Raw genomic sequence first — 144,179 nt, forward strand, 5'->3', positions numbered from 1 at the left:
AGGGATATGGAACAGCCAAAACTGGGACACATATTTTTGTAATTTCTTTACAGTAAATACAAAATGTCCAAAGAATTAGCAATATATCTAACATTGACTGACTGTGTGATGATATCTTCTGCTATTGGTCTGTTTCGACAGTGATATCAAAATCTCGACCTCCGGTCTCGATTTTGATATCACTGTCTCAACAGACCATAGCAGAAGATATCATCACACAGTCCGTCAATATTGGGTAATACAGCCGTGCAAATATCAGTGAAACATCCTCATCACAAAGTACGAATTATACTTTCTCAGACTGACCAGCAGCTCAAAAAACAATCACTAAAACGTCAAGAAAACAATGGTATGCATTAAGTCACTGGACTGTGTTCTCTACAGTCTCTGATAGCACCTTGCCAGCAAACCAGCAACACAGTCTTGCTACCATCAAGTCGCTGTACTGTGTCCTTTACAGTCTCTGATAGCACCTTGCCAGCAAACCAGCAACACAGTCTTGCTACCAACAAGTCACTGTACTGTGTTCTCTACAGTCTCTGATAGCACCTTGCCAGCAAACCAGCAACAGTCTTGCTACCATCAAGTCACTGTACTGTGTTCTCCACAGTCTCTGATAGCACCTTGCCAGCAAACCAGCAACACAGTCTTGCTACCATCAAGTCACTGGACTGTGTTCTCTACAGTCTCTGACAGCACCTTGCCAGCAAACCAGCAACACAGTCTTGCTACCAACAAGTCACTGTACTGTGTTCTCTACAGTCTCTGATAGCACCTTGCCAGCAAACCAGCAACACAGTCTTGTTACCATCAAGTCATGGTACTGTGTTCTCTACAGTCTCTGATAGCACCTTGCCAGCAAACCAGCAACACAGTCTTGTTACCATCAAGTCACTGAACTGTGTTCTCTACAGTCTCTGATAGCACCTTGCCAGCAAACCAGCAACACAGTCTTGTTACCATCAAGTCACTGGACTGTGTTCTCTACAGTCTCTGATAGCACCTTGCCAGCACACCAGCCACACAGTCTTGCTACCATCAAGTCACTGGACTGTGTTCTCTACAGTCTCTGATAGCACCTTGCCAGCACACCAGCCACACAGTCTTGCTACCATCAAGTCGCTGGACTGTGTTCTCTACAGTCTCTGATAGCACCTTGCCAGCACACCAGCCTGTCAGTCTTGCTACCATCAAGTCACTGGACTGTGTTCTCTACAGTCTCTGATAGCACCTTGCCAGCACACCAGCCAGACAGTCTTGCTACCATCAAGTCACTGGACTGTGTTCTCTACAGTCTCTGATAGCACCTTGCCAGCACACCAGCCACACAGTCTTGCTACCATCAAGTCACTGGACTGTGTTCTCTACAGTCTCTGATAGCACCTTGCCAGCACACCAGCCACACAGTCTTGCTACCATCAAGTCACTGGACTGTGTTCTCTACAGTCTCTGATAGCACCTTGCCAGCACACCAGCCACACAGTCTTGCTACCATCAAGTCACTGGACTGTGTTCTCTACAGTCTCTGATAGCACCTTGCCAGCAAACCAGCAACACAGTCTTGCTACCAACAAGTCACTGTACTGTGTTCTCTACAGTCTCTGATAGCACCTTGCCAGCACACCAGCCACACAGTCTTGCTACCATCAAGTCACTGGACTGTGTTCTCTACAGTCTCTGATAGCACCTTGCCAGCACACCAGCCACACAGTCTTGCTACCATCAAGTCGCTGGACTGTGTTCTCTACAGTCTCTGATAGCACCTTGCCAGCACACCAGCCACACGTACAGTCTTGCTACCATCAAGTCACTGTACTGTGTTCTCTACAGTCTCTGATAGCACCTTGCCAGCACACCAGCCACACAGTCATGCTACCATCAAGTCACTGGACTGTGTTCTTTACAGTCTCTGATAGCACCTTGCCAGCACACCAGCCACACAGTCTTGCTACCATCAAGTCACTGGACTGTGTTCTCTACAGTCTCTGATAGCACCTTGCCAGCACACCAGCCACACAGTCTTGCTACCATCAAGTCACTGGACTGTGTTCTCTACAGTCTCTGATAGCACCTTGCCAGCACACCAGCCACACAGTCTTGCTACCATCAAGTCACTGGACTGTGTTCTCTACAGTCTCTGATAGCACCTTGCCAGCAAACCAACAACACAGTCTTGCTACCATCAAGTCACTGGACTGTGTTCTCTACAGTCTCTGATAGCACCTTGCCAGCAAACCAGCAACACAGTCTTGCTACCATCAAGTCACTGCACTGTGTTCTCACCTTGCCAGCAAACCAGCAACACAGTCTTGCTACCATCAAGTCACTGGACTGTGTTCTCTACAGTCTCTGATAGCACCTTGCCAGCAAACCAGCAACACAGTCTTGCTACCATCAAGTCACTGGACTGTGTTCTCTACAGTCTCTGATAGCACCTTGCCAGCACACCAGCCACACAGTCTTGCTACCATCAAGTCGCTGGACTGTGTTCTCTACAGTCTCTGATAGCACCTTGCCAGCACACCAGCCACACAGTCTTGCTACCATCAAGTCGCTGGACTGTGTTCTCTACAGTCTCTGATAGCACCTTGCCAGCACACCAGCCACACAGTCTTGCTACCATCAAGTCACTGGACTGTGTTCTCTACAGTCTCTGATAGCACCTTGCCAGCACACCAGCCACACAGTCTTGCTACCATCAAGTCGCTGGACTGTGTTCTCTACAGTCTCTGATAGCACCTTGCCAGCACACCAGCAACACAATCTTGCTACCTTCAACAACATAAGGAGGCGGTTCGTGAAAACGGCGATAGCGACAGCAGCAGCACATAATGACAACAGGAGGAATGTAGGTGGATGTTGATGCCGTTGACGACGACGACAACAAGAAGAACGACGATGACAGAAAATAATGAAAAGTTGATCGATGATCACGCTGACGATCACGATGATGATGAAAGTTATAATTATGACTGAAAGCGCTAATCATTATAACGTTCAAAAAGTTATCCACAACGTGATCATCCTACTAATGAAAAACTGCACTCGATACCAAGTGACATTTTACACTGAAACCATGACGTCAGACAGGCGACGTGACGTGGTGCAGAGAACACAGAGTGGTGGCGGTGGGGATCAGGCCAGGTCCAGCTCATAGCAGTCCTCAGCTCCCATACGGTGATAGTCTTCGCCGCCATTGTCCCACCGGACGTTCACACAGCCTCGTCCTCCTCTCAATGAAGGGATCGCCGTCACTGTGCCCGGTCCTCCCCCGTCCTGCACACAGTACACACTGCTCACATCTCTGTTGGGTCACACGTGGGGGTGGTGGGGGTGGGAGGGATATGGAGGAGTTCGGGAGGGGCAAGGGTGTGGCAGGTTTAAGTGATGTGGAAGCGAAAGGAGAACATACACCAAAGTGATGCTCACTGCTTCTTGGGGAAACAAAATGGGAGGGTGGTAGTGACGGAAATTGTAGGAATTGGGGTGGATAAAGGGGGGGGGGGTGTGGGGAGGGGGCTGATGGTTGAGTGAAAGGAGAAAAGAGAAAAACGTAATGATAACTTTTTGCCGGACACAAGTAGTGACGGAAGGAGTAGTGGCAAGGTGGAGGTGGAGGTGGGGGGCTCGGGAAGAGAAGGAGGATGCCGGAAGAGGAGGTAACTCATGTGAAGCCAACAAGAGGAAGGAGGGCAAGGAACTGCTCACTGCTCTGTGCAGCACAAGTGGGGGTGGGTGGAATATGAGGGGATCAGGGAATGGGAAAGTAGAAAAGCGGAGGGAGGGGAAGGGGGGTGTTGTGGGTGCTAGCTGAGGTTGGAACTAGAACGGAAAGGAGGAAAAGGGCATTATGTCTCCTCCCCCCCCCCCCCCCTTAGTTTTCATTTTGTTGCAACTACTGTTTAGACGACCGAGTCAGGATGTACGTGAGACAGACAGCAGTCAGACAGCACTCACAGCATCGTATCGACGTCCCAATATTAACATGTATTTCCCCCAGTCCGGTCCCCGCCTGACCCTGTCCCCCACCTTCAGGACTGCTGCCAGGTCTGCTCTCCTTGGTTTGGCTGTAGCTGTTTGTCCTGTCAACACACACACACACACACACACACACACACACACACACACACACACACACACACACACACACACACAATAATATTTCCAGAGTAAATAATACGGCAAAGTAAGCGGATGAAGGCCGACATAAATGATAATCACCGACGAACCAATCAAAACAGCACACACAAATCAACAATACTATACGAACCTTTCTTTGCTCTAAAAGTTCAGCAACAAATCTTTCTGACACGATTGATCCAACCCGTCGTGCGCTGACTGTGTGTACAATGTTCTTTACCTGAAGATAGGATGGTCGTTGTGGCAGTCGCTGATGGTGATGCTGATGCCTGCTGATGTAGCTTTTGTATTTTGCCTGGAAGAAACAATCACATCGTAAGACCTTCAATGGACTGTGTAAACATCATCATCTTATCTATAAAGCTGGTCTGTGTGTGTATGTTTGTCTGTGTGTCTGCAAGTGTGTCTGTGTGTGGCCCGTTGGTATGACGACGAAAGCTTCGAAACGGGTGCACTGATTTTGACGGGAATCACTGTGTAGGTTTTTTGCCACTCGACTCGTGTCATAGCTAGGTACTTTCGAAAACCCAAACTTGAAAGTCGTTAAAAACGGCGGGAAGTAGTATATAAGCTAAGAGCCATCGAAGACACTGCCCACTCACTCACTCAATTGAAGAAGCTTCTTTGGTCACGCCCTCATGATTGAGAAGTCTTCACATGAAAGCAGACAGCGAAAAAGAACGACATAATTATACAAACTATCTCAAAGCGCTATGTCAGCAGACTGCGATAGGTGACGAAGTATTATTGAGCACAAACTCTCTTCATAAGCTGGATCCTGTGATCAGACTGTGATGTAAAACAAAGTATAACTGTGTCATGTTTTCCGTATCTGTGGGGGATGTTTTAACTTCTGCACTGCATAACAGAACTGGCAAGAGAAACAACAGTCGGAGCACAAAGAAAGCACGTTACCTAGTTCAGACAGATCTGATTTCAGACGGGTCAGTAGCTGGCTGTTAAATACGATGTCACCCACATCCTTGACCTTGGCGGTCTTTCCACTCTCTGACTGAAGGTCGTCCAGACGTGACTTCAGCTGATTCAGCATCTGCAGGAGTGCGTCATCAGGGGCTGACGTCACCAGGTGATCGATGTTACTGGAGTTCGACGTCATCGCTGCCCGCGTTTTCTCAATTTCAGCAAGTGACGTCACTGTTGCATCTTCTTCTTTCTGAATGAGGTCATGGACCTGCTGACGTCGCTTCTCACTACACTGCTGAAGGTCATCAAAGACATAATTCACCTTTTTGTGCATGCCCTTGAATTTGTCCTTGGCTGCCTTCATCTGAAACAATATGACGTGTCAAAAATACAGGTGTCACGGTACTATTGAAACAATATGACGTGTCAAAAATACAGGTGTTACAGTACTATTGAAACAAAATAAAGACATTCATTTAACGTTCTGCACTCGCGATTTCATTTTCTCTTTGTTTGTGCATAGCCATTTTAAACAAATGAAAACAATCGACTGACAGCTGATGGGGGTCATGTGAACCGCACGGTAACTTGGAGACACGTGGACATGTTACAAGTACTAACACAGACAGCACGGGAGAAAGAGGCGGGAAGGGACAGGTTGTACTGAACAGGACCTACACAATGACGGAGAATACACACACCTGTTTTGTCAGTCCTGCTCCTTTGTCCTTCAGTCTTTGTGACTGTTGTGTCAGCTCTGTTCTCTTCTCTCTCGCCACGTCTGTGATGGCCTTCACCTCTGGGCAGCTGCGGTGATTGGTTGTAGCGCACAACATGCAAATGAGCTCTTGGTGGGCGGAGCAGTACACTTCAGCCAGCCTATTGGAGTGGTTGTTACATGTTGACTGGCGACTAGCAGCCAATCGCTTTGCAGTTAGCTTATTGAGCTGTTCCAGGGTGTGGTCTTTTGACAGGGGAAGTTTCTGGTGATAGCTGGTGCATGGTTTGCATATTTTGATACTGCAATCAAAGCAGTATGACGTTGCAGTGACGTTATTTTGGCACACCTCACAAACGTGGGGACCATTAAGAACTTTGTGACTTTCCACCAGAGCCGCGGTGGCGAAGTCAGTAGAGAGCGAGTCAACCATTGTGGCCAGCTGACCTTGACCTTGCTGAGTGGAGGAGAGAATGGGGGCTCTGCAGAGGGGGCAACCCCCCTGTCCCCCTGCCTTCTGTAGCCAAGACAGAACACAGTCACGGCACGCAAGGTGGTTGCAAGGCAGCAGTTTGGGGTTGGTGAAATCGTCATGGCAGACTGGACACTCTATGTCTCCGCTTGTCACACCGGCCATGATAGCTGTTCTCACACTCTCAGGATTCCCAACTCTTCGGCAAACTTGAACTGAAAGCAGACAGTGGAAAGGAACAATAATCACAGGATAGCATAACGTGGATTTCGTCACGTGTACACTGACAAATAAGACAAAAGAACAGGACAAGATTGACGTTTGGCACTGTTTTTGGCTCACGAAGTGTAGCCTAGCTATGCGATCGTAACTTTGTCTGTCTGTGCGTCTGTGCGTGTGTGCGTGTGTATGTCTGTGGTAGAAACTTTAACATTTCCGAGTCTATGTGTGAGTGGTTATCCAAGACTATGGATAAAGCTCGCATAAGATTACGTCACGGTCAAAAGTGTTTGACGTCAATTAATGCATCATGACGGCATGCCTCCCTGTAGTCTTTCTCTCTCGCGTGGTGTGTGTGGTCTCGGTCATTGTTATTTTGAGCGGGCCGAGACTATTTGGCAGTCGTGCTACATGCAGACAGACAGATCTAGATCTAGTGTCTCTCTTTCTTGCACAGTGTCACCTAAGCTTACTGTGTGTGTGGGTGTGTATGTGTGACTGAGTGATTGAGTTTGTGTTACTGTTTGTCGATTTCTTACGTGAGCCTTGAAGGCTTCGCCTCTTGTTATAACATACGAACAAACACACAAAAAGAAAGAAAGGAAAAAAGAAAGAAGTTCTTTCAAGAAAAGTATAGACAAGATGAAGACTTCACTCACACACTGTTCAAGAAGGATGTACAAACTGCAAGTAGACAACGTGTACAATACATCGTGTATACTACAGGAATAACACAAGAACAGAATCAACATACAAACTTTCAGACACAAAACATACAAAACTATTCAAACCACACGCAGGCCACAGGCACATTATGAAGAACTAGATGAATACCCGCTTCGCCGGGTAGCCGGCTTCGCCGGGAAGAAGTAGAGCCGAATACCCGGCTTGAGTGGCGCACCGTACGCCGGCTTCGCCGGGTCCAAACCATGGACCCGCCAAGCTTAGGTCCCACCCAGATTCGTGGAATGGGAACAGCAGGAAAATGATTCAGAGGCCATAATGCCATTCCTGGTCATATCATGTCGTGTTCCATCATTGTCGACGACGCCGAATGTAACCGAGTGCCGTAACACCACAATCACCTTTGGAGGCGAAGTCCACTCAAACAGGTTTGAGAAATTTAGAGCTTATCTCTAAGCCCTTTTAAATCTGTTATGGCTTCTCAGAAGAAGGCCAGAACATACAGCCACTTCAAAGCCGCCAGACCACATCACACACAGAACTCTACAATACACAGGTATTGCCTACACACCCATACAAACACACACACACAGAGAAGCCGTATATGTATAAATATATAGAGATAGATGACAGTGTATTTTTCGCGTGGCTATAAATTGATTCTTTCTTTCTTTCTTTATTTGGTGTTTAACGTCGTTTCAACCATTCAAGGTTATATCGCGACGGGGAAAGGGGGGAGATGGGATAGGGGAAAGGGGGGAGATGGGATAGAGCCACTTGTTAATTGTTTCTTGTTCACAAAAGCACTAATCAAAAAATTGCTCCAGGGGCTTGCAACGTAGTACAATATATGACCTTACTGGTAGAATGCAAGTTTCCAGTACAAAGGACTTAACATTTCTTACATACTGCTTGACTAAATATAAATTGATTCGACCTTTGCACTTTTACAGTGAGGACAACTTACGGGTGCAAGGAAAGCGTTCTGGACACTGCGGTGACCTTCTTAAAATAGTAACGGAACGGGAATATCCGAAGCTGCTTCTCATAGCGTAGCGAAGGAAGGGAGGTAAACGCTGAAAACACTGGAGAGATAAGGAAGAGTTGCTGGTAGTGGATCCCGAACAAAAAACCAAAATCGACCAGGTTGTGTCCCGGGTATACGTGAATATGGCCACCAAATGTGAAACAGATCCATCGAGAACCTTGGCCGCGCATCACGAACAGGAACAGACACACAGACACAAGTCGTATCTATCTATCTATCTATCTATACATATAAATAAAAGAGAGTGTCTGTCTGTCTGTGTGTGTGTCTGTGGTCGCCATACCTCAGAGATAGCAAAGGATAAGCACAAGATATTTTGCATGCACACTGCCCTGGACCCACAAATGCGCACCTGGGTTTTAGTTTCTCCAGACATTGTTTCCTTCCTCGGATAATTACCCTCCCCATCTATCAATACAGTCTATATAGTGCAAGGGAGGTAAGTCATGCTTTGTCACCCACGGAAGGGAGGTAACTCTCATCAAACCAGTATACCGTGTCATTCTCAAGGGTTACCCCCCGCCCGCTATCATCCCGCCGCCCCCCCCCCCCCCACACACACACACACTAACCCTGCCCCCTGCTCCCCCTCCCTGCCTTCCAGATCATCGCGAATAATTTATAAAAACCAATCCACACGTGTCTATAACAGCCAACCTGATTCGCTGCTAGAGTCGCCCTTATCATCATCCTCGTCTTCGTCGTCCTCCAGCTCATCCATCATGGCCGCCTTGGCTTCTTCATTTTCTGCGTCATCGTCGTCCTTTACCTTGCTGCCTTTAGCACTCTGCGGGTCAAAACCATGATCACAATGTACAGTGGTACCCGTGATGAATGTGCACATTGCAGGTGGCTTGTCATGGTCATGACAGGTATACTTTGATAAGGATAACAGACAAAGGGACAAACAGAAGGGGAACTTTGACCCTGTTGGGAGATGGCCTGTCATTGGTGGGTGGGTGACGTGGGGGGGGGGGGGGGGGGGGGGAGGAGGGGGCCTAACACCACGTGTTTTTTTAACATCCCTTCCACAAGAAGGTGACAGCAACAAGAACCGTTTTATTTCCTCAGGAATGGCAATAGTGAGACAAAAAGGGGATCAGTATGCCTACAGATTTTCATGTCTTGGCAGCGCACTGAAGTTCTGTCTTTCAGGTCAGAAAGTGACTTTTCCCATGTGAGCACATAAAGCTATACAACAATGGTTTACAATTTCTCAAAACAGAAAGTACTGGCCCATTACAATCCACAGAAAGTAAAACAAGCAATTCAAGGCTACTACAGTGGTACCCGCAATGTTGGGCCCCTCTGACGAGAGAACATCTCCCATGAGAGGACGCCTTATGTTATTCCCTGGTCTATAAACCTTTCCCAAATAGATACCTGATGTGAGAGAACACCTGCAATGTGCCGACACTTCTGCAAGGTCCACAAGGTCTTCTCTCCCCACAGGCACCTCTGTATTACTACTCTTCAAAGTATGGCTATAACCCCAAGTCCCCAGCTAGCAAAACACATCCCAATTCCCCCTCGCACAGGTGAGAAAGCCTCCTACCTTTGATACCTTGGAGGATAATTCGTCAGCACTGTCATCCATCTCTTCGTCCTCTTCGCCTTCATCCTCTTTGTCTTCATCAGACGATTCTGATGAATCATCGTCGCCTTTCTTCCTCCTGCCTGCAATTTTGGAACAAAGCAGGTTAACTGTCAGCATTTTATTGGCTCACGAAGTGTAGCCTATGCGATCGTAACTTTGTCTGTCTGTGCGTTTGTGCGTGCGTGTGTGCGTGTGTGTGTGTGTATGTCTGTGGTAGAAACTTTAACATTTCCGAGTCTATGTGTGAGTGGTTATCCAAGACTATGGATAAAGCTCGCATAAGATTACGTCACGGTCAAAAGTGTTTGACGTCAATTAATGCATCATGACGGCATGCCTCCCTGTAGTCTTTCTCTCTCGCGTGGTGTGTGTGGTCTCGGTCATTGTTTTTTTGAGCGGGCCGAGACTATTTGGCAGTCGTGTTCCTGTAAGTAGGCAACATGCAGACACAGACAGATCTAGATCTAGTGTCTCTCTTTCTTGCACAGTGTCACCTAAGCTTACTGTGTGTGTGGGTGTGTATGTGTGACGGAATGATTGAGTTTGTGTTACTGTTTGTCTATTTCTTACGTGAGCCTTGAAGGCTTCGCCTCTTGTTTTTCTTTGTGTATCATCCATGAGCATGTGAAATCAAACAGTAGAGATCCCAGGATCAGGAAGAAAAACTGATATGTATATATATGGTGAACTGCATTTAACTCATAACCCGACAGATTTCCAAGTGTGACAGGGTGACCAGTCACCAACTTTAGAGTAAGCTGTTGTCATTGTCCAGTTTAGTCTTTGTTGCCGATCATTTTGTGTTAGGTGTCTATTCATTGTTAACAAAAAGTACTGGTGTGCACCAGCCGTGCTCAAACATAGCTTGTTTACATCTGAGCGGCGGCCATGTTTGATTCTGTCTAAAAATAGATTGAGTGCATGTGCTATTTTATGCAATCTAAGGATAAATATTACTTTTAGATGTTAATAATGCATGGATATAGATACTATATTGTTGTATGTTCGTGCTTGAGTACTTTTTAAGGCCCTGTTGTTCCTTAAATTGCTTTAATGTTTGATCAGCTTCGACCCCAAACGTCCCACGCTATCTGAATTTTAGCGCCCAGTAGGTGACGTCTGGAATTTCCCTATTATCTCCATAATTGTAACTTTTCCATAAATCTAACTTAGTGCACTTCATTTCTTATTCCCTTAAGATACTTTTTGAGTTAAAGTGCATTAATAACTGTTTGGATCGAGTAAATCAAAGTTTTCCCCTCAGTTCGACCGGTGTCTCGCCGCGTGACGTCACACGCGTCATTTTAGTATCTGTGTTTCTTTATCAAGTTTAACGTCACATAACTCGTCATAAGTTCCATTTTACCACAAGTATGACACATGTATGGAAAGTTCAGGAGTTCATCTTGTAATGGAGTGAATTGTATTTGGTGCAGGAAGTGATCGAGTTGAGCAATCTTTATTTTGCTGGGTTTTGATCGTTAATCGGTCATTCATTCTGAGTAATTAATCATAATTACTTTTTGATCTGGACTTCCAAAGTTATATTTTATAACATGGTTTAAAAGTATTTTTCACGCTGGTTTTATAGCAACAAACCGATTTCTAATGTGTGCATTTTTTGTAAAGTTATTAGCTGTTAAAGATTCTAAACAAACACAGATTTGGCTATCAGGCAGTGCCAGACTGCCCTTTTGGAAATTGCTGAGAGCCGCTTGCAGTGCAGTCCGCGCGGGCAGTATAAATAGCCTCCGGTACCAGCATAAGAGGAGGAGTCATTCAGTCATTCAGTCAGTTCATTGTTCGGCTCCACTGACTGAGGATATGTAGTTCAACTTTGTATGTTGTGACTTGTAGCCACCGGCCTCGGCCGGGTTGGCGAAGAGGAGGAGGGAAGATAGAGAGACAGAGGAATAAAGTTTGTCATGCCAGTAACCTGCTGATGTTGTCACAATGTCATCTGTTGTGTCTGAGAGAGTGAGTCCAGAATGAGTCCGTAACACATCATGAAGAGAAACAAAAGAACGGAACATTCTTTTCCGAACCTCTACAAAATGGCGTCGTCAGACAGGATGTGTTACTAAAACGGACTCAGAAGTTCCTGGACTCGGAAGAAGTGATGAATTGTGGCAACTTCATTCTTCAGTACTGGTGATGGCGGACCTTTCCTGCCAGGAGTTGTGTACTCCATGGTGTCTTCGACGATCGGCATGTCCTGTCCTGTGATGTCCTGTACGTTCCTGCGTTGCTGTTGCTGTAAACTACGTTCCTGTGATGCTGTAATCTTCGTTCCTGTCCTGGTAGCTGTGTTCCTGTCCTATACTACGATGCCTGTGGTATGCTGTTCCCGTTTCCCGCTGTCATGTGTCATCCGATGCATGGTGTGTGTAATCTCACAATTGGTGTGTAGTGCTGTGTTGGTGTTCATCCCCAGAGTGAATTCTGGAATTGGAATCGTGATGAACGGTACGTGGAAGTCTTGAAAAGACTAGTGGATTTGCATTAACTCACTGTAACCGGACTTTTATTCAAGGAACTTTAAGGATCTCGGCCGACCTTGTTTGATGGACTAATATTAATTCACAACAAGTGAGCAGTGCATTCCCCGATTTGACGTTGTGTAGTGCTATACCTGTGTGATTCATCATGTTCTGCTGACGTGTGCATTATCGGACAGCGAGTCGAGTGACGTAAGTAACGGTTGAGCGCGTCTTGAAGTGACACTGTGAGGCATCGTTTTATGTTTGTTATCTATGTATTTCCATTTTTTTATTTACGTTGAAAATGAAATGCTTTCATTTTGACATTGTTAAACATGTTGATTTCTAAGCACGATGGATATCTTTGTTCATGGCTTGCAGTGTATGTTGTATGATGCTTTGATTCGTGGGATGAGTTGTTTACATTTGTGGTTGAGGGTTGGGCACAGGCAGACAGTATTGAGACTAGTCTGATGGGAATGCCAAGGTGGATGCAGCGAGTCAGTACTAGTTAAAACCTTCCCATAAGGTCTGGTATAATGATTTTTCGCAAGATGTATCGTGGGTTGTATTTGTTTTGTTTTTTTCACTCCTGCAAATGTAACGGTGGTTGATCTAGCCTTGTAACCTATCAGTAGGGCTTGGTTTTTGATCGTTTGTAATGTAAGGTTTCAAAGTATTGTGTCATGTACATTGTGGAATATGAAAGAGAGAATTATGTCATGTGGAATCAGCTGTCTGTTGTAAGTGTATTGTGTTGTGGTGTGTATCTAACCTTGTTCAGCTTCCTTTTGGTGACAATGTGGTTGAGAGTGAATACTTAAAGTGGTGTATGATGACTTTGAAGATTTTATGATGTTGTAAGAGTGGCTGGGTATACTTGATTCACTGTGTTATACTTTGATGCTTAGATGTTTCGTCAAGAGCGCTAAGTACATATCTTAGTTGACATCATGTCAGCATAGTGTCTGCTTGTTTTGCATGAAGAGTACAGGGAAGGTGTTGCTATGGCGATTGGTAGGTATCTAGTTGCATAGTATTGGGCACCAGTTCTCTCATGTCGGTTTTTGTTTTGTTTATGCCATTTCTTTAGCGTCTTGATTTTGTGGAATGATTCTAAGCATTGTGAGAGTTCATTTGATTGCACATTGTTACTGTATTGTGAGTGGAGTGAATGAGTTGTTCTTTGTCTGATTTTAGCGTGCCGTGTTGTTGTAGCAGTGAAATGCATTTCTTTTATCGTTGTGTTCGTGGTCGTGACACGAGGACGTGTCATATACAAAAGTAGGGGGTATGTGTGACAGGGTGACCAGTCACCAACTTTAGAGTAAGCTGTTGTCATTGTCCAGTTTAGTCTTTGTTGCCGATCATTTTGTGTTAGGTGTCTATTCATTGTTAACAAAAAGTACTGGTGTTGTTTACATCGGCCATGTTTGATTCTGTCTAAAAATAGATTGAGTGCATGTGCTATTTTATGCAATCTAAGAATAAATATTACTTTTAGATGTTAATAATGCATGGATATAGATACTATGTTGTATGTTCGTGCTTGAGTACTTTTTAAGGCCCTGTTGTTCCTTAAATTGTTTCAATGTTCGATCAGCTCCGACCCAAACGTCCCACGCTATCTGAATTTTAGCGCCCAGTAGGTGACGTCTGGAATTTCCCTATTATCTCCATAATTGTAACTTTTTCGTAAATCTAACTCAGTTCGTGCACTTCATTTCTTATTCCCTTAAGATACTTTTTGAGTTAAAGTGCATTAATAACTGTTTGGATCGAGTAAATCAAAGTTTTCCCCTCAGTTCGACCGGTGTCTCGCAGCGTGACGTCACACGCGTCATTTTAGTATCTGTGTTTCTTTATCAAGTTTAACGTCACATAACTCGTCATAAGTTCCATTTTACCACAAGTATGACACATGTATGGAAAGTTCAGGAGTTCATCTTGTAATGGAGTGAATTGTATTTGGTGCAGGAAGTGATCGAGTTGAGCAATCTTTATTTTGCTGGGTTTTGATCGTTAATCGGTCATTCATTCTGAGTAATTAATCATAATTACTTTTTGATCTGGACTTCCAAAGTTATATTTTATAACATGGTTTAAAAGTATTTTTCACGCTGGTTTTATAGCAACAAACCGATTTCTAATGTGTGCATTTTTTGTAAAGTTATTAGCTGTTAAAGATTCTAAACAAACACAGATTTGGCTATCAGGCAGTGCCAGACTGCCCTTTTGGAAATTGCTGAGAGCCGCTTGCAGTGCAGTCCGCGCGGGCAGTATAAATAGCCTCCGGTACCAGCATAAGAGGAGGAGTCATTCAGTCATTCAGTCAGTTCATTGTTCGGCTCCACTGACTGAGGAGATGTAGTTCAAATGTGTATGTTGTGGCTTGTAGCCACCGGCCTCGGTCGGGTTGGCGAAGAGGAGGAGGGAAGATAGAGAGACAGAGGAATAAAGTTTGTCATGCCAGTAACCTGCTGATGTTGTCACATGTGTCATCTGTTGTGTCCGAGAGAGTGAGTCCAGAATTGAGAAAGAGTCCGTAACACATCATCATGAAGAGAAACAAAAGAACGAACATTCTTTTCCGAACCTCTACACAAGCATCACCGATTTGTTGTTTTTGTCTGTTGAAAACAGTTACTCTTGCTATTACCAGCTGTGGCAAATCGGCCGTTCAAAGTGAACTCTTCCCGGTGTGTGGCTGTTCCATTGTTCATGAGAATGAGTGAAGGAAGGATGGACAAAGGCTCAAGGACAGGCCAGACTGGACTTGACAAGCACAGACAGAACTCACTTTTTCGCTTCAGCTTGCGTTTTCGTTTCACACGTCTTGCTTCTTCGTCGTCAACACCCGAGCTCAGTATCAGATCCGAACTGGACAAATCCACATCCTCACTGTCGTCAAGGTCTTTGTCTGATGCCACGTTCCCCTTCTCCTTCGACGCATCGGTCTTGTGAAGACTCGCTGACTTGCCTTCCTTACGCTCCCTACTTTGACTGCCGTCAGATGTTCCAGCGTCTTTTTTCACCTCCTTTGTGTTGTCGGTGGAATCAGCATCAGATATGTCAGAAAAATCGTTCATTCTTTCAGTTCCATCCTCCTCATCGTCAACTGTTTTTGTAATTTTTACGTCAGGACTTGAAGATGGAAGTCCGAATGAAACCTCTGGCAGACTCTCGTCATCGCTTGGATCAATTGTATTAATGGCATCTTCTTCATTATCTTCGATCTTTTCTGCTTCGGACTCTTTGCAAAATTCCTCTGCCAGTTCTTGAATCAACTCTAGTTTGGCAAATAGATTTTCTTCTTGCTGGGTCATGTCCTCGCTCAGTTGGGAGCTACTGAGAAGATTTCCTCCCTCTGTTAACGATGCATCTGCGTTACTGGATCTTTCCTCCTCATTGTCGGACTCTTCAACTGCTGGGCTACTCTTGGTTTGATCTTTGGGGCTACTGGTGGATTTGTCAGCATTTTCTTCTTGAGTACTATCCTGCGCATCTTGACCCTCAGTAAAAGAATCGTCAACACAGTCCACATCCATGGCTTCTTCGCAGTCTTCTGCATTACTTTCTTCCTCGGCAATTGCAGACGATCGTTCCTCATCACTGCTCTGCTGGTCTTTTTCCTTGCTAGCTGTGGATTTTCCTGTCTTTTTGGCTCTGCTCTCTTTCTTCTCTGTTTCTTCTTCCTTTTTGTCTGTTTTCCTCCCCACTACTTCTTTCTTTTTAGCCTTCTCTTCATTTTTCTTTTCTTCAGTCTCTTGTGACTGTTCTTTTCTCTTTCTACTTACCTCTCGTGTATCTTCTTTCTTATTATCTAGTCTGTTTTCAGGTGATTCTTTACTCTTATCGCCTTTTTCTTGCACTTCTTGAGACTTTCTTTCAGCGGTGTCCTTTTTCTCTTTCTTTTTATCTCCTCCTCCTTTCGTCTCTTTCTTTTCTTCCTCCTTCTTTTCTAAAGCACGTTTCTCTGTTACCTTCTTGTCTTGAGGTTTCTTTTCTCCACTTTTCTCACTGACTTCTGTCCTAACGTTTGTAGTTTTGCTAATAGAGACATGGGGACTGTTCAAACTTGTCTTGGACGAGGAGGCAGGAGTACTTTTCACGCTCGATCTTGAGGTGGATGCCGAGCTGCTTTGCGCTGATGTTCTGGAGCCTGAGCTCTTGGGGGAATCAGAGTTTTTCACATCCCCATTGCACTTAGAGGCTGCCAACGATGATAATGACTTAGCGAAAGCGTTAGACTTAGAGGTACCACTACTGCCTGATCTTTTCTTGCGTAGAATTGTGAGGGTGGAGGGCAAGAATGTTTGCAGGGTTTTTTTTAGGGCTTTGGCGCAGTGTTCTTTCTTCCTGCGCAGACTCACGTCGCGTGAGAATGAAAAGAGAGGCGCAACCTCCTCCTTGTCATCAATGACGATTTCATTGTCACTGTCCACAGCTTGCTGAATAACGATGCATCAGAGCCACAACCATGTATCTCCAAAATGGACGTTCTTATAAATCTGTGATTGAAGTTTTGATGCTGAGGAAAAAATATGTACTTTAATGTAAAAGTTCGCAAAAATCATGGAAAGCAAGCAAAATACTGTTTTGTTTTATTTGTAAGCTCCTTGAAAAAAAAAGATAATGATAACATGCCAAAAAATTAAAATAAAAACAATAAAGGGATCTTCCGTGTAGAATTGTACTGAAAACCCGATCAAAAGTTGAGCCAAAACAGTGCACAGCAACCTACACTATTGTGGCCTGTATCCCGAGAAACAACTCAGGGAACTTCCACAGGCCACAACCAGCTATCTGTGTAATAGCTGTTTGTGGCCCGGAGGAATGGTCTGATAGAGCTTGCCCTGTACGGGCCATAACCATGTAAATATCAGATGCATGTTTGTGGCAGTGAGTAGAAAGGGACTTAGTGTACAGTAATCAGAGACACAACCACCTATCCAAAGTATAGCGTGTTGTGGCATGCAACATTTTCTTAACATTTGACAGGAAGGATTCTCCAACCATGTACCTCTGATAGGTTTGTCAAAAAATAGTGCTAAAAAAGTTGTTTAAAAAGAAGAAAATGGTTCACATAGGAGATATAACATGACAGGATTAAAAAAAAAACTATAATTAGAGAGCCAGGATGGAGGGTAATTTTTTTTATTGTACAACTTAAGGGAAACGAAATGGTTTTATCTTACCTTTTTCTTGAACCGACAGGAAATCTTTCTGGCATTCCACCATGAAAATTACAATAAAGTCATACACACAGCAATGTTTTCTCACTTCACTGTCAGTGTTTCGTTGCACTGTGATTATACATTGTTCACAACTAAACAGCAACATTTTTGACAATTTATATCACACAGATAGGAATCTTTGTTTGTTTTCCGATTTTAAGTAATCGTCTTGCTCTTTTCTAGGCATGTTCAGTCTTCACATGAAAAGCATAAATGACAACATCGAGTCACCTGATCAATATGTGTTCTCTGAACTCAAGGTGGAACTTTTTCTCAAAACAGTCAATGGTAGCATCCTTATGTATATGTTTGCGTCCCGTACACGTAATGATGGTAGTTACAGCGATGACGACGATGATGATGATGATGATGATGATGATGATGATGAAGATCTTTCTTTCTTTATTTGGTGTTTAACGTCGTTTTCAACCACGAAGGTTATATCGCGACGAATGATGAAGATGATGATGATGATGATGATGATGATGATGATGATAACGACAGGGATGACGTGGATCAATCAGCAAGCTTCTGAGTATAACGAACAACGCCTTAGTCTTCATCTGTGTCTGTATCTTCTGTGGCATCAGGCTCAGCCAAACGGTCAGGGGCTGAGTTCTCACTGGGCAGTTTGTGATGGAAGTTGTGGTGCTGCTCGGGCACAATGCCGAGACGACAAAGGTCCAGGAGATCCGCCTTCTTTGTTGACGACACTGGCTGGCGCCTGCTATAGCGGGCAGACAGATGTTCTGGTGGTGCTGGCTGCCGCCCACGCCGTCCAGTGGATCTCCTTGTCCTCAGCAGGTTGAATGGGTTGAATGGATCCCCTGGCCGATACTTGAAAAACAAGGTGTCAGTTTCTCCTTTGACATAACGGATCCACTTTATCTTTGTCCATAATATGCGAGTACCAGAAATATCTGTTTTTGTATTTCTCATAGACGAGGAAGCCAGCATTGTAAAGTCTTGTATGTCTGAATGCTTTATAGGGACCACTGTGTATGGCGCTGATGGTCTTGCCATTTGAAACACAGTGTTCCACTGGTCAGGAATGTGAATAGTGACGTTCTTTTTTGCTCTCTCAATGCAGGAATGCATTGAATCACACTCTATGTGAGTGTGCCCAGACTCCAGAAATTTCTGGTCTATTGTGTACACAGATCTCCTTGCGGCCAAACAACCATCATAGTGTTGTGGGACACCAGGTGGTGTCAGCAGGGCCAGATAGATTGGGTTGAATGCGTCACCTTGACAGCCTGGTAGAGTGGGCGTGATGTTGATCACCGCTGCAGATGTTCTGCTTATGAATATTTTCACCCGCCGCTTGGTGAAGTTTGATAGGGCAGGAGGCATGACGTCATTGGCGCAGTTATCCCATACGCCGTCAGAACGCAAGGCAGTGACAGCATTTCTCGCGGTTTCTGTGCTCTCAAGGAAAACACCTTCATAGTGAGGCAAGTTTTCAAAAATGTGGTCACATAAGGCCTGCCTCTACGCACTATCGTCGTGGGTGGTCACGAAATATGATGCCGCTTTAAAAAACCAGTTTTCATCAGCATAGACATAGCGTTGGCATGCAGACGACAGTCGAGTCTTTTGTTGTGCAGACGAATGGCCAGCTGGTACAATGTTTCGTTGTTCCGGCTGGCACTGAGAGCTGCTTCAAGTTCACCATCTGCCCACAAGTCACAGTGTCCAATCAGTTTTGTTTCATCTTGCATAATTATGCAGTATTAAAAGTAAAAGGAAATTATTGAACGCCCCTATTGACAGTCACTGTGATCACGTATTTATGTGCAGGTAATAAACATTTGAATAGTTTCAGAGAAAGTGAAAAATAGCCCCAACAAGTTGCAAAACATTGGTTTCTACCGTGTAAAAAACCAATTGATCTTCAATAAACAAACACCAGAACTAAATAACATCAACACAGGCAGAGGAACACATTGTCTTCGGTACTGAGTACCATACAAACCTAGTCAACATACTCCCATCCCTCGCCAGTTGCGCGCGTGCGTGCTACGTGTGTGTATGTGTGTGTGCGTGTAAGTGTGTGTCTATGTGTGTGTGTGTGTGTGTGTGTGTGTATATATGTGTGTGTGTGTGTGTGTGTGTGTGTGTGTGTGTGTGTGTGTGTGTGACTTACCACCTGCAGCTGCTTCTAAAATGGTATCTTCATTCTGACTTTGCGGTGATCCAAGTAAGACACTGTCAGAGTCAACAGATGCTGCGACTGATTCTGTCCAGTCTGACCAGTTTTGACCAATCGTTTTGGTCCATATCACGTTAATGCTGCAAGAAAAATAATGTGTTTTGTTCATTCATTTTAAACAATGGAATAGCATTCAACAAAGTCTTACAGTCAACAGAGAGAGAGAGAGAGAGAGAGAGAGAGAGAGAGAGAGAGAGAGAGAGAGAGAGAGACACAGAGAGACAGAGAGAGGCAGGGATAGAGAGACAGGGGCAGGGATAGAGACAGAGACAGAAACAGACAGACAGACAAACAAACAGACAGACCGAGAGAGAGCCAGAGAGAGAGAGCCAGAAAAACAGAGAGAGAGAGAGAGAGAGAGAGAGAGAGAGAGAGAGAGAGAGAGAGAGAGAGAGAGAGAGAGAGAGAGAAGACGAATTCTTTATTAACGAGGGTAATGGTATAAGCAAACAGGTGCTTTTTTTATATCCAGCCCATGGGAGGGACTACTCTATTGATAATACTTTTTATGAATGTTAAAATAACAAGACAGAGAGAGAGAGAGAGAGAGAGAGAGAGAGAGAGAGAGAGAGAGAGAGAGAGAGAGAGAGAGAGAGAGAGAGAACACATTAGATGTTATTTGTTTATTTGTTTATTAAGCACAGGTTTTGTTGTTCTCTCCATTTTGATAGAAAGTTTTTATCTATTTGGTGAATTGTTAACCAATCATACATTTCTTAATTCAATTATTTGAAAATTAAAAACAAATAAATCACTTACCAAGTTACCGCAATGTACAATTGCAAACTGTGGAGCACTTGAAGTGGCTGTTGTTTGTTGCAAGTAAAGCATCCAAATGAAAAGCAAATGTCCCAGTGCAGAGGAGAAATTAAACTAGCAGATAATAGAGCGTGAGAAACGGTACCATTAAAGCCCCCAGGTGCGTGGTTGTTGAGATAAAAAGTCCCGTTGGGCATCGAGACTCCCCAGGCCACAGTCGTGGTGCTGACAGCTGATTTAGTGTAGCCCCAGTAAGGGCCACTGCTCCCAGCCCTCCTCCCGGGGAACAATCATGTTACTAGATAATGCTGCACTCTGGCATAGGGAGAATCACTCTCAACTAGAGTTCCCACCAAACCACAATCTGTCAAGACAGAGGTAATTGGGTAGTGGCCCGTTTATATCTGCTTCTCTCTTCCTTTCTTAACAAGCCACACTAGGACTGTGCCGGATACATGGTTGTAGATTGTGAGTGTTTCAGCCCAGTGCAACAACCATTTTTCCATCATAACCTTTGAAATATTTTACTTATCGAAATTAGGCATTTGTGATATCAATCTTGATGAAGCAAACTTTAAACCTGTGCAAAAAAAAAAAATTCCAAAATTTTGTGATACATGGTTGTGGCTCTGATGCATCGAATACTCAGCAGCATGCTGCGTAAAGACGTGACGGCCATCAAAAGGTCCTTAGTCACAGGCACTATGTTGTCTTCATCAACGTCAACACTGGAAACCAGCTTGCTAACAACTGACGCTGGGTCATCAACTAACTCACTCTGAGACTTTGACGATGATCGAGACGACGAGGATGGCACAGCTGATGACTTGGAACTGTTGGGGGTGGATGCAGAGCTAGGCTGGGACGATTTCGACGACTTTTTTCCAGCAGCAGCTTTGATGGCGTCAACAACTGTCCGGCATTGTTTCCTGTGCTCATCGAGTGGCTTTGGGTCACATGAGTAGCACTCCCAATTCTCGCTTTCGGCTATAAATTAAGAAAGAGAAAAAGGAGAACAAAATATCATTATTGTATGACCATAATCAAATGCAAAATATTCCCTGCACACTATCTGATAATATAATCTGTCTACATCCAACAGCTTACTGTAAGAAAGCGACATTTTGAAGTCTAAGCTACAAAAACAGAAATGTCCCCTTTCTTTGACGCAAACATGACAAATGTTGATTGGGATCATCCAGATTTTTATCCTGACTGACAATCCTCACAGTTTAGAGGTTTCTGAAGCTAAAAATGTTGCACTTACAGAATCGTTTAAGAAAACCTGGAAGTTCTGCCTTTGTGTCTTGAGTTAGCCTGTCGAACACTCATCATAATGAAGACTCTTTTGACAACTCAGGCGTGTAGAAAATGTCAACATGTGACTGGCAGTATATGGTTTGACGTCATTCATAGACAACAGATATTGACAATGTTGCACTTCCACAATCATTTAAAAAATACTGGAAGCTTTGCCTTATGCCTAGAGTTAGCCTGCCTAATGAAGACTCTTTTGACAACTCAGGTGAGTCAAAAATTTCAACAGGAGACTGATAGTAAATGGTTCTTGCCATTCATAGAAAAAAGATATTGACAATGGTCTGCGCTGCCAAGGGATACTTACTGACAGCTGTAAACGCCGCCCTGCCAAAGTTGCGCATGATGCACCCTTTGCAGTACGCACGGGGGCACTTGTCACATATAGTCAGTCTTCCTCCTTCTCCACACCAGCGGCACTGCTCGTCCATGCCATCTTCGTCCTGAGCAATCTCCCCACTGCCCAGGAAGTTGTAGCATTTCTGAAAGGACAAGAAGAGAACTTGTCACATATTAATTGAATTAGCTGGCACATTTATTATGAAAGTATTTTCTATGCATGCAAATCTGTATGTCTAAAATGCAGAAATTTGTATGCTCAAAAAAGAAAACGAAAAATCCTTTGGAGATTAGGTCCACTTTTTGCTGCAATTGGTCTAGAAAACATTCCATTGCACTTTGCAGGTGCCTGTTACTAAGAGCATTCCTGGCGATAGCATCAGACATGTGCAGTAAAAACAATTAGCTCACACACAATGTTCCCTTTTCAGCCTCAACAACATCCTCACAGAAGTGTAAACAAAATGTGCTTATCCACCTTCACCAGATGAAATTAAAATGGACTTTCCAAGTCCAGTGCAGCAACTTCTGCGGAGTGTAAACAACAACAACAAACAAAAACGTTCATATTTGATACAAACGCAAGTAAAACAAAAGATTCACGCTGGCACAAGTCATATACACAATAACCAAGAAAGAAGACTAACCCTGCAAACGAGGACTTTGAGATCTTTGTGTTTCTTCACCATCCCTGTCTTCCAAGGGTTGACCTGGCGACCACAGGCTGTGCACAGAAGTTTCTCCAGGACAGCAGCAGAAGAGCTGCTTGCTGCTTGACAGAAAGGAATGACATGAACATTTCAATGAAACAAAACCAATGTTTGTTCATCTACTTCAACAGTTTTGCTTGCCTTGTTGTATCATGTAATTCTTTTCCAAAGCAAACAAATACAACCATGTAAACAATAGATCAATTATTTCCTGAGGTCTAATACCAACTGTACAACTTTGGAATGAAAAAAGAAGAGGTGAAAATGCATCTGAATAGAGAAAGGTTTGAGGTACAATGGTACCCAACCCGCGATTGACAATCCTGAGAGTCTCTACATGGAAGTCCTTTCATGACAGGTATCCTAGGCAAGTTCATAGAAAAAGGTGTCCTTTATTGTGAGATGTCCTTTCACCGGAGAGGCCTCAAATCGCATTTGCAGGTACAGTAGACTCCGCTTAATAAGCAGGGATCGCGTTTACGCACGATTTTTGCGTATTTGACGCATGTTAAAAGTCGCTGACGCGTGTTTTTCGCCGCGCCGCGTAAGCCATGCGCAAAAATATTGTAACTTTTTCTTGTCTTCACGCAGCGCTTTTGCTCCGACTTAATAATCACCCGATCCTGAAACTGACTATAGGGCTTGAGAAGTGACGACACACATGAAATCTGCGCGTCAAAACTAAAGTCCGTTTCTTTTTGCATCGAAGTATCGCAAACGAACGTAACGAGGGTATTACCAGATAATGTCTTGTCGGATAATGAAACAGACATTAGCTGCTCTCCCATCTCGCGCTTCCAAAAGGCGGAAAGTGTGTCTAGTCGTATTAGAGCGGAAAACAAACTCGCAAGGCCCGAAGGTTGGAGACAGCAGGGGTGTTATTCGACAGGCGTGCGCGGAGTTCGACAGGAAAACTCGCCGTATTTAGGTAAGGAGTGTCTTTAAGTCTTTCGTGCGTGTTTTGTTTGTGTCTGTACGTGTTTTCGTAGTACGCAAAAATATTGGTCCGTGACGCGTTTTTTTCGTTTCGTTGCGTATGACTTACGCGTTTTTTAAAAAGCTAGCGCGATCCCTGAATAAGGTCACCTTGGTGCAGGACAAAAGTGGCTATATTAAGCGGGTGGATTTAATAAAAGCATAAGCATAAAACATAAGTAAAAATCCGTGCAGTCAGAAATTGGCCTCAAAAAGCCGGTGGCTTTATTAAACATGGCCTTATTAAGCGGATTCTACTGTACCACTGTAGTGTAATGCAATCCAACATTACCTCCACCTCCCCCTCCATTGCCACCCTTTTTGTTGGCTGGTTTAAACTCTGGCCCTCGGAATCGGGACATTAGATGTCATTGATTCCAGAAAGTCAGTGAGAAGGACCTTAGAGAGATTATTTTGAAATCCAAACCTACAACTTGTCCACTTGATGCATTGCCCACACCATTACTTGTTGAAAACCTTGATCTTCTGTTGCCTGTTCTCACCCAGATTGTTAATGATAGCCTGTTGTCTGGTGTTTTTCCATCATTGTTCAAAACTGCACTTGTGAAACCGCTCCTTAAGAAATCCAATCTCGATGTAAATGTCTTAAAGAACTACCGCCCTGTTTCTAACCTTTCATTTTTGTCAAAGATCATTGAGAAAGTAGTTTTAAAGCAACTATTAGTGTATTTGAACACTCATGATCTGATCTCGCATTCTCAGTCAGCATACCGTCCTTCTCACTGTACTGAGACTGCCCTGCTCAAGGTGACCAACGACATTCTGTCTGCTCTGGATGGTGGTGATGTGTCTGTGCTCACCCTACTGGACCTCTCGGCAGCGTTTGACACAATACACAGCGTTTGTATTCAGTTGGCCGCTGTCAGCGTGAGTTCGATCCCAGGTTCGGCGGAAATTTATTTCACAGAGTCAACTTTGTGTGCAGACTCTCTTCGGTGTCCGAACCTCCCCCCGTGTACACTACATTGGGTGTGCACGTTAAAGATCCCACGATTGACAAAAGGGTCTTTCCTGGCAAAATTGCTTAGGCACAGTTAATAATTGTCTACCTATACCCGTGTGACTTGGAATAATAGGCCGTAAAAGGTAAATATGCGCCGAAATGGCTGCAATCTACTGGCCGTATAACATTTCATCTCACACGGCATCACTGCAGAGCGCCTAGAACTGTACCCGGCCACGGAATATGCGCGATATAAGACTCATTGATTGAATAGATCATGTCACGCTGCTGAGCAGGCTCCAGACCCTGTATGGCATCTCTGGTCCAGCGCTGGCATGGTTTGAGTCCTACCTTACGGATAGAACTCAGGCTGTGCTTGTCGATGGCCAGAGATCAGCCCCAGCCCCCCTTGTTTTCGGTGTCCCTCAAGGCTCTGTACTTGGCCCCGTCCTCTTCATTATGTATACCAAACCCTTGTCTGCCCTCATTCAAAATCATTCCGTTTTAAACCAGTCTTTTGCTGATGATACCCAGTTGTATAAGCCTAGTTCCCCCGCTGAGACACATGCCGCCATCCAGACCATTCAGACCTGTATCTTAGATGTTAAGTCACGGATGGTAGAAAATAAGTTAAAACGAAATGATGAGGGGCCCGGTAGCTCAGTTGGTAGAGCACTGGACTTGTGATCGGAAGGTCGCAGGTTCGAATTCGGACCGGGACGGACACTGACGGGTCAACTTTATGTGCAGACCCAGAGACGGAAGCCATGTCCCACCCCCGTGTCATCACAATGGCACGTAAAAGACCTTGGTCATTCTGCCATAAGTGCAGGTGGCTGAATACACCTAAACACGCAGACACTTGGGTAGCGCGACTCCGTTGCTGCTAGCTTTCCACTGGGAGGAAGCGACCCGAATTTCCCAGCGATGGGACAATAAAGTAATGAAAATGAAATGAAAAATGAAATGAAATGATAAGACAGAGGCACTTCTGTGCATGAAAAAGTCCACTAAGTTCCCAAATTCTCAACCTTCGTCTGTCCAAGTAGGCAATACCGACATCTCTTTCTCTTCTTCAGCTAGAAACCTCGGCTTCACCATCTCCTCAGACATGACACTCAACAAGCACATCTCCAACATCTGTAGGTCCGCATACTTTGAACTCCGCAAGATCGCAACCATCCGCCATACTCTGTCCGTTCAAACTACAAACACTCTAGTCTGCTCTCTTGTTCTTTCTAAACTTGACTACTGTAACTCTCTTCTCTCTGGCTGTCCACTCTACCTCCTGCACAAACTACAGAAAGTTAAAAATTCTGCAGCACGCCTGATCCTCAAAGCACGAAAATATGATCATGTCACACCACTTCGCCGCACACTCCACTGGTTACCCATCCAAGCCCGCATTGAATACAAACTGTCCACTCTCTGCTTTCACTTCTTCTCTGCCTCGTCTCCTGCTTATTTCTCTGAACTTCTCACTGTATACACTCCTGCTAGACAACTCCGCTCCTCTTCTGATAGCCGCACCCTATTCATCCCACACACAAAATCAAAAGCATATGGACAACGCACTTTTGCATTTTGCGCATCTACTCAATGGAACTCTCTCCCCTCTCACATTCGCCACTCTCAGTCAGTACAGTCATTCAAGCGAGCACTCAAAACTCACCTCTTCCAGAAACACAACTCCTAAAGTCGCAACATTTTGCCATCCTGTTCTGTAACGGTTCCATCTCTATTCAGCTTGTTATTTTTGTCTTTTGTTTTAAATTATTATAAATATAATTTTTCACTGCAGTAGTCCTTTAACTTTAACCCTTAGCTGTAAGCTAGATATGCACAAGTCATGTCGGTGCCACATAATGCTGACACACATGTTCCTGTGCATAGTTTATGGATAACGTGTAGTTGGGAAGTTAAGAGTAGAAATAATTAGTATTTAGTGTAGGAGGAGGGTTGGGGGTGGGTAGGGAGGGGGTGGGTAGGGTTTACTTTGAGCAGGTCGGTTTCAGTTTTAATAAACAATTCTAGAGAATTGTGTATCTTATATTTGAGTCTTTCGTGTTTTAGACATTGATGCATTTAATAGTTTTAACGAGTTGCCTTTTGTTTTATCATTCTGGTGTTTATCTAGATGTGCTGTGTATCTTATAAGAAGTTCTTAAAAGTTCGAAGTTATTTTAGCATATAGGTTTTTATGGTCTTAACAGTTAAACATGTATTACGTTATCATTAAAGGCAGAGTAAGCCTCCCGTAAACCATCACAGATACGGTCAGGCTTTTACACACAGTACAAACACCCTTTCATTTAAATACTCACCAATTGAGAACATCCTAGGTGCCCTCCGTAAAGAGCGAACAATTTTCAAAGAATTTATTTTTGCGTGGTTTATCTTACCCCTGAGCCATCGTGAACCCGTGTGATCCAGTTTTCCCTTTTCACAATGCAGTCGTCATAGTTAGTCATTTGAATGCGACTCGACGTGAGCTTATCTACAATAGCACGTTTTTTATGCACGAAACAACGGCTGTGGTTCACAAGAACTCTAGCGATGGCTTTTGACTGTTGAGAGGAACGGCGATTTGCACTGATAAAACCGTCGTCTGCCACGACCCTTGCGTGACCCTGCTTCCGGGCTTTTCTTTTTTTAAACTTTCACAACTTCGAATTGTTCTGATCTTGTCTTGATGAAAAACGAATTCTTTTATGATTAAAGAATGTTTGTGTAACAAGCTGTCAATTTATTATTTAGATTTTAAAAGTTAGGTCTAGCGCAAAAACGAGGCGCCATTGTTCTTCAGGGCCAAGTCCACGAAAATAAATTCTTGGAAAATGTCTCACGCTCGACAGAAAGCAGCCAGGATGTTCCCGTTCGGTGAGCGTTCAAATGGAAGTATGCTTGTACTGTATTTAGACGCTCGGGGAGCTCTGTGATGGTTTACGGGAGGCTTACTGTGCCTTTAAGATTCATGCTTTGTTAGCACTAAGCAGTTGTTTTAATCAGTCTGGTTTTCTCTTGTTTTCATCTTATGAACATTCTAAATGTTAGACTAACTTATTGTCTTGTACAGAATAACAACTGTGTGAATGGTGCTATACTGAATGAAAGAGTGTGACATGAAGTTCTTGTACATCATTGTAAAGAGTGTGAATGACGTTTTAGTTTAGATGTCAAGCGCTTAGAGCAAGCCTTTTTAACGAAAGTTTTTGATTTAGCGCTATATAAATGTTCTTCTTCTTCTTATTATTATTATTTATTTGTTTATTAAGCACAGGTTTTGTTCTCTCCATTTTGATAGAAAGTTTTTATCTATTTGGTGAACTGTTAAAGGCATATGTACTCGATGACTATACACGCTAATTGCTTTACCAACAGCTGGAGACATGCTAAATTAAGTTCCCTGCAAAATATTGTGGTCTAGGACCCCTTCAATGTTGAGATATGTTAATTTTCATTTTGATCTGGATCGTCCTATTTATAGATTTGGCAACACATGTAACGTTGATGCAAGGGAGCTAACACCGCGGCTTTGTTGACATCCTCACTTTTTCAGAGGCTAGAACAAGCTGTAATGCATGTATTATGGTCCGCGCATGGTGACATATCGTCATTATATGGTCTTATGGTGCGTTTGACATCGATTATGGGCAAACTACACTTTGTAAACACGGGAGCACGTACATATGCCTTTAACCAATCATACATTTCTTAATTCAATGATCTGAAAATTAAAAAAATAAATCACTTACCAAGTTACCGCAATGTACAATTGCAAATTGTGGAGCAGTTGAAGTGGCTGTTGTTTGTTGCGAGTAAAGCATCCAAATGAAAAGCAAACGTCCCAGTGCAGAAGAGAAATTAAACTAGCAGATAATAGAGCGTGAGAAACGGTACCATTAGAGCCCCCAGGTGCGTGGTTGTTGAGATAAAAAGTCCCGTTGGGCATCGAGACTCCCCAGGCCACAGTCGTGGTGCTGACAGCTGATTTAGTGTAGCCCCAGTAAGGGCCACTGCTCCCAGCCCTCCTCCCGGGGAACAATCATGTTACTAGATAATGCTGCACTCTGGCATAGGGAGAATCACTCTCAACTAGAGTTCCCACCAAACCACAATCTGTCAAGACAGAGGTAATTGGGTAGTGGCCCGTTTATATCTGCTTCTCTCTTCCTTTTTTAACAAGCCACACTAGGACTGTGCCGGATACATGGTTGTAGATTGTGAGTGTTTCAGCCCAGTGCAACAACCATTTTTCCATCATAACCTTTGAAATATTTTACTTATCGAAATTAGGCATTTGTGATATCAATCTTGATGAAGCAAACTTTAAACCTGTGCAAAAAAAAAAAATTCCAAAATTTTGTGATACATGGTTGTGGCTCTGATGCATCGAATACTCAGCAGCATGCTGCGTAAAGACGTGACGGCCATCAAAAGGTCCTTAGTCACAGGCACTATGTTGTCTTCATCAACGTCAACACTGGAAACCAGCTTGCTAACAACTGACGCTGGGTCATCAACTAACTCACTCTGAGACTTTGACGATGATCGAGACGACGAGGATGGCACAGCTGATGACTTGGAACTGTTGGGGGTGGATGCAGAGCTAGGCTGGGACGATTTCGACGACTTTTTTCCAGCAGCAGCTTTGATGGCGTCAACAACTGTCCGGCATTGTTTCCTGTGCTCATCGAGTGGCTTTGGGTCACAAGAGTAGCACTCCCAAATCTCGCTTTCGACTATAAATTAAGAAAGAGAAAAAGGAGAACAAAATATCATTATTGTATGACCATAATCAAATGCAAAATATTCCCTGCACACTATCTGATAATATAATCTGTCTACATCCAACAGCTTACTGTAAGAAAGCGACATTTTGAAATCTAAGCTACAAAAACAGAAATATCCCCTTTCTTTGACGCAAACATGACAAATGTTGATTGGGATCATCCAGATTTTTATCCTGACTGACAATCCTCACAGTTTAGAGGTTTCTGAAGCTAAAAATGTTGCACTTACAGAATCGTTTAAGAAAACCTGGAAGTTCTGCCTTTGTGTCTTGAGTTAGCCTGTCGAACACTCATCATAATGAAGACTCTTTTGACAACTCAGGCGTGTAGAAAATGTCAACATGTGACTGGCAGTATATGGTTTGACATCATTCATAGACAACAGATATTGACAATGTTGCACTTCCACAATCATTTAAAAAAAACTGGAAGCTTTGCCTTATGCCTAGAGTTAGCCTGCCTATTGAAGACTCTTTTGACAACTCAGGTGAGTCAAAAATTTCAACAGGAGACTGATAGTAAATGGTTCTTGCCATTCATAGAAAAAAGATATTGACAATGGTCTGCACTGCCAATGGGTACTTACTGACAGCTGTAAACGCCGCCCTGCCAAAGTTGCGCATGATGCACCCTTTGCAGTACGCACGGGGGCACTTGTCACATATAGTCAGTCTTCCTCCTTCTCCACACCAGCGGCACTGCTCGTCCATGCCATCTTCGTCCTGAGCAATCTCCCCACTGCCCAGGAAGTTGTAGCATTTCTGAAAGGACAAGAAGAGAACTTGTCACATATTAATTGAATTAGCTGGCACATTTATTATGAAAGTATTTTCTATGCATGCAAATCTGTATGTCTAAAATGCAGAAATTTGTATGGTCAAAAAAGGAAACGAAAAATCCTTTGGAGATTAGGTCCACTTTTTGATGCAATTGGTCTAGAAAACATTCCATTGCACTTTGCAATTTGCAGGTGCCCATTACTAAGAGCATTCCTGGCGATAGCATCAGACATGTGCAGTAAAAACAATTAGCTCACACACAATGTTCCCTTTTCAGCCTCAACAACATCCTCACAGAAGTGTAAACAAAATGTGCTTATCCACCCTCACCAGATGAAATTAAAATGGACTTTCCAAGTCCAGTGCAGCAACTTCTGCGGAGTGTAAACAACAACAACAAACAAAAACGTTCATATTTGATACAAACGCAAGTAAAACAAAAGATTCACGCTGGCACAAGTCATATACACAATAACCAAGAAAGAAGACTAACCCTGCAAACGAGGACTTTGAGATCTTTGTGTTTCTTCACCATCCCTGTCTTCCAAGGGTTGACCTGGCGACCACAGGCTGTGCACAGAAGTTTCTCCAGGACAGCAGCAGAAGAGCTGCTTGCTGCTTGACAGAAAGGAATGACATGAACATTTCAATGAAACAAAACCAATGTTTGTTCATCTACTTCAACAGTTTTGCTTGCCTTGTTGTATCATGTAATTCTTTTCCAAAGCAAACAAATACAACCATGTAAACAATAGATCAATTATTTCCTGAGGTCTAATACCAACTGTACAACTTTGGAATGAAAAAAGAAGAGGTGAAAATGTATCTGAAAAGAGAACGGTTTGAGGTACAATGGTACCCAACCCGCGATTGACAATCCTGAGAGTCTCTACATGGAAGTCCTTTCATGACAGGTATCCTAGGCAAGTTCATAGAAAAAGGTGTCCTTTATTGTGAGATGTCCTTTCACCGGAGAGGCCTCAAATCGCATTTGCAGGTACAGTAGACTCCGCTTAATTAGGTCACCTTGGTGCAGGACAAAAGTGACTATATTAAGCGGGTGGATTTAATAAAAGCATAAGCATAAAACATAAGGAAAAATCCGTGCAGTCAGAAATTGGCCTCAAAAAGCCGGTGGCTTTATTAAACATGGCCTTATTAAGCGGATTCTACTGTACCACTGTAGTGTAATACAATCGAACATTACCTCCACCTCCCCCTCCATTGCCACCCTTTTTGTTGGCTGGTTTAAACTCTGGCCCTCGGAATCGGATCGTCTTCTCCTCCACCGGTTCTGGGTTTACAACCACAGTTCCTGCACCACACAAATAGGTAAACTGCCTTACAACACAACTCAGTGACACACAAAAGGTGGTGTCCTTCTACTAGTCTTAACCAATGTAAAAAGGGGTAAGTTACTCACTGGGAAGAGTATTAAAAGTAAACTCAACACAGCTTATTTCTCTGCAACTGTCCTTGAAAAAGCAGTAAACAGTTCTGAACTTCTTATACAAAATAGGGATGATCATGTGTTATGAGAATAAGTCTTAAAAATAAAAGTCTTGAAAGTAATGATATGCAGGATGCATTCTGTTAATTTCATCTGATCTGCTTATTTTCTGACCCTCCACGAACCTTCCTCTCTGCAAAATAGTTCTTGACTTTCACAAAATGCATTAAACTTAACAGTACAACAGTATAGTTCAGTTTAATCATGCACTTTCCCGAGGAACAATACAATTCAACCACCAACCTTCCGGCAACTCTGGGATGTCCTCATCATCAGCATCTGATTGTGATTCAGACAGATTGTCTACATCTTTCTCCTTTTCCTTGTTTCCATTGACTTTTTCTGAGCCTTTGGAGTTGGTCCCAAAACTCAGTCTCACTTTCAGCGGCATGGCCTTTCTGTAAAATAAAATAAAATAAATTAGACACGAGGAGCATTACAGATACAAGCAGATGTGAAGCATGAGACAGAAAATCCACATACAAAAAGAAATGTATTGAGCATCACAGTGTTGGCTGCTCATTGACTAAAAAAAAAAAAAAAAGAGATAAATCAACCATCACCATCAAACAATCTGAATAAAACACTGTAGCTGTCTCAGTCAATATACAGTCAAACCTGTTACTTCTGAGTAACAAACATCAACCCACAACGACCAGCCTAATGGAGACCCAACAACTTTTTTTGTCTCTCCGTCTCAATATATAATTTACTTTCTCATAGTGAACACCCAGTGTTGTTCCCAGGCCTCGGTCATCGTTCATTTACGCTTGCATTTTAAATCTGATGTATTGGTGTGACCCCAAGCCGGTTGATTGTCCGATAGCAGTAACACAGGGATGTTGCCACAAATTCACACCTATAGGACAACTGTCCTGAACTCTTCGGCATCAATAGGACATTTGACTGCTTTCAGACATTTTAACCTTCGCCCGACCGGTTTATCGACAACACATGAAAGACATCATGGGGCCGTGCGGACCCATGCTTCTCAAAGAAGGAAAAATATGCATACCCTCCCGTAGACCCATGCTTTCCAAAGCAAAAACGTGCATCCCCTTCCGTAGACGCCGTGGTTAAATTTTAGCGAGAAGTAAGTAAATTAAATTATTAATTTAATTATTACCGTGCAGACAACAGCTTCTCAAGAAAGGAAAAACGTGAATACCCTTCTGTAGACGTAGTGGGGCCATGTGGACCCACATTGTTATGTATTAATTTCGCTCCACGTGACTTGCTTATTAACTCCAAAATTAAACAGATTGCAGAAAATTATGTTTAGAGCCAATACCTGAAGGTTTGTGACTTCTCTCTCCAGTTTTTATGTAAGTTCCTTCAGTTTGAGAAACATGGGTCCACACGGCCCGTGTGTAGTGTAAATTTGACCTTTGGTTTTATAATTACTGCTCGCTGAAATGTAATGATCTTTTATGACATAAGAGCTTTTTAGGTGTCTGAGGCATTCTTAAAAGCTCATTAAAAAAATTCCAACTGGTTTAAGAGATATTTGCAATTAAACACCCTTCTGGGTCCACACGGACCCATGACGACCGGCAAAGGTTAATATAGGACATTTTACTTGTGTGCAAAACACAAAATCATGTGCACACACACATATCATTATCAGTATATGCACCAGCATTGTTACTTTTGTTTCAAACAGGACACACACCAAAAAGAAACAAACAAACTAAAAAGGAAACGAAAACTTCAGCACTCTTTGATTGGCACACAAACAGCATGATTTTCTGACAGAGCTTTTTCTTGACAGATTCGACAAATCAGGTTGCCTATATACATGGTTTCTTTGCTGTCAAATTCTAACCAACTACTGAACTAGTATTCAGGGCCTAGCATTGGAAAAAGTGAGTTCAGCTTACAAAGGCGGGGGTCTGGGGGCCGCAGAAGGCCCCCAGTGGGCCCACAGTGGGGTCCAGGGGCAAAGCCCCTGGTGGGGGTTCGGGGGGCGAATTGAAGATTTGTTTGAGATTTTTTTTACCTAAAATGACCCCCCCCCCCCCCCAAAGAAGATTGAGCAACTAAATTATGCCATAGTTAGCAAGGGGCAAGCTAGGAAAAGATAACTCTCGCTGCTAACCACGCCCACTCAAAAATCCGGTCGGCGATTTGGCTCCGGACCCCAGGGTCAGGTTACGGCAAAGTACGTCGTTTTGAGTGGTTGGTTGTGGACAATACTGACCGGTACCACTAGCAGATACATAGGGCTAGAGGTGCATCGACATTTTTTTCGCCAGGTCGCGAGAATTCTATAAAATAAATGCAAGCGAACTTTTGTCATTTTTTTCTTTTTGCGATAGGGCGAGTGCACCACCGAAATTAGTTGATGAGAACGTAGTCGGGTGTTTCATCTTTCATTAGCAACTGAAAAAATAAGGGGAAAGTTCCGTAAAGGTTCCCATTTCAACGGAGGAAACGACCTACCCCCCTCTTCGACAAGTAGTTACGGAGAATGCCGAAGGCTTCCGAGCGAGAGTCACGTGACCCGAACGTATAATTTTGGCGGTTGTCTGCTATTTTGTTGTTCCGACAATGTGGCACATCTGCGCTTTTCCGACGCTTCACACAGCAATTCTGCGTATGGATACTTTTTTCAGAAAGATGAAAGTCTAAATCGCCGAAACTGTTCTTTGGTAAGTACGGAATCCAACAAAAGAAATGGCTGACGACGATTCGAATGCATTGGCGAAACCGAAAGTGAGAAGATGCCATCATCATCATCATGGCGGAAGACAGCGAGTCGGATAGCGTGTTGAAATGATTAGGCTGATTCGTTCGCGCTGATATGAAAATCAGGTCTCCATTCTAACACTACTGGACTTGTCTAGCGCATTCGATACGATAGACCACGAAATTCTGCTCCACAGGCTTCAGCACTCCTTTGGTGTTCATGATCTGGCCCTGTCCTGGGTTCGTTCGTACCTTACTAACCGGACGCAGACCGTTTGTGTTAACGGCATCAAATCTCAACCTTCAGCTCTCCAATACGGTGTCCCGCAAGGGTCCGTGCTTGGCCCCATACTTTTCGTTCTATATGCCTCCCCTGTGTCCGATGTTATCAGTCGCCATGCGTTGTCGCACGAGAGTTTCGCTGATGATACACAGCTTCATCAGTCTGCCCCCCTTGCTGAAGTTGACGATCTGGTATCTCGGACACAGGATTGCATTGCGGACCTCAGTGATTGGATGTCTTTAAACAAACTCCAGTTAAATAGTGACAAAACCGAAGTTATGCTGGCCTGTCCCAAGAAATTTCTCAATCACCCTTCTCTTCCTGCCTCTCTCACTGTCAACGAACTACCTATCTCTTTCTCTCCGTCTGTCCGCAGCCTTGGCGTCACTCTCGATCCAACTCTCTCTTTCCAAAAACACATCTCTAACATCTGCAAGTCCGCCTATCTAGAGCTGCGCAAGATTAGTTCAGTCCGTCACTACCTCACCGCTGATGCAACCAAAACGTTAGTGTGTTCTTTAGTCCTCTCAAAGATAGATTATTGCAATTCTCTTCTGGCCGGTCTCCCTAAGTACCTTTTAGATAGACTTCAAAGGATCCAAAATAACGCTGCCCGCCTGGTCTTCAAATCTTCCAAGTATGAACACGCCACACCCCTTCTTCACTCTCTACACTGGCTGCCAATCACTAAAAGGATCGAATACAAACTCTCCTCTCTTTCTTTTGCCGTCGTTTCTGGTTCTGCCCCAGAATACTTGTCAGAACTCCTCAATCTCTACACCCCCTCTCGTCAGCTTCGCTCCGCCGCCGACACTCGACTCTTCCGACTCCCCACAGTGCAAACAAAAACATGTGGCGAGAGGTCCTTCGCCTATCAAGCCCCTGTGACCTGGAATAGATTACCACTGCCTCTGAGAATCACTACATTCAAGACAAATCTCAAAACACACCTCTTTCAGCGCAAGTGATTTCCCCCCCAGCATCTCCCCACCCACCCCATCCCGCCCCACCTCACCCCCTACCTAGCGCCTAAAATAACGTGTATATATATTTTCTGCGCTTTGTGTCAGCACTGTGTGTGTGTGTGTAAATAGTACCGTTGACACGTTTTTATATAGAAGCCTACTGTGGTTCTTGTGCTTAGGCTGTGTATTGGACTGTCATTGTATGCCTGCATTATTAGTTGTCAGTAATTATTACATGTGCTGATTGTTCTCTTTGCCTGCGCGCGTATAGTATGTTGGTTATGTTTGGTCATAGTATGTTTGTTTATGTTTGGTCGTTATCTTGCCTGTGCTTGTATTGTATGTTTGGTCGCTTTCTTTGCCTGTGCATGTATAGTTTGTTGGTTATGTTTGGTCGGTTTCTTTGCCTGTACGTGTATAGTATGCTTGGTCGATGTATGTATTGTAAAGCGCTAAGAGTAGACATTTTTCTAGAATAGCGCTATAAAAGTTTGCATTATTATTATTATTATTATTATTATTTCTCAAACTGGCAAACGAAAGAAACTGTGCTGATGGAAGTTTAGTTTGAATTGAAAGTGAAGCATGTTGACCAGTTGTGGTGGTGGTGGTGGTGTTGGTGGTGATGATGGGAGGGGGGGGCAGTGTTGACTTTGGTTTAAGCGTGTTTATTCAAATTCTCATACACACGTTTCAAACAATAACAACATTGAGAACGTTAACAGTGTTGACTTTGACACGAACAGAGTACACAGTCAAATTGGGAAACAGATACGATATTGGATCAAGTTACAACTGTTTCTGTATGCCTTTCAAAGGATTTTTTGGGTATGGTAATTTTATCACTTTGATATTTCATATCATTAAAATTACCCATTGTGTTGTATTGTAATTATTACACATTTTTATACAAATTACAACAGTCAATATCTTCTTTTAGGTCATAACTAAATATGCATGAGTTTAAAGAGGAAAAAAAGTTAGAAAAACCACTGGCTGGTAACACAACTGAAAGCCCACAACACTGTGTCTTGCAAAAGTGTGTGTGTGTTGGGGGGGTGGTGTAAGGCAGCAGCAGCTTGAGTGCATGAGGTAAGTAGTAAAAGGGATAAAAACCAACACAAATACAAAGACAGTATTGTAGTTGAAAAGGTAGTGAGTGGACACAACAACAAATAACTGATCATAAATATATTTACATGTTTATCAAAATCAATATTTTAATTTTATCATGAATGGACCAGTCATTTTGGTCATGCAGCTTTTATTTCAGTTCAGCATGTTCATAATTATGCAGCAGTAGGGAGGTTGACATTGTAAGAAATTACCTTCGAGACAGTTTTTTTGTTTACCTAAGAATTTTTGGAACAAAGAAATGCATCAGACTCGGTATGTGCCTAATTTATTGGAAGATTAACAAGATCTTATTTTTCCATATTTGGAAGATAATTCTGATTCAGATGTGGAACAACCATCAACAAATAAGAAAAAAATTAGCAGCAATGTCTGGACATAAGAGCCAGAAACAATAACTTTTGAAGGTTCACTCAGTACATCAAAATTCAGATTTTCAGGCAGATAAAAAGGTCCTGTTACACTTTTCTGTGTGACTTCCTACCCCGCAACCTGTTCTGTTGTATAGTATTTATGACAAGAAAGTCCTTTAAATCAATTAGGCCACAAAAAAAAATAGGTGTGGTTACGATAACATAGTCAAAAAAAATAGGGTAGGTAGGTAGGCAATCACTTCTTTTTTTTTAAACTTTTTTTTCTAATGTGTACAAATTAAACCTACCTACTTGACAGGGAAATAAGTGTGCGACACGGGCGCTTTCGCTTTCATTGCGTTTTTTTGCACTCGGTTTTTTTTTTTTTTTTTTTGACAAATGTAATAAAAAGTTATAGGATCGGCCCCTAAAAATAGGGTAGGTCGGGTTACCGTAACCACACCTATTTTTTTTTTAGGCCTTACAACAGGTTTTAGCTGAAATTGTGTGCAGGACAGGTTGTAAAGGGTGCCGGTCACTTTTTCAGCAGAATTTTTCAGCAGCCCTAAAATCCCAATTTTTAAAAAAAATCATTAAAAAAATCAAATATGTACCGATCTTCAAAATTTAAAGTGCTTTACAATTCTGATGGCTTGGAGAATGTAGTTACATATTAAAAGTTTGAAAAAAATCCAAAGAAAAATATGGTTGCCCCATGCTACCATAGTCCGTATCGGCACATTACTTCTTCTGACTTGCCTTCCGCCTTCGGAACGAAATCCAGCCATTCCCACTTCCAGGAATACCTGGATTCTTTGTCACTGAATGGCTGACCACGTTCAACAATGTCGCTTCGAGACATTATTTCAAGTCTAGAGCCACAAAACACCGGCACAAAGCATGCTCGCGCGATGCCAGAGGAAGTGCGTGCTCAAGCAAACTGTCAAACCGATTGAGAATTTAACCGAACGGCGCACAAAACGAAAGCTGGGACTGTTTGGGTTTACCGTTTGGGAATAACAGGATTTTGCATTTCGGCGTACACCAAATCTAGTTCCGCGTATTGGAGATGTTATTTCGGCGTAAAGTACGCCGAACGGCTTACAATGCTAGGCCCTGAGTATTAAACAGGGTCAGCCAGAAATAGTTGACCTTATTAAAAGACTGTTTGTGTGAATTTCTTGCTGTACCGACACCATCTACAAGTGACGAAACTTTACTTTCCGTGATTGTGGAGGTTTCAGCGGCAGTCATTTTCCAGAATGATGCTAGCCATGTTTTCCCATGTTCTTGGCCCTAATGTAACACACGATGCCGTTGAAACGCCAAACGTGTTCAGCTTTTGCTGTTCTTTAGCAGGCTTTAGTTTTTTTTCGGTGGCATAATGCAATGCTGTGCACTTCATATCTAACCGAAAGCAAATTAAAGCAGACACGAGCCTTGGTCAGTTAGAGTTGTCTCCCGTACTCCTAACTTTAGTGTGCTGTGGACGGGTGTACGCAAACGGTTCATACCGCAAACGGTTCGGAAAATGCAAGATCTGCACTGCACAGCTTCAGTGCATCTGAACGCGACAGCGCTTGGTCGCTTTTTGAAGATTTCTATCATGAAAGGAAAATGATCAAATAACGCGCTGTCCAAAGCAATGGAGTTCTTATCTGACAATGACAGCGCTCAGTTGAACACGTTAGGACATCTGACCACCATGCGGCTATGTGAATCAGACATTTGAGCCTTTTAATCGGCCGATGTCCGATGCCTAACGACATCCCTGTAACATGTGGTATGTCTTCTGAGACCAAGTGAACAACAATGTTTTGTGTGGCTAAGACATTTAGACATACATATTTTGAATCCAGGTCCAGCCGACCTATTGTCCTCTGTGTCTGGGATCAACACTGAACACCTGTCTTTAACGACCACTTTTGGTCAATCCCTTTCGCAGCCTTTGGCAGGGATGTCGTTAGGCGTCGGACATAGACCGATTAAAAGGCTCAAATGTCCGATTCACATAGCCGCATGGCGGTCAGATGTCCTATTGTTTTTAACTTAGCACGGTCGTTGTCCGATGTGAACTCCATCACTTCGGACAGCGCGTTATTTGATAATTTTCCTTTCTTGATAGAAATCTTCAAAAAGCGACCGAGCGCTCTCGCGTTCAGATGCACTGAAGTTGTGTAGCGCAGATCTTGCGTTTTCCGAACCGTTTGCGTACACCCTGAGCCGTCTACAGCACACTAAAGTTCACTGATAAAGTTTGGATACGGGAGACAACTCTAACTGACCAAGGCTCGTGTCTGCTTTAATTTGCTTTTAGTTAGCAGGGTTCGTACAGTTTTTTTGATCTAAAATTCAAGGACTTTTCAAGGACTTTCAAGACCTTCTGAAGAGAAAATCAAGCACCCTCTTACCTTCAAAGCTCGCAATGAAACACTCGCTGGTACATATGTAAACCTACTGCTAAAACATACTTAAATTAGTTCTAACATGGTTAAGGGGGGATTCGGGGTGAGGTAAAACTCTTGCTTTCACAATAAACAACAAAAAATGAGATAAGTGTTCTAAAGAAATTTATTTTGAATTAAGCACTTTAGTCAACTCAGTTTTCAGGTTACAAAAAACATAGTCTAAAACAAGTAAAAGTTGTTCATTCAATCAACAAAATTCTTCTCATTCGCCAAAATAAAAGTTCTTCATGTTTGTTTGTTTGTTTATTTGTTGCTTAACGTCCAGCCGACTACGCAGAGCCATATCAGGACGAGGAAGGGGGGGATGAAGGGGCCCTAACTTGTCAAGCGATTCCTGTTTACAAATGCACTAACCCATTACTTGTGTCCCAGCAGGCTTTAGTAAAACTAAATTAATACCTACTGGAAGATTACCAGTTTCCAGTATGTTAAAATAGGCTTAACCTATCTACTTTTTTGTTTGTTTGTTTATTTGTTGCTTAACGTCCAGCCGACTACGCAGAGCCATATCAGGACGAGGAAGGGGGGGATGAAGGGGGCCACTTGTCAAGCGATTCCTGTTTACAAATGCACTAACCCATTACTTGTGTCCCAGCAGGCTTTAGTAAAACTAAATTAATACCTACTGGAAGATTACCAGTTTCCAGTATGTTAAAATAGGCTTAACCTATCTACTGCTGGACTTACATCAGAACACTAACAGATTAAACTATACATGAATCGCGAGACAAGCGGCAAGAGAAGAGATTTTTGGAAAAAATACAGGTGAATGAGCAAGAAGGCAGAAAAAAGAAAAGAATTCATGAAGAAAAAGAGAGCATGACAGGAAAGAGGAACCAAAAATCTACCTAACAGCAAACTAGAAAGCTCCTGCGGTTCCAAAAACAGGAGGGGCCTTTAATTTCATAACCGCAGTGCCCCACTGCGGGAACCTATCTACTGCTGGACTTACATCAGAACACTAACAGATTAAACTATACATGAATCGCGAGACAAGCGGCAAGAGAAGAGATTTTTGGAAAAAATACAGGTGAATGAGCAAGAAGGCAGAAAAAGGAAAAGAATTCATGAAGAAAAAGAGAGCATGACAGGAAAGAGGAACCAAAAATCTACCTAACAGCAAACTAGAAAGCTCCTGCGGTTCCAAAAACAGGAGGGGCTTTTAATTTCATAACCGCAGTGCCCCACTGCGGGAAGTTCTTCATGTTTAAATTACTAGTTTCAAAATACAAAACTCTCTTCTCTAAATCAAACTAAAAAAAAACTAACTAACTCTCTCATCAAAACCAAAACACAACCAGAGATCCACTAGACCCAAAAAATATCCAAAGTGAACTCAAAACGTCATCAACAGAGTTGAGAAAATTACCCCTGAAAAATAAAACAAAAACAGTATAAGTATACATTTAAACAATCATCAAGATCAAATTTCAGTTCCACTAGAACACTTTTGTATACACCATAGAACAAAACAAAAAGAACATAACACCTAATACAACACAACACTAAAACAATGCAATGCTCTTGTTATGATTGAAGAATGGAATACAATAGGAATATCATATCATGTAATACATGATATATGGAATCCAACCCAACCAGAAATATTGTCTAAACCACAGCCCCACTTGTCTGTGATAACAAAATTCCTCAATAATGGACAAGAAGTTATGTTAAGACTAATTCAGACACAGCTACAAGCAGAGTCAATCAAAACTATACTTCATCCATTTAGTGACTAGCTTTAAGCATAATCACCTTACAGAAAATCTAAGACATTCACTTGATGTCTCAAATTACTCTTGATGTAACCAGTAACCACTCGGAATTACATCTCTCAAAAGCTGACAGTTAACAAAACAACTGTGCAGACTAGTAATCTCAGTTCGCGTGGTGATTCCTCTTATTTCAATACAATTCCTATATTCCATTTCTTACAACCATCAACAATCCACATAAAACAAATACTTCAATCTTCTTCTGCTCCACACAACAACAATTATACAATTCTCAAATTAATGACAAATCAACTTGAATTAACTGCAGAAATGAACAAGTTGTTAACACTTATCATTTCCATGCCTCAACAAAATAAACAATCAACATCCTGAAGCTTCCAGAAAATCCACATTATCAATACCATGTGAATAAGTCAGGCAACAAGGAAAAATGAAGTTTCATCAAATATAGTCCTAAAATAATAATCAACTATTACCCAACAACTAATACATAAAAAGACATCTTGTATAATCACATCATTTCCATCAAACACTAATGTATCATGTCACAATTTATCTCTTCTGTATCTTCATACCATCATTTTGCTCAGAGCACATGGTTTATTTGGCATCTTTCCAGAGTACAATATAATCAATTTCAATCCCAAACATCTTCTAAGAATAAAAAAATGCCACATCACCTAACTTTTCAAAACAGTATATAGCATATATAAGAAACCAACTAAATTCATATTAAAGCCATTTCTTACCTGATTTAGGAATAAAAACGTTTTTCACTTCAGACAAATTGTGGCCTGGGACTGTCTGCTCAGTCAGGTTCTCAAAGAAAGGATGCAAGTCTTGTAAAAATCCAAAATCAGTTATTAATTGACATCAGTTTACCTCCTAACAAATAAAACAAGATGTCCCAAAATTCACTAAAATTACCAAGCATTAATTAAACATTTTCCAAATAATTTCTTAACACTAAATGTATTTATAAAGTTAATGAACACTAACATTCCTGGTTTTTGAGTCACTTGAGAAAAAGTGACTCTATGTAATCGGTCAGTGTTAGTCTGTCCGGCCGGCCGTCCGTCCGTAGACACCACCTTAACGTTGGACTTTTCTCGGAAACTATCAAAGCGATCGGGCTCATATTTTGTTTAGTCGTGACCTCCAATGACCTCTACACTTTAACGATGGTTTCGTTGACCTTTGACCTTTTTCAAGGTCACAGGTCAGCGTCAAAGGAAAAATTAGACATTTTATATCTTTGACAAAGTTCATCGGATGTGATTGAAACTTTGTAGGATTATTCTTTACATCAAAGTATTTACATCTGTAGCCTTTTACGAACGTTATCAGAAAAACAAGGGAGATAACTAGCCTTTTCTGTTCGGCAACACACAACTTAACGTTGGGCTTTTCTCGGAAACTATAAAAGTGACCGGGCTCAAATTTTATGTGAACGTGACTCATTGTGTTGTGAATAGCAATTTCTTCCTGTCCATCTGATGCCTCATATAATATTCAGAACTGCGAAAGTGACTCGATCGAGCGTTTGCTCTTCTTGTTAAAAAGTGAGATTCAAAGACATGTCCTAGCATCTTCAACTAAACCAAATTTTCTAACAATAACATTCAAAAACATTATCTCATTACTAAATAGTACACGTTAAGCATAACTAAACAATAATACAGCTTTAATCTTTACAACAACAAAATGGTAAAACAATCATGGAACCAAGGGAAGTAATCCAAAACATAGCATATGTGGAAAACGGCCACAGTTCTTCCCCTTGATATAGAATTATATAACCGGTTTAACCAGTAAAACCTTGAAAGAATATGACTGAAAAAGATTATTCTTTCACATGTTTACATACACCCCTCCAAAGAAAATGTTTCCTTATTTCTCAAAGAAGTGGAACATTTACCAAAAAATAAAACAACATTTTCACACAAAATGTTCACAAAACCAGTGTTCGCAACACACTGAACACAGTACAAAACACAACACAAAAAAATTTAAGTCATCATACTCTCCTTCCTGAGTATTATAATCATGACATCTGGAGAAAACAAAATCTTTTGTTAACTCATCGTAGCACCAAACACAGTTGCAAGTAGCAGTCACAACAATTGGTTACTCTCCACAATTCAACTTGTAGCACCATCAAAATCATAACATCATCAAAAGAAAACAATTCTTTTGAAATCAAAATGACTATAGTCTCAGCAAATCTCACTGTCCACTAAACTTACAATAAGCAAGTAAAGTTAAGTAAGACTGCAAAAATTTCAACATAAAAGAAAAATCATCAACACATATGCTTATGACCGAAAGACTGAAAGCGCACAAGCATAATGTGTAGATTTTTCCTCAAAAACACAACCACAATCAAAGAACTCAATAGTTTTCTTGAAACTCAAGCTGAAATGTTCACAATATTCACATATTTGTTCACACAGGCACCAAAATATTCTATTTTGACTTCAACAATGCAAACAATCCTCAGAACCAAATTCTGAACTTCAAAAGGAACAAGAGCCGAAGAAAAACAAAATCAGCACATCAATTGACAAATCAGCACATAATCATGAACATAAATGTATGATTGTCCGAAGAGCATCCTCTATGTCCCTCGCCATACTATCTGACATGGGAATGTCTTGAAGCGTGACCAAAGACTGAGTCACAACCTCGGATAGTCGACAATTTACCAGACGTTCCAGACCCACACGATGAGACAGGTTAAGCCTTTCTATGGGTCGTCTTCTCCGATTCGATCGCCTGGGTGGAGGTGATTTAGTAGAAGTTTCTTCCTCAGTCTCAGAAGTTTTTTCCTCAGTCCCAGAAGTTTCTTCCTCTGTCTCGGTCTCTTCTGACGATACATCTGCCTGCTCTCCTGATGAACTGTCTTCTGATTCAGACTTAGCCTTTTCACTGTCATCTCGGGTAGAGGGGACAAAGGCTGGAGCATTAGCATTTAACCCATCACTCTCAGGTTTGATTAAAACTTGAAAAGGTTCCATATCAATCTCCATCTGATCATCAACTGACTCGATGACTGGGATGTTCTTCTTGGGAATGTTGCGTCTGGGTGCAGGTGTAGGTCGTACCGCTGTTGTGTCACCTCCCAGCATACCAATGGGAAGGAGGAGATTTCTGTGTAGTGTTCGCTTGGGACCACTGCCCGTCTCCTCTTGAACCGTGTATACTGGAACGTTAGGTGATTTTGACACAACAATGTAGACGCCTTTCTCCCACCTGTCTGTCACCTTGGAGACAATCCTGGGTCCCAGTCGTCTGACCAAAACCCGATCTCCACATTCCAACTCAGCTGCATGAGCAGCAGAATCGTATCTGGCCTTGTTTCTGTTTGCTGACTTGGTCATATTTGCTGTGGCCAAGTCATATGATTTCTTCAGCTGCTCTTTCAGTGTTCTGACGTACTGCCGTGGAGTTCCTTTATCTTTGCTCAGATCTATGCCAAAAGCTAGATCAATCGGCAGCCGCGGTTGTCTCCCAAAAAACAAGAAATAGGGACTGAAAGAAGTACTTTGATGGATACAGCAGTTGTACGCATGGACTGCTGCGGGTAAGCTCTTCCTCCAGTCAACCTTCTTGTCATCCTCCAGGCTCCGCAGCATGTTGATAAGGGTTCTGTTCCACCTCTCTACTGGGTTTCCTGAAGGATGGTAAGGTGTCGTCCTACACTTTGTTATGCCGGCTAAATCACATACTTCCTTCAGAAGTTTTGATTCGAAATCACGCCCCTGATCTGATAAAATACGTTTAGGAAAACCATAAATCATAAAGAAGTTGTTCCACAGAGCCTTAGCAACAGTCTTAGCAGTCTGATCCTTAGTACAAATAGCAGTACCAAACTTGGTAAAATGATCCATTACCACTAAGATATTCTGCTTCTGTCCCTTCACATCGATGGTAAGATAGTCGATGGAGAGTAGCTCAAGAGGGAAAGATGTTTCAATGGTGTTCATAGGAGCCTTTTGTTGACGCGCCCCTCTTCGAATACAGCGACTGCATTTCTTGATCTTATTCTCGATGTCGCGCGCCATGTACGGCCAAAAGAACCGGAGTCTGGCTTGTCGGATCGCGTCCTCCGCATGTGTGTGAAACAAATCCTCATGGACCCCTCTCATGGCCTCAGCCCTATGCGAGGAAGGAACAACTAGCTGCCACCTGATGTTGTCTTCTTCCAGCACTCTTCTGTATAAGACACCGTCTTTCACCTCTAATTTTCCCTGTTCTTTGGCAAGCATCTTCAACTCGGGGGTACAGTGTTCGGTTTTACTGGCATCCAACTTCACTCTCTGTTCTAAGTGTTTCATCACTATCGCTAAATTTGGGTCGTCTAGCTGAAGTTTCCGCCAGCAGCGCTCAGATCGAGGGGTTGTTTCTCCCGGCGGATCTAGAACATCATCGCTGAGCAATTCTGGATTCTTGACCAAATTCTCCACTGCTGGATACCACTCAGAATCCTGAACTTCTGGATCATCTGGAGACTGTTCTCGAGGCTGGACTGACTGGCGACAAAGAAAAGCAGTCCGACTAATTCCCTTAGCAGTGAGGATGGCGCACACAGTTTCCTGGTTCAACTCTATGGTTGCCTGGGCCTCTTCGTCGAACCGTTTTGCCTTGTCGCGTAGAAACTCTGTCTCCTCCATCATTCTCTGGTACGCTTGGTCCTCTTCAGGCGGCTCCTGTGGACGTCTGGATAGAGCGTCTGCATCGATGTGAGTGGTTCCCTTCTTATACCGCAGCTGGAAGTCAAAGATGGATAGTGAGGAAAGCCAGCGGTGACTTGTAGCATCGAGTTTAGCATTCTTCAGGATGTAGCATAGAGGGTTGTTGTCTGTCACAACAGTCACTGGTGAACCAAGAAGGTAGTCGCTAAACTTATCGCTCATGGCCCACTTCAAAGCTAAAAACTCCCGTTTGTGAGCTGGGTAATTTTGCTCTGACCGGTTCAAACCTCTGCTGGCATAGGCGATCACTTTCAGCTGATTGTCGTGCTCTTGATACAGTACGGCGCCTAGACCTGTTCCACTAGCATCACAGTGAAGAGTAAATGGCTTTCCCTTATCTGCAATGCCGAGAACGGGTGCGTTGGTGAGCGCTTGAATGATTGACTGAAACGCTTGTTGTTGTTTTTCACCCCACAGATGGGAAATATCTGATGAGAGACTCAGAGAGGGCTTCTTTGATCCTGTCTTCTTCTGGCACTTAGCTGGGACATAGCCCACCGTCAAGTCATTCAGAGGTTTTGCAAGGCTGGCGAAGTCGTTGATAAAGCGACGGTAAAAACCTGCAAAGCCGACGAAACTCTTGACTTCTTTTACCGTGGTAGGTTTGGGCCATGTTGTGACTGCTGCAAGTTTATCTGGATCAGGGCGTATGGTTCCCTCCGAGATCAGGTACCCGAGATGTCGAATTTCAGTTGCCCCAAAGGTACACTTGGCAGGGTCCAGCTTCAGATTAAACTTGCGCAGTCGCTCCAAGACACGCACCGTTCTGTCCTCTAGTTGCTCTAGTGTTTCAGCATGAATCAAAATATCATCTAAAAATATGATAAGTTCCACAAGATTCATATCACTGAACACTGTCTCCATCAGTCTCTGAAAACAAGCAGGAGCATTGACAAGTCCCTGGGACAATCTGTCCCACTCAAACAAACCAAAAGGAGTGATGAACGCTGATATCTTGCTAGCCTTGTCAGACATAGGAACTTGATAGTATGCTTTACATAAATCCATGCTGGTGAAAAACTTTGCACCGTTCAGTGTCAAGAACAAATCTTCAACTTTGGGAATGGAATAGCTGTCTCTGACAGTGCGTGCATTCACTTTCCTGTAGTCTACACACATTCTGAGGGCACCGGTCTTCTTCCGCACAAGGACAATAGGACTTGCAAATGCTGAATTTGAAGGTCGGATGATCTTTGAATCCAGCAATCCTTGGATGTGCTGTCGGCATTCCTCGAAATCCCTTGGAGAGAGTGGTCTGGCTCTCTCTCTGATGTCAGGTCCAGATTGCAGTTCAATGTCAAAAAGTCCCGTCTCAGCCCTGCCTATATCAAACTCAGTTTTGATAAAAACATCACTGAAGCTGTTCAGTCGTTCTCTAAAACGATTACACCACTCAGGCGGAGCCTTTTCGCCAAACTTGAACTGTAAATCGTCGCTACTGTGTCCGGTCTCAGACGATGGTTGGAATGGTGTAGCAGTCGTACTACAGGCATGAACTGTTTCTCTTTCTGCACCGTCACGGTCTGTGGGTGCCAGAGTAGCAACAACTCTCTGAACATCATACTCAGAATGTACAACAAACATATCAGCAACGATCTGACGACGCTTTATAACAATATCATGGTCAGAAGCGTTACGCAGGAAAACTTTTAGACGAGGTAGAGAGCTGGTGGGTGTTTTGCAACTGATCACTTTCAAACCATCTGGTAATGGTTGACAAACAGGCTCTTGTACAAGAACTGAACTTCTGGTACTGGGTACACGTGCACCAGTAACACATCTCACCTCCACGGTCTCTCTTGCAGGTACAACAACACTCTTGCCTACCATTCGACATGTACCCAACCGACCGGTTTCGTTCCGTGACAAATCCTTGTACGCAAAGGCAACCTCGCTTTTAAGTGGAAGTATAGTTGCAAAATGTCCACCAGCTTTCTGCTCACATTTCTTGGCCAACAAAGTTAAAACATTAGTACCAACAATGAATGGAACTTTACAACTGTACTCTGTATCTGGACAAACCAGTACCATGGCATGCACACTCTCACTCACACCCACAACATCAAATGGCAAAGATACATTCATCACCACATAACCTAAGTAAGGCACAACATGACCACCCGCTCCCTTGATAGTTAGTTCAGTGGTCAAGTCTTTCAGTTCCAGATGTTGTAAATGTTTACGATAAAACGTTTCACCAACCACTGTCACCTGAGAACCTGTGTCAATCAGACAAGTGCTGGTCACATCACCTACTCTAATAAAAGTTTCACAGGCCGGTCCAACTAACGTGTCCACATTGCCACAGTTATCAACATTGTTATCGAGCTCTGCTAACACATCGGAGCTGTGAAGCTGCACAGATCTCCGAGAAGTGTTTTTAACAATAACTTTTACTCTCAGGTTAATACACTGGGCAGTTAGCACTACCAGACCAGCTGGCAGTGAGTCTGGGGTTCTGGGCAGAATGTTCACTTCTTTGTTACACCCTTTAACCAGCCCCCGCAGTTCTAAAGTTTCACCCTGCCCCAATTGAACACAGAGGGGGCTCTGCAGTCGAACTGCATGAAGCTCTAGATTGCCACCATCAACTATGTCAGCTGCCTTCTTCAGTCTCTGGGCACTTCCTTCACTGGACTCAGTCAACGGCGGCCCGCTGACGTTGACTGGTTGTCGTTTAACTGTTTCAGTTTGGCTTTTTCCGCGGCCACTTTTCCGGGGTTTGATGGGTTGTTGCAGTCCCGCGCAAAATGATCGTCCAGAACACCACACCTGAAACAGGGTCCCCGTGGCCTCCTCCCGCCCTTTGAGGAACGCAGCTTTTGAGCCACCATCTCCGCCAGTTTGTCGTAATCGATGGTGCTGCCCTCAACATGGTGGGCATGGTTATGCACACTGGTCTTCTGTGCTGGTGATGGGATTGTTTCTGTGGTTCGGCGTACTGTCAGGAGAAGGTCATCTAACGCTGGTGCTGCTGTTCCCGGGAAACCAAATTTGTTCCGCAATTCCAGAGCCAGCAATGGAAGGGAAACCTGAAGGCCAGTGCAAAAAGTTCTGTACAGCTTCTTCTGCAGTTCATCACTGGAAAGACCTGCCATCTGATTAATCTCCAGAAGTTCTCCCCAGAGTTGCAGCAGAAACTCGGCAGGCTGCTCCTTCGTTGCCAACTTCCTACCAGCAAAAGCTAGTAGCTGGGCCTCAGCGTCCTCAATGCTGCCAAACAAGGAACGCAGCTTGCTGATGATGTCAGTATTAGTGGTGAGTCCTTTTACTGCATTCAGTGCTACCCCCCGGAGACTCGCCAGAATCCGTGGGTCGCAAGGCTGCACCTCTGGAGTCAACAAGAAAGACTCAAGCTGCTGGGCCCATGTCCTGAAATCAACCTCATTCCCACCGGTTGGTGCGAATCCTGTAAAAATCTTCAGACGTTGAGCCTGGGAAGGAGCCACCACCTGAACGTTGATTGGTTGTGCTCTCTGACGAGTCAGCTCCGCGGTGAGGTCACTCAGGCGATGCCTCAGATCGTCAAGTTCAGCCATCTCTTGCATCTGCTGCCGCAACTCCTCAACCTCCTCTGCGGTTGGGGCCGTGTCACGAGGCATTTCCTTTAAATCTGTATCACCCTGGTTGTGTGTTACAAATTAAAAAAAATATGTCCTACCAAAATCAAAACAGCAAAAAAAATTTTCTTCTTCTTATCACTTTATAACTTCGTTTTCCTTTATCTAATTTTTATTTCCTAAGTTACAATTTTTTTGTGAAACAAAAATAACCTCAGTCCATTATTGGGCGCCAAAATGTAAACCTACTGCTAAAACATACTTAAATTAGTTCTAGCACGGTTAAGGGAGGATTCGGGGTGAGGTAAAACTCTTGCTTTCACAATAAACAACAAAAAATGAGATAAGTGTTCTAAAGAAATTTATTTTGAATTAAGCACTTTAGTCAACTCAGTTTTCAGGTTACAAAAACATAGTCTAAAACAAGTAAAAGTTGTTCATTCAATCAACAAAATTCTTCTCATTCGCCAAAATAAAAGTTCTTCATGTTTAGATTACTAGTTTCAAAATACAAAAATCTCTTCTCTAAATCAAACTAAAAAACTAACTAACTCTCTCATCAAAAAACCAAAACACAACCAGAGATCCACTAGACCCAAAAAATATCCAAAGTGAACTCAAAACGTCCTCAACAGAGTTGAGAAAATTACCCCTGAAAAATAAAACAAAAACAGTATAAGTATACATTTAAACAATCATCAAGATCAAATTTCAGTTCCACTAGAACACTTTTGTATACACCATAGAACAAAACAAAAAGAACATAACACCTAATACAACACAACACTAAAACAATGCAATGCTCTTGTTATGATTGAAGAATGGAATACAATAGGAATATCATATCATGTAATACATGATATATGGAATCCAACCCAACCAGAAATATTGTCTAAACCACAGCCCCACTTGTCTGTGATAACAAAATTCCTCAATAATGGACAAGAAGTTATGTTAAGACTAATTCAGACACAGCTACAAGCAGAGTCAATCAAAACTATACTTCATCCATTTAGTGACTAGCTTTAAGCATAATCACCTTACAGAAAATCTAAGACATTCACTTGATGTCTCAAATTACTCTTGATGTAACCAGTAACCACTCGGAATTACATCTCTCAAAAGCTGACAGTTAACAAAACAACTGTGCAGACTAGTAATCTCAGTTCGCGTGGTGATTCCTCTTATTTCAATACAATTCCTATATTCCATTTCTTACAACCATCAACAATCCACATAAAACAAATACTTCAATCTTCTTCTGCTCCACACAACAACAATTATACAATTCTCAAATTAATGACAAATCAACTTGAATTAACTGCAGAAATGAACAAGTTGTTAACACTTATCATTTCCATGCCTCAACAAAATAAACAATCAACATCCTGAAGCTTCCAGAAAATCCACATTATCAGTACCATGTGAATAAGTCAGGCAACAAGGAAAAATGAAGTTTCATCAAATATAGTCCTAAAATAATAATCAACTATTACCCAACAACTAATACATAAAAAAGACATCTTGTATAATCACCTCATTTCCATCAAAACACTAATTTATCATGTCACAATTTATCTCTTCTGTATCTTCATACCATCATTTTGCTCAGAGCACATGGTTTGTTTGGCATCTTTCCAGAGTACAATATAATCAATTTCAATCCCAAACATCTTCTAAGAATAAAAAAAAATGCCACATCACCTAACTTTTCAAAACAGTATATAGCATATATAAGAAACCAACTAAATTCATATTAAAGCCATTTCTTACCTGATTTAGGAATAAAAACGTTTTTCACTTCAGACAAATTGTGGCCTGGGACTGTCTGCTCAGTCAGGTTCTCAAAGAAAGGATGCAAGTCTTGTAAAAATCCAAAATCAGTTATTAATTGACATCAGTTTACCTCCTAACAAATAAAACAAGATGTCCCAAAATTCACTAAAATTACCAAGCATTAATTAAACATTTTCCAAATAATTTCTTAACACTAAATGTATTTATAAAGTTAATGAACACTAACATTCCTGGTTTTTAAAAAGTGAGATTCAAAGACATGTCCTAGCATCTTCAACTAAACCAAATTTTCTAACAATAACATTCAAAAACATTATCTCATTACTAAATAGTACACGTTAAGCATAACTAAACAATAATACAGCTTTAATCTTTACAACAACAAAATGGTAAAACGATCATGGAACCAAGGGAAGTAATCCAAAAACATAGCATATGTGGAAAACGGCCACAGTTCTTCCCCTTGATATAGAATTATATAACCGATTTGACTTGTAAAACCTTGAAAGAATATGACTGAAAAAGATGATTCTTTCACATGTTTACACATATAATAAAAGAGAGTGTCTGTCTATCTGTGTGTGTGTGTGTCTGTCAGTGGTCGCCATACCTCAGAGATGGCAAAAGATAAGCACAAGATATTTTGCATGCACACTGCCCTGGACCCACAAATGTGCACCTGGGTTTTAGTTTCTCCAGACATTGTTTCCTTCCTCGGATAATAAACCCTCCCCATCTATCAATACAGTCTATATAGTGCAAGGGAGGTAAGTCATGGTTTGTCACCCACGGAAAGGAGGTAACTCTCATCAAACCAGTATACCGTGTCATTCTCAAGGGTTACCCCCCGCCCGCTATCATCCCGCCGCCCCCCCCCCCCCCCCCCCACACACACACACTAACCCTGCCCCCTGCTCCCCCTCCCTGCCTTCCAGATCATCGCGAATAATGTTTACGAAACGATCGCCTCAGTGAAAGATCACGAGAATTTACAGATTTCTCTCCCCTGTTCAAAAAGGTATGACGCGCTCACTCATGAGGTATGCGTGCTTTGATCAGACGGTAACTACAGTGGGTGTGAGAAGGGGTAAACAAATCACGAAGAACACGTTGAACCAAATAGAAACTTGCCTTGCCTATACATCCAAATGTATGAGCTCACACTGTCATTTTTCTTATCCACATTGGAATAAGATTCGAGAGGTTTCTGAGAGAGGGGGGGGCAGAAACACCCGGGCGAAGCCGGGCCTGACTGCTAGTTTGTATATATAGTAGAGATGGCAAGAGGCAGGAACAAGATAGTGTGCATGCACACTCCCTAGGAGCCGTAGATGTGCACCTGGGTTTTAGTTTCTTGATTCATTGGTTTCTTTCTCAGATTATGGACCTCCCATTTATTGGATTACAAACAAGCTCAGAAAGTTCAAAAGAACAGAGGTACAGAAAAGCGTGCTTTCCCACTTAGTGCAAACACTTTCGCGCTATACTGGCTTTTTAATGTCACTGCCTTTTCCAGGAGCGGGGGACTGCCGATTATATGTATTTAACATTTTACATAACAATTAAAACAAAATACTTACATATTGACCCTTACAAAATACAAAAACAAAATACAGGACAGTTGTCTACGCTAACACGCACAAGCTGCACACCAATACATTATGAAAACAAAGGAATACAAAAACTCCAGCTGTGTCTTAAAGGTTGTTCTTTGCCTGGCAGTCTAGCATTATACAATTCAATTGCATATCTTTGTTTCAGGACAACTTCAAACGCCGCAGAGTAAATTTAACTGGTTTATATCGCACGGTAATCTACGACAAAAAAAGATAAATCGTTGCATCAACAATGCTGTGACCCCTTCACTGTCCATTTGATTGCTGAGCCTAAATGAATGTTTTGCCCATGAAATTACCTTTTGAATCTTGTTCTTTGTCGTCCAGGTGAGTACCGCACAAATTCTGTGATCCGTGTTACTGCACTCTCGAACAATTGATGAAAAGGGTGTGTTGTGTTTGATCTTCATTGATTTTGGTCTATACATAAGGTTGTGCTTAAAGAAATTGTATTGTCCTTGTATTTGATGTGTGCTATGTCCACCACCAAGACTAACAGGGGACAAGGGAGTAAACATTTCCTACACCTGGCATGGGAAGTTAAATTGCTCGTGTAAGGGTGAAGTAATGTATTCGTTATTTATTTGTCAGGGGACTAACATTTGTTTACAAAATGTTTACTCGGAGTGCACCTGTCGTGGGGAGTAATTGTCTCGTGTAATGGGGGAGTAACATTTTCGTACGAAATGTTTACTCCGGAGTAAAAATCTCGTGGGAGTAATTTTCTCGTGTTACACCGGGATTAACGGCTAGTATATATATATAGATATTAACCACATTGAGATTATACAGACACAATACAAAAGGACACACACCACAGGCTGGTACAAAACTGTTAACACACAGACTTCACATGCAGACCACAGACTCAGTACAAAAGAATTTGTATTCAGACACATTTTCTTGCTGGTTTATTCTCATATATTTAAATGCACTACCTTCTAGTGGTGGCTGTTTGTGATTTCTTTACTAAATCAGTAAATGGTAAGCGACACTTGAGAATAGAATATTGAGTTTTTTTCTCAACATGTTTTCACCCTTTAGACTAGAATCTGAGATCTGTAGCTTGCAAAAAAAATGACACGCTAAACGTTGCTTGTTAGAAGCAAACATCCAGTTTGTATGTGTAGTTTAGATGTATGACAATACGACCAGGATGGATGCCCATCCTGAATATCGTTTTTATGGCCGCCATGACAGTTTTCAAAATGGCTGCCGCCGCTATCAAATTTTGGAATATCTCTGGCTCTAATACGAATAATTCAATAAAGTTTGCATTTATTTCTACATTTTCTGGCACGAGGAATGCACTTAAGATATTTTAGAAATGATTCACTAAGGTGTTAAGCTGTTTTCTTAATTATCCACGACACATTGGGAAAAATTAAGACATTCGGACACCCAGTCAGTTCGGTTTCTGTACAAATGGTCTGCAGACAATGACAAAATAGTTTCAACATTCTTCAATCCTAGTAAAAAACAAACAAATATGCAGTACAGATACAGAAACATTAGACAGCAAAGTTCAACAATGGCACCCTTGGCATATTGCAGAGCAAATCAGTCTGATGAGTTTAAACCCTCCCTCTTGTGGAATTGACACACATAATGCATATCGAGTGTACGACTATTTGTTCAATCATCCTGCTCCTTGGATTTCTGCAGTACTCTGTGCAGTGGCATGCTCGCGTGCATGCTAGAGCCAGGTGGGTGCACTTGCAACAACGCGGGGCACAGCAGGTAGGACCAGCACCACATCCACAAGATGCAAGTTCCAAACACATTGACTCTGGGACTTGAGTTGTCAGAAGCTTAGGTTCAAGGCGAGTGTTCTTCTGTCCCAACAGCGTGCCATCCACTGTCAACGACCGATGGTAGCTGAGGATTTGTTTCCAGGGCTCTCCTCCAGATCAGCGTTTGGTAATGAGAGCGTCTGATGTGAAGAGAAAGAGCAGCATGTGTTGGCGGGAGATTCTCAATGCTTTTCTTTGCATTGTGAAAGAGAGAGCAGCGCACTTGTTGGCTGGCTGGCTGTGTTTGGATCATACAGCTTGCATATGAAAGCTTCAGCGTTGTCCTGTACCCGCTGGTCAGGGAAGTCCTCCCGACCAAGGTTCTCGAGAAGCTGAGGATGCTTAACAAATGTACTCCATGCAGACTGTTTGCCTATGCCAGCAAATTGACTGGTGCTGTCTGATCCTGTTATTGCATGGAATGCCAGTACAGACGATTGCACTGCCTCTGGTAGATTAATGTCGTGCACAGGGATATACCGTTTCTTCCTGGATATCCCAGTCTGCATCCACAGAAGGAGACTCAGCTCGGTCCGATGTACAGTGAGGAGAACCAGGACATCTGTGACAGAACTGATGATGATTGTCTGACCATATCCCTGCTGAGAGGCATCTTTTGCATGGAGCAGTATTCGAGTGTCAGCTTCCTCATGATCTGTCGATGACAGTTGTGTCATGTTTCTTCCGGATGAAGACTAGACTTTGGCTGCATCTGCAAACCAACCTCCAAGTACAAGTTCTCGTCCCTCCTCCTATGGCAACTGCTCGGCAAGGTGGGGACAGAGAAAATGTGCCAGGCTTGCTTCGTTTTCATTATTTTGATGACAAGACCACCGGCTACTTTGCCTGCTTTGTTCACATGCTCAACAGCCTGGTCATCCGGGATCTGGTTGAACTTTTGCCTTGACTCCTTCGTCACAAAATCCTCAGCAAAGAAGGCTTGGTGCACATCTGGCGCTGTCTCAGAGAGCATTATCATATCTTCCAGAAACACTGCTCCCCATCGTGTGTAGTTGACATGGTCAAAGGCCCCAAACCAAGGCAGCATCTCTGAGATGGATGAGAGAAACAGATTCCAATCTCTATCACGCAGGGAGCACGTGAAACGCAAGAGAATGGACACCAGCTTCATTTACGTCCGCCAGCACTGGAATGTTGCATTCTCTTCGCAGATGCTGTCAAATTCATCCAACAAAGCTGCCACCTGTCTTGCCTCTGCCAGAAGAAAAGGAAGAGACGTGCTGATCTCTAGATCATCTTTGTCAGCAAATCCTTGAGCTACATTTCTAGCAGCACCTTTCAAGGTGTCGCTGATGACTTTCTCATGTTCTGCTGCCTAGTCTTAGAAGTGAGAGAAAAGAATGGTCCAGAGTGCTTCCAGGGTTAGCTTATGTGCACGTATCACTCGATTCCAGGTTTTCCCTTTCATGACATTGCCATGCAGCTGTGTTTCGCCAAGGACGCCACACTCAATCCAGATGTCAGGGAAACCAGAAGAAGCCATATATTCACCTATCACCTTGGAAAAGTTCTTTTGAATGTGGAATCCTCCCAACATGAAGATGAAATCTTTGCAACTGTCTTTCTTGTCCCATTGCAACATTTTTGCTTTGCAGTATAACTGCTCATCAAACGTAATTATCGTGAATGTTTCGCCCAGTTTTTTGGTCATTGCCTCGCATCGCTTTATGACAGTCCAGAGAGTGTCACATTAATGGGCTGGAGCGTTCAGAATAGTCATGGGCCCTACTTATCTACGAGGAGTGTCGGTGGTGGACATTTTTTGATTGAAGCCACTCCATCTTGGAACTACCTGGAGATCAGGCCGATGCTATCGTGCAAAAGCAAAAGAAGATGCCAGGTCCAAAGTGAGGGACTCCATCATCTTTTTAGCATCTGGCTCACACCAGTTTTCCTGCACCTCTTTTTGAAAACAACGGTTCTGGTGTCTGATTTGTCATGTTTGTGTTTTCCAGATCAGAAAGTTCAGGAGATGTTTGGACAACTTTTGAAGACGATACCTTGACCTGAATATCTTTTACTGGCTCTTGGCGGGTTTTTCTCTTATACTGGGTTGCGTGAAAGGTTCCCATTCCACTGAGCTTTTGTTCAATGATGTCGATGTTGTCTGCTGAGAAACGGACATATCCTTGTTGTGTTCCCTCAGAAAAGTGTATTGGTATCATGACATTGCCATGTTCATGATACTGGCTGATGACATCATTAGCTATGGCTGTGTCGGCACGAAGTACCGTCTCATATGACACTAAATGACCAGCAGCATTGAGAAGTGTCACAAGCTCTTTGGACCGCGTTGCTTGATGAACACTTAGCCCCAGACCAAGATGCTTGGGTGTCATTTTTTGGCCTCCTGATGCCAGAAACACAATGTCTTGACAGACACTAAGAACTTTGGTCCTGATCTCTGTTTCCTTGTCATGACTGACCTCTTCATCAGGGATACCATCTGCACACAAGAGTTTAATGAAAAGAAACAAGGTTTCTGGCACCACTTTTTCAGCATGTTCTATGTCTAGGTTGCCAACTGTGTCATGTCCTTTGGTATGTTTCATGCCATTGTGGATCTTCCGAGCAACTCGGAACAACCAGCTCAGAATGTCATCTTCGTGGTGAATTGTGGTATGCTCATTTTCAGTCTGGAGCATATCTTCCTCTTCACTGCAGCTCCCTTCTTCAATAATGTTTTGAAGCATGTTTTTCCCTGCAACATCACCAAAACCTGGTGGCACAATCAGAAGTGGCTTTATGGGGTCCAGTGGCTGCACAAATGACACCGTATCACCGAGAACTTTCAGTATCTTCTCTTTGAATCGGTTGCTTCTGTAAGGAGCAGGCTGGACATCAAAATCCCTAGAGAGCATCATGCTATAGTGGTCAAAATATGTCCTTTTGCCATCTCGTTCTGAAGGTGTCATTGTGTTCTCAAAACAGATAGAATCAGGGTTCTTCTCCTCACTTTGACTGCCTTTGTGTTCATGCTTTCGGCAAAAGAGTACATAACATAAAGTGATACTCTCCTTCAGCTGCCATCATAGCAGAGACCCCAGCTAATCTGCACCTCATGACTGGATCGAACAGAGACAGTTGAATCATTTTGGTAGACGTGTGCTCAAACGCGACTTGGTTCAGTTTGCTTCCAGGGACATTGGACTGGCAAAAGATGCATTTTGACCAGTCCGTAGTAGTGACTGAAGATCGGAGCAGTGTCTTTGTTGGCTGGGTAGTGGAAGTTGAACTTGAAAGCATTTGTGTCAGAGACAGCTTCTGGCTTAAAACGCTGTTTAAGCCATTCAATTTTGCCCTTCTGTGTAAAGCTGCTGTAGCAAGCTTTATGCCAACGTATTTCATGGGCATGGTATAAAAGGTTAAAAGATGTAAGGGTATCAATCACTTCAATGAAGGTGATGGATGCCTTGAGTGATGTTATTTATGCCATCCTCTGTAGCTTGTCGTAGTGGATTTGTCTTGCTGGTTGTTCTGGGATCTTGACAAAAAACACACGGCTCCCACTCAATATATATTGCTTCTTGCCGGCACCTTATTTCTGATGAAAGTCTACGTGCTGGCTCCATATTCTATTCCTGTTACAGAAACTGAAAACAAACCTACTTGAAATCATTTGAAGAAAGAACAATCGTTCATGATTGGACCAACACAGCTTGAATAAAAAATATATTTTGACCAAAACTTTTTTTAAATTGCAATAAGCACAAATTGTATCATGATATTCGAGTTCTGCAGCCTCGAATTAGTATAAATAGCCATTTAGTTTTGGGATTTACTTCATATACAAGTGGAAATAGGCTTGTGTATGGCGGTTTCGGCCGCCATTTTGAAAACTGTCATGGCGGCCATACCAGTAAAATTCAGAAGTGGCATCCATGCCAGGCATATAGCTAAATGTCCAAACTACAAGACCAAAGTGGATGCTTGCTTCTAACAAGCAACGTTTAGGGTGTTTCACCTTTTGGAAGTCAGCCTCTAGACTATTTCAAAGTGACAGCCCACAGTTACTGAAAAGTCTTATGTTAAAATCGAAAGACCAAAAGACAAACGATTAAAGAAAAACAATGCGCGTAAGGCGAAAATACAACATTTAGTCAAGCTGTCAAACTCACAGAATGAAACTGAACGCACTGCAATTTTTAAGCAAGACCGTATACTCGTAGCATCGTCAGTCCACCGCTTGTGGCAAAGGCAGTGAAATTGACAAGAAGAGCGGGGTAGTAGTTGCGCTGTGAAGGATAGCACGCTTTTCTGTACCTCTCTTCGTTTTAACTTTCTGAGCGTGTTTTTAATCCAAACATATCATATCTATATGTTTTTGGAATCAGGAACCGACAAGGAATAAGATGAAATTGTTTTTAAATTGATTTCGACAACTTAATTTTGATCATAATTTTTATATTTTTAATTTTCAGATCTTGTTTTTAATCCAAATATAACGTATTTATATGTTTTTGGAATCAGAAAATAATGAAGATTAAATTGAACGTAAATTGGGATCGTTTTATAAATTTTTATTTTTTTTTTACAATTTTTAGATTTTTAATGACCAAAGTCATTAATTATTTTTTAAGCCACCAAGCTGAAATGCAATACCGAAGTCCGGCCTTCGTCGAAGATTGCTTGGCCAAAATTTCAATCAATTTGATTGAAAAATGAGGGTGTGACAGTGCCGCCTCAACTTTTACAAAAAGCCGGATATGACGTCATCAAAGACATTTATCGAAAAAAAGAAAAAAACGTCCGGGGATATCATTTCCAGGAACTCTCATGTAAAATTTCATAAAGATCGGTCCAGTAGTTTAGTCTGAATCGCTCTACACACACACACACACAGACAAAAAGACACACACACACACACACACACACATACACACACACACACACACACACACACACACACACACACACACACACACACACACACATACCAGGACCCTCGTCTCGATTCCCCCTCTACGTTAAAGGCTTACTAACTTACTCCCGTGTTTACAAAGTATAGTTTGCCCACAATCGATGTCAAACGCACCATAAGACCATATAATGACGATATGTCGTCATGCGCGGACCATATACGTGCATTTCAGCTTGTTCTAGCCTCTGAAAAAGTGAGGATGTCAACAACGACACGGAGTTCTCTCCCTTGCGTCAACAGCGCATGTGTTGCCAAATCTATAAATAGGACGATCCAGATCAAAATGAAAATTAACATATCTCAACATTGAAGGGGTCCTAGACCACAATATTTTGCAGGGAACTTAATTTAGCATGTCTCCAGCTGTTGGTAAAGCAATTAGCGTGTATAGTCATCGAGTACATATGGCTTTAAAACATTTAGTCAAAACTTGACTAAATAAACTTGACTAAATGTAAAAACTGGATATAGGAGCAAGTTAACAAAAATGTATTTTTCATACTACCCGGCCACTCTCTAGTCAGTTATACTCACTTTTCTAATGTAAGTCTAAATTCTTTGACATCTATTACATCTTTCACGACTCGGTAAACTCGGTATTTAAATTTATTTAGGTAAGCTAGAAACGTTGATTTCTCAGGAAACTGGAAATCTTCTTACTTTTCGAAGAATGCGCTGGAAACGAAACTAGAAAACGACAACAGGAATTATAAGTTATATACATGTAGTCTCTTTCAGAAGGTTATGCAGACGGAAACATAACATGGCGTACTACCCTTCAGCATACTAATGTTGTTTTTTCAATACACCACTGCACACCCGTCTTGTGTTTCGTTCCACTAACCTACATTCAAGTAGCTGACATTCTGTTTAGTGCAGTCATACCGAGCGTTCTACCGCTGACAACTGACGGCTCACATTGACACACACAATACACAGACCAGCGCTGTCGTTTCGATAGTTCGACATACACACACAAATCATCATCATCATTCACTGAACACTGTCCAGACTGTGGTGGTCAAAAGACAGAAAGGGTTACCTGTCAGGTGTCAGCAGGGATGGTTTGATTTGCTCGCTGCTCTCAGCACAACACTGTCAACGTGTCATCAATGCAAAATCAATAAGTGATCCATGGGAGGTAAGTCTGTGCAGTCGTGTTGCACTGCGATTATCTGCGGCTGTAGTTCCACAGGCGCCAGACTCAGAGAGAGTAGCTTCGTTCTGTCCTATGACGGCTTACTAGTGCCAAAACCTCATAATTGTAATTATCAAGGGAAAATTAGTAATTAGTAATTTTCCCTAGATAATTACCATTTTCACGTGTTTATTACTAATTTTCCCGGGAAAATTACTAATTTTCCCGGAATAATTACTAACTTTCACCTGTTAATTACTAATTTTTAGTTTTGGCTCACTTCCTGACGGATTGCTAGTGCCAAAACTAAAACTTAGTAATTTTCCCGTGAAAATGAGTAACTAACAGTATGACGGCTTACTTGTGCCAAAACCTGGAGTTACCCATTATCACGTGATAATTAATAATTAACGCTGTCAGTTACTGTTTTCACTCGTTAGTTACTCATTTTCACGGGATAATTAGTAATTTTCACGGGAAAATGACTAATTTTTAGTTTTGGCACTAGCAATCCGTCAGGAAGTGAGCCAAAACTAAAAATGAGTAATTAACAGGTGAAAGTTAGTAATTTTCCCGGGAAAATTAGTAATTAACACGTGAAAATGGTAATTATCAAGGGAAAATTACTAATTTTCCCTTGATAATTACAATTATGAGGTTTTGGCACTAGTAAGCCCTATGACGGCTTACTTGTGCCAAAACCTGGTGTTACCTATTATCACGTGATAATTACTAATTAACGCTGTCAGTTACTGTTTTCACCTGTTAGTTACTCATTTTCACGGGAAAATTACTAATTTTTAGTTTTGGCACTAGCAATCCGTCAGGAAGTCAGCCAAAACTAAAAATTAGTAATTAACAGGTGAAAGTTAGTAATTATTCCGGGAAAATTAGTAATTTTCCTGGGAAAATTAGTAATAAACACGTGAAAATGGTAATTATCAAGGGAAAATTACTAATTTTCCCTTGATAATTACAATTATGAGGTTTTGGCACTAGTAAGCCGTCATATTACAGGTCAAAACAGTAACTGACAGCGTTAATTAGTAATTATCACGTGATAATGGGTAACCCCAGGTTTTGGCACTAGTAAGCCGTCATAGGGCTTACTAGTGCCAAAACCTCATAATTGTAATTATCAAGGGAAAATTAGTAATTTTCTCTTCATAATTACCATTTTCACGTGTTAATTACTCATTTTCTCGGGAAAATTACTAACTTTCACCTGTTAATTACTAATTTTTAGTTTTGGCTCACTTCCTGACGGATTGCTAGTGCCAAAACTAAAAATTAGTCATTTTCCCGTGAAAATTACTAATTATCCCGTGAAAATGAGTAACTAACGTGTGAAAACAGTAACTGACAGCGTTAATTAGTAATTAACACGTGATAATGGGAACCCCAGGTTTTGGCACTAGTAAGCCGTCATACTGTCCTGTCTTATCGATCACTGCACAGAGCAGGGTGGGGTGTGGTGTGTGAGAGTGGTGGTGGTGTCAGAGTGAGATGTCATATTGGTGTCAAAGTGGGAGTGGTGTGCCCGAATAGGTGGAGATAACATGCCGAGTCTCAGTGAATATTCAAAATAATACCGAGTCGGAGATCACGAAAAATGCGATCTTTAGCAAGAATACAACATTGATTTTATGGAGTCAGACTGCGAAGCATATTTGCAGTTGTACATTGTTCTTTGTTGAAAAGAATGATGTTTCGAGGAAAAACTCTTCAATTGTTTTAACCAATCACTATTTGGCTCCGTCACAATATGGGAATGCAATTAGGACGGTGCCTTCACATTTCATGTTAACATGAACACAAAATGAACCGCTTGATGTCGAGTTTTTTTTTCTTTTTTTGCAGAAAGTGGATATTCTTAAAATATTAAAACACTTGCACTGTGTATCATTCACTCACTTTACTATCTTTTTTTGTGGATAGGAAAATGCTAGAAAAAGAAATCAGGCTTTTGTTATGCATCTCACGTACCATTTATGTCTCAATTCTCGATCAATCAATCAACCTTCCATCCATTCATCATTCCATCCATAAATCAATCCATTCTTCCATCAATTGCACTTTTCAGCCATTCGTTTTTTTCAGTGTTAGATTGGTTTTCAACAATGCAATTGTATGTGTGTGTGTATTGCTTACAAAACATTCAAATTGCTACCACTGTCTGGCTACCAATCGCCTGCACCAACCACTCACCCGTACACTCGTTTCGTTCTACCGCTAACATGTACACACCGCCACAACTACTCTCGCTTCCTTTTTTGTAGTCACTCTCACACAATAATTGTCCACACCAAATTGTTTTCGGTTTAGTCCACGTTAAGTGAAATGTTATTGATTTTAAATTATCTATGAACAATACACACCACCACACAAAGTCATACTCTTGCTTCATTCTTTTTAGTCACTCTCACACATTAATTGTCCACACCAAATTGTTTGCGGTTTAGTCCACGTTAAGTAAAATGTTATTTATTTTAAATTATTGATAAACAATCATAGAAAAATCAACAACAATTTTCAAAAACATATTTACAATAAACAAGAAACAAGAAAGAGTACTATTAAATAGAACAGCAGCGACAGTGCTGGCCGATTGTCTCCCTTTACAGTGCTGGCCGATTGTCTCCCTTTACTTACTGTTGGGTCAACTAGGCCACATATTAAAATTACCACGGACATCTGTACAAGAAAAGAGCAAAAAATGTACGATCAAATAGTCATTTTGCTAACTGATTATCTATCAAAACTTACTGTAGGTTCAATAGGGCACCTCGCCTGCTACATTTGCTGCACAAATATTTAAGACTGCATTGCACCACGCAACGTCTATATTCCATACCAGGCAGAGACTTTACTCTTTTTTTTTTAAAGCAGCATACTTACTGTCAAACTGAAATGACTTCTAAATACCATGTACATCAAACAGCAAGAAGTTATGAAAAAAAAGTGTCACAGAACCAAAACAGACACCCACAGTAGAAACTGGTTTCAAAACACAAAATCATAACCTCCATACAATACTATACAACGGAGGAGGGGTGGGTGGTGCAAAAACTGTGCACCAAAACAAAACCCTGACCTTTAAGCTGATTTTGTTCTTCCACTGACATGTACAAACCACCACACATACACTCGCTTCATTTTTTCTAGTCACTCTCACAAATGTATTGTTTGCGGTAAAGTCCACGATAAGTGAAATATTATTGATTTTAAATCATTCATGAACAAGAGGCGAAGCCATCAAGGCTCACGTGTAAGAAATCGACAAACAGTAACACAAACTCAATCACTCCGTCACACATACACACACACACACACACACACACACACACACACACACACACACACACACACACACACACACACACTCACACACACACACACACACACACACACACACACACACACACACACACACACACACACACAGAAAGAGCATAGGTGAAACTGTGCAAGAAAGCGAGACACTAGATCTAGATCTGTCTGTCTGCATGTAGCCTACTTACAAGGACACGACTGCCAACTAGTCTCGGCGCGCTCAAAATAATAATGACCGAGACTGTCAGTACTTCCTTCGCGTGACGTCTAACCCTCTTACGTCATAATGTGACGTCAATGTAATGTGACGTCTTCAAATGTTAGAGTTTCTACCACAGACATACACACGCACAGACGCACGCACGCACGCACGCACGCACAGACAGACAAAGTTACGATCGCATAGGCTACACTTACGTGAGCCAAAAATCATAGACAAATCAACAACAGTTTTTAAAAACATATTTACAAGAAACAAGAAACAAGTCGCGTAAGGCGAAAATACAATATTTAGTCAAGTAGCTGTCGAACTCACAGAATGAAACTGAACGCAATGCCATTTTTCAGCAAGACCGTATACTCGTAGCATCGCCAGTCCACCGCTCATGGCAAAGGCAGTGAAATTGACAAGAAGAGCGGGGTAGTAGTTGCGCTAAGAAGGATAGCACGCTTTTCTGTACCTCTCTTTGTTTTAACTTTCTGAGCGTGTTTTGAATCCAAACATATCATATCTATATGTTTTTGGAATCAGGAACCGACAAGGAATAAGATGAAAGTGTTTTTAAATTGATTTCGACAATTTAATTTTGATAATAATTTTTATATATTTAATTTTCAGAGCTTGTTTTTAATCCGAATATAACATATTTATATGTTTTTGGAATCAGCAAATGATGGAGAATAAGATAAACGTAAATTTGGATCGTTTTATATATTTTTATTTTTTTTTACAATTTTCAGATTTTTAATGACCAAAGTCATTAATTAATTTTTAAGCCACCAAGCTGAAATGCAATACCGAAGTCCGGGCTTCGTCGAAGATTACTTGACCAAAATTTCAACCAATTTGGTTGAAAAATGAGGGCGTGACAGTGCCGCCTCAACTTTCACGAAAAGCCGGATATGACGTCATCAAAGACATTTATCAAAAAAATGAAAAAAACGTTCGGGGATTTCATACCCAGGAACTCTCATGTCAAATTTCATAATGATCGGTCCAGTAGTTTAGTCTGAATCGCTCTACACACACACACACACACAGACAGACAGACAGACACACACACACACACACGCACATACACCACGACCCTCGTTTCGATTCCCCCTCGATGTTAAAATATTTAGTCAAAACTTGACTAAATATAAAAAGAGTACTATCAAATAGACCAACAGGGATACTGCTGACCAATTGTCTCCCCTGACCTACTGTTGGGTCAGCTAGCTTGGCCACACACACTTCTCTTTCACTCTAAAAAAAAGAAGTTTTGACCCAAAGAAGGTAGGAGTTGGCTTTGACCAATCCGCAAATTAATTGAGCTTGTATCTAAATTCTTTTCTACAATCTATTCGTCAAACTAGAATTGTTCCCTTTGAGAAAATTCAGAAAAACGTTCAACAAAATAGATGCACATATTTCCACACACGCAGTGAAAATGCTTCCACAGTGATTTACTTTTATATCCAATTAATTATTGGTAGAAAAACATCTACCAGAAGTTTCTATGCTAAAAAAAATGAACAACCCCCAGGCAACTGAGTGACGTCCCCTGATATAAAAAGACACGTTGGTTCGCTCATTCGCAAAAAAATAAGTTGGCATGTTATTTTTCGTAATGTATGTGCATTGATCTGGGAGGTTGGTGCTATGATAACACAGTAAGAATGTTTTGAAAGCTTCACATTTTCTCTTTACATCATAGTTGTCTTGAAATATGCTGAAGCCGTTCATTTCAGTACTGAACTGACGCTGTCGTCTGCTACATGTACGTAAGACAGGCAATCGAATCAGTCGACTTCCAAATGTTGCATTGTCTAGCTCGAAATCTGTCATAAAAACACTTTTGCTTTTAGCCCCAGAGAATTTTAGGGTCCAGCATCATTTGGTAATGTGGAGAAGATAAGCTCCATGTATGTCACTAGCAGGGAGGATAAAAACAAATCTTTTCAAATCGAAAGCCTCATTGTGGTACAGGCGCATGAATACGCTAGCTGGAAAAGTTAGCGCACTCTAACAGTTTTAAGCGCATTGCCATCAGCAAATAAACATGTGACACCAGTACTTACTGACAATAGTGCCAGTTATGACTGAAAGTGCTAATCATAATAACGTTCGACAAGTTATCCACAATGTGATCATCATAGTAACCCACTCCATACCAAGAAACCATGACGTCAGACAGACGACATGACGTGGTGCAGAGTACACCAGAGTGGTGGCGGTGTGGATCAGGCCACAGGCGGAAGGTATCGTCCACTGGACTACTACTATCACAGAAAGACTACAAGGTCTGTCACTCACCTTCGAGTCTTCTGTGTTCTTGGAGTCGCTTCCTGGGGAAAAATATTGTTCAAGACGGTTTGCCTCTTCATACAGTCTGTGTAAGGTCAAATAAATACAGTTGAATGATTGTTTGAACTATTATGTGCCTTTAGTTTTCAGCTTTCGTCCGCTGCAGGTTGTTTTTAACCATCATTTGGACGAATCTTCGTTTGCGAGCCGCTATTCCACTTGGCGACAAATCATGTATCCGCACCGAATATGCATACCAGCGCTCATTGGTTAATAACAGGATATTCGATGATTATTTTCCCGTGGGTAGCTTCCCTTTGCTGCACAATATTTACATATGTTTTAGACCAATGAGCGCTGGTATGCATATTCGGTGCGGATACATGATTTGTCGCCAAGTGGAATAGCGGCTCGCAAACGAAGATTCGTCCAAATGATGGTTAAAAACAACCTGCAGCGGACGAAAGCTGAAAACTAAAGGCACATAATAGTTCAAACAATCATTCAACTGTATTTATTTGACCTTACACAGACTGTAGGAAGAGGCAAACCGTCTTGAACAATATTTCTTCCCCAGGAAGCGACTCCAAGATGACTCGAAGGTGAGTGACAGACCTTGTAGTCTTTCTGTGATAGTAGTAGTCCAGTGGACGATACCTTCCGCCTGTGATCAGGCCAGGTCCAGGTCATAGCGGCCCTCAGATCCCATGCAGTACCAGCCTTCATAGCCACTGTCGATGTCCCACCGGACGTCAACCAAGCCTGGTCCTGCCATCAGTGAAGGGACCGACGTCACTGTGCCCGGTCCTCCCCCGTCCTGTACACAGTACACACTGCTCACTGCTCTGTTGGGTCACACTCGTGGGGGTGGTGGGGGTGGGAGGGATATGGAGGAGTTCGGGTGTGCAGGGGGTGGCAGGTTTAATAGATGGGGTAGCGCAAGGAGAACAGAGACCAACATGATGCTCATTGCTCATTCGGAAGGCAAGCGGTGGGGGGGAGGGGGGCTGTTGAAATCACGCTAAAAATAGGAGTTACGGGGGATAAGGGAGAGAGGGGGGGAGGGGTATCTGATGCGGAGCGAAAAGAGAAAAAAGAACGACGAAAAGATCACTTTTTGCCGGACACAAGTGGTGACGGAAGGAATAGTGGCAGGGTGGAGGGGGAGGTGGGGGCTCAGGAAGAGAAGGGGAATGGGAGAGGGGGTAACTCATGTGAAGCCAACAAGAGGAAGGGGGGCAAGGAACTGCTCACTGCTCTGTGCAACACAAGTGGGGGTGGGGGGAATATGAGGGGACCAGGGGATGGGTAAGTAGAAAAGCGGAGGGAGGGAAAGGGGGGTGTTGTCAGGGGCTAGCTGACAGAGGAACGAGAAAGGAAAGGAGGGAAATTACAGGTAGAAGACGCGGTACGGGAGGGGCTTCCCTAGAATAATACTCACCAGAATAATGTATTTCACAACCCTACCTCCCCAGCCCCTCTCACCCTCCTACTTCGCTCTGTGTTTTCGTTTTGTTGCCACTACTGTTTAGACGAAAGAGTCAGGCTGTAGGTGAGACAGAAGCTGTCAGCCAGCTCAGGGACACCAGCACTTACAATATCGTGCTCAATTGAGTTATCCCAGTCCGGTCCCCGCCTGACCCTGTCCCCCACCTTCAGGACCGCTGCCAGGTCTGCTCTCCTTGGTTTGGCTGTAGCTGTTTGTCCTGTCAACACACACACACATTCACACACACACAAACAAATATACACACACACAAACACACACATAAACACACGAACACACAAACACACATAATAATATCTATAAAGTAAATAAAATGGCAAAGTAAACGAATGAAAGTTGACATTAATGATAATCCCCACCGAATTAATCAAAACTGCACACAACAATCAACCAAAGGAACCTTTCTTTGCTCCAGAAGTTAAGCAACTAATCTTTCTGGCACGATTGATCCAACCCGTCGTGCGCTGACTGTGTGCACAATGTTCATTACCTGGAGATGGGGTGGTCGTTGTGGCAGTCGCTGATGGTGATGCTGATGCCTGCTGATGTAGTTTTTGTATATTGCCTGGAAGAAACAATCACATCAAAAGACCTTCAATGAACTGTGTAAAAATCATCTTATCTATAAAGCTGGTTTGTGTGTGTTTGTTTGTCTGTCTGTGTGTCTGCCTGTGTGTCTGTGTGTGGCCCGTTGCTATGACGACGAAAGCTTCGAAACGGGTGCACTGATTTTGATGGGAATCACTGTGTAGGCTTTTTACCACTCGACTCGTGTCATAGCTAGGTACTTTCGAAAACCCAAACTTCCAAGACGTTAAAAACGGCGGGAAGTAGTATAATTATATGCTATGAGCCATCAAAGACACTGCCCACTCACTCATTCAAATGAAGAAGCTTCTTTGGTCACGCCACATGGAAGCAGACAGCGGAAATGAACGACATGTAGAAACTATCTCAAAGCGCTATGTCAGCAGGCTGCGATAGGTAACGAAGTATTATTGAGTACAAACTCTCTTCATAAGCTGGATCCTGAGATCAGACTGTGATGTAAAACAAAGTAGAATTGAGTCATATTTTCCGTATCTGTGGGGGTTGTTTTAACTTCTGCACTGCGTAACAGCACTGGCCAAAAAAAAGAACAATCGGAGCACAAAGAAAAGACGTTACCTAGTTTAGACAGATCTGTTTTCAGACGGGTCAGCAGCTGGCTGTCAAATACGATGTCACCCACATCCTTGACCTTGGCGGTCTTTCCACTCTCTGACTCAAGGTCGTCCAGACGTGACTTCAGCTGCTTCAGCATCTGCAGGAGTGCGTCATCAGGGGCTGACGTCACCAGGTGATCGATGTTACCAGAGTTTGACGTCATAGCTGCCCGCGCTTTCTCCATTTCAGCAGGAGACGTCAGTGTTGCGTCTTCTTCTTTCTGAATGAGGTCATGGACCTGCTGACGTCGCTTCTCACTACACTGCTGAAGGTCATCGAAGACGTCATTCACCTTTTTGTGCATGTCCTTGAACTTCTTCTTGGCAGCCTTCATCTGAAACAATATGACGTGTAGAAAATACAGGTGTCACAGTACTATTGAAACAATATGACGTGTCAAAAATACAGGTGTTACAGTACTATTGAAACAAAATAGGAAATTGATTTAACGTTCCGCAATTGCGAATTCATGTTTTCTTTGTTCGTACATTGCCATTTAAAAAAAAACAACCAGCAAAACAATCGACTGACAGCTGATGGGGGTCAGGTGAACCGCACGGTAGCTAGGAGACACGTAGACATGTTTGTACTAACACAGACAGCACGGGAGGAAGGGGCGGGAAGGGACAGGTCGTACTGAACAGGACCTACACAATGACGGAGAACACACACACCTGTTTTGCCAGTCCTGCTGCTTTCTCCTTCAGTCTCTGTGACTGTTGTGTCAGCTCTGTCCTCTTCTCTCTCGCCACGTCTGTGATGGCCTTCACCTCTGGGCAGCTGCGATGATTGGTTGTAGCACACAGCATGCACATGAGCTCTTGGTGGGCAGAGCAGTACACTTCAGCCGGCCTATTGGAGTGGTTGTTACATGTTGCCTGGCATTTGGCAGCCAATCGCTTTGCAGTGAGTTCATTGAGCTGTTCCAGGGTGTGATCTTTTGACATTGGAATTTTCTGGTGATAGCTGGTGCATGGCTTGCACAGTTTGATACTGCAATCAAAGCAGTATGACGTTGCAGTGACGTTATTTTGACACACGTCACACACGTGGGGACCATTGAGAACTTTGTGACTTTCCACCAGAGCCGCGGTGGCGAAGTCGGTAGGGAGCGAGTCAACCATGGTGGCCAGCTGACCTTGACCTTGCTGTTTGGAGGAGAGAATGGGGGCTCTGCAGAGGGGGCAACCCCCCTGTCCCCCTTCCTTCTGTAGCCAGGACAGAACACAGTCACGGCACGCTAGGTGGTTGCAAGGCAGCAGTTTGGGGTTGGTGAAATCGTCATGGCAGACTGGACACTCTATGTCTCCGCTTGTCACACCGGCCATGATAGCTGTTCTCACACTCTCAGGATTTCCAACTCCTCGGCAAACTTGAACTGAAAGCAGACAGTGGAAAGGAACAATAAGTACAGGATAGCATAACGTGTATTTCGTCACGTGTACACTGAAAAATAAGACAATACTGGATGACAGAAGAAATTGACACGCTTGATGTTTGGCCCTGTTTTATAACATACAAACAAACAAACAAGAAGACAGAAAGGAAACAAATCTGTCAAGAAAAAATAAACGACATGAAGACTTCACTCACACACTGTTCAAGAAGGATGTACAAAGTGCAAGAAGACAACGTGCACACTACATAGTGCATATTACAGGAATAAGACAAGAACAGAATCAACATACAAACTCTCAGACACAAAACATGCAAACCTATTCAAACCACATGCGGACCACAGGCAAATTATGAAGAATACCAACCACATTGAGATTATACAGACACAATACAAAAGGATACACACCACAGGCTGGTACAAAACAGTTAAAACACAGAGTGTACATGCAGACCGCAGACTCGGTACAGAAGATTAATAAGTATGCTGGTGCATTTTGTTGCTGGTTTATTCTCATATCTTTAAATGCGTTACCTTCCACTGATGTCTTCAATAACTAAGTTAATGGGACGCCACACTTAAGGTTTGGGTATTTAATTCTACTTTAAACATTCCTTTACCCTCCACAATGATAGCCCGTACATACTGAACTGTGTTAACATTCAATCAAGAAAGACCAAAAGACAAACGAATAAAAGCTGCAGGAATATATCCATACTTCATTTTGGTCTATATACAGAACAAATATAAGGAGCAAGTTAAACGAAAATACTTTATTCATATACTACCCGGCCACTATATAGTCAGTTAAACTCACCCTTTCAAATGTGAGTCTAAATTCTTAGAAATCTATCACATCTTTCACGACTGGGTAAACCTGTTAATATTTGATTTGATTTAGGTAAGAGCTCTTGAAACGTTGATTTCTCAGGAAACTGGAAATCTTCTTACTTTTTGAAGAATGCAATGAAACCGAAAGTAGGAAAAACAGGACTGTCATATTTATTCTCTTTTCGAAGTTTGTGCTGATAAACATAACATAGCAGTCTACCCTTCAGCATACTCATGTTTGTTTCAATACATCACTGTACACGTAACTCCCGTCTTGCCTTTCATTCCACTGACCTACATTCCAGTGCTGACATTCTGTTCAGTGCAGTCATACCGAGCGTTCTACCGCTGACAACTGACGGCTCACAGTGACACACAAAATACACAGACCAGCGCTGTCGTTTCGATAGTTCGACACACACACAAATCATCATCATCATTCACTGAACACTGTCCAGACTGTGGTGGTCAAAAGACAGAAAGGGTTACCTGTCAGGTGTCAGCAGGGATGGTTTGATTTGCTCGCTGCTCTCATCACAACATCGACTGTCGTCAATGCAGAAGTGGGTGGGCGATCCATGGGAGGTAACTCTGTGCAGACGTGTTCAACTGTAATTATCTGTGGTTGTAGTTCCACAGGCGCCAGACACAGCGAGAGTAGCTTCGTTCTGTCCTATATGGACGGTCTGTCACTGCACAGAGCAGGGTGGGGTGTGGTGTGTGAGAGTGGTGGTGGTGCCAGAGTGAGATGCCATATTGGTGTCAAAGTAAGAGTGTTGGGGGCCCCATCTTGCCACAACTGTCACAACACACACACGCACACATACACACACACACACACACACACACACACACACACACACACACACACACAAACACACGTGGTGCCACAATGAGATCCCAGTGTGTGTGTGTGTGTGTGTGTGTGTGTGTGTGTGGTACCTCCTACCAGTGCAAGTGTGTTGTGCCAGGCTGGTGTCAGGAAAGTGATGCATTAGGGGTGTTTTAAGGCGCTTTTTCTGAGTTAATCTTTTTTAAAGTGTTTAGGAACTTGATTTTTGTGAATGTTTAAAAATGCCTTCAGGAACATTGACAATGGCCATATTCGCAATCAAGATATTGTGACGCTTGGTTATGTTATGTGACTGGGTGACCGTTAGCTTTAGATTTCTGGCTGTGTTGGGTACACGTTGAAAAGCCGATTTTAGTATGGGTATGTATCTTTGCTGAACGGGCATTTTCCTCAAACAGTATTGATCATCAGGAAGTGTAAACTGGCACCATAAATTAACACATTAAAAACATCGATTAATCGGAACTGCAGTCGTGAAAGGCTATAGGTTGATTGAAGGAGAAATATCAGTTACAAGTATATGTAGAGTGAATGACTTATAATCAATAGTATGATATCCATGCTGTTGAGTGTTTTTTGCAAAACGTTGTTCGCAATAATAAATTGTCCGTGGTATAATCAGAATTAAAATCGAAATATAAGGACTTTAACTCTCACCCCCAACCCCATCCACCAAAGCAATGCTCTTTGCCCCCACCTCTAAAAATAAAGTCAAATTCATCGGTGGTCTCGTAGTTCAACTGGCAGCGTACTTTGTTGTCTTTCTCGGCTCGCGGGTCAACTTTATGTGATGACTTAATTAGCGACAGTACTAGTACCCACACAAAATTGTTGACACTAATATTCCATCTGCTGAAAAATTGATAGGGTCGTGTGGATTTTTAAGATCTATTACAACGAGGCACCTCCTTTGTGACAGTCTCTGATTAAAAATTCAACAAAGAGCTTTTCAAGTAAGGCACTTCCACCTTTACCACGCATTGAATTATTTCAGAATAGTTTTGCCTTTTCAGAATAATTAGTCTGGATTTCACTTCTGAATACTCTTAAAAGCACAACAACTGTAGAAAAAAAAAGTACTGGCTAGTTGAGTCACACAAACACTTCCTCACACGCACTTCATGAAAAAAAAAAATGAAAAAAGCACAGGTTCTGCTGCAGAATAGCGCTATGATGTCAGAAAAACAGAACTTCACTCAAAAAGAAAACAAAACAATATAATTATACAAACATATTTACCTAAGCTTCTAAACAACCTGGTTGTTGTGTGAAAGAAAAATAGGATCTAGCACTCTAATAGTGGGGCGTTACTGCTGGGGGGGGGGGGGGGGGGGGGGGCGTGACAAACCCGCTACGATGAGTGGTGCAAGGGAGGAAACCGCCGGATCCCTATCACTGCGATGCAGAGTGACAAAAGGGGCACCCCAAAACGCACAGTCACTAATAAATGTCACAGAGTAACAGCGTAGAAAGGAGCACTAAGCACCATACAGATAAAACACAGACAAGTATTGCACAGTTTCACAAATATCACAGGTTTCACAGTCAACAGTATTGCAGACTTACTTTCACAGAATAGCCCACAACCAACCACGGTCGATGACGCCTCAAAACCCGAACCCCCAAAGCCGAAAGGGTTTTTATGATCATTCACAGGACAATTTTCAATTGCTTTTACCATTCACTATTTGGCTCCGTCCGCAATATGGGAATGAATTCCAGCGTGGTGCCTTCAAAATTCAGTTGTTAGCATGAACGCAATATTAACCGGTAAATGTCGAGTTGTCTTTCTTCTTCTGCAAAAAGTGGATATATTTTTTAAATATTAAAATAGTTGCACTGTGTTTTACTCCCTCACGTTACTATCTCGTAATTTGTGACGATAAATCGTTAGACAACGAAATCAGACTTTTGTTCTGCACCTTTACGTTCGCTTCATGTCTCAGTTCTCAATCAACCTTCCATCAATCCATCCATCCATCCATCCACCCACCCATCCATCAACCCATCCATCCATCCATCCAACCATCCATCCATCCATCCACCCATCCATCCAACCATCCATCCATCCATCCATCCAACCATCCATCCATCCATCCATCCATCCACCCAACCATCCACCCATCCAACATTCCTTCCGTCCATCCATCCATGCAGCCATCCATCCATCCAATACCCAAACCCATCCATCCATCCACCCATCCATCCATCCATCCACCCATCCATCCATCCATCCATCCATCCATCCACCCACCCATCCATCCATCCATCCATCCAACCATCCATCCATCCATCCATCCAACCATTCATCCATCCATCCACCCATCCGTCGATCAGTTGCACTATTTGGCCATCAATCATTCGTTTGGTAAAGAGAAAAGGACACTCCGAAATGGATTTTCAACAATACAATTGTATTTCTTCAATCAATTCGTCCAAACAAGAATTGTCGCCTTTAAGAATATTAAAAACAAAGTTGAACAAAATAGCTACACAGATTACACACACACAATAAGTATGCTTCCATAGTGATATTACAAAATATCGGATAGAATTCACTTAGATATTCTTTTGAAGATTAACCAGCACCTTATTAATTTAAACAATAATGCAAACATGACTTCAGCATTTTAATTCCATAATCACGAACTCCATTGTTAAAGACTGGCAAGCCGTTTCCACAGGAATAGCACAAAACATGGGATAGAAATCACTAAGAGTATTATCAAAGAGAAGCCCCCATAATAAAACAAGTACAACGTACAAATATTAGTTAAACATCCTCATCACAAAATACGAATTACACTCTGACATATTTACCAGCAGCTCAGAAAACAATCACTAAAACGTCAAGAAAACAATTGTATGCATCAAGTCGCTGGACTGTGTTCTCTACAGTCTCTGACAGCACCTTGCCAGCAAACCCGCAACACAGTCTTGCTACCATCAACAACACAAGGAGGCGGTACAGGAAAACAATAGCGACAGCAGAAACACATAATGACAACAGGAGGAATGTAGGTGGTGTTGGTGCCGACGACGACGACAACAACAACAACGACGATGATAGAAACATAATAAAAAGCCGGTTGTTCGATGATGACGCTGATGATCAGGATGATGATAATAGTAATGATTGTGTCTGAAAGCGCTAATCTTTATAACGTTCAACAAGTTATTTACAAAGTGATCATCAGAGTAATGAAAAACACCGATACCAAGTGGCATTTTGCACTGAAACCATAACGTCAGACAGGCGACATGACGTGGTGCAGAGTACACAGAGTGGTGGCGGTGTGGATCAGGCCAGGTCCAGGTCATAGCAGCCCTCATCTCCCATACGGTAACAGTATTCACCGCCACTGTCCCACCGGACGTCCACACAGCCTTGTCCCCACCCTGAAGGGGTTGCCGTCACGGTGCCCGGTCCTCCCCCGTCCTGCACACAGTACACACTGCTCACTGCTCTGTTGGGTCACACGTGGGGGTGGTGGGGGAGGGAGGGATATGGAGGAGTTCGGGTGTGCAGGGGGTGGCAGGTTTAATAGATGGGGTAACGAAAGGAGAACAGAGACCATCTTACCAGTCACTTCGTTGTTTAGATTTAGAAGAGGAAGGGGGGCAAGGAACTGCTCACTGCTCTGTGCAACACATGAGGGTGGTGGGAATATGAGGGGACCAAGGAATGGGTAAGTAGAAAAGCGGAGGGAGGGGAAGGGGGGTGTTGTGGTGGCTAGCTGGGGTTGGAACAAGAACGGAAAGGAGGAAAAGGGCAGGTAGAAGACAGGAGGGACGTTCCGAACATAATATTCACCAACATTATGTCTTCTTTCACCCCCCCCCCCCCCCCCCACACTTTGCCCTTTGTTTTCATTTTGATGCCACTACTGTTTAGACGACAGTGTTAGGATGTTTGGGAGACAGACAGTTGTCAGACAGCACTTACAATATAGCCATCTATTGTGTTATCCCAGTGCGGTCCCCGCCTGACCCTGTCCCCCACCTTCAGGACTGCTGCCAGGTCTGCTCTCCTTGGTTTGGCTGTAGCTGTTTGTCCTGTCAACACACACACACACACATACACACACACACACACACACACACACACACACACACACACACAAACACACGAACACACAAACACAAACACACATAATAATTTTTATAAAGTAAATAATATGGCAAAGTAAACGGATGAAAGTTGACATTAATGATAATCCCAGACAAACTAATCAAAACTGCACACAAAATTCAACCAAACAAACCTTTCTTTGCTCTAGAAGTTCAGCAACGCATCTTTCTGACACGTTTGATCCAACCCGTCGTGATCCAACCCGTCGTAAAATGTTCATTACCTGAAGATGGGGTGGTCGTTGTGGCAGTCGCTGATGGTGATGCTGGTGCCTGCTGGTGTTGCTCTTGTATCTCTCCTGTTAGAAACAATCACATTGTAAGACATTCAATGGACTGTGTAAAGATCATCATCTTATCTATAAAGCTGGTTTCTGTGTGTCTGTCTGTGTGGCTGTCTGTGGGTATGACTACGAAAGGCTTCGAAACGGCTGCGCTGATTTTGACGGGAATCACTGTGTAGGTGTTTTGCCACTCGAGTCGTATCATAGGGTACATTTGAAAACCAAAACTTGAAAGGAGTCGTTAAAAACGGCGGGAAGCAGTAGATACCCTATAAGCCATCGAAGACACTACTTAGGCTTACTCATTCACTCAATTTACAAAGCTGCTTTAGTCACGCCCTCATGATTTAGAACTCTTCAAAGTTTCACATGAAAGCAGACAGCGGAACAGAACGACACGTACAAACTATCTCTAAGCGTCACATCTTGTCATACTTTCGGTGTGTCACGAAGTATCATTGAGAACACTCTATTCATAATCTGGATCCTGTGCCTGTCAAATGGTTGTGTGATGTGTCTAGTGTGTTGGCGAAGTGTTTTGTGCTTGTCACCTCTCGCTTTCAGCCCTCACCGCTGGCTAGCACCGTCCTTTTCAGGACAACGCGAAAAGAGAGCAGCTTGCGTCAGTCTCTCCTGCCAGTACATAACCTCTCCACAGCAAGCCCTTTGTAGTGCCTCCATCGTGGCGACAGGCGTGAACTGGGTACCGAAAGGCCCCAGGCTGAACTACAAGGACTCGGAGGTGGTTGGCCCCTAGACGTGTGGCATGCAGGCCCACCGGCGTGTGGATACGCCCTAGTGCCCACGAACCAACCTCCAACTATGGGTTAAATAGCCGGGCAGGACAGGCTCGTCAACCCTGGAAGGCAGCTGTCCTAGGAGAAGATCACTCCAAAATTAAAACGAGGGCAGAGGAGGCTCACTATCCCTGCAAGGAAACTCCTCTAGGAGAAGGACCACTCCAAATTTAAACCCACGTAGTCCCCCGAAGACGGAAGACATCGGCCATTAGGCGGGGAGCAGACCGGATGTCTACGCTTACTACGACAAATGATTGTGTCTAGGTCGAATGTTCGTGGATCCTGTGATCAGACTGTGATGTAAAATAAAGTATAATTGAGTCGTGTTGTCTGTGTCTGTTGGCGATGTTTTAACTTCTGCACTGCGTAACAGCACTGACAAGAGAAACAGCAGTCGGAGCACAAAGAAAGCACGTTACCTAGTTCAGACAAATCTGATTTCAGACGGGTCAGTAGCTGGCTGTCAAATACGATGTCACCCACATCCTTGACATTGGCAGTCGTTCCACTCTCTGACTCAAGGTCGTCCAGACGTGACTTCAGCTGATTCAGCATTTGCAGGAGTGCATCATCAGGGGCTGACGTCACAAGGTGATCAATGTTGCCAGAGTGTGACGTCATTGCTGCCCGCGCTTTCTCCATTTCAGCAGGAGACGTCAGTGTTGCGTCTTCTTCTTTCTGAATGAGGTCATGGACCTGCTGACGTCGCTTCTCACTACACTGCTGAAGGTCATCGAAGACGTCATTCACCTTTTTGTGCATGTCCTTGAACTTCTTCTTGGCAGCCTTCATCTGAAACAATATGACGTGTAGAAAATACAGGTGTCACAGTACTATTGAAACAATATACAGACATTGATTTAACGTTCTGCACTCGCGATTTCATTTTCTTTGTTCGTAAACAGCAACAAACAATTACCTGTCAGCTTATGTTCGTGCATTGCCATTTTAAACAAAAAGGAAATCAATCGACTGACAGGTGATGGGGGTCATGTGAACCGCACGGTAGCTTGGAGACACGTAGACATGTTTGTAACTAACACAGACAGCACGGGAGGAAGGGGCGGGAAGGGACAGGTCGTACTGAACAGGACCTACACAATGACGGAGAACACACACACACCTGTTTTGCCAGTCCTGCTGCTTTCTCCTTCAGTCTCTGTGACTGTTGTGTCAGCTCTGTCCTCTTCTCTCTCGCCACGTCTTTGATGGCCTTCACCTCTGGGCAGCCGCGATGATTGGTTGCAGCACAAAACATGCAAATGAGCTCTTGGTGGGCGGAGCAGTAAAGTTTAGTCAGCGTATTAATATCGGAGTGGCTGTTACATGTTGCCTTGCGGTTGGCAGCCAGTCGCTTTGCAGTTAGCATATTGAGCTGTTCCAGGGTGTGGTCTTTTGACACAGGCAGTTTCTGGTGATGCCTGGTGCATGCCTTGCACAGTTTGATACTGCAATCAAAGCAGTATGACGTTGCAGTGACGTTGTTTTGACACACGTCACACACGTGGGGACTATTGAGAACTTTGTGACTTTCCACCAGAGCCGCGGTGGCGAAGTCGGTAGGGAGCGAGTCAACCATGGTGGCCAGCTGACCTTGACCTTGCTGTGTGGAGGAGAGAATGGGGGCTCTGCAGAGGGGGCAACCCCCCTGTCCTCCTCCCTTCTGTAGCCAGGACAGAACACAGTCACGGCACACTAGGTGGTTGCAAGGCAGCAGTTTGGGGTTGGTGAAATCGTCATGGCAGACTGGACACTCTATGTCTCCGCTTGTCACACCGGCCATGATAGCTGTTCTCACACTCTCAGGATTCCCAACTCTTCGGCAAACTTGAACTGAAAGCAGACAGTGGAAAGGAACAATAAGCACAGGATAGCATAACGTGGATTTCGTCACGTGTACACTGACAAATAAGACAATACTGGATGACAGAAGAAATTGACACGCTTGATGTTTGACACTGGTGTTTTTTTTTATTACAAACAAGCAAAAGGACGAGAAAGAATAAAAAATAAAGAAAGAATATCTTTCAAGAACAAAATAGACGATATTCAGACTTCACTTACACACACTGTTCAAGAAGGATGTACAAACTGTACGAAGACAACGTGTACAATACATAGTGCATAGCACAGGAAAAAGACAAGAACGTAACCAATACCAACTTTCATTCACAAAACATACACAACCATTCAAACCACATGGACATGCGAACCACAGGCAAATTATGAAGAATACCAAACACATTGAGATTATACAGACACAATACAAAAGGATACACACCACAGGCTGGTACAAAACTGTTAACACACAGAGTGTACATGCAGACGGGAACATACCATTACGTCCCAGTACCATTACGTCCCAGTACCATTACGTCCCAGTACCATTACGTCCCAGTACCATTGCGTCCCAGTACCATTGCGTCCCAATACCATTACGTCCCAGTACCATTACGTCCCAGTACCATTACGTCCCAGTACCATTACGTCCCAGTACCATTGCGTCCCAGTACCATTACGTCCCAATACAATTACGTGCCATTGCGTCCCCGTACCATTAGGTCCCAATACTAGTGAATTTAATTTCTGAGATGTTACTGTAGCAGTGTAGCGACACGTTTTGTAATAAAAGTGCGTTTTGTAATAAATGTATTACAAATCGTGTTCGGATTACACAATTTTTATTACAAAACGCGTTCAACACGATTTGTAATAAAAATTGTGTCGGTACATAGCAGTATTTCACAAATAAAAATAAAATAAAAAGATGTGTACCGGTTAGTCGAGATGAGGTGAAGTGGAACAAAATAAAAATAAATAAATAAATAAATAAATGTTTGTTCATGGGAGAAAAAAAAATCCTTCACGATATAATCAGAAACTGTAAAGGATATTGCATGTCAGTTTGTTTGTTTTGAGGCGCTCCTTGCTTTCCTTACAGGTTTTCTGAGGTAACCATGTTCTTTCTTTTAAAATGAACTGAAGCACGCTAACCTAAACCGAAGTGTAAAATTAATATATGCTTTAGCGGTGCTCGACACAAAGAAAAATACCGAAACAGTACAGTACACCGCTTTGTATTCCACTGTATGTAACCGAGCATGACATGACTGTAGGCTTATTTACTGAGTAGACGATGTTTTGAACCCGTTTCTGAGAAAAGCTAGACTGACTGTCCAGTCATCGAACCTTCAGCACATAGACACCGAGACACACAGATAGCGAAACCCATACACGCACAAATGTAGACACAGACACCTACATACATACGTACATAACACACACACACACACACACACACGCGCGCGCGCGCGCAAGAATATACATACATGCACAATCAGTGACATAGACTAGTTCTACATGGGACGATGTTTCAATAACAAATCATTTCATTTTTCTTCCTATTTAATGACTGAACAAACACAACCGTATTTTTAAAAATCAACAACTGCATATTCTGGTAAAATCCTGGTTCGTATGTACATGTTTAACATTTAACATATTACTCTGCAACCCTCCTGCGATCAAAATTCCTTTTGGATTCATAAATCGAAGACACTTGAATTAAATATTATTGGGCGAGAAACTGTTATGTTACTTTACATAAACAGGTACTGTAAGTAACACACGCCTAAAAAAAAAGGAACATTATAAAGGCCTTCAACAAGCTGTTCTTTTTTTCTTCTCCACGATCATCATCATTATCATCATCTCCACAATCATCATCATTATCATCATCTCGTCGTCGTCATCATCATCATCATCAACATCAACAACAACCACTGAACAACAACAACAACATTTTTTTTTTTTTTTTTTTTACAAAACACAATAGAAAAGAGAAAAAATAAATGTGTCAAGTAAGTGCATATACAGGCTTCAACATTTTTGCTACGTAAATTTATGCAATCTTGAAGCTTGAAATTACTCGGAAAATATAAGGTAAGATACTCCGTACTTATAAAATCCACTGTTCATTTTCATCCTTTCGCTGACCTACTCTGTCGTACAATATCCATGCCACACACACACACACACACACACTGCCCAATTGTGTTGGGACGTAATGGTACGGGGACGTAATGGGATTCCTTTATGGGACGTATCGAGATGCAATTTTCTTGGGACCTATCGACACGCAATTTTGTTGGGACGCAATGGTACGGGACGCAATGGCACTGGGACCCAATGGTATTGGCACCCAATGGGATTGCTTAATGGGACGCAATGAGACGGCATTTTTGGGGACTCAATGGTACTGGGACACAATGGTACTGGGACGTATTGGCATGACCCCCATGCAGACCACAGACTCGGTACAGAAGATTAATAAGTATGCTGGTGCATTTTGTTGCTGGTTTATTCTCATATCTTTAAATGCGCTACCTTCCAGTGATGGCTGTTTCTGATTTCTTCACTGAATTAATTGCTAAATACTACGCCACACTTGAGGTTTGGATATTAAATTCTTCTTTACACATTCCGGTACCCTCCAGAATGACAGCTCGTTGATACTGAAAAATCTGTGTTAAAATTAATTCAAGAAAGACCAAAATACAAAGGATTGAAGAAAAACAAAGCTGCAGCAGGAATAGATCCATACATCATTTTGGTCGATAAACAGATATAATAGATAAAGCTGGATATAAAGCAAGTTAAACGGAAATACGTTATTCATACCACCACTATCTAGTGAGTTATACTCACTTTTCTAATGCAAGTCAAAACTCTTTCAAATCTGTTACATCTGTCAGGACTCGGTAAACCTGTTGAGCTTTTGCATTTCATTTCAGTAATCTACAAACGTTGATTTCCCAGGAAATTGAAAACCTTCTTACTTTTCGAAGAATGCATGGAAACCGAAAGTAGGAAAAACGGGACTGTCATATTCTCTTTTCGAAGGTTATGTAGAGAAACATAACATAGCGAGCTACCCTTCAGCATTCAAATGTTTTTCAATACACCACTGTAGAAGTTACACCCGTCTTGCCTTTTATTCCACTGACCTACATTCAAGTAGCTGACATTCTCATTCTGTTTAGTGCAGTCATATCGACCGTTCTACCGCTCACAACTGACGGCTCACAGTGACACACGCAATACACAGATCAGCGGTGTCGTTTTGATAGTTCGACACACACACAAATCATCATCATCATTCACTGAACACTGTCCAGACTGTGGTGGTCAAAAGACAGAAAGGGTTACCTGCCAGGTGTCAGCAGGGATGGTTTGATTTGCTCGCTGCTCTCACCAAAACACCGAGTGTTGACAATGCGGAAGTGAATGGGAGATCCATGGGAGGTAACTCTGTGCAGACGTGCTGTACTGTGATTATCTGCGGGTGTAGTTCCACAGGCGTCAGACACAGCGAGAGTAGCTTCGTTCTGTCCTTCTGTCTTATGGACGGTCTGTCACTGTATACACAGCGCAGGGTAGGGCGTGTGAGAATGGTGGTGGTGTCAGAGTGAGATGTTAGTTTGACGTTAAAGTAAGAGTGTTGGGGGTCCCATCTTGCGGCCACAACTGTCACAACACACACACACACACACACACACACATACAGACACACACACACACACACACACACACACACACACGTGGTGCCACAATGAGATGGCAGTGTCTGTGTGTGTGTGTGTGTGTGGTACCTACCAGTGTTGTGCCAGGCTGGAGTCAGGAAAGTGATGCATTAGCGGTGTTTTAAGGCGCTTTTTCTGGGTTGATCTTTTTTAAAGTGTTTAGGAACTTGATTTTTGTGAATTTTTAAAAATACCTTCAGGAACATTGACAATGGCCATATTCACAATCAAGATATTGTGACGCTTGGTTATGTTATGTGACTGGGTGACCGTTAGCTTTAGATTTCTGGCTGTGTTGGGTACATGTTTAGTATGGGTATGTATATTTGCTCAACGGGCATTTTCCTCAAACATCATTGATCATCAGGAAGTGTAAACTGGCACGATAAATTAACACATTAAAAACATCGATTAATCGGAACTGCAGTCGTGAAAGGCTATTGGTTGATTGAAGGAGAAGTATCAGTTACAAGTATATGTAGAGGGAATGACTTATAATCAATAGTAGGATATCAGTTACAAGTATATGTAGAGTGAATGACTTATAATCAATAGTAGGATATCCATGCTGATGAGTGTTTTTTGCAAAACGTTGTTCGCAATAATAAGTCGTCCGTGGTATAATCAGAATTAAAATCGAAATTTAAGGATTTTAACTCTCACCCCCAACCCCATCCACCAAAGCAATGCTCTTTGCCCCCATCTCTAAAAATAAAGTCAAATTCATCGTTTTGGGGTGGTCTCGTAGTTCAACTGGCAGCGTACTTTGTTGTCTTTCTCGGCTCGCGGGTCAACTGTATGTGATGAAATTGTTGACACTAATATTCCATCTGCTGAAAAATTGATAGGGCCGTGTGGATTTTTAAGATCTATTACAACGAGGCACCTCCTTTGTGACAGTCTCTGATTAAAAAGTCAACAAAGAGGTAATTTTCAAGTAAGGCACTTCCACCTTTACCACGCATTTAATTATTTCAGAAAAGTTTTGCCTTTTCAGAATCATTAGTCTGGATTTCACTTAAAAGCACAACAACTGTAGAAAAAAAAGTACTGGCTAGTTGAGTCACACAAACACTTCTTCACACGCACTTCATGAAGACATTTTTTTTTAAAAGCACAGGTTCTGCTGCAGAATAGCCCTATGATGTCAGAAAAACAGAAGTTCACTCTAAAAGAAAAAAACACACAATATTATTACACACAAAGATTTACCCTAGCTTCTAAACATATAAACAACCTAGTTGTTTTGTAAAAGAAAAACAGGATCTAACCCTCTGACAGGGGGGCGTTACCGCTGGGGGAGGGGGGAGGGGAAAACGTGAACAAACCCGCTACAATGAGTGAAGGAAGGGAGGCAACCGCCGGACCCCTATCACTGCGATGTAGAGTGACGAAAGGGGCACCCCAAAACGCACAGTCACTAATGTCACAGAGTAACAGCGTAGAAAGGAGCACAGTCACTAATGTCACAGAGTAACAGCGTAGAAAGGAGCACAGTCACTAATGTCACAGAGTAACAGCGTAGAAAGGAGCACAGTCACTAATGTCACAGAGTAACAGCGTAGAAAGGAGCACAGTCACTAATGTCACAGAGAAACAGCGTAGAAAGGAGCACAGTCACTAATGTCACAGAGTAACAGCGTAGAAAGGAGCACAGTCACTAATGTCACAGAGTAACAGCGTAGAAAGGAGCACAGTCACTAATGTCACAGAGTAACAGCGTAGAAAGGAGCACAGCACGATACAGATAAAACACAGACAAGTATTGCACAGTTTCACAAGTTTCACAAATATCACAGGTTTCACAGTCAACAGTATTGCAGACTTATTTTCACAGAATAGCCCACAACCAACCACGGTCGATGGCGCCTCAAAACCCAAACCCCCAAAGCCGAAAGGGTTTTTATGATCCTTCACAGGACAATTTTCAATTGCTTTTACCATTCACTATTTGGCTCCGTCCGCAATATGGGAATGAATTCCAGCGTGGTGCCTTCAAAATTCAGTTGTTAGCATGAACGCAATATTAACCGGTAAATGTCGAGTTGTCTTTCTTCTTCTGCAAAAAGTGGATATTTGTAAGATATTAAAATAGTTGCACTGTGTTTTACTCCCTCACGTTACTATCTCGTAATTTGTGACGGTAAATTACCACGAGCATGCAAGGCTTACCTGTAAGGTGCAGCTTGCTCTGGATTTATCCGAGATATGCATCAGGAGCGTTTATGTCAAGTAATAACGAAATCAGACTTTTGCTCTGCACCTTTACGTTCGCTTCATGTCTCAGTTCTCAATCAATCAACCTTCCATCAATCCATCCATCCATCCATCCATCCATCAACCCATCCATCAACCCATCCATCCATCCACCCATCCATCAACCCATCCATCCACCCATCCATCCATCCATCCATCCATCCAACCATCTATCCAACCATCCATCCATCCATCCACCCATCCGTCGATCAGTTGCACTATTCGGCCATCAATCATTCGTTTGGTTAATAGTATAGGACACTCCGAAATGGATTTTCAACAATACAATTGTATTTCTTCAATCAATTCGTCCAAACAAGAATTGTCGCCTTTAAGAATATTAAAAACAAAGTGGAACAAAATAGCTACACAGATTACACACACACAATAAGTATGCTTCCATAGTGATATTACAAAATATCGGATAGAATTCACTTAGATATTCTTTTGAAGATTAACCAGCACCTTATTAATTTAAACAATAATGCAAACATGACTTCAGCATTTTAATTCCATAATCACGAACTCCATTGTTAAAGACTGGCAAGCCGTTTCCACAGGAATAGCACAAAACATGGGATAGAAATCACTAAGAGTATTATCAAAGAGAAGCCCCCATAATAAAACAAGTACAACGTACAAATATTAGTTAAATATCTTCATCACAAAGTACGAATTACACTGTGTCATATTTACCAGCAGCTCAAAAAACATTAACTCAAACGTCAAGAAACATTCGAATGTATTGAGTCGCTGGACTGTGTTCTCTACAGTCTCTGATAGCACCTTGCCAGCAAACCAGCAACACAGTCTTGCTACCATCAAGAACATAAGGAGGCGGTACAGGAAACAATAGCGACAGCAGAAGCACATGTATAATGACAACAGGAGGAATGTCGGTGGTGTTGGAGCCGAGAACGACAACGACGACGACATGACAGAAAAATAACGCAAAGTTGTTGGATATTCACGCTGACGATCACAATGATGATAATAGTAGTGATAATTATGACTGAAAGCGCTAATCTTTATAACGTTCGACAAGTTATCCACACAGCGATCATCATACTAATGAAAAACAGCACTGAATACCTAGTGGCATTTTACACTAAAACCATGACGTCAGACAGGCGACGTGACGTGGTGCAGAGTACACAGAGTGGTGGCGGTGTGGATCAGGCCAGGTCCAGGTCATAGCGGCCCTCAGCTCCCATACGGTAAATGTGTACACGGCCATTGTCCCACCGGACGTCCACCCAGCCTGGCCATGTTACTTCCCGTGAAGGGATCGCCGTCACCGTGCCCGGTCCTCGCCCGTCCTGCACACAGTACACACTGCTCACTGCTCTGTTGGGTCACACGTGGGGGGGGGGGGGGTGGGAGGGATATGGAGGAGTTCGGGTGGGCAGGTGGATGGCAGGTTTAAGTGATGGGGAAGCGAAAGGAGAACATACACCAACGTTATGCTTCTTGGGGAAACAAAAGGGGAGGTGGGTAGCAACGGAAATAGTAAGAGTTGGGGTGGTTAAGGGGGGGGGGGGGGGGTTTGATGGTGGAGTGAAAGGTGAAAAGAGAAAAACATAAAAACATAATGATCACTTCTCTGTCGGTAAACAAGTGCATGGTGATGTTCGGGAAGAGAAGGGGAATGGGAGAGGAGGTAACTCATGTGAAGCCAACAAGAGGAAGAGGGGCAAGGAACTGCTCACAGCTCTGTGCAACACAAGTGGGGGTGGGGGGAATATGAGATGACCGGAGGAGCAGGGGGTGGGAAATAGAAAAGCGGAGGGAGAGAATCGGGGGTGTTTCTTGGGGACTAGTTGACGGAAGGGCTCGAACAGAAAGGAAAACAAGTCGCGTAAGGCGAAATTACTACATGTCAAGCTCAGTCGAACTCACAGAATGAAACTGAACAGACTGCATTTTTTCACAATGACCGTAGTCCGCCGCTTGTGCAAAATGGAGTGGAACGTGACGAGCATGTTCAGCGCTGTAGTGGTTTCGCTGTGCTTAGCACGCTTTTCTGTACCTCTCTTCGTTTTAACTTTCTGAGCGTGTTTTTAATCCAAACATATCATATCTATATGTTTTTGGAATCAGGAACCGACAAGGAATAAGACAAAATTGTTTTTAAATCGATTTCGGAAATTTAATTTTGATCATAATTTTTATATTTTTAATTTTCAGAGCTTGTTTTTAATCCAAATATAACATATTTATATGCTTTTGGAATCAGAAAATGGCGAAGAATAAGATGAAAATGTTTTTGGATCGTTTAATAAAAAAAATAATTTTAATTACAAGTTTCCGATTTTTAATGACCAAACTCACTAATTAGTTTTTAAGCCACCAAGCTGAAATGCAATACCAAACCCCGGCCTTCGTCGAAGATTGCTTTGCCAAAAGTTCAATCAATTTGATTGAAAAATGAGGGTGTGACAGTGCCGCCTCAACTTTTACAAAAAGCCGGATTTGACGTCATCAAAGGTATTAATCGAAAAAAAGGAAAAAAACGTCCGGGGATATCATTCCCAGGAACTCTCATGTCAAATTTCATAAAGATCGGTCCAGTAGTCTAAATCGCTCTACACACACACACGCACAGACAGACAGACAGACAGACACATACACCACGACTCTCGTCTCGATTCCCCCTCTATGCTAAAACATTTAGTCAAAACTTGACTAAATGTAAAAAGCGCACGAAGAAGACATGAGGGGACTTGCGAAAATAATTCTCACCAAAATAATGTCGTTCTCACCAACCCCCCCCCCCCCCCCCCCCCCCCAACTACTTCTCCCTCTGTTTTTGTTTTGTTGCCACTGCTGTTTAGAATACAGAGTCATGATGTAGGTGAGACAGACAGCTGTCAGACAGCACAGGGACACCAGCACTTACCTCATTGCCCCTATTCCAGTGCGGTCCCCGCCTGACCCTGTCCCGCACCTTCAGGGCTCGTATTCTTGAAAAAGCTGCAATATTGTGTCCTTTAAAGTCAAACTGTCGTTTAACTACCGCCCGATATTTATTTTTACTGCCCAGTAATTATTTATTTTCCCCCGGTATTAATGTGTGTCTGGCGGAAGGTCGGCAGCTACCAGAATTGGTTATTTTTAGAATAGGAGATTCCTCATGCTTGCTCCTCTCTACAAACAATATTTGAACAAGATTTATTCTTGAAAAAGCTGCAACTCATATACTGGCCTGTAAAACTCAATAATAGTCCGCCAACTGCCAAGTGTTATTTATGAAACACCGGTAAGTCCTTACCGGGTTGTCTCCGAGCTGTAAAGTTAGAGGACCCATCCCCCTCCTGTAAAGTCACTACCTGTCAGTAACTTCACCAACACTGTCCATTAAAACCGTCAAGTTTGAATAAATCTTGTTCAAATATTGTTCGTAGATTTATGTCCCTCATGGACACACATTGGTGTCATTTAAGCACCGATCGATGCATTGCGGTCAAATACGAGCTTCTGCTCGCGAAAGATTTCAACCGATGCTCGATCATAACGGCGTGTTGCAAAAGCGTGCTTGCGTCTTGTTTAATGCATTACAGTGGCGAGAGATTGGTGTCTGATTCCGTAGCCGAACGGTTATCGAATTCGCCTGATGCGCGATTGAGTCGAGTTCGAATGCTAACAGGCCTTACTTTTTTTTAATTTCTTTTTTACTCTTTGTCATTTGTTTGTTTTTACATTTAGTCAAGTTATGACTAAATGTTGACTAAATGTTTTAACATCGAGGGGGGAATCGAGACGAGGGTCGTGGTGTATGTGTGTGTGTGTGTGCGTGCGTGTAGAGCGATTCAGACCAAACTACTGGACCGATCTTTATGAAATTTGATATGAGAGTTCCCGGGTATGATATCCCCATACGTTTTTTTCATTTTTTTGATAAATGTCTTTGATGACGTCATATCCGGCTTTTCGTGAAAGTTGAGGCGGCACTGTTACGCCCTCATTTTTTAACCAAATTGGTTAAAATTTTGGTCAAGTAATGTTCGACGAAGCCCGGACTTCGGTATTGCATTTCAGCTTTGGTGGCTTAAAATTTAGTTAATGACTTTGGTCATTAAAAATCTGAAAATTGTAAAAAAAAAAGATTTTTTATAAAACTATCCAAATTTACGTTCATCTTATTCTCCATCATTTGCTGATTCCAAAAACATATACATATGTTATATTTGGATTAAAAACAAGCTCTGAAAATTAAATATATAAAAATTATTATCAAATTTTTTTTTTCGAAATCAATTTAAAAACACTTTCATCTTATTCCTTGTCGGTTCCTGATTCCAAAAACATATTGATATGATATGTTTGGATTCAAAACACGCTCAGAAAGTTAAAACGAAGAGATGTACAGAAAAGCGTGCTATCCTTCTCAGCGCAACTATACTACCCCGCTCTTCTTGTCAATTTCACTGCCTTCGCCATGAGCGGTGGACTGACGATGCTACGGTCTTGCTGAAACATTGCATTGCGTTGAGTTTCATTCTGTGAGTTCGACAGCTACTTGACTAAATGTTGTATTTTCGCCTTACGCGACTTGTTTTCTGATTCCAAAAACATATAAATATGTTATATTTGGATTAAAAACAAGCTCTAAAAATTAAAAATATAAAAATTATGATCAAAATTAAATTTTCGAAATCAATTTAAAAACACTTTCATCTTATTTCTTGTCGGTTCCTGATTCCAAAAACATATAGATATGATATGTTTGGATTAAAAACACGCTCAGAAAGTTAAAACGAAGAGAGGTACAGAAAAGCGTGCTATCCTTCTCAGCGCAACTACTACCCCGCTCTTCTTGTCAATTTCACTGCCTTTGCCACGAGCAGTGGACTGACGATGCTACGGTCTTGCTGAAACATTGCATTGCGTTCAGTTTCATTCTGTGAGTTCGACAGCTACTTGACTAAATGTTGTATTTTCGCCTTACGCGACTTGTTGTTTATTTTCTTCGTGTGCAAAAGAGTACGTTGTAATATCAAAATTGATTTAAAAAATTAATTTTAGGCGAGAATGAGTTGTTTTTTTTTTAAATTGATGGTTAACATGATATTACCGTTAACTACCTTGTATACGCCCACCCACCCTATGTACCAGTTTTGCCCAAAAGTGGTGGGGTGGGCGTTTACTAGGTACTATACCCTTGGCAGGAGCGGTTCCTTAGCTAGAAACACGATATTTTGGTCATTTGTCATAGACGTGTTCAAAGGATGCGTTATTGCACAAAACTCCCCCCCCCCCCCTTCTCTCTCTCTCTCTCTTTCTCTCTCGCTCTCTCTGTCTCTCTCTCTCACACACACACACACACACACACACACACACACACACACACACACACACACACACACACACACACTAACACACACACACAAAATCAACCTCTTCAGACATCACTTCCCGCCAAGTATGAAGCTTTGAAGATGAAGACCATTGTAATTTGTTGGAGCAGTCCGCGGTACAAGCCATCAACAACTGTACGACGAGTCAGGCTTTATTTCACTTTAAGAGGCGTAAACGTCAAAAATTGATATTATTTCACAAGATTGTACACCGTAAGGTGCCAAACTATTGCCACCATTAATATCAACTACAAATCCATATCGCCAGCGCAGACCTTTAGATAGGAAAGTTACATCGTTTAACACTGAATTATACAAAAACTCATTTCTCCCATCTACAACACAACTCTGGAATTCTTTACCAGACTACATAAAACTTAGTAAGTCCCTCAAGCACTTTTTGTCAAAAAACGATTTAAGTCTGCCGTGTTATTGGTATTCTGGAGATCGCATGTCACAAACAATTCACTGTAAGCTCAGGCTATATATGAGTGATCTTAACAACGATCTAGTTGCTACAGATGCATCTTGTGACTGCGCATTTCCGTCCGAAACCGTAAAACACTTCCTATTAGATTGTCCAAATTATCGCGAAGCACGTCAAGAAACCATGCATACCCTCCCTAACCACAGTATTCACCTCCCCCACCTTCAAAATGGAGACAGACAGTATTCTCTAGATTTGAACAGGAACATTTTTTCCAGAGTACACTCGTTCATTGAACGTTCAGGCCGCTTTGGGCAAACCAGAATCAATGCTCCACAAGCCGGACAACAACTTTAATTTCTGCACAACTCCTACCCATCCCTCTTCTTTTTATTCCTTTTCTTCCCCTCCTTCCTTCCTCTTACTGTCTTTCTCTATAATGATTATGCAACGTTTATTATGTTATTATAATTTTGGATGATTAATGAGATGAGGATGATTATAATGATGATGCTTTGGATTTCCAATTTGGTTTATTTAGACAAATTGTTCAGCCGTTACCGCCTTACGTTATAATATCCATGCAGGAACACCACTATTAGCTTCTAGCTTGTTGCTGTTACCTGTGTCTTTTGTATACATGTCATGATTGTAACATTTGTTGAAATAAACTTATGTTTAAACCAAAGATGAAGCTTTCGTTTCTTCTTTTTCCTCCCAGTCAAAAATGTATTGCGATTCTCTAGCCACTCCAGAAACCTTTTTGTGTCCAATCCCCGAAGCATGTCTAAGGAAAGGAAACAATTGAAAAACAACAATAACAGCAGACTGAATAATCTTTATTTATTTTCCTTGTCTACTAGTCCACTGGTCGAAACTGGGGGGGTGGGCATTTACTAGGTACTATACCATGTACACCTGCATGCAACTGAGGTTAATAAAAAAAATTAAAAATAAAATCTCCCCGTGTTTTTATTTCATTTTTATTTTATGTTTGAGTTGTTGCTATTGACTTTGAAACTGACACGCCGGCGGTAACGCGTGCGCAGAGAAGAGCAAGCATCGGGAATCTTAAATTCTAAAAATAACCAACTGGTACCTGCCGACCTTCCGCTAGACACACATGAATACCGGGAAAAAATAAATAATTACTGGGCAGTAAAAATAAATACTGGGCGGTAGTTAAACGACAGTTTGACTTTGAAGGACACAATGTTGCAGCTTTTTAGCCAGCGTGTCAGTTTCAAAGTCAATAGCAACTACCCAAACAAACTGAATGAAATAAAAACACCGGGAGACCCTTTTTATTTTTTTGTTTTGTTTTTGTTTTTAATCTGTTGCATGCAGGTGGCTGCTACCGCATTTTAGGTTGTTTTTTTCTCTCTCACCTTTGTTTTTTTAAGCGGGAAGCATCCTTCTTCATGGTTATTTATTTAATTTTTTTAATCAAATGTTTACATGTTTAAGTTAACAAACTTTATCAATAAACTAATATCATGTTAACCAAAGATTTACACAAAAAAACATTTCAGCCTAAAAAAAAATTCTTAAATCAATTTTGCTATTATAACGTACTCTTTTGCACATGAAGAAAAAATAAATAAATAAACAAATGCCAACGAGTAAAAAAAAATGTATTGGGCAGGCGAACGAGAGAACCGTACGTTCGGCCACGGAATCAGTTGAAACAAGAAATTCCTCCGATAGGAACTACACCCCCGTCAAAGGGAAATAACCTTCTCAGTTGGTGGCAGTGAGAATGATTATTTCCCTTTGACCAACGGGGGTGTCCGTCTATACCAGGCCTTGTATAATTTTAATCCACCAATAACTCCCTAACCGTGTGTTTGACTGGTCCCGTAAGGACCGTCTCAGGAATGTATAGAACCTGTTCACCAAGTTTGGTGACGATCTGTCCGTTCATTCTTGAGATCTACTTGCGAACACAAACACATCGAGTGAAACCTATACACACCCCTATACCGGGGGGTGTAAAGAATCGGACACTGTAATGCATTAAAAAAAACCGCTAGCACGCTTTCACCACAAGCAGGTATGATCGAGCATCGGTTGAAATCTTTCGCGAGCGGTATCTCGTATTTGTCCGCAATGCATTGGTGCTTAAAATGACACCAATGTGTGTCCATGAGGGACATAAATCTACAAACACTATTTATTCAAAATTGACGGAGGGGGATGGGTCCTCTAACTTTACAGCTCGGAGACACCCTGGTATAAGTCTTTTCCAGAGTTTCATGAATAACACTTAGCGGACTTATTGAGCGGAAGTGGTTTTACAGGCCGGTATATGAGTTGCAGCTGATTCAAGAATACGAGCCCAGGACTGCTGCCAGGTCTGCTCTCCTTGGTTTGGCTGTAGCTGTTTGTCCTGTCAACACACGCACACACACACACACACACACACACACACACACACACACACACACACACACACACACACACACACACACACACATATATATATATACAAACAAATATGGAAAAAATAACCAAAACAAACCTTCACGTTTTCACCAATATTTCGGCCTCGTGGCCTTCGTCAGGGTGTTCTATTATTAGCTCGCACGATGTTTACAAATATTTTGTATATATATAAACACACATAAACACTCTCACACACACACACGCACACACACACGGAAACACACACACACACACACACACACACACACACACACACACACACACACACACACACACACACACACAAACACATACCCGTCGTTAAAAACGGCAGAAAGTAGTTTGTTTGTTTGTTTGTTCGTTCATGGGGTGAAACTCCCACGGCTTTTACGTGTATGACCGTTTTTACCTCGCCATTTAGGCAGCCATACGCCGCTTTCGGAGGAAGCATGCTGAGTATTTTTGTGTTTCTATAACCCACCGAACTCTGACATGGATTACAGGATCTTTTTCGTGCGCACTTGGTCTCGTGCTTGCGTGTACACACGGGGGTGTTCGGACACCAAGGAGAGTCTGCACACAAAGTTGACTCTGAGAAATAGCAAGAAATTCCTCCGAGGTAGGAAAAACACCCCCGTCCTTACCAGAAGTCAGAAGTCAAAAGTCAAAAGTCAGAAGTCAGAAGTCAAAAGTCAAAAGTCAGAAGTCAGAAGTCAGAAGTCAAAAGTCAAAAGTCAGAAGTCAGAAGTCAGAAGTCAAAAGTCAAAAGTCAGAAGTCAGAAGTCAGAAGTCAAAAGTCAAAAGTCAAAAGTCAGAAGTCAAAAGTCAAAAGTCAGAAGTCAGAAGTCAAAAGTCAAAAGTCAGAAGTCAAAAGTCAAAAGTCAAAAGTCAAAAGTCAAAAGTCAGAAGTCAGAAGTCAAAAGTCAAAAGTCAAAAGTCAGAAGTCAGAAGTCAGAAGTCAAAAGTCAGAAGTCAGAAGTCAGAAGTCAGAAGTCAGAAGTCAGAAGTCAAAAGTCAAAAGTCAGAAGTCAGAAGTCAGAGTCAGAAGTCAGAATGTAAACACAGGGTCCATTGCGAAAGGGTACGTCGAGGTAGGAAAAACACCCCCGTTGGTCAAAGGGAAATAACCATTCTCACTGCCACCAACTGAGAAGGTTATTTCCCTTTGACCATTAATATGTCACTCTTAATCTTAATCCACCAATAACTCCCTAACCGTGTGTTTGACTGGTCCCAATTTTTGTAAGGACCGTCTCAGGAATGTATAGAACCTGTTCACCAAGTTTGGTGACGATCGGTCCGTTCATTCTTGAGATCTATATGCGAACACAAACACACAAACACACAAACAAACAAACAAACAAACAAACAAACAAACACATCCAGTGAAACCTATACACACCCCTATACCGGGGGTGTAACTATCTCGCCGAACGTGGGGACGAACTCACGCTGACAGCGGCCAACTGGATACAAATCCAGCGCGCTACCGACTGAGCTACACCCCCGCCCGGCGGAAAGTAGTACACATGTTATGAGCCATCAAAGACACTGCCCACTCACTCACTCAATTGAAGAAGCTTCTTTGGTCACGCCCTCGTGATTTAGAACTCGTCAAAGTGTCACATGAAAGCAGACAGCGAAAAAGAACGACATGTACAAACTAAACTTGGCCCAACAAAGCATTGCAACAAATTTCGCACACAAATTAAAGCATTAATTCTAATGTCATTCCATACACAAGTACTATCTGGATCACCTTTCGGATTAAAATATTCTTTTACAGGGATCACGTGACCACCGCTCAAATAAGGATACTCTCAAAATCGACTGGGAAAAACGGAAGAGCTCAATTAAAAATGAACAAAAAAATTACAATAGGCAAAAGTTCTTTTACATACGAGAAGAAAGTCAAATCAATTATCTACCCAGAAGAGATTGTTTTATTTAGCTAGCTTGCTAACGTAGGTGTCGATCGCATGAGCGGTCAAAAACGGGAGTTTTTTCGTAAAATTTGAGGAGTATCATGACAAAAAGCGCTGAGTACATCGTGTCAGTAGGCTGCTATCTGTAACGAAGTATTATTGAGTAATAAGATCTTCATAAGAAGGATCCTGTCTCAGACTGTGATGTAAAACAAAGTTTAATTGAGTCATGTTTCCCGTATCTGTGGGGGTTGTTTTAACTTTTACATCACGTCCCAGCACTGGCAAGAGAAGCTACAGTAAGAGCAGAAAGAGCACAAAGAAAGCACGTTACCTAGTTCAGACAAATCTGATTTCAGACGGGTCAGTAGCTGGCTGTCAAATACGATGTCACCCACATCCTTGACATTGGCAGTCGTTCCACTCTCTGACTCAAGGTCGTCCAGACGTGACTTCAGCTGATTCAGCATCTGCAGGAGTGCATCATCAGGGGCTGACGTCACCAGGTGATCAATTTTACTAGAGTTTGACGTCATCGCTGCCCGCGCTTTCTCCATTTCAGCAAGGGACGTCATTGTTGCATCTTCTTCTTTTTGAATGAGGTCATGGACCTGCTGACGTCGCTTCTCACTACACTGCTGAAGGTCATCAAAGACATCATTCACCTTTTTGTGCATTCCCTTGAACTTCTCCTTGGCAGCCTTCATCTGAAACAATATGACGTGTCAAAAATACAGGTGTTACAGTACTATTGAAACAAAATAGAGACATTGATTTAACGTTCTGCACTCGCGATTTCATTTTCTCTTTGTTCGTGCATTGCCATTTAAAAACAAAAAGTAAAACAATCGACTGACAGGTGATGGGGGTCATGTGAACCGCACGGTAGCTTGGAGACACGTAGACATGTTTGTACTAATACAGACAGCACGGGAGGAAGGGGCGTGAAGGGACAGGTCGTACTGAACAGGACCTACACAATGACCGAGAACACACACACCTGTTTTGCCAGTCCTGCTGCTTTCTCCTTTAGTCTCTGTGACTGTTGTGTCAGCTCTGCCCTCTTCTCTCTCGCCACGTCTGTGATGGCCTTCACCTCTGGGCAGCTGCGATGCGGATTGGTTGCAGCACAAAACATGCAAATGAGCTCTTGGTGGGCGGAGCAGTACAATTTAGCCGGCGTATTGGAGTGGTTGTTACATGTTGCCTGGCGGTTGGTAGCCAGTTGCTTTGCAGTTAGGTTATTGAGTCGTTCCAGGGTGTGGTTTTTTAAAACAGGAAGTTTCTGGTGATGGCTGGTGCATGCCTTGCACAGTTTTATACTGCAATCATAGCAGTATGACGTTGCAGTGACGTTATTTTGACACACGTCGCAAACGTGGGGACCATTGAGAACTGTGTGACTTTCCACCAGAGCCGCGGTGGCGAAGTCGGTAGGGAGCGAGTCAACCATGGTGGCAAGCTGACCTTGACCTTGCTGTATGGAGGAGAGAATGGGGGCTCTGCACAGCGGGCAACCCCCCTGTCCCCCTTCCTTCTGTAGCCAGGACAGAACACAGTCACGGCACGCTAGGTGGTTGCAAGGCAGCAGTTTGGGGTTGGTGAAATCGTCATGGCAGACTGGACACTCTATGTCTCCGCTTGTCACACCGGCCATGATAGCTGTTCTCACACTCTCAGGAATCCCAACTCTCCGGCAAACTTGAACTGAAAGCAGACAGTGGAAAGGAACAATAAGTACAGGATAGCATAACGTGTATTTCGTCACGTGTACACTGACAAATAATACTATACTGGATGACAGAAGAAATTGACACGCTTTATGTTTCACACTGTTGTGATAACAAACAAACAAACCAAGAACAAGAAAGAAAATATTTCAAGGAAAAAATAAACGACATGAACACTTTACTCACACACACTGTTCAAGAAGGATGTACAAACTGTACGAAGACAACGTGTACAATACATAGTGCATATTACAATTATAAGACAAGAACGGAATCAACATACAAACTCTCAGACACAAAACATACAAAACTATTCAAACCACATGCAGACCACAGGCACATTATGAAGAATATTAACCACATTGAGATTATACAGACACAATACAAAAGGACACACACCACAGGCTGGTACAAAACTGTTAAAACACAGACTTCACATGCAGACCGCAGACTCGGTACAGAATAATATGCATGCAGACACATTTTCTTGCTGGTTTATTCTCATATATTTAAATGCACTACCTTCTAGTGGTGGCTGTTTGTGATTTCTTTACTAAATCAGTAAATGTTACGCAACACTTGAGGTTTGAATTTTGAGTCTTTTTCTAAACATTCCTTACTCTCCACAGAAACAGCCCACAGTTACTGAAAAGTCTTATGTTAAAATCGAAAGACCAAAAGACAAACGATTAAAGAAAAAAAGCTGCAAAAATAGATCCATACTTCATTTTGGTCGATATACAGACAAAAATAGAAAAAGCTGGATATAGGAGCAAGTTTAACAAAAATACATTTGTCATACTACCCGGCCACTCTCTTGTCAGTTATACTCACTTTTCTAATGTAAGTCTAAATTTGGGGGTTGAGGTTTGGATATTTAATCCTACTTTAAACATTCCTTTACCCTCCAGAATGATAGCCCGAACATACTGAACTGTGTTAACATTAAATCAAGAAAGACCAAAAGACAAACGAATAAAAGCTGCAGGAATAGATCCATACTTCATTTTGGTCGATATACACAAAAAATATAAGGAGCAAGTTAACCGAAAATACTTTATTCATACTACCCGGCCACTATCTAGTCATGCAGTTATACTCACTTTTCTAATGTAAGTCTAAATTCTTTGACATCTATTACATCTGTCACGACTCAGTAAACTGTTAATATTTAAATTTATTTAGATAAGCTAAAAACGTTGATTTCTCAGGAAACTGGAAATGTTCTTACTTTTTGAAGAATGCAATGAAACCGAAAGTAGGAAAAACAGGACTGTCATATATTCTCTTTTCGAAGTTCGTGCTGATAAACATGACATAGCAGTCTATCCTTCAGCATACTTATGGTTTTTTTCAATACACCACTCTACAAGTAACACCCGTCTTGTGTTTCGTTCCGCTGACCTACATTCAAGTAGATATGACATTCTGTTCAGTGCAGTCATATCGAGCGTTCTACCGCTGACAACTGACGGCACACAGTGACACACGCAATACACAGACCAGCGCTGTCGTTTCGATAGTTCGACACACACACAAATCATCATCATCATTCACTGAACACTGTCCAGACTGTGGTGGTCAAAAGACAGAAAGGGTTACCTGTCAGGTGTCAGCAGGGATGGTTTGATTTGCTCGCTGCGCTCAACACAACACGAAGTGTCGTCAATGCGGAAGTGAATGGGTGATCCATGGGAGGTAACTCTGTGCAGTCGTGTTGCACTGTGATTATCTGTGGCTGTATTTCCACAGGCGCCAGACACAGCGAGAGTAGCTTCGTTCTGTCCTTCTGTCTTATGGAGGGTCTGTCACTGCGCAGGGTGGGGCGTGTGAGAATGGTGGTGGTGTCAGAGTGAGATGTTAGTTTGACATTAAAGTAAGAGCGGTAGTTACAGAGTGAAATGTCACACTGGTGTCAAAGGGAGAGTGGGCCCCATCTTGCCTTGACTGTCACACACACACACACACACACACACACACACACACACACACACACGCACACACTCGCGCACACACACACACACATAAACACACACACACATACACACACACACACACACACACACCGTCACACACACACGCACTCACGCACACACATACACGCATGCACGCTCGCACACACACACACACACACACACACATACACACATACATACACACACACACACACACACACGCACACGCACACGCAGACACACACACACACACACAAACGCGCGTGCATGGTGGGTGGTGCCAACATGAGATGACAGTGTGTGAGGTAAATGACCAGTGCAAATGCGATGTGCCAGGCTGGTCCTATCAGACTGGTCTCAGGCTGGTCTCAGGAAAGGATTATAAAAGCGGTCTTGCTGTGGTTTTATGTTTAAGTATCAGAATTTGATTTTTGTGAAGTGTGACAGATGCTTATAGATAAAGTGACAATGGCCTTAATTGCAATAAATATATTTGGGCGCTTGGTTGTGTAATGTGACTTGGTGACTGTTATAGCTTTAGATAACTGTCTGTTATTGTTTGTTTGGGTATGTATATATCTTTGCTAAATCGGTATCGATCATCAGGAAGTGACCACACATTGTGACAAACGGATTTGCACATAATGTATATTGGAGTTATGTGACGCAGGTGTACAAAGTTTCATGGGCCACGAACTTTGAGTAGGCACCGCACGGTGAAATAATGTCACTGGTGCAGTGCAGTGCTGTCACGTGTGAGATATGACCAATCAAAGAAGAGTATTGACTGAGGTCGCGTTTTGTAGACCGTGGGACAAGCAGAGCTTGACAGACCACTGAAGGGAGAAGAAGTGTCTCCTGTTGGGTAAAGTTTCTCACCGGGCGCTGGGAGGTCGGTTAGACTCGTGCCGCGGTATTGAATCGGTGGATTCAACTGCTGTGTTTACAGGTATTTATTGAATTGATATTTTGCTCGGAGATATTATTTTGCTAGGAAATAGACTTGAGAAATGACCGGGAGAGTCATGTGTGAATTGGCTGAAAAGCGTGCGCTGATGTCAGCCATTGTTGAAAATGGAATGTTTACATGTTTTTCGGAAATGAAGTCGCATATGAGTAAGCGGGTGTATATACTGTAACCGCATAAGTTAGTTGACGGTAGTGATAAAGAATGTCGGAAAAGCTTATTCAAGTATGGAGACTTATGGTAGTTTAAACTTGTGTATTTTAGCATCCCGGGCCGAGAGGGGTCGCGGAGTGGGGATACGAGACGGGAGGTTCCGCCCATTACGTCCCGAGCCATGAGTTGTGGGAGCGCAGGAGGGAGGCAGCGTGAAGCGCTGTAGAACGGGGACCCCGTCCCATTCCACCACGCGAAGACAGTTTGCGTGGGTGGGGTGGATCAGTACGTACCACTGAATGTGTGAGTACGACTGGGAAGTAGTAACCAGCGAGATAGCTGTGCGGAGATACGTTCCCCAAGTAAACAAACACGAGACGTAGAGCGTTCGTGGTTTATTGATCTGTGTGTAACAGAAATGAATATTGACAGAAGTATTGCTTGAGACAATTATGACTTCGTGTGTGTAATGAGACAGACAGGCTCTCACGGAAAAAAGCTTGAAGTGTTCTACGTGTGTGCGCGTGAATTATAGACTGCATTAGAAAGTAACATGTGTGTATTTCTGTGCAGCTAGTTTTCTGTATGTTAACAGAAATAGAACTTCCTTGTTGAGTGAGAGTGATTTGTAGAATGAATGGGAAATAATATGTTTATGTTGTATTGATTGTTTCAATAGAGGTACACGGGCAAAGGGCTGTAACCGTGTTCTTGTCTTTGTGCCTGGTTGGAGTGTTGTGTGTGTATGTGTGAAGGATAGATAGTAAACAGAGAGTAGCACGCACAATTTTTGATAGGAGTAAACATACAGACATGCACACGTAAATTCCAGGCGTAACACACATTAATACGTCACAAACATCAACCAATCAGAACTGCAGTTTCGAAAGGCTAGGGTTGATTGAAGGAGAACTATAAGTTACATGTTATTGTAGAATGTAATGACTTATGATGAAGAGTATGACATTCATGCTAATGCTTGTTTTTTGTGTGTGCAAACGTTGTTCGCGATTGTCCGTGGTATAATCCGAATTAAAAATCGAATGTAAGGTCATTCGTGAATAAACCCGCTACGATGGGTGATGCAGAGTGACGAAAGGGGCACCCCAAAACGCACAGTCACTAATGTCACAGAGTAACAGCGTAGAAAGGAGCACAGTCACTAATGTCACAGAGTAACAGCGTAGAAAGGAGCACAGTCACTAATGTCACAGAGTAACAGCGTAGAAAGGAGCACAGTCACTAATGTCACAGAGTAACAGCGTAGAAAGGAGCACAGTCACTAATGTCACAGAGTAACAGCGTAGAAAGGAGCACAGTCACTAATGTCACAGAGTAACAGCGTAGAAAGGAGCACAGTCACTAATGACACAGAGTAACAGCGTAGAAAGGAGCACAGTCACTAATGTCACAGAGTAACAGCGTAGAAAGGAGCACAGTCACTAATGTCACAGAGTAACAGCGTAGAAAGGAGCACAGTCACTAATGTCACAGAGTAACAGCGTAGAAAGGAGCACAGTCACTAATGTCACAGAGTAACCGCGTAGAAAGGAGCACAGTCACTAATGTCACAGAGTAACAGCGAAGAAAGGAGCACAGCACGATACAGATAAAACACTGACAAGTATTGCACAGTTTCACAAGTTTCACAAATATCACAGGTTTCACAGTCAAGAGTATAACAGATGTATTTTCACAGAATAGCCCACAACCAACAACGGTCGATCAGTGACGCCTCAAAACCCGAACCCCCAAAGCCGAAAGGGTATTCATGATCATTCACAGGACAATTTTCAACTGTTTTTACCAATCACTATTTGGCTCCGTCCGGAATATGGGAATGAACTCCAGCGTGGTGCCTTCAAAATTAAGTTATTAACATGAACGCAAAATTAACCGGTTAATGTCGAGTTTTCTTTCTTTTTTTGCAAAAAGTGGATATTTTCAAAATATTAAAATAATTGCATTGCGTAGTACTCACTCACGTTACTATATCGTAATTCATGACGGTAAAACGCTAGAAAAAGAAATTAGGCTTTTGTTCTACACCTTTTACATGCGCGTTATGTCTCAGTTCTCAATCAATCAACCTTCCTCCCATCGATCCATCAATCAATGAATCTGTCCATCCATCCATCTATCCATCCATCCATTAGTTACACTATTCAGCCATTGATCATTCGTGTGTTTTAGTGAATAAGACACTCCAAGCTTGATTTTCAACGGTAGAATTGTATTTCAACAATCTATTTGTCAACAACAACAAAAGAATTGTCGTCTTTTAGAATATCAAAAACAAAATTGAACATAATAGATACACAGATTACAAACCCGCAGTAAAAATGCTTCCACAGTGATACTACAACGTTTCGGGTAGAAATCTCTATGATACTTTAGAAGATTAACCAGCACCTTAATCAAACAATCATGCAAACACTTCTTCAGCTGTTTAATTCCACAATCACAAACTCCATTGTCTAAGACCGATAAGCCTTGTCTTCAGAGATGGCACAAAACATTGGATAGAAATCACTCATATATTTTCAAAAAAGAATCAGCACCTTCAAAAACAATCATGCAACAATCAGTTCAACATCTTAATTCCATGATCACAAACTTCATTGTCGAAGACTTGCAAGCCGTTCCCACAGCAATAGCACAAAACATCGGATTGTGTATTATCAAAGATAAGTCAGTGCAGCAGATTAAAACAAGTACAACCGTGCAAATATCACTGAAACGTACGTCCTCATCACAACGTACGATTTACACTTTCTCTGACTGACCAGCAGCTGAAAAAACAATCACTAAAATGTCAAGAAAACAATTGTATGCATCAACACTGTACTGTGTTTTTTACAGTCTCTGATAGCACCTTGCCAGCAAACCAGCAACACAGTCTTGCTACGATAGAGAACATAAGGAGGCGGTACATAGAGAATACTACATGGCTTGCTGTGTCGTACCAGATTTACACGAGTTGTTTTTTTAAATATTGAACTGCGAGCGAAAGCGAGCTGTTCACTATTTGAAAAAGCAACGAGTGTAAATCTGGTACGACACAGCAAGCCATGTAGTATTCTGTTTATTCAACATACTGTACTTACGTGTATTTTACTGAAAATGTTTTGCAGACGAGGCAGCTAAATTGAAGACGCTTGTTTTGGAACCTGGATCTCTTCTAAAGCCTCGTGCAATATAGTACGTCAAAGCAAAGAAACGTCACTCTGAAAGTGTGGCGTGACGTGTTAGTTCTAAAGATTCATCGAGGGTAATTAGCGAGCGCAATTTTTGTTTCTATAATGACGTTTGTCTCGGTGACTTTGGCATCATAAGCAGTGGAAAAACAGGTCCCTGCCAGACTTGGTTGACATGACCTCATTTACATGATATACACACGTGTGATTTGAACGATTATTATCTCACGGGTGTCTCTCTCACGTATGTAGGATACATTTACTTTATTTGGTGTTTAACTTCAACCATTCAAGGTTATATTGCGACGGGGAAAGGGGGGGGAGATGGGATAGGGGAAAGGGGGGAGATGGGCCGATAGAGCCACTTGTTAATTGTTTCTTGTTCACAAAAGCAGGCGGTACATGAAAACCATAGTGACAGCAAAAACATATAATGACAACAGGAGGAATGTAGGTGGTGTTGGTGCCGACGACGACAACAACAACGACGACGATGACAGAAAAATAACGAAAAGTTCGAGGATGACGCTGACGATCACGATAAAAATAATAGTAATAATTACAACTGAAAGAGCTTATCATTGTAACGTTCGACAAGTTATCCAAAAAGACGTCAAAGTGATGATCATAGAAAAGAAACAGGATTCGATACCAAGTGGCATTTTACACTGAAACCATGACGTCAGACAGGCGACATGACGTGGTGCAGAATACACAGAGTGGTGGCGGTGTGGATCAGGCCAGGTCCAGATCATAGCAACCCTCAGCTCCCATACGGTAATCGTATGCACGGCCATGGTCCCACAGGACGTCCACCCAGCCTTGTCTGTACCGTGAAGGGATCGCCGTCACGGTGCCCGGTCCTCCCCCGTCCTGCACACAGTACACACTGCTCACTGCTCTGTTGGGTCACACGTGGGGGTGGTGGGGGTGGGAGGGTAGGAGTTATAGAGGATTGGGGAGAGGGGGGGGGGGTATTTGATGCGGAGCGAAAATAGACAAAAGAACGACGTAATGATCACTTTTTGCCGGACACAAGTGGTGAGGGAAGGAGTAGTGGCAGGGTGCAGGGGGGAGGTGGGGGGCTCAGGAAGAGAAGGGGGATGGGAGGGGAGGTAACTCATGTGAAGCCAACAAGAGGAAGGAGGGCAGGGAACTGCTCACTGCTCTGTGCAACACAAGTGGGGGTGGGGATGGGGGATGGGGGGAATATGAGGGGGACCAGGGAATGGGTAAGTACAAAAGCGGAGGGAGGGGAAGGGGGGGTGTTGTGGGGGCTAGCTGAGGTTGGAACAAGAACGGAAAGGAGGAAAAGGGCAGGTAGAAATCAGGAGGGGCGTTCCGAACATAATATTCACCAACATTATGTCTTTCACAACCCTACCCCCCCCCCCCCCCCCCCCCCCCCCCCCACCCCCCCCCCCACCCCCCCCGTACTTCCCTCTCGGTTTTCGTTTTGTTGCCACTATACTGTGTTTAGACGACAGAGTCAGGATGTAGGTAGGACAGACAGCTGTCAAACAGCACAGGGACATCAGCACTTACATCATTGCCATACGAATAATGCCAGTCCGGTCCCCGCCTGACCCTGTCCCCCACCTTCAGGACTGCTGCCAGGTCTGCTCTCCTTGGTTTGGCTGTAGCTGTTTGTCCTGTCAACACACACACACACACACACACACGCACACACACATACACACACAAGCACACACACACACAAACACGAACACACACACAATAATATTTATCAATTAAATAATACGGTAAAGCAAACGGATAAAGTCGACATTATAAATGATAATCCCCGACGAACTAATTGATTCTACCCGTCGTGCGCTGACTGTGTACAATGTTCATTACCTGAAGATGGGGTGGTCGTTGTGGCAGTCGCTGATGGTGATGCTGATGCCTGCTGAAGTCGCTTTTGTATTTTGCCTGTAAATAACAATCACATTGAAAGACACACAATGGACTGTGTAAAAATCATCATCTTATCTATAAAGCTGGTTTGTGTGTGTCTGTCTGTGTGTGTTTGTCTGTCTGTGTGTCTGTCTGTCTGTCTGTCTGTGTGTCTGTGTGTCTGTCTGTCTGTGTGTCTTTATGATAACAAAAGGCTTCGAAAGGGCTGCACCGATTTTGACGGGAATCATTGTGTAGGTTTTGTGCCACTCGACTCGTGTCATAACTGGGAACTTTCAATAACCCAAACTTGAAAGTCGTTAAAAACGGCGGGAAGTAGTATATAAGCTAGGAGTTATCGAAGACACTGCCCACTCACTCACTCAAATGAAGAAGCTTCTTTGGTCACGCCCTCATGATTGAGAAGTCTTTGCATGAAAGCAGACAGCGGAAATGAACGACAGGTAGAAACTATCTCAAAGCGCTATGTCAGCAGGCTGCGATAGGTAACGAAGTATTATTGAGTACAAACTCTCTTCATAAGCTGGATCCTGTGATCTGACTGTGATGTAAAACAAAGTAGAATTGAGTCATGTTTTCCGTATCTGTGGGGGCTGTTTTAACTTCTGCACTGCGTAACAGCACTGACAAGAGAAACAACAGTCGGAGCACAAAGAAAGGACGTTACCTAGTTTAGACAGATCTGATTTCAGACGGGTCAGCAGCTGGCTGTCAAATACGATGTCACCCACATCCTTGACCTTGGCAGTCGTTCCACTCTCTGACTCAAGGTCGTCCAGACGTGACTTCAGGTGGTTCAGCATTTGCAGGAGTGCGTCATCAGGGGCTGACGTCACCAGGTGATCGATGTTACTGGAGTTCGACGTCATCGCTGCCCGCGCTTTCTCCATTTCAGCAAGTGACGTCATTGTTGCATCTTCTTCTTTCTGAATGAGGTCATGGACCTGCTGACGTCGCTTCTCACTACACTGCTGAAGGTCATCAAAGACGTCATTCACCTTTTTGTGCATGCCCTTGAATTTGTCCTTGGCAGCCTTCATCTGAAACAATATGACGTGTCAAAAATACAGGTGTCACAGTACTATTGAAACAAAATAGAGACATTGATTTAACGTTCTGCACTCGCGATTTCATTTTCTCTTTGTTCGTGCATTGCCATTTTAAACAAAAAGGAAAACAATCGACTGACAGGTGATGGGGGTCATGTGAACCGCACGGTAGCTTGGAGACACGTAGACATGTTTGTACTAACACAGACAGCACGGGAGGAAGGGGCGGGAAGGGACAGGTCGTACTGAACAGGACCTACACAATGACGGAGAACACACACACCTGTTTTGCCAGTCCTGCTGCTTTCTCCTTCAGTCTCTGTGACTGTTGTGTCAGCTCTGTCCTCTTCTCTCTCGCCACGTCTGTGATGGCCTTCACCTCTGGGCAGCTGCGGTGATTGGTTGCAGCACAAAACATGCAAATGAGCTCTTGGTGGGTGGAGCAGTACAATTTAGCCGGCGTATTGGAGTGCTTGTTACAAGTTGCCTGGCGGTTGGTGGCCAGTGGCTTTGCAGTTAGGTTATTGAGCCCTTCCAGGGTGTGGTTTTTTGACACAGGCAGTTTCTGGTGATGGCTGGTGCATGCCTTGCACAGTTTCATACTGCAATCAAAGCAGTATGACGTTGCAGTAACGTTATTTTCACACACGTCACAAACGTGGGGACCATTCAGAACTTTGTGACTTTCCACCAGGGCCGCGGTAGCGAAGTCGGTAGGGAGCGAGTCAACCATGGTGGCCAGCTGACCTTGACCTTGCTGTGTGGAGGAGAGAATGGGGGCTCTGCAGAGGGGACAACCCCCCTGTCCCCCTTCCTTCTGTAGCCAGGACAGAACACAGTCACGGCACGCTAGGTGGTTGCAAGGCAGCAGTTTGGGGTTGGTGAAATCGTCATGGCAGACTGGACACTCTATGTCTCTGCTTGTCACACCGGCCATGATAGCTTGTCTCACACTCTCAGGATTCCCAACTCTTCGGCAAACTTGAACTGAAAGCAGACAGTGGAAAGGAACAATAAGCACAGGATAGCATAACGTGGATTTAGTCACGCGTACACAGACAAATAAGACAAAAAAACATGACAAGATTGACGTTTGTTACTGGTTTTATAACAAACAAATAAACACAGAAGAAGATAGAAAGGAAAGAAAGAAAGAAGTTCTTTCAAGAAAAGTATAGACGAGATGAAGACTTCACTCACACACTGTTCAAGAAGGATGTAGACTGCATGGAGACAACGTGTACAATACACAGTGCATATTACAGGGATAACACAAGAACAGAATCAACATACAAACTTTCAGACACAAAACATACAAAACTATTCAAACCACATGCAGGCCACAGGCACATTATGAAGAATATCAATCACATTGAGATTATACAGACATGTATAATACAAAAGGATACACACCACAGGCTGGTTATCGGCACAAAACTATTAAAACACAGACTTCACATGCAGACCACAGACTCAATACAGAATAATATGCATGCAGACACATTTTCTTGCTGGTTTATTCTCATATATTCAAATGTTCCATTCAAGTAGCTGACATTCTCTTCAGTGCAGTCATACCGAGCGTTCTACCGCTGACAACTGACGGCTCACTGTGACACACATACACAGACCAGCGCTGTCGTTTCCATAGTTCGACACATACACACAAATCATCATCATCATTCACTGAACACTGTCCAGACTGTGGTGGTCAAAAGACAGAAAGGGTTACCTGTCAGGTGTCAGCAGGGATGGTTTGATTTTTTGCTCGCTGCTCTCAGTAACTTGAAACACCGAGTGTCGTCAATACGGAAGTGAATGGGTGATCCATGGGTGGTAACTCTGTGCAGTCATGTTGCACTGTTGCACTGTGATTATCTGTGGCTGTAGTTCCACAGGCGCCAGACACAGCGAGAGTAGCTTCGTTCTGTCCTTCTGTCTTATGGAGGGTCTGTGACTGCATACACAGCGCAGGGTGGGGAATTGTGTGTGAGATGGTGGTGGTGTCAAAGTGAGATGTCATAGGTTTAACGTGAGCGTGGTGGTGTCAGAGTGAGATGTCATATCATGTTTTAACGTGAGCCGCGTGGTGGTGTCAGAGTGAGATGTCATATAGGTTTAACGTGAGAGTGGTGGTGTCAGAGTGAGATGTCATATAGGTTTTAACGTGAGAGTGGTGGTGTCAGAGTGAGATGTCATATAGGTTTTAACGTGAGAGTGGTGGTGTCAGAGTGAGATGTCATATAGGTTTTAACGTGAGCGTGGTGGTGGCAGAGTGAGATGTCATATGGTTTTAACGTGAGAGTGGTGGTGTCAGAGTGAGATGTCATATAGGTTTTAACGTGAGAGTGGTGGTGTCAGAGTGAGAAGTCGTATAGGTTTAACGTGAGAGTGGTGGTGTCAGAGTGAGATGTCATATAGGTTTTAACGTGAGCGTGGTGGTGTCAGAGTGAGATGTCATATAGGTTTCAACGTGAGAGTGATGGTGTCAGAGTGAGATGTTAGTTTGACGTTAAAGTAAGAGCGGTAGTAAAGAGTGAAATGTCACACTGGTGTCAAAGGGAGAGTGGGCCCCATCTTGCCTTGACTGTCACACACACACACACACACACACATACACGCACGCACGCTTGCACACACACATACACACACACACCGTGTACACACACAGACACACACACACACACACACACACACACACGCACACGCACACGCACACACACACGACACACACGACACACACACACACACACACACACAAACACACACACACTACATACACTGCACACGCGCGTGCATGTTGGATGGTGCCAACATGAGATGACAGTGTGTGTGTGGCAAATGACCAGTGCAAATGCGATGTGCCAGGCTGGTCTCAGGCTGGTTCCAGGCTGGTCTCGGCCGGGAAAGGATGTATAAAACTAAAAGGGGTGTTGCTGTGGTTTTATGTTTAAGTATCAGAATTTGATTTTTGTGAAGTGTGACAGATGCTTATAGATAAAGTGACAATGGCCTTAATTGCAATAAATATATTTGGGCGCTTGGTTGTGTAATGTGACTTGGTGACTGTTATAGCTTTAGATAACTGTCTGTTATTGTTTGTTTGGGTATGTATATATCTTTGCTGAATCGGTATCGATCATCAGGAAGTGTACACTGTTACCACACATTAATACGTTACAAACATCAACCAATCAGAACTGCAGTTGCGAAAGGCTATGGTTGATTGAAGGAGAAATATAAGTTACATGTTATTGTAGAATGTAATGACTTATGATGAAGAGTATGACATTCATTCTAATGCTGGGTGGGTTATTTTTTTGCAAACGTTGTTCGCGATAAGTTGTCCGTGGTAAAATCCGAATTAAACATCGAATGTAAGGTCATTCAAACATATTTACCCAAGCTTCTAAAGAACCTAGTTGTTGTGTAAAAGAACAATAGGATCTAGCACTCAAACAGGGGGGGGGGGGGGGAGGGGCGTTACCGCAGGGGGAGGGGGTAGGGGGGAGGGGAAAACGTGAACAAACCCGCTACAATGAGTGAAGCAAGGGAGGCAACCGCCGGACCCTTATCACTGCGATGTAGAGTGACGAAAGGGACACCCAAAACGCACAGTCACTAATGTCACAGAGTAACAGCGTAGAAAGGAGCACAGCACGATACAGATAAAACACTGACAAGTATTGCACAGTTTCACAAGTTTCACAAATATCACAGGTTTCACAGTCAACAGTATCACAGATGTATTTTCACAGAATAGCCCACAACCAACAACGGTCGATCAGTGACGCCTCAAAACCCGAACCCCCAAAGCCGAAAGGGTATTCATGATCATTCACAGGACAATTTTCAACTGTTTTTAACAATCACTATTTGGCACCGGCCGAAATATGGGAATGCATTACAGCGTGGTGCCTTCACAATTTAGTTATTAGCATTAATGAAAAATTAACCGGTTAATGTCGAGTTGTCTTTCTTTTTCTGCAAAAAGTGGATATATTTAGAATATTAATGCAGTTGCACTGTGTATTATTCAACCACTCTACCATCTCGTAATTGTGGACGGTAAAAACACTAAAATAAGAAATCAGGCTTTTGTTCTGCACCTTTACGTTCGCTTCATGTCTCAATGCTCGATCACCGCAACACGGTGGCCTAGTGGTAAGGCGTCCGCCCAGTGAGCGGGAGGTCGTGGGTTCGAACCCCGGCCGGGTCATATCTAAGACTTCAAAATTGGCAATCTAGTGGCTGCTCCGCCTGGCGTCTGGCATTATGGGGTTAGTGCTAGGACTGGTTGGCCCGGTGTCAGAATAATCAGTGTGACTGGGTGAGACATGAAGCCTGTGCTGCGACTTCTGTCTTGTGTGTGGCGCACGTTAAATGTCAAAGCAGCACTGCCCTGATATCACCCTTCGTGGTGGACTGGGCGTTAAGCAAACAAACAAACAAACAAAAATCAATGCTCGATCAATCAATCAACCTTCCATCCATCCAACCATCCATCAATCCAACCATCCATCTATCCATCAGTTGCACTACTCAGGCATTTTATCATTCGTTTTGTTCATTGTACCGAACACACCAAGATTGGTTTTCAACAATACAAATTTTATTTCTACAATCTATTTTGTCAAAAAAAGAATTATCGCCTTTTAGAAAAGCCAGAACAAAGTTGAACAATATAGAGACGCAATGTCATATGCTTCCAACGTGATACTACACAATATTGGATAGAAATCACTAATATACTTTCAAAGATTAATCAGCACTTTTAAAAACAATCATGCAACAATCATTTCAACATCTTAATTCCATGATCACAAACTCCATTGTCAAAGAGTGGCAAGCCGTTCCCACAGCGATAGCTCAAAACAACGGATAGAAATCACAAAGTATATTATCAAAGATAAGCCAGCAGATTAAGAACAAGACAGTATAACCGCGCAAATAGCAGCTAAAAGAAATTACCAAAACGTCAAGAAAACATTCGTATGCATTAAGTCGCTGGACTGTGTTCTTAATAAGTCTCGTGCAAGCAAACAAGGCAAGGCAAGGCAAGGCAAGGCAAAGGATGTATTCAAGACCCCATTGGGGTACATAAAAAAACAGAACCACAAAAAAAAGGGAAAAAAAGAACATATATACATAAGCTCATTCCGATAGAAAAAAGTAAGAATTTCACAACTAAAAAATCGAAATTCACGGGTTATGACTAGCCTATTATATGCATGTGTACATAACAAAAGAACAACTGACTACATCATTTCAAAATATCAGCTTCAATTAAGAATTCTGTTAAAATACAATTCATAAAGTGAATTAAGCTTAACAACACTTTTTCCTTTGTTGTGGAAAACAAAAGTTGGAACATAAGAATTGTAGGAGGCGGTCCATGAAAAAGTAGCGACAGCAGGAGGAATGCAAGCAGTGTTGGTGCTGACGACGACGACGACGACAACGCTGATAGAAAAATAATAAAAAGTTGTTTGATGATGACGCTGATGATCACGATGTTGATCATTATAGTAATAATTATGACTGAAAGCGCTAATCGTTATAACGTTCGACAAGTTATCCACAAAGTGATCATCATCGTAATGAATAACAGCACGGAATACCCAATGGCATTTTACACTGAAACCATGACGTCAGACAGGCGACATGACGTGGTGCAGAGTACACAGAGTGGTGGCGGTGGGGATCAGGCCAGGTCCAGGTCATAGAAGCGCCCATACAGTAACAGCCTTCACGGCCACTGAAGTGACTATTTTTTAAATATTAAAATAGTTGCACTGTGTATTATTCACTCACTTTACTATCTCGTAATTGTTGACGGTAATACGCTAGAAAAAAAATCAGTCTTTTGTTCTGCACCTTTACGTTCGTTTAATGTCTCATTTCTCAATCAATCAACTTTCCATCTATCCATCCAACCATCCACCGATCCATCCATCCATCCGTCTCAGCCATTGATCATTCGTTTCTTTTATTGTATCAAACACTCCAAGATAGGTTCTCAACAATGTATTTCTACAATATATTCATCAAAACAAAAACTGTAGAGCTATTAGAATATTAAGAACACAATGGAACAACAAATCTATACACAGATTACACACTCACAATGAGTATATTTCCACAGTGATATTACAAAATATTGGATATAATTCACTAAAGATACTTTCGAAGATTAACCAACACCTTAATTAAACAATCATGCAAACATCACTTCAGCATTTTGATTCCATAATCACGAACTCCATTGTCTAAAACAGACAAGCCGTTTCCACAGCGATAGCACAAAACATTGAATAGAAATCACTCATATACTTTCAAAGATGAATCAGTATCTTCAACATATACATGTATGCAACAATCAGTTCAACACGTACCTTGATTCCATAATCAAAAACTCCATTGTCAAAGACAGGCAAGCCGTTCCCACAGCGATAGCACAAAACAACGGATACACATTACAACATATATTATCAAAGACAAGCCAGCATATTAAAACAAGTACAACCGCGCAAATTATCAGTAAAACCTCCTCATCACAAAGTTCGAATTACACTTTCTCATACTGACCAGCAGCTCAGAAAACAATCACTAAAACGTCAAGAAAACAATTGTATGCATTAAAGGCACAGTAAGCCTCCCGTAAACCACCACAGAGCTCCCCGAGCGTCTACATACAGTACAAGCATACTTCCATTTGAACGCTCACCGAACGGGAACATCCTGGCTGCTTTCTGTCGAGCGTGAGACATTTTCAAAGAATTTATTTTCGTGGACTTAGCCTTTACCAACAATGGCGCCTCGTTTTGGTGCTGGACGGCTGTTATGAATCTTCAACTTACCGGAAATCACGCCCGGACAGTAAGCCTCCCGTAAACCATCACAGATACTGTCAGGCTTTTACACACAGTACAAACACCCTTCCATTTGAACGCTCACGAAACGGGAACATCCTAGGTGCCCAACGTAAAGAGCGAGCAATTTTTAAAGAATTAATTTTGCAGATTGTCAAAAATGAGTTACTTCCCTTCGGGTCTCATTCAGAAAAGCCCGGAAGCAGGGTCACGCAAGGGTCGTAGCAGACGACGGTTTATCAGTACATATCGCCGTTCCTCTCAACAGTCAAAAGCCATCGCTAGAGTTCTTGTGAACCACAGCCGTTTGTTTCGTGCATAAAAACGTGCTATTGTAGATAAGCTCACATCGAGTGACTAACTGACGACTACATGGTGAAAAAGGGAAACTGGATCACACGGGTTCACGATGGCTCAGGGGTAAGATAAACCACGCAAAAATAAATTCTTTGAAAATTGTTCGCTCTTTACGGAGGGCACCTAGGATGTTCTCAATCGGTGAGTGTTTAAATGAAAGGGTGTTTGTGTAAAAGCCTGACCGTATCTGTGATGGTTTACGGGAGGCTTACTGTGCCTTTAAGTCGCTGGACTGTGTTCTCTACAGTCTCTGATAGCCAGCAAACCAGCAACACAGTCTTGCTACCATCAAGTCACTGGACTGTGTTATCTACAGTCTCTGATAGCACCTTGCCAGCAAACCAGCAACACAGTCTTGCTACCATCAAGTCACTGGACTGTGTTCTCTACAGTCTCTGATAGCACCTTGCCAGCAAACCAGCAACACAGTCTTGCTACCATCAAGTCACTGGACTGTGTTATCTACAGTCTCTGATAGCACCTTGCCAGCAAACCAGCAACACAGTCTTGCTACCATCAAGTCGCTGGACTGTGTTCTCTACAGTCTCTGATAGCACCTTGCCAGCAAGCCAGCAACACAGTCTTGCTACCATCAACAACATCAGGAGGCGGTACAAGAAAACAATAGCGACAGCAGAAGCACATAATGACAACAGGAGCAATGTCGGTGGTGTTAGTGTCGACAACGACAACAACGACGACAACAACGACGGCATAAGAGAAAAATAAGTGAAAAATAACGCGAAGTTGTTCGATGATCACGCCGACAAAAACAACAAGTCGCGTAAGGCGAAAATACAACATTTAGTCAAGCTCAGTCGAACTCACAGAATGAAAATGAACGCATTGCATTTTTTTCGCAAGACCATACACTCGTAGCATCGTCTGTCCACCGCTCGTGGCAAAGGCAGTGAAATTAACAATCCAGAAAAGCGCGGTAGCGGTTGCGCTGAGGAGGATAGCACGCTTTTCTATATCTCTATTCTGTTGAAATCTCTGAACGTGTTTTTAATCCAAACATATCATATCTATATGTTTTTGGAATCAGGTACGGACAAAGAATAAGATGAAATTGTTTTTAATCATAATTTTTATATTCTTAATTTTCAGAGCTTGTTTTTAATCCGAATATAACATATTTATATGTTTTTGGAATCAGAAACCGATGAAGAATACGATAAACGTAATTTTGGAACGTTTTATATAAAAAAAAAATAATGCAATTAACATTTTCAGTTTTGTAATGACCGAAGTCATTAATTAATTGTTAAGCCTCCAAGCTGAAATACAATACCAAAGTCCGGCCTTTGTCGAAGATCGCTTGGCCAAAATTTCAATCAATTTGATTGAAAAATGAGGGTGTGACAGTGCCGCCTCAACTTTTACAAAATGAAGGATATGACGTCATCAAAGACATTTATCGTAAAAATGAAGAAAACGTCTGGGGATATCATGCCCAGGAACACACACACACACACACACACACACACACACACACACACACACACACACACACACACACACACATACACCACGACCCTCGTCTCGATTCCCCCCTATATGTTAAAACATTTTAGTCAAAACTTGACTAAAGGCAAAAATGAGACTAGTAGTAGCATTGATATTTATGATTGAAAGCGCTAATCATAACGTTCGACAAGTTCCTCACAAAGTGATCATCATAGTAATGAAGAACAGCACTAGATACCGGCCCAATTGTGTGTTACACTGAAGCCATGACGTCAGACAGGCGATATGACGCGGTGCAGAGTACACAGAGTGGTGGCGGACGGTGTGGATCAGGCCAGGTCCAGCTCAGTCATAGCGGACCACAGCTCCCATACGGTACCAGAGTTCACAGCCACTGTCCCACCGGACTTTCACAAAGCCTTGACCATGTCCTACTTCCCATGAAGGGAACGCCGTCACGGTGCCCAGTCCTCTCCCGTCCTGCACACAGTACACACTGCTCACTGCTCTGTTGGGTCACACGTGGGGGTGGTGGGGGTGGGAGGGATATGGAGGTGTTCGGGTGTGCAGGGGGTGGCAGGTTTAATAGATTGGGTAGCGAAAGGAGAACAGAGACCAACATGGTGCTCATTTCTTCTTCAGGAGGCAAGCGGTGGGGGGGCTGTGGTTCTCACGGTAAAAGTAGGAGTTATAGAGGATTGCGGAGAGGGGAGCGGGAGGGGGGGGGGGGGGTATCTGATGCGGAGCGAAAAGATAAACAAGTCGCGTAAGGCGAAAATACAATATTTAGTCAAGTAGCTGTCGAACTCACAGAATGAAACTGAACGCAGCAAGACCGTATACTCGTAGCATCGTCACTCCACCGCCCGTGGCAAAGGCAGTGCCCGTGGAATTGACAAGAAGAGCGGGGTATTCGTTGCGCTAAGAAGGATAGCACGCTTTTCTGTACCTCTCTTCGTTTTAACTTTCTGAGCGTGTTTTTAATCCAAACATATCATATCTATATATTTTTGGAATCAGGAACCGACAAGGAATACGATGAAAGTGTTTTTAAATTGATTTCGAAAAAAAAAATTTGATAATAATTTTTATATATTTAATTTTCAGAGCTTGTTTTTAATCCAAATATAACATATTGATATGTTTTTGGAATCAGCAAATGATGGAGAATAAGATAAACGTAAATTTGGATCGTTTTATAAATTTTTAATTTTTTTTACAATTTTCAGATTTTTAATGACCAAAGTCATTAATTAATTTTTAAGCCACCAAGCTGAAATGCAATACCGAACCCCGGGCTTCGTCGAAGAGTACTTGACCAAAATTTCAACCAATTTGGTTGAAAAATGAGGGCGTGACAGTGCCGCCTCAACTTTCACGAAAAGCCGGATATGACGTCATCAAAGACATTTATCAAAAAAATGAAAAAAACGTTCGGGGATTTCATACCCAGGAACTCTCATGTCAAATTTCATAAAGATCGGTCCAGTAGTTTAGTCTGAATCGCTCTACACACACACACACACAGACACACACACAGACACACACACGCACACACGCACATACACCACGACCCTCGTTTCGATTCCCCCTCGATGTTAAAATATTTAGTCAAAACTTGACTAAATATAAAAAGAACGACGTAATGATCACTTTTTGCCGGACACAAGTGGTGACGGAAGGAGTAGCGGCATGGTGGAGGGGGAGGTGGGGGGCTCGGGAAGAGAAGGGGGATGGGAGAGGAGGTAACTCACGTGAAGCCAACACGAGGAAGGGGGGCAAGGAACTGCTCACTGCTCTGTGCAACACAAGTGAGGGTGGGGGGAATATGAGGGGACCAGGGGATGGGTAAGTAGAAAAGCGGGGGGAGGGGAAGGGGGTGTTGTGGGGGCTAGCTGCTCGGAGGAACGAGAACGGAAAGGAGGAAAAGGGCAGGTAGAAGACAGGAGGGACGTTCTGAACATAATATTCACCAACATTATGTCTTCGATCTGTTACCCTACCCACTCCCCTCTCCCCCCTCTCCCCCCCCCCCTTATCGCCCTTTGTTTTCATTTTGTTGCCACTACTGTTTTGACGACCGAGTCAGGATGTAGGTGAGACAGACAGCTGTCAGACAGCACAGGGACACCAGCACTTACATCATTGACCCTATCCCAGTCCGGTCCCCGCCTGACCCTGTGCCCCACCTTCAGGCCTGCTGCCTGGTATGCTCTCCATGGTTTGGCTGTACCTGTGTGTCCTGTCAACACACACACACGCACATGCACTCGCACACGCACACACACACACACACACACACACACACACACACACACACACACACACACACACACACACACATACACACACACACACACACACACACACGCGAAGTAGATGAAAAATAATGCTAAAGTAAACTGATAACGGTAAACGTTTAATGATAATCACCGACGAACCAATCAAAACTGCACACAACAATCAACCAAAGGAACCTTTCTTTGCTCCAGAAGTTAAGCAACTAATCTTTCTGGCACGATTGATCCAACCCGTCGTGCGCTGACTGTGTGTACAATGTTCATTACCTGAAGATGGGGTGGTCGTTGTGGCAGTCGCTGATGGTGATGCTGAAGCCTGCTGTTGTGGCTTTTGTATCTCTCCTGAAAGAAACAATCACATTGTAAGACATTCAATGGACTGAAGACAATTCATCATCTTATCTATAAAGCAGATTTCTGTGTGTCTGTGTGTGGGTATGACGCAAAAGGCTTCAAAACAGTTGCACCTATTTTGACGAGAATCACTAAGTAGGTTTTGTGCCACTCGAGTCGTGTCAAAGTGTACTTTTGAAAACCCAAACTTGAAAGGATTCGTTAAAAACGGCGGGATACTCTGTAAGTAATCAAAGACACTGCTCACTCATTCACTCAACTGGTGAAGCTGCTTTAGTCACGCCACACGAAAGCAGACAGCGGAAAAGAACGACACGTACACACTATCTCCAAGCACTACATCGTGTCATCAGACTGCGATGTGTAACGAAATATTATTGAGTTCTGTCCAAACTCTCTTTATAAGCTGGATCCTGTGATCAGACTGTGATGTAAAACAAAGTAGAATTGAGTCATGCTGTCCGTGTCTGTGGGGGATGTTTTAACTTCTGTTCTGCGTAACAGCACTGACAAGAGAAACAGCAGTCCGAGCACAAAGAAAGAACGTTACCTAGATCAGACAAATCTGAATTCAGACGGGTCAGTAGCTGGCTGTCAAATATGATGTCACCCACATCCTTGACCTTGGCGGTCTTTCCACTCTCTGACTCAAGGTCGTCCAGACGTGACTTCAGCTCATTCAGCATCTGCAGGAGTGCGTCATTAGGGGCTGACGTCACCAGGTGATCGATGTTACTGGAGTTTGACGTCATCGCTGCCCGCGCTTTCTCCATTTCAGCAAGTGACGTCACTGTGGCATCTTCTTCTTTTTGAATGAGGTCATGGACCTGCTGACGTCGCTTCTCACTACACTGCTGAAGGTCATCAAAGACGTCATTCACCTTTTTGTGCATGCCCTTGAATTTCTCCTTGACAGCCTTCATCTGGAACAATATGACGTGTCAAAAATACAGGTGTTACAGTAATATTGAAACAAAATAGAGACAAATATTGATTTAACATTCTGCACTCGCGATTTCATTTTCTCTTTGTTCGTGCATTGCCATTTAAACAAAAAGGAAAACAATCGACTGACAGGTGATGGGGGTCATGTGAACCGCACGGTAGCTTGGAGACACGTAGACATGTTTGTACAAACACAGACAGCACGGGAGGAAGGGGCGGGAAGGGACAGGTCGTACTGAACAGGACCTACACAATGACGGAGAACACACACACCTGTTTTGTCAGTCCTGCTGCTTTCTCCTTCAGTCTCTGTGACTGTTGTGTCAGCTCTGTCCTCTTCTCTCTCGCCACGTCTGTAATGGCCTTCACCTCTGGGCAGGTGCGATGATTGGTTGTAGCACACAGCATGCACATGAGCTCTTGGTGGGCAGAGCAGTACAGTTCAGCCGGCCTATTGGAGTGGTTGTTACATGTTGCCTGGTGGCTAGCAGCCAATCGCTTTGCAGTTAGCTTATTGAGCTGGTCCCGGGTGTGATCTCTAGTTGCAGGAAATTTCTGGTGATGGCTGGTGCATGCCTTGCACAGTTTCATACTGCAATCAAAGCAGTATGACGTTGCAGTGACGTTATTTTGACACACGTCACAAACGTGGACACCATTGAGAACGTGGTGACTTTCCACCAGAGCCGCGGTGGTGAAGTCGGTAGGGAGCGAGTCAACCATGGTGGCCAGCTGACCTTGACCTTGCTGTGTGGAGGAGAGAATGGGGGCTCTGCAGAGGGGGCAACCCCCCTGTCCCCCTTCCTTCTGTAGCCAGGACAGAACACAGTCACGGCACGCTAGGTGGTTGCAGGGCAGCAGTTTGGGGTTGGTGAAATCGTCATGGCAGACTGGACACTCGATGTCTCCGCTTGTCACACCGGCCATGATAGCTGTTCTCACACTCTCAGAATTCCCAACTCCTCGGCAAACTTGAACTGAAAGCAGACAGTGGAAAGGAACAATAAGCACAGGACGGCTAAACGTGGATTTCGTCATGTGTACACTGACACATAAGACAAAAGAACAGGAAAAGATTGACGTTTGGCACCGTTTTTATATTTAGTCAAGTTTTGACTAAATAATTTAACGTAGAGGGGGGAATCGAGACGAGGGTCGTGGTGTATGTGTGTGTGTGTGTGTGTGTGTGTGTGTCTGTCTGTCTGTGTGTGTGTGTGTGTAGAGCGATTCAGACTAAACTACTGGACCGATCTTTATGAAATTTGACATGAGAGTTCCAGGGTATGAAATCCCCGAACATTTTTTTCATTTTTTTGATAAATGTCTTTGATGACGTCATATCCGGCTTTTCGTGAAAGTTGAGGCGGCACTGTCACGCCCTCATTTTTCAACCAAATTGGTTGAAATTTTGCTCAAGTAATCTTCGACGAAGTCCGGGGTTCGGTATTGCATTTCAGCTTGGTGGCTTAAAAATTAATTAATGACTTTGGTCATTAAAAATCTGAAAATTGTAAAAAAAAAAAAATAAATTATAAAACGATCGAAATTTACGTTTATCTTATTCTCCATCATTTGCTGATTCCAAAAACATATAAATATGTTATATTCGGATTAAAAACAAGCTCTGAAAATTAAATATATAAACATTATTATCAAAATTAAATTGTCCAAATCAATTTAAAAACACTTTCATCTTAATCCTTGTCGGTTCCTGATTCCAAAAACATATAGATATGATATGTTTGGATTAAAAACACGCTCAGAAAGTTAAAACGAAGAGAGGTACAGAAAAGCGTGCTATCCTTCTCAGCGCAACGAATATCCCGCTCTTCTTGTCAATTCCACGGGCACTGCCTTTGCCACGGGCGGTGGAGTGACGATGTTACGAGTATACGGTCTTGCTGCGTTGCGTTGCGTTCAGTTTCATTCTGTGAGTTCGACAGCTACTTGACTAAATATTGTATTTTCGCCTTACGCGACTTGTTATATTTAGTCAAGTTTTGACTAAATATTTTAACATCGAGGGGGAATCGAAACGAGGGTCGTGGTGTATGTGCGTGTGTGTGTGCGTGCGTGTGTGTGTGTGTGTGTATGTGTGTGTGTGTGTGTGTGTGTGTGTGTGTGTGTGTGTGTGTGTGTGTGTGTGTGTGTGTGTGTGTGTAGAGCGATTCAGACTAAACTACTGGACCGATCTTTATGAAATTTGACATGAGAGTTCCTGGGTATGAAATCCCCGAACTTTTTTTTCATTTTTTTGATAAATGTCTTTGATGACGTCATATCCGGCTTTTCGTGAAAGTTGAGGCGGCACTGTCACGCCCTCATTTTTCAACCAAATTGGTTGAAATTTTGCTCAAGTAATCTTCGACGAAGCCCGGACTTCAGTATTGCATTTCAGCTTGGTGGCTTAAAAATTAATTAATGACTTTGGTCATTAAAAATCGGAAAATTGTAAAAAAAAATAAAAATTTATAAAACGATTCAAATTTACGTTCATCTTATTCTCGATCATTTGTTGATTCCAAAAACATATAAATATGTTATATTCGGATTAAAAACAAGCTCTGAAAATTAAATATATAAAAATTATTATCCAAATGGTTTTTTTCGAAATCAATTCAAAAACACTTTCATCTTATTTCTTGTCGGTTCCTGATTCCAAAAATATATAGATATGATATGTTTGGATTAAAAACACGCTCAGAAAGTTAAAACGAAGAGAGGTACAGAAAAGCGTGCTATCCTTCTCAGCGCAACGAATACCCCGCTCTTCTTGTCAATTCCACGGGCACTGCCTTTGCCACGGGCGGTGGAGTGACGATGCTACGAGTATACGGTCTTGCTGCGTTGCGTTGCGTTCAGTTTCATTCTGTGAGTTCGACAGCTACTTGACTAAATATTGTATTTTCGCCTTACGCGACTTGTTTTTTAAATATTGAACTGCGAGCGAAAGCGACTATTTGAAAAAGCAACGAGTGTAAATCTAGTACGACACAGCAAGCAATGTAGTATTCTGTTTATCCTACATACTGTACTTACGTGTATTTTACTCAAAATGTCTTGCAGTCGAAGCAGCTAAATTGAAGACGCTTGTTTTGGAACCTCGATCTCTTCCGCAAACTCATTACAGAAAAAAATCAATGCTGACACATTTTGTTGCTGGTTTATTCCCATATTTTTAAATACACTACCTTCCAGTGATATCTGTTTCTGATTTCTGTACTTAATCTGTAAATGGTAAGTGGCATTTGAGGTTTGAATATTGAGTCCTTCTGTAAACATTACTTTACCCTCCAAAGGCACATCCCACAGATACTGCAAAGTCTGTGTTAAAATCAAATCAAGAAAGACCAAAAGACAAACGATTAAAGAAAAAAACGTATTTTTGGTCGCTAAACAGAAACAAATTTGAACAGAATGGATGTAAGAGCAAGTTGAACGAAAATACATTACCCGGCCACCATCTTGTCAGTTATTCTCTCTTTTCTAATGTCGATACACAGTATAAACCAAAACAAAAGATCTAGGTATGTGAGCAAGTTAAACGAAAATACATTACCCGGCCACGATCTTGCCAGTTGTTCTCTCTTTTCTAATGTCGATATATATACAGTATAAACCAAAACAAAAGATCTAGATCTACTTTATTCATACTACCCGGCCACGATCTTGCCAGTTATTCTCTCTTTTCTAATGTCGATATACAGTATAAATCAAAACAAAAGATCTAGATCTATTTTATTCAGACTACCCGGCCACGATCTTGCCAGTTATTGTCTCTTTTCTAATGTCGATACACAGTATAAACCATAACAAAAGATCTAGATCTATTTTATTCATACTACCCGGCTACGATCTTGCCAGTTATTCTCTTGTCTAATGTCGATATACAGTATAAACCATAACAAAAGATCTAGATCTACTTTATTCATACTACCCGGCCACGATCTTGCCAGTTGTTCTCTCTTTTCTAATGTCGATATACAGTATAAACCAAAACAAAAGATCTAGATCTACTTTATTCATACTACCCGGCCACGATCTTGCCAGTTGTTCTCTCTTTCCTAATGTCGATATACAGTATAAACCATAACAAAAGATCTAGATATGTGAGCAAGTTAAACGAAAATACTTTATTCATACTACCCGAGCACTAGGGCCTATCTTGTCAGTTATACTCACTTTTTTAATATAAGTCTAAATTCTTTGAAATCTAATACATCTTCCAGGACTCTGAAATATATATATTGATCTTTTGAATTTCCTTTCGGTAATCTAAAAACGTTGATTTCCCGGAAACTGGAAACATTCTTACTTTTTGAAGAATGCATGGAAACCGAAAGTAGGAACAAGTCGCGTAAGGCGAAATTACAACATTTAGTCAAGCTGTGGAACTCACAGAATGAAACTGAACGCACTGCATTTTTTCACAATGACCGTAGTCCGCCGCTCGTGCAAAAGGCAGTGAAATTAACGAGCCTGTTTAGCGCGGTAGTGGTTGCGCTGTGCTGCATAGCACGCTTTTCTGTACCTCTCTTCGTTTTAACTTTCTAAACGTGTTTTAAATCCAAACATATCATATCTATATGTTTTTGGAATGAAGAACCGAAAGGGAATATGATGAAATTGTTTTTAAATCGATTTTGACAATTTTATTTTAATCATTATTTTTATATTTTTAATTTTCAGAGCTTGTTTTTAAACCGAATATAACATATTTATATGTTTTTGGAATCAGAAAATAATGAAGAATAAGATGAACGTAATTTTGGATCATTTTATAAAAAATATAATTTTGATTACAATTTTTAGATATTTAATGACCAAAGTCATTAATTAATTTTTAAGCCTCCAAGCTGAAATGCAATACCAAAGTCCGGCCTTTGTCGAAGATTGCTTGGCCAAAATGTCAATCAATTTGATTGAAAAATGAGGGTGTGACAGTGCCGCCTCAACTTTTACAAAAAGCCGGATAATTATGACGTCATCAAAGGTACTTATCGAAAAAATGAAAAAAATGTCTGAGCATATCATACCCAGGAACTTTCATGTACAATTTCATAAAGATCGTTCCAGTAGTTTACTCTGAATCGCTCTACGCACACACACACACACACACACACGCACAGACACACACATAGACACACACACACACACACACACACACACACACACACACACACACACACACACACACTGATAAACACACAATCAATCAATCAATCAATAAATATGAAGCTTATATAGCGCGTATTCCGTGGGTACAGTTCTAAGCGCTTGTCGAAGAGTTGTCAACACAGGACTAACAAAGAAACTAACATCTACAGACGGACACGAACCCTATCACACACTAGCAAACCCTGGTAAACATAGAACAAACAACTGTTCACATCAATAGCTAGGTCCAAACAAAATAATATTAAGCACAAAGAAAACACATACACACACACACACACACACATACACACACATACACACACATTCACACACACACGCACATACACACCACACACACACACACACACTCACCGAATACTCCGCAATATTGACACAGAGAAACTTTCTACGCCTCTGTTTATTATGTGAATTGTGCAATACTCCAATGACTCGCTCTGGTAAATAAAATGTTTCGGTTTTCCCGCATTACTCGGCTAAGTTATTTCTTAACTACGAATATTACCCGCTGTTTTTGAAGTAGATTTCACAACACAAACTTACGGGTCAATCCGGTTCGAGAGGATCGGGAGAGAGACAGAGACACAGGCAGAGAAGCAGATCGAGATAGACAGAGAACGAGAATGAGAGAGAGAGACACACACACATGTACACACACACACACACACACACACACACACACACACACACACACACACACACACCACGACCCTCGTCTCGATTCCCCCTCTATGTTAAAACATTTAGTCAAAACTTGACTAAATGTAAAAACGGGACTGTCATAATAATTATTCTCTTTTCGAAGGTTATATCAGAAAAACATAACATAGCGAGCTACACTTTGGCATACACATGTTTTTTTCAATACACAACTGTTCAAGTTACACCCGTCTTGCCTTTCATTTCACTAACCTACATTCAAGTAGCTGACATCCTGTTCAGTGCAGTCATACCGATGACAACTGACGCATTGACGGCACACAGCGACACACGCAAAACACATACCAGCGCTGTCGTTTTGATAGTTCGACTCACACACACACAAATCATCATCATCATTCACTGAACACTGTCCAGACTGTGGTGGTCAAAAGACAGAAAGGGTTACCTGTAAGGTGTCAGCAGGGATGGTTTGATTTGCTCGCTGCTCTCAACACAACGTGACACGCAGTGTCGCCAATGCGGAAATGAATGGGTGATGGACGGTCTGTCACTGCACAGAGCAGGGTGGGGTGGGGTATGGTGTGTGAGTCAAAGGATTTCATATTGGTGTCAACGTGAGAGTGGTGGTGGCAGAGAGAGATGATAGTTTGGTGTCAAAGTAAGATTGCTGGGTAGGCTACCCTATCTTGCTCTAACTGTCACACACACACACACACACACACACACACACACACACACACACACACACACGCGCGCGCATGGTGGGTGGTGCCACAATGAGATGCCAGTGTGTGTGTGTGTGTGTGTGTGTGTGTGTGTGTGTGTGTGTGTGTGTGTGTGTGTGTGTGTGTGGTACCTACCAGTCAAGTGTGATGACAGTGCAAGTGTGATGTATCAGGCTGTTGCAAGGAAAGTAATACATTCATGGTGTAATCATGAAGCGGTTTTGCTGCGTGTGTTTAAAAAAAAAAAATGTTTCAGTGTTTAAAGTGTTTAGACAATGGCCTTATTTGCAATCAATATATTGGGGCGCTTGGATGTGTAATGTTACTGGGTGACTGTTTGCTTTAGATCACTGGATGTGTTGGGTGCACGTTCAAAAGTCGATTTTTATTTTTTGGTATGTATCTTCGCTGAAAGAGGCTTTCGGGCAAACAGTACAGGCTCTGCAGTATCAAATGCCAACACAGAATAGCGCTATGATGTCAGAAAAACACAAGTTCACTCTAAAAGGAAACAAACCCAATATAATTATACAAACATATTTAACCAAGCTTCTAAACAACCTAGTTGTTGTGTTAAAGATAACAGGATCTATCACTCTAACCGGGGGGCGTTACCGCTAGGGGAGAGGGGGGGGGGGGGGGCGTAAACCCGCTAAGCTACGATGAGTGGTACAAGGGAGGCAACCGCCGGATCCCTATCACTGCGATGCAGAGTGACGAAAGGGGCACCCCAAAACGCAAAGTCACTAATGTCACAGAGTAACAGCGTAGAAAGGAGCACAACACGATACAGATAAAACACAGAAAAGTATTGCACAGTGTTACAAGTTTCACAAATATCACAGGTTTCACAGTCAAGAGTATCACAGAATTATTTTCACAGATAGCCAACAACCAACAACGGTCGATCAGTGACGCCTCAAAACCCGAACCCCCAAAGCCGAAAGGGTATTCATGATCATTCACATGACATTTTTCAATTGTTTTTACCAATCACTATTTGATTTCGTCCGAAATATGGAAATGCATTACTACAGCGTGGTTTCTTTCTTTCTTTATTCGGTGTTTAAGGTAGTTCACTGGACCCGTTAAATATAAATTGGTTTCTCCCAAAAGTTGGTTATTTTTTAAGTTCGATCTGTCTGCTATGCATTCAGCATAAAAAAAATATAGGGTAGTGGGTTCGTTTCGGAGCTATGAGTCTCGGAAGACAGTGCCCGTTTTGAATTTTTGACCGAAAAATCGAAAAATGGGTATGTTTTGAAAACGGCCAATTACACAAACATCTGCATAGGAATAGTCATTTAAAAAATATCACCAAAAGCAGCAATGGGCAGGTAACGAAGTGCACTGGTAAACGAAAATGTTGCGCATACTCAAACTTTGTGACGTCACGTCTTTTGCCAGAGTTTATTTTAAATTTGTTCCTCATGTTGAGGTATTTTATTGCTGGTAGCCTGGAAATAAATTACGATTTGATGAGATGGGTTGTAAACGCAAGAGCGATCAAAACGGCATTAAAAAAAACAAAAAAAACGACAGGTTGGTAGTGTTTTTAGGGGGGGTTCACTCCCTTGATTAACCCCACCCTTTGCACTATTACTGTCCAGTGTGCCTCAGAAAAATATGTGTCACGATAATGTAAAGGGCTGTTGTCCGATCATTTGTCTCAGATATATGAGCCAACTAAATTATGTTTTTAAAAACCACTGTTACATATGACCTCTGTTGAAAGTCAAAGGTCACCGCAACTTTGAAAGGCCACAAGTCCGATTCAAATGTAATAAAAACGCCAATCAAAAGGTGGAGGTCACTTGTTTGATACAAGTGTAATAATAAAAATTAATAATCAAGGCTTGGTTTATAATTTTGCTTAATAGTGCGTACTGTTATTTGTTACGGTTTGAAGGCTGGGACTTTTTGAGGGTGGAATTAAAGCAATTTTTCGCCTTATGGGCCCCTTATGCCTCGAAGGACTTCAATTATTGTATTATCTGCTGCCAGCGTACAGTAGAAAGAGGGCTGCATACACAAGACACTTGTTCTTAATACTACTGGCTGTTATTCTAGTTCAAACACCGGTTTTAACATGTGGTATTCTGATGCAATCACGCTGTGAGCATCACGGGTTGGGAGACACTCTCTTACCTGCTACCGGAGCTTCAATGTTAGCTTTGGTGATTATTACGATGTCACTGGCAAAGAGAACGGCTTTGTACCGATTTCATTAGATGCCCACGTGTTTTTGACCTCGTGGTTGGGAGGCGTGTCGCATTGTTTTTATTTCTGGCGGTGTCGTCATTTTCTGACGTCATTCACTTACGCTGCCTGAAAAATGTGACGTTTGTTCTATTCACGTCATTCGAATGTTCGACGTGTTCTTCTTCTTCTTCTTCTTCTGCGTTCCCTGTTCGATGTGTTCGAATTCCCAGCCTGCCAGGAAAAAATGGCGACACAACTCAGTGGCTTCCCTTTGTGTATGAAGAGTAATGTCCCTGTCTCCATTTGACCTGCCTTAACGTCGTTTTCAACCATTCAAGGTTATATCGCGACGGCGGGTACAGCGTGGTGCCCTCAAAATTTAGTTATTAGTATGAACGCAAAAGTAATCGGTTAATGTCGAATTTCCTTTATATTTCTGCAAAAAGTGGATATTTTTAAAATATCAAAATAGTTGCAGTTTGTATTATTCACTCACTTTACTATCTCGTAATGTTTGACGTTAAATCGTTAGAAAAAGAAATCAGACTTTTGTTCTACACCTTTAAGTTCGCTTCATATCTCAGTTCTCATCCAATCAATCAACCTTAATAATAATAATAATAATAATAATAATAATAATAATAATAATAATAATAATAATAATTTGTTTGTTTGTTTGTTTATTTGTTGCTTAACGTCCAGCCGACTACGCAGAGCCATATCAGGACGAGGAAGGGGGGGATGAAGGGGGCCACTTGTCAAGCGATTCCTGTTTACAAATGCACTAACCCATTACATGTGTCCCAGCAGGCTTTAGTAAAACTAAATTAATACCTACTGGAAGATTACCAGTTTCCAGTATGTTAAAATAGGCTTAACCTATCTACTGCTGGACTTACATCAGAACACTAACAGATTAAACTATACATGAATCGCGAGACAAGCGGCAAGAGAAGAGATTTTTGGAAAAAATACAGGTGAATGAGCAAGAAAGCAGAAAAAAGAAAAGAATTCATGAAGAAAAAGAGAGCATGACAGGAAAGAGGAACCAAAAATCTACCTAACAGCAAACTAGAAAGCTCCTGCGGTTCCAAAAACAGGAGGGGCTTTTAATTTCATAACCGCAGTGCCCCACTGCGGGAATAATAATAATAATAATAATAATAATAATAATAATAATAATAATAATAATAATAATAATAACGATTACTTATATAGCGCGTAAACCTCGTGGTGACAAGCCCAGAGCGCTTTACACTTACATAATCATAATACAAACAAGGAAAGAGAACTAAATCCGAATAAACTCAAACATGGTCACACACATCCACACACGCACGCACACACACACGCACACACACACACACACACACACACACACACACACACACACACACGCACGCGCGCACACACACACACACAATCTTTCTTTCGTCATTGTCAATGTTCAGGTAACCCCGCAATGTCATTCTATGTACGCATACGTTATACTAGTACAACACACACAGGCACATACACATCTTCACGAACGCCACACTTTAGTAGATAATACACGTGGCAGCGTCAATGACTCACCGATCATGGGATCTCCTTCAGAGGTCTAACTTAAAGGTCCAGACCATGCTGTTTTAGCGTCAAAAACGCTTCGAATCGTGTTCCTGCGCGACAGAACACTTCCCGATGTTTGCAGTTAGTTAGAAAACCACTTTCTTACCGTCTTCAACAATTTTTGGTTTACTTCGGAATCTTGTAAGGCCGTAATCCGACGAATTTTGTGACCGAAGCGACGGATTTCTTCTCCAAAACGACCCGCCATTGTGCCGCGTGATCTTCGCGAGACTGGCTTATGAATAAATTATCCGTGACGTCACACAGTGTCAGTGAAGATGCCGTTTACCAACATGGCAACAAGCGTGACTGCAGACGAAATTGAACCGTACATGTTCGAACTACCAGTTTCTCTCCTCGAATCAAGCATGAAAGATGAGGAGCGGAGGCCACTTCCAGCAGTAGTGAAAAGACAGTGACGATGAAAATTGCGACTCTGTTTGTCTCAGCGATCAAAGGTAAACACGCCCGCTCTCTGTGCTGAACTTATCGTCTGCTTTCGAGTCTGTGCTATTTTTTCACTCTCGCCTTGTCAACGCACTCGCGAATAAGTGGGATATTGTTTAAGTGTTCATGCATTGCATTCACGAGTAAAAGAACAACAGCTCATCGCAGTTTTAACTGTTCTTGATTATTTCAGAGACTGGTGTCAGAGTGGCCACTGTACCTGTTGTATTGTGTGGGAGGGGCAGATTTGAGAGAGAGAGGAAGCTAGCCTGAGGTACATTGTAGAATGAAAACTTGCAGGGGAGCAAGAATGCATCACCAGCCACGAAGGTGTACATACAACTTTTTTTGAGGTGCCTATATTTGTTTGATTTTTAAATGTATGTATTTGTTGTTGTTTTTAAAGGCTATCAAGAAAACTGTTGTCATTTAAATGTGACACTCAGTCAAATATAGTTTCACACACACACAAGATTAACTCACTTGCATGCCCACAGAAGAAGTTTGCTCTTCACATTGTTCTGTTGTTGTTGTTTTTATAATGTAATCATTGTAACATCAACACTCAGTAATAACCAATATTACAACACAATCACTTTTTCATCAGAACTCACTCACATACTACATGTATTAAACCCTGGTTTATGGACACTTGCATTTGTACTTTGCATGGGAAAGCAGCCTGAATTTCAGGTGAACTTTAATAAAAGAAGATTTATATGTATGTTGCTCTAGATGCATGTTTTAATAAATAATAATGACATTCAGGAAAGTAAAAGGACTGTTGAAGTTTGCTGTTGTAAAATGTCTGATGATTAGGGTTTTGTTGCACATTTAGTGAATTGACTGTACCAATTGCTGTTATTATTTACACCCAATCAGTGCATCCACATGATATTATGTAGCTTAAATTAAAGAAAATGTTTTGATGTGTTCAGAACATACTGACAAGTTGCACACTCACTGACTTTCCGAAAGAACAGAAAAGTTCTTCCTGGCTGTCTGGTCGCTGCCATCAGAGACCTCTTTCTGTCACAGAGCTACACAGGCTTCAAATGTATGTAAGATAAATAAAAGGTACATTACAACTCTCAACTGCGGGGTGTGTGTGTGTGTGGGGGGGGGGATGTGCATAACCATTGCATACTTTAGGTTGGCTTAAACTGCAAACAGAAATGTTGAGCTTGCGTAACAATTCTTGCTTTGTCAGATTTGGAGATAGGCAGCCTCAGTCTATATAGTTGGTCGCCAGTTGGGGCGTCCTGCTTGGTGACAACTTGAGCTTTGTCAACTGGTCTAGCTGTAGCAGTCAAAGTCTGGGCACTGTTGCATTGTAGTCTTGCTGTGTATGCAGAGCTTTGTTGTAGCTGCCATAGGCCAGTGTTGCCATAGGCCAGTGTTAGGATCACCACCCCCTCAAACAGCTCGTTCAGTTAACCTGATGCCTGTTTTAGACAGAAAAAAAAGTTACCACAATCAGCAGAACTTTCACTGGAGAATGGGCATAATTCTTTCATACTTTTCTTTCTCATAGCTTTTTTTGGTTTTTATAATCTCTTCATTACACTAAATAACATCCATCTTAAGACCTATTTTGAGCCTTAATTTAAGTTGACTAGTAATGATATTAATCATAATGTATTTATTTTTATAATGTACAAACTAGAGTATGTATGTGGATATGTGTGTGATGGTGCTGGTATGGATATGTGTGGTTTGGGTTATGTGTGTACTGATGTGTACATTTTATGTGTTTTGTATGTTTTGCGAGTGCGATTTTATGTGATGTTATTCTGTACACCAGCCAAAACAAAATGTCTGGTATATTAGATAATAAACGCACCTTTAAATTTATTAGCGACTACACCCCGTCACCCTCCAGTCCCCCCCCCCCCCATTACACCCTACACTTTTAACATTGTATAAAAAATCATGTCCCAATATAGGTCCCTAGTTACCTGGGAGGACGTTAAGCTCCATAATCAACATCAACAACGTATTGAATTGAATTGAAAAGCTGGGGTTAGGAGGTCTAACTTCTTGAATTAAAGTGTTTTTTTCTCAGGTGCATGTAGTTTTTTATTTGCTTGAAATCATGGTATATTCTGGTTGTAAGAGAAGAGTCAATTTCCTTGTAAGCCTGCAAAATTAAGATTTGTCATTTTTGAAGTACACAAGTTTTTGTAAGAGTCCAAAATAGTCCAGGATAAGGAGGAAAAACATAGGGTGGGTCAGGAAATCTGAAACATTGCATAGTTTTGTTTTGCCTATGTAGACACAAAAAGTACTTAGAGCACTCCCCCCCCCCCCCCCAAGAGAGCATAGCTTAGTTTTAATTATTTTAATGCCACTGTTAGCAAGAGGAGTACTACAGACAGCAATCAAACAGTGGATTTTTTCTGTAGACATTGTTATTTCTGTTTATGTGTTTCAGTAGTTTTCTATGCGGATAAATCATGCTGCATGATCACTAGAAACAATCCAGCTCTGTAGCATGCAAGTTTTTTAAAGGTTTTTTTCCCATGTTACTCTGAGAGAAAAAAAACCCACAGAGATAAAGTTGAACTGGCAGTTTGACTGAAGCAGTGGTAATAACACAGAGTTGTGCTCTTCCTACAATCAATGTTTTGATGTGGATGATGATGTCCGAACATGTACTTGGTTGTATTATTTTGCTAGACTATTTGTTTCTGTTAGATATATCTGCTCACATGATTGTTGTTCATAATTTGACATTACATTTACTGCTGATCAAAATGTATTGTTGGAATAGGTCTGCTTAATATTCTGACTGCAGTTTTGTAATAAAATCAAATAACACAGATGTTTTAAGTATCAAAGTGCTTTTCACACACACACACACACACACACACACACACACACACACACACACACACACACACACACACACACACACACACACACACACACACACACACACACACTATGAGTATGACTGCAAACATGAATTTGTACTTGTATTAATTATAATTACTGTATTACAGAACCTGATCTGAAAAAAAGGACAACAGCAAATTATTCATGCAAGCTTGCTGTATTAACGATTTCTTTATCCATTTAATACAACACTGAATTAAAAGATAACAACTATAACAACGTGTGTGTGTTTGTGTGAATGTCTATGTGTATATGGACGGACACTGATTAAACCTGAGACTCATCGATTACCCAGGTGAGTGTAAAAGAGGGAGAGAGAGAGGGAACTTTAAGGTGGGTGCATGGGGACGGACATGTAGTAACATATATATGTTTTAATCTGTAATCTTAACACATGTGCTTAAAATTAGGAACAGATGCCATTCCACTACAAATACTGTCAGTCTGACAAAAACGCCCAGTGACACTGAACCCCTATCCCTTACAGAACACATTCAGTATACATGTACTCACTTCCTTTCGTCTGCGTTTAGTGAAAGCAGATCGTTCTGATGACATTGGTATCCGGTTTCTGACCTCCTGTGAGTTAGTGGTCAACAATTGTCGGAACTGGAACTGCGTCAGGCAACAGCTGTTTTGTGTGTGCCAGGTTTTCTTGCCGGCTTAACTGCGTTCACATTGGAAGAAAGTGTCGCGAAACACAGCACATCGTGTTGGCCGTTTCCAGTTAATCAGTCTTGCTGCAGAAGTTGTAAGCCCATCGGAAAAAGGTGACAACTGATGCCTGAACCTTTTTTCTATACTTCATAGCTATCAGCAGCCGTGCGCATTCCTTCGGCGTGTTGTTGATGCTCGATGTAGGCAAACGCCCACTTGGCACTTGAGCCTAAGCTGTACACGAAATGACGTCACAGCCGGTTCTCGTCTACTGGCGGCCATTTCGAAGTCTCGTTTAGCAGACGAATTTGGCGGAACGTTTTTAATTAAATCACAATGATAAAGCTACGAATCGGTGAATTTCTTTACATTTTTGGAATCTTTAGGTGCATTTCTCTAACCTTCAGTCATCGGTTAGTGGTTCTAATAACCTTTAAAACAGCGTGGTCTGGTCCTTTAGACATGACTGTGTGTTTTGAGGGCTCATCTAAAGGCAGATGGTGACTGGGAATCCCTAATGCTCCGGGGGATTTTCTCCCAGACAAGAGGTCCCTGGTACTTGAAGGATCTCTCAAATCCATAGTTAGTTGATTTTCTGTTTCTTTTTGGTTTACTAAGTACATTGGTATCTGTTGCAGAGCGAAGAGAGGAGAGGTTTGAATATTTTGATAACATCTCAGAGAGATAAGCAGGTCCTGTACCATGAAAGAAAGAGAAACAAATGCATGCAATTTTGTATTGAATACGACTTCTTACAGGCAGCCAGTGAAGAGATCTCAAAACAGGTTTGATGTGGTGTCTTTTAGGGGTCTTTGTGATTAATCTAGCGTAGTTGTTCTGTACTTTCTGCAGTTTTTCAATGAGATAGTCAAAAGAACCAGAAAGAAGGGCATTTCCGTAATCTAGCCTTGAAAGAACGAGAGAGCAAATGAGGGTTTTTGTAGCATCGGAAGAAAGGCAGTGGCGGATGGAGCTAATTTTTCTCAGTTCATAGTAGGCATTTCTACAGACAGTGGAGACTTGTTGTTTGAAGCAGAGAGTTTCGTCGAAGATGACACCGAGGTTTCGTACTTGAGAAGCCAACTGAATATCAGTTCCAGCTATAGAGATTTGGGCAGGAAGGGATGGTTCTTTTTTAAGAGAAGGGGGTACAACTAGCATGATCTCGGTCTTGTCGTCATTAAGTTTCAATTTATTTTCGGTCATCCACAACTGTTTCAAGTCAGAGATGCAGTTCTTGGTTGTCTCGATTGTGTTGGGGAGGTCGGTAATAGGGCCAGATTGTTGTAACTGAGTGTCATCAGCAAAGCTTTCATAGGAAACAGAGTGGCGAGAGATGACATTAAATATTGGTTTCGTGTACATGATGAATAGCACCGGGCCAAGTACAGATCCTTGGGGGACACCGACAGTCAATGGGGATGGAGCAGATTGGAAGCCGTCAATGGAGACTATCCATCCATCCATCCACCCATCCATCCACACACCCATCCATCCACACACCCATCCATCCATCCATCCGTCGATTAGTTGTACTACTCAGCCATTGATCATTCGTTTATAGTATTGTACCGGACACTCCAAGGTTGGTTTTCAACACTACAATTATATTTCTACAATCAATTCATCAAAACAAGAATTGTCGCTTTTTAGAATATTAAGAATAAAGTTGAACACTATAGATAGACAGATTACACACGCAATGAGTTATCTTCAACAGTGATACAGATATTGGATAGAAATCAAGACAGATTACACACACGCAACGAGTTATCTTCAACAGTGATATCACAGATATTGGATAGAAATCAAGACAGATTACACACACGCAACGAGTTATCTTCAACAGTGATATCACAGATATTGGATAGAAATCAAGACAGATTACACACACGCAATGAGTTATCTTCAACAGTGATATCACAGATATTGGATAGAAATCAAGACAGATTACACACACGCAACGAGTTATCTTCAACAGTGATATCACAGATATTGGATAGAAATCAAGACAGATTACACACACGCAATGAGTTATCTTCGACAGTGATATCACAAGATATTGGATAGAAATCAAGACAGATTACACACGCAATGAGTTATCTTCAACAGTGATACAGATATTGGATAGAAATCAAGACAGATTACACACACGCAACGAGTTATCTTCGACAGTGATATCACGAGATATTGGATAGAAATCAGTAAAGATACTTTTGAAGATTAACCAGCAACTTAATTAAACAATTATGCAAACATCACTTCAGCATTTTGATTCCATAATCACGAACTTTCTTTCTTTATTCTTTCTTTCTTTGGTGTTTAACGTCGTTTTCAACCACGAAGGTTATATCGCGACGGGGAGAGGGGATAGAGCCACTTGTCAATTGTTTCTTGTTCACAAAAGCACTAATCAAAAATTTGCTCCAGGGGCTTGCAACGTAGTACAATGAATGACCATACTGGGAGAATGCAAGTTTCCAGTACAAAGGACTTAACATTTCTTACATACATCTTGAACACGCGGCCAGTACCGTGTAACTGGCCTTGAGACCGATCGATTCAAGGGGGGCAATCTCAGTCATCTGAAAGAGGGAAATCCAAACGCAATCCGCCTTGTTCGATTTTATGGGCTTGGACGATAGAGAAAAATAAGAAAAGCAAAAGCTGGAGTCCAGTCTGGACGAAACTGCTATCAAGAACGCAGAATTGATTTTTTCTGAGTTTTTTTTTAGCCGTAAGCGCCATGTTTATCGGAGCAGGAAACTCTTCCAGAGTGAGGCCCCTTTGTTGGTTTCACTGCAGCCGCCAGCAGTTATGAGAAATTCGAAATGAGAAATGGCGCTTACGGCTAAAATAAAAAATCAGAAAAAATCAATTCTGCGTTCTTGATAGCAGTTTCGTCCAGACTGGACTCCAGCTTTTGCTTTTCTTATTTTTCTCTATCGTTCAAGCCCATAAAATCGAACAAGGTGGATTGCGTTTGGATTTCCCTCTTTCAGATGACTGAGATTGCCCCCCTTGAATCGATCGGTCTCAAGGCCAGTTACACGGTACTGGCCGCGTGTTCAAGATGTTCTTACATACTGCTTGACTAAAATCTTTACAAAAATTGACTATATTCTATACAAGAAACACTTAACAAGGGTAAAAGGAGAAACAGAATCCGTTAGTCGCCTCTTACGACATGCTGGGGAGCATCGGGTAAATTCTTCCCCCTAACCCGCGGGGGGAATCACGAACTCCATTGTCTAAAACAGACAAGCCGTTTCCACAGCGATAGCACAAAACATTGAATAGAAATCACTCATATACTTTCAAAGATGAATCAGTATCTTCAACATATACATGTATGCAACAATCAGTTCAACACGTACCTTGATTCCATAATCAAAAACTCCATTGTCAAAGACAGGTAAGCCGTTCCCACAGCGATAGCGCAAAACAACGGATAGACATCACAACATATATTATCAAAGACAAGCCAGCATATTAAAACAAGTACAACCGCGCAAATTATCAGTAAAACCTCCTCATCACAACGTGCAAATTGCACTTTCTCATACTGACCAGCAGCTCAGAAAACAATCACTAAAACGTCAAGAAAACAATTGTATGCATCAAGTCGCTGGACTGTGTTCTCTACAGTCTCTGATAGCACCTTGCCAGCAAGTCTTGCTACCATCAAAAACATAAGGAGGCGGTACAAGAAAACAATCGCAACAGCAGAAGCACATAATGACAACAGGAGGAATGTAAGTGGTGTTGGTGCCGACGACGACGACAACAACAACAACAACAACGATGACAGAAACATAATGAAAAGTTGTTCAATGATGACGCTGACGATCACGATGATGATAAAAATAGTAATAATTGTGTCTGAAAGCGCTAATCGTTATAACGTTCAACAAGTTATCCACAAAGTGATCATCATAGTAATGGAAAACAGCACTCGATACCTAGTGGCATTTTACACTGAAACCATGACGTCAGACAGGCGACATGACGTGGTGCAGAGTACACAGAGTGGTGGCGGTGTGGATCAGGCCAGGTCCAGCTCATAGCAGCCCCCATCTCCCATACGGTAACAGCTTTCACCGCCTCTGTCCCACCGGACGTACACCATGCCTTGTCCTAACCCTGAAGGGCACGCCGTCACGGTGCCCGGTCCTCCCCCGTCCTGCACACAGTACACACTGCTCTGTTGGGTCACACGTGGGGGTGGTGGGGGTGGGAGGGATATGGAGGAGTTCGGGAGGGAAGGGGGTGGCAGGTTTAAGAGATGGGGTAGCGAAAGGAGAACAGAGACCAACATGATGCTCATTGCTTCTTCGGAAGTCAAGCGGTGGAGGCGGGGCTGTGGTAATCACGGTAAAAGTAGGAGTTATGGAGGATAAGGGAGAGGGGGGGGGGGGGTATCTGATGCGGAGCGAAAAGAGAAAAAAAACCACGAAGTGATCACTTTTTGCCGGACGCAAGTGGTGACGGAAGGAGTGGTGGCAGGGTGAAGAGGGAGGTGGGGGGCTCAGGAAGAGAAGGGGAATGGGAGAGGAGGTAACTCACGTGAAGCCAACAAGAGGAAGGGGGGCAAGGAACTGCTCACTGCTCTGTGCAACACAAGTGGGGGTGGGGGGAATATGAGGGGACCATGGGATGGGAAAGTAGAAAAGCGGAGGGAGGGGAAGGGGTGTGTTGTGGGGGCTAGCTGGGGTTGGAACAAGAACGGAAAGGAGGAACAGTACAGGTAGAAGACGGGAGGGGCGTTCCGAATATAATATTCACCAACATTATGTCTTCTTTTAACCTACCCCCCCCCCCCCCCTTACATCGACCTCTGTTTTCATGTTGTTGCCACTACTGTATAGACCATATAGTCAGGATGTGGAGGAGACTGACAGCTGTCAGACAGCACACTGACACTAGCACTTACCTCATTGCCATTCCCGCCTTGGTCCCAGTCCGGTCCCCGCCTGACCCTGTCCCCCACCTTCAGGACTGCTGCCAGGTCTGCTCTCCTTGGTTTGGCTGTAGCTGTCAGTCCTGTCGACTCACACACACACACACACCCACACACACAAAGACACACAATAATATTTAAAAAGTAAATAATATGGTAAAACAAACAGAAGAAGTCGACATGAATGATAATCCCCGACGAACTAATTGATTCTACCCGTCGTGCGCTGACTGTGTGTACAATGTTCATTACCTGAAGATGGGGTGGTCGTTGTGGCAGTCGCTGATGGTGATGCTGATGCCTGCTGATGTAGCTTTTGTATTTTGCCTGGAAGAAACAATCACATCGTAAGACCTTCAATGGACTGTGTAAAAATCATCATCTTATCTATAAAGCTGGTTTGTGTGTGTGTTTGTCTGTCTGTGTGTCTGCCTGTGTGTCTGTGTGTGGCCCGTGGGTGTGACGACAAAAGCTTCGAAACGGCAACACCGATTTTGACGGAAATCACTGTTGTCGCGTGCATGCATGTTTGCATGTTTAGTTTTTCACTCAAAAACTTTGGCCACACCACACAGCACTCACAGAACACCGATGTAAATAAATGAAAATATTTAATAGTTCCCAGTAGGGTGAAAGATGGGGGTGACGATGGATGGAATGATGGAAAGGTTAATACGAATACATGAAGATGAACATAATGAGCATGAGAAAGTAAACAACAGTCAAATAATGTCAACAAACAACATACACGAGACGATCAGGGTAGTCAAATACAAAGAACGTACGTCTTAAAGGCCCTCCTCATACCATAAATGATATCTATCGTTGAAAGAAAGTACTTAGCTACACGTTCGACAAATTCAGGGGGGGTCTCTGTCGCGGGGGTGAGAGATTCAGCCCGGTTGAGAGCTGTCACGCGGCACACATGCTGCAGCGACGGCGCCGGTCTGATGTTGCTGCTCAACAGCAGCGTGGTGGTGCCGCTGTGACGATACGAAATAGCTGCTCTACAACAGCGTAGTGATGCCTCCGGTGATCCAAAGTGGCTGCTCAAACAGCAGCGTGGTGATGCCACTGCGAGGGTCCAAAGTTGCTGCTCAAACAGCAGCGTGGTGGTGCCTCCTCCATGCTGAGAAGCTAAGGTTCGCACATCCCGGTCCGTTCTGTCCTTGACAGTAATCACTGAAAGCCTAGAAGGCCAAAGTCAATAATCACCCCAAAAATATAAGACACGTGACTTCCTCCTCCAATAGACATCATTATTAGGGATGAGGAGGAAGCACAATGACTCTAAACTTTGGTTTCCTTCTACAATACAATTTACCATTATAATGATTTCCACTATGATGAACACTATTTACAACAACACAAAGACGAGACAAAACAGTACAACTGGTAACTAATGTAGGTTCCCTGTCCCCTGCCACCGGCCCAATTCACCTTCAGCAACACTGACAAAAGTCTATCCAACTAGACCAAGAAATATAGCTTACCTCACACAGGCCAATGAATATCATCGCGTACACTTTACGCAACCGACTTTAACAAAGTCAACCAGTAGACGTACATTACTACTGAAAAATAAACCTCGAACTCAAACGACAATTCACAACACGAACTTCGAAGCCGTTCGAAAACATCTTGTCTCGGCCGAGACAGAAAAAAGAATGCTTTTGAATTTTACGGTCAGCTACAAGGTAACCAGTGAACTCTACAAATAGCGCGCAGCCTACCGTGAACGTCCCGTGCAATGCGTGCAAAGCGTGCAAGGCGTGGAATTACTGAGCTAAGCCCAGCTACAGGTCTTCCCACCTTGACACAGGTACCTGTCAGCAACGCCCGACCAAGGAACCTTATATATACATACAACTGTCCGCGACAATGCCCCCCAAGTTAAGCATAGACATCCGTCTACACGGCAAAATATCCCTCTTCAACGCATGCCCGACTGAGGTAGTCGGCTCCCACGTTGCGACTACCGGGAATCACCCGCACATGACAAAACAAGCAAACAAAAAGATATGCATTATTCCTGTAGCATGCACGTCAAAAATGTACAAAAACTGTGTTTCTTAGCCCCCGAAGGTGTAGATCTTAACAGTTATGCCTGTGTTCTTGAAGACTTCCTTGATTATCTCAAGGACGGCGCTCCAGTTCAGCTCGTCCAATCCACATCCGATCTGCGGCATGGCCAGGGAAGCGACATTGTTCTGCTTGCAGTGGTCCCTCATAGCTTCCATGGAGGACCGCAGCGTTTTGTAGAAGGGTTTGTGAAAGTAGCGTTTCTTGGTGATCATGTAGTAAACGTAGGAAGCACCTACCTGTAGTACAGCTACCTCTCCCACCTTCTTGTTTTGTGCTCTAAGTTGATCAACTTTTCCAAACGATTGCTTGAAGTAAACGGCAATGCCTTTTCCCATCTCAAGATCTTCACTGACGCAGTGGGCCATAGCATCATCAGGTTCACAGCTGAAAAGGTCGCCTTTGATCTCTGTTAGCTCAAACCCCACAACAGGTTGACCCTGTCGCCATTGTCTGTCTCTGTACAACTTGAGAAGATTGGCGTGGTACAGCTTCTCACGTCCGTAGATCCGAATCTTGTAGTCGGACTCGCCCTTCTTCTCCAGAACGTCGAACGGTCCCTGCCAACACAACTGCAGTTTGTTCTTCTGCGGCAGCAGCAACAAAACCTTGTCTCCAGGCTGGAACTGTCTTCGAACTGTCTTCCGGTTGAACACCTTCGCGTGTTTCTGTGCAGCAGCTGACAAATTCTGACGCGCCAGTTTGCAGGTTTCCTCAATCCGGTTCCTCAAGTCAACCACATACTCAGAAGTCGTGCGAACTTGCTCATCGACTTGCTCTTCCGTCCATAGGTTGCGAAGAACAGACATGGGTCCTCGCACTGTCCTGCCGTATAGAAGCTCAAAGGGAGAGAATCCAAGACTCTCCTGTGGAACTTCACGATAAGCGAAGAAGAGTGCAGGAATGTAGCGATCCCACTGCTTCGGTTTCTCTTGAGCAAGCTTGCGTAGCATGGTCTTGAGAGTTCCGTTGTATCGTTCCACCAATCCGTTTCCTTGCGCATGATACGGAGTAGTCGCTAAACCCTTGATGGCCAGCAAACGCTCCACCTCTTTCATCACCTCGGACATGAACTGAGTACCACGGTCTGTCAAAATCTCTGAGGGAATTCCTACTCGAGTCCAGACTGCCCACATCGCTTCTGCAACCTTCACAGCCTCAATCGACTTCAATGGAATGGCTTCCGGGTACCGAGTAGCGTAGTCCACAAACACCAAGATGTACCGGTTACCAGACTCAGAAGCAGGGATGATGGGACCCACCAGATCGATCGCCACACGCTCGAACGGCGTATCGATGAGAGGCATCTTACCTAACGGTACCTTCTGTGGCTTATGAGAAACCTTCTGACACTGATCACAAGACAACACAAAGCGACGTATGTCTGCGCACATACCTGGCCAAAAGAACTGCTGCCAAACTCGATCACGTGTCCTCTGAACACCCATGTGACCTCCCATAGGCGGTTCATGAGCCAACTTGATAACACCTAACCTCAACTGCTGGGGAACAACAACCTGAGTATAGACGCTACCACCACCGCGATACTCACGGTACAGAATCCTTTTCTTCCAGACAAACCCAACTTCACCGGAGTGACCAGACGTTCTGACGTCCCGGCGATCTGCCGCCTCACGACAACTCTTCAAAGTCGAATCATTCCGCTGAAGGTCATGCAACTGCTCAGGGGTGACTGCTTCTAGACCCGGAGCTGCAACATGCAACAAAGTCGGCCTCTTTCCTTCAGCGGCAGCCTGAGCACGAGTGACAACTGAAACAACCTTGGACACAGCGTACACTAGTAGAACATTTGAATCACCCAGCCGGGCGTAATTACCTACAATGAAGTCAGCAACAGGTGTATCCATGACGATAGCCTCAACCTCACCAGTGTAGAAAGGACAATCAACCTGAACCTTAATCACTGGATAGCGCCTCTTGATGTCTTTCTCAGCCATAGAAACCTCAAGATCCTGTCCTGTGAACTGAGACCTTGAAACTAATGAACTCTTCACGACACAAACCTGAGATCCAGTATCACGCAACCCCTCCACTGCAACACCATCTACTACAACCAGGCATCTCGGGTCGTAGTCTTGCTGACTACAGGGAGTACACAGAGTAGGTACACTGACGGGCGGTAAGGACTTCACAGGACCACTATTCACCGCTCCAGTCGACTTGCTCTTCTTGGGGCAATCTCTAGCCAAATGTTTGGGGGATTCACAGATGTAACATTTCCTACCGAATGAACCAGATGAGTTATCTCCACTTTTCTTCTTTTCACCAGCGTCAGCCTTTCCACCCTGATCACGATCATGCTGAAAAAACTTCTTGCTATCACGGTGTGCTTCAAAGTGAATCTCAGCAGACTTAACTGCTTCGGCTAACGTCTGAGGTTTTCTCTCCTTAACGTACGCGGCCATGTCCGCGCTCAGGGTCTGCAAGAACTGTTCAAGCAAAACCAACTGTTTCAGTTCTGTGATCTCGGAAAGCTCATGCCACTTAGTCAAATTCTCTTCAATGCGAGCACCGAACTGTCTGAACGTTTCATGTTCCTTTCTCTTGCAGGTTCTGAGACGACGGCGGTAAGTTTCTGCTGTGAGCTGATAGCGGCCTAACAACGCGACCTTCAAACCATCATAGTCGTCTGCGCTATCATCATCAAGAGTGTTGTACACTTCTACAGCCCTACCCGACAACCTAGTCGAGACCCTAGTTGCCCATGTATTTCTCTTCCACTTGTACAAGGTAGCGACTCTCTCAAACCTTTTCAACCAAGTAGCTATGTCTTCTTTGCTCTCATCAAACATCGGTATGGAAGGCCGAAAACCACGAAGGTCACTAGACTCTTCTTCACCTGAGGAATCTCCCTCATTATCAGCTCCATCCCTACTTCCTTTCTTCACCCTCTTACTTTCCGACTCTCTCTGCAGGAGTTGCATGCGAAGGTCATGCTCTTCTCTTTCCTGCCTTAGTTGTTCTTCCGCGGCTTTCTCATCAGTCTCTCGCTGAGCTTGAACATACTTAACTCTCTCATCAGTCTCTCGACGCGCTACTTCTAGCTTGTCCTGATAAGCTTTCCTTTCCAGCTCTAGTTTCTCCTGATAAGCTTTCCTTTCCAGTTCTAGCTTCTCCTGTTTTTCATCTTCACGGGTCATCCGCTCGGCAATAAACTCAGGAATACTGGTAGATTTAACACCTAGCTCCTCAGCAAGTGAACGCCATCTAGCAATCCTATCCGAACCACTTTCTGTCCTAGACGCCATGATAGCACTATCATCCAGAACACGACCAGAACGAAGTTCCATAAACAAGAACAAAACTAGCAAATGGGTAGCCAAAACATGAAAAATCAAAATAAGGCACGGCTGACTGGCAACAAGGACAGGAAACCCACAAGGCCTGATGATAACCCTCGGGCCCCTCCAACCACCCACAGTTACCAGACAACAACAAAAGCTAACTAAAGTACATCAGTGCCAAGTGTATGGGAAGTGTGGCCAACGACAAAAAATGAAGTGAATTCCTTGAATTCAAAGAGGATTTATCCTGGCAAGCTCGC

The 144,179-nt window shown here is 42.6% G+C and overlaps 6 protein-coding genes and 1 long non-coding RNA gene across 7 annotated transcripts; all 7 read right to left on the minus strand.

Moving 5' to 3' along the window:
- Positions 1–3,135: 3,135 nt before the first annotated feature.
- Positions 3,136–107,836, minus strand: LOC138955048 (transcription intermediary factor 1-beta-like). The gene is made up of 4 exons (XM_070326762.1): positions 107,183–107,836; positions 106,518–106,890; positions 4,311–4,435; positions 3,136–3,276 (listed from the first exon to the last, which is right to left on the minus strand). The coding sequence occupies exons 1-4, from the start codon at positions 107,834–107,836 to the stop codon at positions 3,136–3,138; spliced, it is 1,293 nt and encodes a 430-aa protein (XP_070182863.1).
- On the minus strand, positions 4,958–10,410 carry LOC138955034 (transcription intermediary factor 1-beta-like). The gene is made up of 4 exons (XM_070326751.1): positions 9,770–10,410; positions 8,863–8,992; positions 5,766–6,469; positions 4,958–5,428 (listed from the first exon to the last, which is right to left on the minus strand). The coding sequence occupies exons 1-4, from the start codon at positions 9,917–9,919 to the stop codon at positions 4,958–4,960; spliced, it is 1,455 nt and encodes a 484-aa protein (XP_070182852.1). The 5' UTR covers positions 9,920–10,410.
- Positions 11,883–19,240, minus strand: LOC138955040 (DNA ligase 1-like). The gene is made up of 6 exons (XM_070326754.1): positions 19,102–19,240; positions 18,767–18,961; positions 18,143–18,382; positions 17,566–17,588; positions 14,942–16,733; positions 11,883–12,079 (listed from the first exon to the last, which is right to left on the minus strand). Exons 1-6 carry the CDS (start codon positions 19,238–19,240, stop codon positions 11,883–11,885), a joined length of 2,586 nt encoding a protein of 861 aa, XP_070182855.1.
- Positions 20,992–24,193, minus strand: LOC138955041 (transcriptional regulator ATRX-like). Its single transcript, XM_070326755.1, has 4 exons — positions 24,124–24,193; positions 22,794–22,915; positions 22,115–22,289; positions 20,992–21,477 (listed from the first exon to the last, which is right to left on the minus strand). The coding sequence occupies exons 1-4, from the start codon at positions 24,191–24,193 to the stop codon at positions 21,065–21,067; spliced, it is 780 nt and encodes a 259-aa protein (XP_070182856.1). The 3' UTR covers positions 20,992–21,064.
- On the minus strand, positions 28,841–61,138 carry LOC138955042 (transcriptional regulator ATRX-like). Its single transcript, XM_070326756.1, has 7 exons — positions 61,012–61,138; positions 32,121–32,275; positions 31,575–31,682; positions 30,861–30,982; positions 30,175–30,349; positions 29,328–29,537; positions 28,841–28,914 (listed from the first exon to the last, which is right to left on the minus strand). The coding sequence occupies exons 2-7, from the start codon at positions 32,266–32,268 to the stop codon at positions 28,841–28,843; spliced, it is 837 nt and encodes a 278-aa protein (XP_070182857.1). The 5' UTR covers positions 32,269–32,275; positions 61,012–61,138.
- On the minus strand, positions 75,136–89,796 carry LOC138955035 (uncharacterized). The gene is made up of 2 exons (XR_011452066.1): positions 88,695–89,796; positions 75,136–76,181 (listed from the first exon to the last, which is right to left on the minus strand). It is a non-coding gene; the product is annotated as an uncharacterized lncRNA (long non-coding RNA).
- Positions 107,837–140,604: 32,768 nt separating the features above from the next.
- On the minus strand, positions 140,605–143,883 carry LOC138955044 (uncharacterized). The gene has a single exon (XM_070326757.1). The coding sequence runs from the start codon at positions 143,881–143,883 to the stop codon at positions 140,605–140,607; it is 3,279 nt and encodes a 1,092-aa protein (XP_070182858.1).
- Positions 143,884–144,179: the final 296 nt, after the last annotated feature.

The sequence above is a fragment of the Littorina saxatilis genome, unplaced genomic scaffold (assembly GCF_037325665.1).
Source record: "Littorina saxatilis isolate snail1 unplaced genomic scaffold, US_GU_Lsax_2.0 scaffold_87, whole genome shotgun sequence".
NCBI classification, from domain to species: domain Eukaryota; kingdom Metazoa; phylum Mollusca; class Gastropoda; order Littorinimorpha; family Littorinidae; genus Littorina; species Littorina saxatilis.

Coding starts and splice junctions, on each gene's coding strand:
- LOC138955034 (XM_070326751.1), bottom strand. CDS start 9,919: ATGCTGACAGTTAACCTGCTTTGTTCCAAAATTGCAGGCAGGAGGAAG. Junction 8,993..9,769: donor CTGACGAATTATCCTCCAAG/GTATCAAAGGTA, acceptor TTTGACCCGCAG/AGTGCTAAAGGCAGCAAGGT. Junction 5,429..5,765: donor GAGCAGGACTGACAAAACAG/GTGTGTGTATTC, acceptor ATATTGTTTCAG/ATGAAGGCAGCCAAGGACAA.
- LOC138955040 (XM_070326754.1), bottom strand. CDS start 19,240: ATGCAAGATGAAACAAAACTGATTGGACACTGTGACTTGTGGGCAGAT. Junction 18,962..19,101: donor CAACAAAAGACTCGACTGTC/GTCTGCATGCCA, acceptor CTCACTATGAAG/GTGTTTTCCTTGAGAGCACA. Junction 16,734..17,565: donor AACGAAACACTGACAGTGAA/GTGAGAAAACAT, acceptor ATCGTTATTCAG/CAAGCTGTGGACAGTGACAA.
- LOC138955041 (XM_070326755.1), bottom strand. CDS start 24,193: ATGTCCCGATTCCGAGGGCCAGAGTTTAAACCAGCCAACAAAAAGGGT. Junction 22,916..24,123: donor CAATGGAGGGGGAGGTGGAG/GTAATGTTGGAT, acceptor TCTGTCAAGCAG/CAAGCAGCTCTTCTGCTGCT. Junction 21,478..22,114: donor GGCGGCGTTTACAGCTGTCA/GTAAGTATCCCT, acceptor CTTAATTTATAG/CCGAAAGCGAGAATTGGGAG.
- LOC138955042 (XM_070326756.1), bottom strand. CDS start 32,268: ATGCCGCTGAAAGTGAGACTGAGTTTTGGGACCAACTCCAAAGGCTCA. Junction 29,538..30,174: donor GGCGGCGTTTACAGCTGTCA/GTAAGTACCCAT, acceptor CTTAATTTATAG/TCGAAAGCGAGATTTGGGAG. Junction 28,915..29,327: donor ATCATCGTCAAAGTCTCAGA/GTGAGTTAGTTG, acceptor CTGTCTTGACAG/ATTGTGGTTTGGTGGGAACT.
- LOC138955048 (XM_070326762.1), bottom strand. CDS start 107,836: ATGGCCGGTGTGACAAGCAGAGACATAGAGTGTCCAGTCTGCCATGAC. Junction 4,436..106,517: donor ATCAGATCTGTCTAAACTAG/GTAACGTCCTTT, acceptor TGTTTCTTCCAG/GCAAAATACAAAAGCTACAT. Junction 3,277..4,310: donor CGACGGGTTGGATCAATCGT/GTCAGAAAGATT, acceptor TACTGTGTGCAG/GACGGGGGAGGACCGGGCAC.
- LOC138955044 (XM_070326757.1), bottom strand. CDS start 143,883: ATGGCGTCTAGGACAGAAAGTGGTTCGGATAGGATTGCTAGATGGCGT.